General features: G+C 34.5%; 1 protein-coding gene and 1 long non-coding RNA gene across 12 annotated transcripts; one reads left to right on the top strand and one right to left on the bottom strand.

Annotated features, from left to right (window-relative positions):
* The first annotated feature begins 7,276 nt into the window (after nucleotides 1-7,276).
* LOC110469658 (sodium channel protein type 2 subunit alpha) lies at nucleotides 7,277-75,764 on the top strand. 11 transcript variants are annotated; one of them, XM_077785004.1, is made up of 30 exons: nucleotides 7,277-7,565; nucleotides 15,769-16,016; nucleotides 16,586-16,839; nucleotides 21,401-21,470; nucleotides 22,048-22,323; nucleotides 25,817-25,935; nucleotides 26,804-26,893; nucleotides 28,460-28,588; nucleotides 29,284-29,375; nucleotides 30,237-30,509; nucleotides 30,813-30,876; nucleotides 31,743-31,884; nucleotides 32,015-32,221; nucleotides 34,901-35,200; nucleotides 38,729-39,082; nucleotides 39,932-40,064; nucleotides 42,080-42,318; nucleotides 43,434-43,607; nucleotides 44,869-45,225; nucleotides 46,091-46,576; nucleotides 56,502-56,622; nucleotides 57,211-57,365; nucleotides 58,392-58,565; nucleotides 62,731-62,853; nucleotides 64,780-65,061; nucleotides 67,190-67,243; nucleotides 68,389-68,526; nucleotides 70,181-70,285; nucleotides 71,373-71,643; nucleotides 72,475-75,764. In XM_077785004.1, the coding sequence occupies exons 5-30, from the start codon at nucleotides 22,057-22,059 to the stop codon at nucleotides 73,665-73,667; spliced, it is 6,042 nt and encodes a 2,013-aa protein (XP_077641130.1). In that variant the 5' UTR covers nucleotides 7,277-7,565; nucleotides 15,769-16,016; nucleotides 16,586-16,839; nucleotides 21,401-21,470; nucleotides 22,048-22,056; the 3' UTR covers nucleotides 73,668-75,764. The 11 variants fall into 11 exon arrangements, with proteins under 11 accessions (XP_077641130.1, XP_077641138.1, XP_077641129.1 ...); XM_077785012.1 differs by having other exon boundaries at nucleotides 22,007-22,323; nucleotides 38,729-39,076; XM_077785003.1 differs by having other exon boundaries at nucleotides 22,007-22,323.
* Nucleotides 41,407-101,295, bottom strand: LOC144246698 (uncharacterized). Its single transcript, XR_013340367.1, has 4 exons — nucleotides 101,080-101,295; nucleotides 100,937-100,995; nucleotides 70,587-70,689; nucleotides 41,407-41,616 (listed from the first exon to the last, which is right to left on the bottom strand). It is a non-coding gene; the product is annotated as an uncharacterized LOC144246698 (long non-coding RNA).
* Between the last annotated feature and the right edge of the window lie 480 nt (nucleotides 101,296-101,775).

Genomic DNA, 101,775 nt, shown 5'->3' with positions numbered 1-101,775 from the left:
ATTTGAATTAATAACATCTGTAGTATTACAAGTGAGATAAAACTTGTACAAGAAATTTGGAAATTATATGTATCTTTACTACTTATAAAAGTACTAGTAATAGTAGAGTAGCAATTTAGTTAAACATGTATTGGTAATAAACATGAATTTCAGCTGCATTATAAAAACATACACAAATTCAGAGATGCTTTTATTCTGTAATCTTAATCCTTCTACTCACTTCTCACTTCTATAATCTGTAAATACGTGGCAATTACATCTTAGTGCTAAAGCTCATTGGCAAAGTGAGATTTGATTTTCTGTATCTTCCATGAAAAGTAAAATTAAAATATTATAAGATCTCACATATACCACAACAAAGTGTCACAGTAATTAAAAGACAATAAACTTAACTGCTGAGATTCTCAGGAGTTTTCTAAGTTTTTATTTTCCTATAAAAACTGGATTTTTCACAAACTGGCACTAACTTTCAAACAGTTACATGCCTGTAAGAAAGTAAAGAGTTTCTTTATGGAAATTTCAGAAGAGATCCAAAGAGATCCTAGGCAATCTCTTACAGCTGATTCTAAATCTCCTAAAGCTATCCAACAACACATACAAACATGATTTATTCTTGGTTTTATTAACCATTTTAATGGTAATTATAGGAACACCATAGAAATGAAAACAAATATGCATTGAACAAATCTCATTTTCTGATTTTTTTTTCAAGTATCCTAAAACTAGGATAGCTAGAAGAATCTCTCTGCTTATTCAGCCGTGCTGATAGAGCTCATTTCTACCAGAAATTTCCTTTTGCCTCTTAGAGCATGGCTAACAGTCATCTACATAAAAAAATAACCATTCTATTAAATCATGCAAAAACATTTGCCCAGAAGAGATGGAGCAAAAGGTCAAACTCCAGTTTCCACAGTGCATGGGATGCTAAGCTAAAGGAGCAATGCTTGGAGCTATTCTGGCCAACAAACTCTTCTCTACACCCGTCGTTTACATGCCTCAAAGAAATAGCTGTTTCACATATGTAGAACCCTTATTTTACTTTTTATCTTTTTTGTAACCCACAAATCTCTCAACTCTCAAACTCTAGACCTAAATCTGTAAATCACTCAGGCAAAAGACAGGTCTACATATTGAACAGTGGTTTATTGATGTGTCATATTTTCAAAAGATATAAATTAATCTCAATCAAAATTTATTACCCTTTGTTTAGTTCTTATGAAATCATGAAGCCTATTATTCTTGCTTTTAATGTCTGAGAGTCACCTTTGCAAATTACTCATTGAAGTGAAACTGAAATTTAATGTTATTCTAAATATGAAGCATATTCTGTTCCCAGTTCCAGTTAAAGAGAAACTGCTTTGGTGACTACTAATCATTAGCAGTCTTTGAATTTTGTTACATTTCTTTCAGATCTAAAATCTTTGCATCTGAGGTGTATTAGTGCAGGCTGCCAAATTTTACCTCTGCCTGGAAAAAAAAAGCTTTGGAATTTAAAAGATTTCTGGACATTTTTCTACATAATAAAAACTCTCTGGTCTTGGTATCTACTTTTAAAGAAGGGACTATTTTATATCACATTGATAGTATTTTCAAACTTTAAAACCAGTAATTTCTTTGCTGCCTGAGGCTAAAACTGAAGTCCCTTTTAATGACCAATGGTGAATACAGATTTGACAAGGAATAAGTAGAATGGTTTTTGAAAATATAACACTTCCATCTTTGCTCTCTGTGACACTATGTGCCTGTACTTTTAAATTCAGTGCAGCAAAGAGTTTACATGTTCTGTATCCTTATCATTCTTGGCCAAAAGCAGATCAAAGTACAATTATTTTTCTTTAACATGCTAGAGTCAATTGTTTGAAATGTTTTGTCATCTCTCTCAGTGTAATATATTTTCATAGTTTACTTATTTTTAGTCCAGATAACGGCTACATGTACTATGAGACACAGAAACTTTCTAAAGCAAAATCAACTTGGCAAGCATATGTTATTAAACAGAGCAATTATTCTAGGCATTCCAGCTTTTAAAGACTAGCAAATAAATAAATCATAACTTGAGGTTTGCTTAACAAAACCTCCCCTCTCTCCAAGTGATGATTACCCTTCATCTGACCAATTAAACCACATGACTCAGTAGCAATAAATGGAATGAAAACATATGAATGCAATCTCTCTGTTTATAGGTGTCCTGGGAGAACATTATTAGATTTTGTTACTAGCTCTGAGAGCACACTAGTGTACTTGTTGCTGAGGTATCATTTAATTCATTTCTCCACCTTTTAAAATCTGCCTACCTTAAATTGTATTTGTTCACTCTGAAATCGATTGCTTTCATTTCATCTTTGTTTATTGGTCTTGTCATATATACGTTAGATCATTTTAAACATTGTCCATGTCCTGTGAACATATGGTGCATGAAATAATAGCTTCCTAGGCCTGGTTGGCCTCTTTGGACATTACAAGGAATAACAAAATATTTCTTCAGTCTTGATCTCTACAGCTTTGTTGTCTAACAAAATTAATTTATGCTATAGACCTTTCTGACATCAGGAATTATTACCATTTCATAGGAGAGGAACTAAAGCACATACATGCATTAAGTTCTGGAAGTTACACAAGATTGCAAGCCTTAGATATTGAACCCTTATTATCTGAGTCAGTGCCTGTCCCCTGTTCTAACTTTTATTACTGACATAAATATCTAGTACTTTTCAGAATCTACCTGTTTGCCTGTATCTCTGTAAGATCTTGAGGCATATGTCATGCAAAAAACATATTCCCTAATAAATTTGTTGCCTTCTATTATTCTCCTATGTTGTGATGAAATTTACATAAAATAAAAAAACCTTATCAAACAAGATTAGCAAGATTAGAAAAAAATATTGCTTCTAGCACTTGGAAATTTGTTAACTATTTCTGCAGTGGCAGCAGATGCAGTGCCTACTACATATTAGAGGATAGAAATGTTTAGAACATATATGGCAGGAAAGCTACATTTTTCCAGTTAACCTATGGAACTTTTCACCAAATCCCTCACTGAGCAGAGAACAATGCCAAGTGAGGTTGGCTGCAAAGCTCCTGAAGACCAACAGTGATGCTGTTAGGCCCACCTCCACCTTGAGGATCACTGGCATAAGACTTTTTTTTTATTGATCAGTTATTTTATTATTGTTTGCTGGTAATTATCTTGAATTTAGGCATCAGTTTAATACAATTATTTTATTTCTTCAAAATGTAGATACACAAGATTCCTACTCTTTCTAAATGTATGAGCAGCATATGTGCATTTATAAGTGAACATTTTAAGATATTGCTAAGTGGTGATCGTTGTGTACATTTTGTTCAGCTTATGATAACTTTCTGATTGTGATTGTAATTCACCTGAATTATAGGAAACTTGTAACCTGAGATCAATATTTTGAAAGCACTTAGGTCCATATGAAAGGTGGTTGGGGTGTTTTATGCTTTGTGACTTATTTTTGGTTCATTTTTACTGAATGAATGGAATTATCACAATGGAGTCCACTTGATATGGCCTTCTTATTGGTTCTTCTACAAGAGTTTGAGGGTTTAACTATTATTTAATAACATAATGTTAAAATAATTCTGTTATTATTAAAATCTATAGCCCTTAAAGTACAGATTGCTGATCATATATCTTTATTATGATGTTAGGAATAATTTAAAGCAGCTAATTTTTCAGATAATATGCTCTGTGGCCTGTTAAAATATATTCTCAAGTAAAAATGCAGATTATTAGTTGAAAAGCTACTATGTCAGGTCCGTGGCTTGTAAATATGCATTAGTAGCTGGTACAAAATTTATTAAAAGCGTTGTTTTTTTTTTTTAATTTGGCACACTAGGGATAAAAGGAGAAAAAAAGAGAGAAGCTGAAGAGATTTATGCACTTATATTAGCCAGTGTTGAACTTGAATTAATGTTTATTACACTTTGCTAAATACTGCAAGTTTGATATCTTTTGAAAGATAATGTTGGTAAGTAGTTGAAGGAATAGTTATAATATTTTATATTTTGGTTTTATATTTTAATGCCTTTAAGTGTGTTAGTTCGCAACAGTTCCTGAGAATTACTAAGGAGAATTGCTGACAAAGAAGAATTGTGTTCATCAAATAAAATATTTGGTGTTTAAACAAGTAGATTGCTGAAAACTTACATGTGAGCTATGTACAGGGATTGCCCTTATGAAACCCTGTACAGGGGCTGTATTCATTAGTAGTGAACACTTCAAAATTATTTTTCTCCTTGGAACTAAGATATTTCAGCATTTGTATTTCAGCCGTTTAGTTAAAAGTAACTGCATAGTTTTGCTTGAAAAGCTTCAGTCTTTATCAGGAGAAAAACTGCACCTGGGGTAGGATTCCCAGAAATATTATTTAGAAATGTCAGGGCTTTTCAAGTTACATTTTTAAATGTAATTTCTGAGTTGAACTTTCAGAGATGATTCATTAAAAGTTGTAATCATAATTTGAATTGAAACAAGTGTCAGGCTGAATTGTTATAAATTACTTTTGTCAAAGCAGCTGATTTGTTGTCTTTTGAATAGTCACTTCTGGTTTTCAGATCTGGCAGTGGGACCTAGTGAAGCAGAAGAAAGGGAGGACAGATATTTTGTATATATACTATTTATCACAGATATAAATTTAATATAGAGTTTTTTTTAATGAAATTTTCATATTTAAAAATTATGGGATCTGGGGGGAGTTGTTCCCTATAAATGGTTTGATGCATTTATATTATAAATGTATATAGCTGTTTGTGTCCTGTTGTTCTGCTGATAGATTCCCAAGTTCTTAAGAACATTATTCAAAGTTTGTACATGATTAAAGAAGAATATAGGCTGTATGTGAGTATGTATGGGCCTGGTTAGCCAAGAGGGGATCTTATCAATGCATACAATATCTTAAGGACAAATGTCAAGAAGATGGGACCAGATGGTGCCCAGTGCCAGAACAAGAGACAGTGGACACGAAGTGAAACACAAGAAGTTCCATCTGAACATGAGGAGGAACTTCTTTAGTCTGAGTGTGACAGAGCACAGGAGCAGACTGCCTAGAGTCTCCTTGCCTGGAGATACTGCTGTATGTGATCCTGCAACTTGCTCTAGGTGAGCCTGCTTTAGCAGAGAGGTTGGACTACACGATTTCCAGAGATCCCTTCCAACACAATTCTCTGATTCTGTAAATGAACATTTATCTTGACTTAGTGTGGCATGAGCACTTCTACAAACAAAACTTAGATTTTCTGCATTCTTCTTTTAGTGTGAAGATTGATAATTGAACTGTTAGCTATTCTAAGACTAAACTCATCTAAAACTTAACAAAGAATCAAATCTCTGAACCAGCTCAAGTTCAAAACTGTTTTTCATATACCCCTTTCTGTTGGAATTATACAGTTAGTATTAAGGACTATGCTTTTTATTTTTAAACAAATTTCAAATTGTTTGTTATTTAGATTCACATTTCTTTATTTTTCCAGGAGAAACAGATTCAACATATATTATTCCCCTTTAACTCTCTGATGTTACTAGATGATGATTACCTTTGGACAATGACATAAAGACTTTCTGAAGAAAATTTCAGAAGACCCTCAATAATTTTTTTAAATTAAAAATTATATATTAAAAATGTATGCAAATAAAAGTCCTATTCAAGAACTGGTTTGATTTGTAAAACATGATGTGGTTGCAAAAAATTATTCCTAAGCAATTTAAAATGCAGACACCAGCTTTCCATCATTCATGGGTTTGCTGAATTAACATAATCCCATGAAGGCAAAATCTATGCTTTAGAGAGAATAAACACTTTTCAATTAAAAATATATTCCTTCTTAACTTCTGGAAGTTTATAATATTAAAATGAATTTTTTTTTTTTTTTTTTTTTTTTTTTTTTACTAGGACTGTGGTGTATGTTTGCACTCACAAAGTCTCTTTGAAGCAAACAGGGGACTTGTGTGAGCATTATGATCAGGAGTGTCCCTGTATGCTCCAGGTTTACAAAACCCAAACATTTTGAAGGTGAGGGTACATCTCTTTCACTTAGTATACAGAAATTATTCTGTACATACAGAATACATACATCCCCTGAAAATATATTTCTGTCTCCTGCTGCCAGATTCAGGAATTTGGTGTTTATATCTCTCAAGCACACAGCAAGTGTAACTCAAATCAAAAGAACTACTCACAAACTGACACAAAATGTTTTAGGATAAATGCTGGCTGCAAAGGGGATCTTTGTTGATATGAGGGATATGGGACATGAGCTGTGAGCAGTTATCACTACTCCTACTGCTCTGTGCAGTTGTGACTTGGTAGAGGCCATCAGGGCGGATACGTGCTGGCTGCCCTGGGGTCCTTGCTTCCAAAACAAACTGTGTGACCAGGGGAAGGTCACACAGAGAATAGGGCTGTTTCTAAGCTCTGCAGAAAAGGTATTTAAAGGAACTACAGGAGCTACAAGAAAGCACAATATTAATTGCTTCTTATACTCATTTATTCTTGTTTTGTGGAATCATGTTTGTTTATGAAATCCCACATGACTGAACATGAAAGCTGGTAGCTTCATTTTCAATTAGGTGGGATCTGTAGCAAGCTCTGCCCCAAGGCGTTGAGTCATTATATTGAACACACTTGCTGACACTGTTCAGCATTTCTACACTTCATTTTCCACAGACACAATACTCCTCAAACTGCCAGGCAGGACAAAACAATATGCTGTTTGAAGGATGTTATTCACTCAATACTGCTGCCCATGGAGGGGCTGGTGCTGGTGCCACTACTCTAATAATTCTTCTCTGGATGGCCAGAGGAATTCTAGATGTAAATCTACACGTGCCCAGGAAGCCTGTCTAAGGGAAAGACTTTGAGTTTTGCTTTTTACATAAGCATAGTACATTTTACACACTTGAAAGACATGAACATGATGCCAAAAACACATGGTAGTATTTAATGACTAAGAAAGTATCTAGATAATTAGCAAGTTCTGGATACACCAATTAGGGAGGCAGTTAGGGAGTCTTGTTATTTACACATCCCACCGTTGCCGTGCATTTTAAAGGAAACAAGACATTGAAAACCAAACGCTCTGTTCAGCGTATAGCGACAACGGCTTTAAAAAGCAATGATTTTACGGAAAAGGTGTTTGGAAGGGCTATCCGATGAGCAGCGCGGTTCTGCGGGTCGCTCCGCCGCTTGCCCGCAGCGTCCCGCCGGCCGGGGCTGCCGGCAGCGCCCGGCTCGCCACCAGTAGGTGGAGCCGGCACGTCAGGTGCTGCGGGCTGGGCGCTGCGCCGCAGCCTGCGGCCCCTCCGCACAATAAGCTGCTCTCTGCTCTGCGCTGGGTACCACAGGGTGACTGAGAACAGGAAGCGGAGGCAGAAGCAGAGAGGATTCTGGAAAGGTCTCTGTGTTTTCCACCGAGAATACAGAAATTGTGATCAATCAGTAAGGCTTTGTGGATGGAGATCTGGACTGTTTCAAGAGGAGACATATATTACATTATTTTTGGATGCTGGGCTTTGCAGTGATTTTTCATCCTCATTCAGTCAGGTAAGCTGGCAAAACGTTTCATTTTACTCATAATCAATCATGGCAACGTGATCTTTTCCACATTTTGGAACTGGATTTTTCCCTCTGGTTTGCTGCTAAGGTAGAGTCAAAGATGGAACGGGGAATTCAAAGCCATTTTGTACTGACTGATTGTGATGATGGTGTGATTTTTTTTTTTTTTCTTTTTAACCCCGTTAAATCTGATATCTGGTCTCTGTGATGTTGTAACGCAGTAGTCTTCCTCACAAAATCAGATCATTTTATAATCAAGGTATACAACATTAATTACAAGCATTTTATAGAAGTGACCTTGTTTCCTAGGAAGAAAAATCTGGTGATATTCAGACTCAGGAAGAGAAGGTCTCATAAGATTTTGAGCATCTCAGATTCTGATGATTCAGGGGTAAAATCTATGCTGTTTTCGGTATATATATGTAGTATTTGAAGAAATTCCCTTATTAGCTAAATTTTGTAAAAAAGATATAAGGAAATATTTTCTTTCTGTGCCTTTTTTTCATGGTTGTGTGTAGGAGAGAATGGACTCACTGACTGTTTATTAACCACAGGTCCACAACAAACGTGTAGTTCACATTTTGTCTGTATTTTTACTGTCAAGCTTAATATATGCTTCTTAATAGGACTATTTGAATATTTCAACACAAGAATAATTATATTTCTTCATTTCATTGCCCATTCCTCTATTGTCTCATTCATTGTTGTCATAATAATTAAAGCTGTCAGTTATTAAAGGTAAAAGGAAAATATCTACTGAAGATCACTTTGATACGTGAATTCTTTTTTTCACTAGTGGTTCTACAGACACACATAGACATAAGAGATAGATGTGTTACATTAGTATTGATTTGGAAATTATTCCAAAAGGAAACAGTAGGGAAAAAAAAAAAAAAACGCCTTAAAGAAGCCCATACAGCAGAATAAGGAGCCCACAATTTATAAATCACCCCCTCAATGCATAGATATAAAAAACTCAGGATTAGCTCTCAGGTGATATTCAGAGTAGCAAGCAAGGCCTGTACCTGAAGTAATGATGTGAAAAAAAGAAGTTTTTAATTCATATTCTTTATGGTGCTTGGAGTATCCTTCTTTAACTCCAAGATAAATAATCAGTAATAATGATGTTTGTGCTTTCATATTTGACTTGTCAAGAAAACAGTTTCAAAAGAGACTTTTTAACTCTAACAGTTTAATATTTAATATTTGCTCTCTTGCACATCTCCATTTTGGAATGGAAGGTTGTTAAAGACAGGAATGTGAGTTGCTGCAGTAATTTGAAGCTTCATAGCACCCGTTAAACAGATATGTTGTTTATTAGGCTGTGATATTTACAGAAATTATGCTTGTGTTGTTAGTTTACAATTTTTCCCTCAATGAGCAGATGTTAGGTCCCTATACTGACTTTCTGAGCTGTGCCAATTTAGCTCAGTATTGCAAAATTCTGTATAGGTAATACTAGATGTTATCAAAGAAAGATAATTTCACATTTTCAGTGAAGAACAGGAAACAGTTCCCCTGTGCTCTATAAGGTTGTCAGAGTGTTAATTTGGTCATTTCTGTATATTATTGGGTAACCTGGAGTGGGAAGTATCAAAGGAAAGAAAAAAGCATTAAAAGTAGGGTGTGTTTAATCAATATACTGGTGACACCTTTTGTGCTTTCACCTCTTTTTCTTCACAGATGGAATTAGATGAGTTAACTTTTACCTTATGAAGATTAGGCATGGAGAGAAATTTATTTGCCCTCAAAATAGCAGGGATTTTTGAAGAAAAAAAGGATAGGAGGATGTAAGATGGAACTTTCTGACTGATGATATCCATTTCCTTCTGCTGCTCCCATCTCAGCCCAATATAATTTGTTGTGTGTATGCTATGTGCTAATGACATTACTGGAGTCCCACAACTTTTGATGAATCAGTGAATAGCAGATACTAAAAGAGAGAAAGTTGTGACCTTGTTCTCTAAAGTACAAATCTTGTCCTCTTTTATCTATATGCTCTTCTTGCCATAAGGTAACAAAGGAAAATAATTGCTTGAACTCCACTTCAGTTAAACCTAAGGAGAATAAATGCAAGTTTCTGATATTTGGTACTTTATTTGTATATTTACTGAATTCTGATAGTGATAATTGAAAGTAAGTTTCAGAAGGCTGCATTTACTCTGCTCTTTATCACAAAATTATATTTAGAAGTTAGAAATTTAAATTACAAAATTCTAGTTAGCTTATTTTCCACTCAGTATAACTCTTCTGTTTTGTTTTTTTTACCTTACAGCTGTTAATCAGTAATATATACTGTTGCCATTTGCAACATATATTGTTTTTTCATTCTCACTTGAATAAATAAATGGTTTAAAGCATCATAGTAAAATTGATGCCCCCTAGTTCAGGCTGCTTACAGAACACATGCACACGGCCTGAGCTGTGGTATCAATCAGTCCATCAAATGAACTGGTAACCACCTTAAAAACCACCTGTAGGAAAAAGGCATCCTCTTAACTGGAAACCTGGTATTATTCATTACATCTGCTCCTGATTAAAAGCTGTGAAGCACCTTGCAATGGCATGTCTAAGTTTAATATTAACCAATAGGAGTCCCATAGGACCTTGATACTGGAGCTGGCATCATACAACCTATTCATCTGCTTTCATCAAAATTTTCTTTATGAACAGCTGGAATCTCCAGTATATTACTGTGATAGTGTTATTGCTTGACTTTCCTTACCTTATGATGAGGTAAAGCAGAGGGAATAGGGATAAGAGCAGCTCAGGCAGGGACTGTGATACTTGAAAATATAAATATAGAGTAGGTACAGCATATGCTCTTGAGTAACCATAATGTGTGTGTACTACCACTGTAATCCTAAACAGGAATATGCAAGTTAAATTCTAGGTCACAAAAATATCCAGTTTCTCATTTTTTCATCATGCAACTCCAAATTATTTCTTCACAACACAAACAAAAACAACAAACCAACTAACAACAGCAAAAAACTGCCCTGAAGATCCAAATCTCAAAGTACCACCCCAAAATGTTGATTTCAAATTGTCGCTAAAATTTAATGTGGTCCCCGTCTCAGTAGCATCTTCATATGAAAACTTGCTCTTCATTTACTCTATCAATTAAGACATATCACATATTATTAAGAATATGTTTTACAGTAAAAAACACAACTAAAAAATTAATATTTAATTAAAGAGCTTATGAGGCTTTTTTCACATGTAAAAACTTAAGGCAATGGTTATTTATTATCAAATTAATTATTTGTAATATTAATAATTCGTTATTGCTATTGGTCTTTTTTTGACTGAGTAGTTTTACTTAGGTAAGTACAATTATGGAGCAGGGATCCCTTTTTCAACCTGGAATTGTTTTTACTGCTACTTCTTTGGGTCAACATTCTGGATGTCATGTACCCTTATCAAATGGTCACATTTTGAATATGCATATATTGAGTGTATAGTCCATATGCATGGGTCTGGCACATGCCAGATATATCAATTGCACAGATGATGTACCTGCTCAGCAAGGCTCAGCAAGGTGCTGAAGTTACTGTGTATGTGTACATATCTGTACATACTGTGTATGTATAGATAGCTGAACTGCACACACAGCTGAATCCTTGTCCATGAGGTGCATCAGGCACATCTTCATATTTCTTTACAAGATTTCCTTATTTATAGTTAAATTATATGTTGATTATTTAATTTTAGGGCCCTCCTTTTCAGTGTAGAGAAGATCAGTGTTTATGGTTTTTTAGCAAAATTTATTTTACGAACAATGTGAAGAAATAAACTTCCTTTATCTGCTTAACCATAAAATATTAATGTGTATGATTATATAGGATTCTAGGCAGTTACAAATTTGTGTTCAAAATCACTACAGAAATGCAGATTAAGAAGTAAATGAGGAAATGAAATGTTCACAGGAAAAATAGTTCCTTTTATGTAGGGCAACAGTACTATGTGGTCTGGCTACTGTATTAATTGAGGGAAAGCCTGTCACCATTTCTCATAAATTATGTCCTTTCACTGCCTGGTAGTCCTGGAATAGAAGCAGAATTTTATTTAGTTCATATAGCCTGAATTTTGGGCCACATGTCCCAATTTGTTGCCTACCTAGATTTGCATATTCTGAAAACTCTGTCCTTTCTTAGGCATTATTGTACTGTCTTTAATGTTGGACACACTGAGGAGTTCCAAATTTGTGTTGGTTAAAAATATACTCACAGGAACCTAAATTTCTTGGTCCAGTTTTAAATACATCCAAACACAAAGTTTTCAAATGTTAAATGAATGTGCTTTCTTAACAAACAAACCTCATTGCCTTCTAAAAAGCCAATCATAGAGGACAACTGTGTAACTGTATCAAGACTCTGCTACAAGAGTATTTTTATCCCAATTTATAAAGATTTGAAATTTATGTGTGACAGTCTTGGAAACCTGAATGTGAATTTGTGTGTCCCACCTAAAAATGCAGGATTTTTTTTTTTTCTCAGATGCAATTAACATGATACCAACTTTATTTCCTTGAGCACAGAGTTTTCTCCACAGTTATTACTATCAAGAACATTTACTTTTGAATGTGTATGTTCTTGTGGAGTGGCTAAATAGTAAGGATAAAACTAGGAGACTACAAAATTAGGATATTAAGTCACAAGAATGAAGAATCCCTACACATTTTACCAAAGTTAACCTAACTTCATAGTGACACTCAGGGATAGATAGAAAATTATTCTTATTTTCAGCAGATATTTGAGTGTATTTTCCACTGAAAAGCACTCTTTAAAGAAAAATAAGTCTCTAAATCTATGTTGTGTGAAATTTTTTCCATTCTATAGAGGGCACTTTTAAATAATGAGTGAAGGTATACACCTAAATTACACTCTTGCACCTTATCAAGGAGCAAAATACAAACAGCTTTGAATATTTTTAAAAATTTTTCTTTAAGTTTATTCTTACTTAATAGCCCAATAATTTTCAAACTTGTTTATGACAGCTAAAAACAAAAGTAAAAAGCTTTACAGTTAGAAAGGCAATCAGTAATGTTATTTTTATGTCTGAGTGGTGTAAACTTGATGACAGAAATAAGTAGGCAATTTCAAAAGGGTCCAAGAGTCCAAGGTCAGATTGAATTGAAGGAGGGCAATCCTAATGTTTACTGTCATTTAAATGAAATGTCTAAAGAAAAGCCTGTCACTGATATTTAAAGCCAAAATTCTCACATGAAGAAATCTGACCTGAGACAAAGTTCTGACCAAAATCAATATGAATAAAATTCAGCCTGTATTATGAAGGAATTTTTTACCTACTGAGTGAAGCTGTAACTGAGCATTATAGGAGTCTTCCTGAGAGGATTTTGCTAACACCATTTTAAATTACTTGCCATGTATTTCCTACATATCAATTTGCTTTAGTTAATATTATAATAGGTAGAATACTAAAATTCTAGTAGCTGCTACAGCACTAGCTATCATTCCATAGTACATATCACTTAAAGGTATAGGTCTCTAATTAGTACAATATTTTATTAATGTACTGAAATTTCAACATTATAAGAGATAACTTCTAGAGAGGTGGTTAGAAGTTGTAATTATAGGCTTTGCAGCTTTAGATTTATTACATGCAGGTAGAGACTAGATGTAAGTCATACTTTCATACTCCATTTGGAAAACATTCCAGAATTAAGGCTTGATTGTATTTTATTAGACAGTTCCATGACACCTGAATAAATGCCTTGGAGAAATCCATGCACATCTTTCATTTGCTCTGTTAAACCTTGGGTATAAAGCACTCTATTTTCATGTTGACTTTTTGTGCATTTTTTTCCTTGTGTAGTAATGATCACATTCAGCCAAGGACTGTGTGTGAGCCTCTCAAACAGAAGTTCCAATTTTTCCCCTTTGGTTTCCTAGACAACTGTCAAATTCCAAATACAGTCCATTAGTCATGTGTTGTATTAAATTTATTCTTTCATATTCTGTATTGTACCTTCTGCAGCATAGTAAGACTAGGAAAGTAAGTGTTTCAGCTGCATGGTTCTTACTGATTCAATTAATTTTCCAAATTTAGTTTGTTTATTTTTTCTGAAATTCATAAACAATGTTTTCTGTTGCAAGTGCATTTTTGTAAATGCATTTTTGTTCATTTAGAAAAGAGTACTACTTTACAAACAGAGCTTTCTGTTTCTTTTATACAGCAAAATCAATATTGTGTTGTAATTAGATATTACTCACTGAAGTTTTATTGTAACTTTTTAAAAACCTTTCCTGTGGATACTGTTGTACCAGTGTTTCACTTGTCAGCACATTTAAATTTTGAATACACAAAGTATTAAGAATTAGTTGAATTTGGACAATTAATTTTGTGGATAATTCTGTTTCTTGTTAATCTAGAACTGTGTTAACACTTTTATAATTACTTATACCAAATATCCATACATCTGCCCACAATTTCTGTTCATTGCATTTGACTCTAACATGAGATTTCACTTAGGTGGCACCATCACTGGCATATTGACCTATAATGGTCTTTATAAGAAAATCTCATTTTGAGTAAGCCCATTTCTTTCTTTTCCAGTTTATCATTAAATTGAAAGGGAGCTAAAAAGCATGAAGATATAGTTTGAAATATTATTTGAAGCAATTCAAACCCATTTGAGATTAAATGCTCATGCTATATATGCAGAAGATTTCACTGAAGAGCCCTGTATGAAAGAATCTATGTAATTTGTCCATCAGAAATCACCTTTGACTAGGCCTGAGATTTTACCCATGATTCATTCTTGAAAGATGACTTAAGATAAGTGACCCTAAATAAAAATATTTTGATCAACAAATTATCAGCCCAAATAATTTTCTAGCCTCACCTCCAGCTACAGTAAAACTGTGTAATCTGGATTCATCTGTGAAAATTTCTGGTATTGGTGTGAGAACCAAAGATATTAGATCAAGAAAAAAACCCTAAAGGTTTTGGTTTTCTGGTTTGGATTTTTTTGGTGTGTTTGTTTGTTTGTTTTGCGGTTTTTGTTTGGTTGTTGTTTGGGTAGGTTTTCTTTGTGTGTTTGTTTGTTGTTGCTGTTGTTGTTTTTAGTGTCTTGAAAAGTATACAGAAAAAAAATGTGTTAAAAAATATAAGAGATGAGATATTAGTTGAAATCCTCTAATGAAATTACACTGACGTGGCGTAGGTCTACTATAAATTCAGGACAAAGGACACACAATTCAGCAAACCTGCTTTCTTCAAGTTTTGCTGTAACTAACACTTATTAGTATAGTATAACCATGATGAATAGACATAGAGACAAGGTTGGGGTCACATGTGAAAAAGGGTTATCTGCCTTTTGCTTTAATTTAAAATACAGATTTGTTGAAATTACCTGTTCTTCTAGTGTTATTAATAATTCTCACATTAAAAATTAATTCCTCAGCATTTTGCAAACTAGCAGATATTTTACAACTGGAGAGAAGTTACACTCCCCTTTTTGAAAATAAATGTCATATGAATGTTTAGTATTAGTGATTCTTCTTTTATTAGGAACCTGTAGAATCCCTTACATATTATTTTGAAACTTGTGAGCAAAAACACTTAAACATTTTGCTGTATCTGACCATGAGATCAAATTTCAGCCACAGTGCTGCTTGAGAGGCAGAATCCAATAGTCAAAGGGATTGGAAAGTCCCATCTGTACCCCCAGGGAATGCTGCATTCAGTGTAAAATATGCATTGGTGGATAAGTATCAATGGTGGCAGAGTCATGATTCCCTGAGGTCAGAACTAGAGACACAGCTTTCAGATGTCTTCAGTGGAGCCTCTCCAGTAGTGACTCACCACAGCAAAAAGTGCTGAATCAGTGCTTCACTCAAAATGACCAAGGCATTGAAAGAATTTGCTCTTAGCCATCATTGGGATGAGCTTACGTTACCTTATTAAACAATGGAAGCTCTAATTATGCTAACACTTATTGTATATTTGGGAAAATGCAATTCTAGATTGATCAGAAATAGGTACCAGGCAAATTCTAGGTTAGTTTTTGAAACATATTCTCCGTACTTGAAGTATTTGGAGATCCTCTGTCTTTAAGAGTAAGAGAAACAGTAATCTAAGAGAAAGCTTTCACTTTTTGTTTTCCCACCTTTTGTGTTCTCTCTGACCTCTGTGTCTACTCAAATTTTCTTTATTTTATCTCCAGAGTTTCTACTGTGGCTGTTCATTCTCACTGTATTTGGAGAAAAGTACTATTAAGAGCTGCTTTCGCAAGAACAGAGACCTAAAAGAGAGGGATGTCTTCTTTTCTTCTCTAGGAATAAAGGCAAAATAACAACATAAAACAGTAAAAAAATGCCAGAAGTATATCTAGATGAGATATCCAAATGAAAATAAATGTCTTAAAGACAGCTCATCTGAATCTCAGTGCCTGAAGACTAATATGTGTAAGATGTAAGTAGACTATTTAAATTTACTGAACTGGATACCCAGATTATTAAAGACTGAGGAACACATGGCCAACCTTTCACCAGCTCTTGTAATGATGCAAGTAATTTATACTGAAGAACCTTACGATACTGTGTTTTTTTTTGATATTATATTACTTGTCAGGGAAGAAAAATCTAGTTGCACAAAGAAAAAGCATTCATACCAACAATCTCTATGATAGATAACTTGAAGAAGTTAATGCAAATATAGCGTTATTAACTTCCATGCCTGCTTAAAGACAGTAAATCCATTGGGAGCAATGATACCCTGTTCCCAAAATGGCAGGTGAGAACACTCCTGTTAGTCCGGGAACTACGATCTACCATGTGTTACCCCATGTCTACCAAAGACTCTTCAGTGATGCAGTAACTTCAACAAGACCCGTTTTTCCATTTTAGTGAAACGTGAAGGTAAAAGATAGAATCTTTGACATGCACACTTAAAGAATATTCTTAAAGTACTTTTGTTCTGTATTAGGTTTTGTGAAATAACTAATTTTCAATCCTGTGTTTCTTACTTCTTGGTACTCTTAGGTTGGAAAAATATATCTATGTGAATATGTAGACTTACACTTCTCTACTGTAATTAATTTTTGAGAAGTTTTGGACACACAAACAAAGAATGAGAGAGTCTTGAAGGAAATGCAGTCTTGAAGAAGCTTCGGGTCCTAAGGAAAAGACTTCCTTGCTAATTCATTTTCTGCCAGAAATGCAGCCTTTTTCTTTTCACATTAGCAAAAGAAGCAGAGGTTAAATTCTGAGATTTGGCATTTTTTAGAAAAACAAAGGTAAGACTGTCTTTTCTTCTCAGCCAGAAATAATGTTTTGTTTACTACATTTACTATTCTTTGGCCAGGTTTCCACCTATTTTAAATCACCCCATTCTAAATATTTTTAAAGCAAGTTTTTATGAAGGAATATTATTTCTGTGACATACTCTTATTATAATTGCATATTCTCATAACAAGTATTTTTGTCTTCTTGGATTTATTAATTTTATTAATAAATATCTGATGGTGATTTAATTATTTTTATTTTTATTTTTATTTTGAATAGTTATGTAACACTAATGCCTACAGGCTTCTGAGGCTGACTGTAAAAATAAAGACAAAAATACAAAATACAGTCATTGCTACAGATAAATTATAATCTAAAAAATGACACAATGAATCAATAAATGTTGAACCTAATGGAAAAAAGGAAAATAAATACTATGTATTAGTCAGGGAGGACCTATAAAAACAAATTGTCAAAGTTTAAATTACTAGATTACAGTTTAAAGAGGCAGGTTCTGACCAGGTGCTAAGTTCTGGAGGCTATTTTCACCTTTGAGGAAATCACTCCTTTCCTTGAAATACCTAGTTTTATGAAGCCAACTTTTATGTATTCCTTGCCTTAGGACCCACAGCTAATTTTAACTGAATGTCTCTTTAGATATCTCAAAAAAATCTGCATTGCATTGCATTTACCACTGTGAACTACAGCAGTGACATTTTGAGTCTCTTTTGATCTTTCTGTTATTCCATTTTTTACTAGAATATTTTCATCAGTTAAAAATAGGGTAAATATGCCAGAATAAATGGTAAACAATGCTAAATGTCAGTTATGAAAAGATAATGATCCATAACTTAAAAAAAATATTTCCAACCACATTTTTCTTCAAAAATTATTCTTGGTGTCCAAAAGCCATGAGAAATTTCAATAAAAATATTGAATTTTAGTTCTTCTTCACAAAAAACTAATATTTACCTATCCTTTTCTTTCTAGAACAAACTGAAGGCAGCATTTCCTGATTTGGAATTTGATCAGAGAACAGTAATTTAACTGTAATTTACCTTCACTTCCAGAAAACCAATACCTGAATTTTGCAAAGCAACTTCCCAAACACGAAGAGAGGGAGCTAAGATGACTCATTTTTTCAGACTGTCCCAGCATATGCTCTTTTGTGTGTCTTTCCTCCTTAGGACAGTAAGAGCTTGAGTTGAGGTATTTTTCTGATATCAGCACACAAGAGCTACTCTTTTTATTTGTAAACTGCAGAAAGGAATCTCTAGCTGATGCTGAGGTGATGCCACAGCCCTGCTGTTTCTGTCTGTCGTGCTGTGGGAGACCCACCCTTTTGATTTGGACAAAGGGCTTTACTTCCATTGAGTCACCTGTTCTTATTAACACTAGTGATTTAGAGAAAATCCAGGCTTTAGCATCTGAGACGTTGTTGCAGGGCTTGGCACAGATGAAGATACTAGTTCCAAATTACAGCTTCTCAAATAAAAGATTAACATCAGAAAATGAGGATACCTGGTCATTTTACAGATTCCATTTGCTATCCTTGCACTTACTCAAACCCTAATCAACTGTTACAGTTTTAATGGAATGAAAATCTCAGTAGTCAGCTTTTTCAAGGTTTTAGCAGGTAGTACTTTAAAGGGAAAAAAACCCAGCAAGGTTTGTTATTTCTCTACCCTGAAAATTTTGAAAGGGGTATGTGCAGTTTCATGCAAAATGCAGATAACCTGTTAGACAACCTGAAGATTTGAATAAACAGTCATGGTATCTACCTGGCACTTATGCTGGTACTTTCACTTTTACCATTTGCCCTATTTAAGATATCATTAAAATAGATACCTTCAGGCCACTTCTGGCTTTTTCAGAGACACAGAAAAATTAATTTGACATTGTTAGCAAAGATATTTTACTTACTTTCTGACTCATCTTCTGTAAATGATGAGAACATTATTATATTAAAAATATTTTTTTCTCTAAATGTGGACATAATATAACTAGCTGAAATGTGTATAAAATTAAAAACATATAGATACTGTCTATTGCTCAATCTTATTTAAAGGTAGAGACTGAAGGAAAACTGGAGGACTTACAGAATGCAATGCTCAATTACAACTAAATAGCAAAATCACATCTTTAATAAATGGGAATTTCATTTTTCTAATGAAATGTACTAAATTATAGAGCATTACATATATGATATATAGACCAGTATTGTATTTCAAATACTTGAAACTCTTTGCTTAACAGCAGAAGGTACCGAGGGGCCTGGACTACATGTAGTTTTGAGATCCTTTCTTTAAGGATTATTTTTTAATGACAGTTTTTCTGAATTATTATATATACAGAATATCTGAATTCTACCTGATATCATTCATATCCTGGAAGTTTACCAGATAACAAGCAATTTTAAAACCAGTGAAGGAAGGAGAGAGAAGCTAATACTAAAAAATTAGCAGTTTATGATTCAAGGATTGGAGCTTGTTTAGGGCTCAGTACAGGTGACAGCACAACTTCTGTTTCATTGTTCTATTAAATTAAAGCATGTATAGAAACTGTAATCAGATACAAATTTCTGTGTTGTTCTGTTAAGCTTTGTAACCTAAATGAAAATGCTTGGGGCATATTTAGTATAGGAAAAACCTTCTTGTGTAATAGCAGCAGCAAAGAAAAGATATAATTGCATTAGACAGTAGTGGAGACAGGTCTCATGTAATGTTTTCAACTCATCAGGAAAACTTTTTTAGGACATGTTTTTTTCCCTGAAAAATACAGTGAATCCCTAAGTCTGCCAATACTTTCTCCCATCAGTCATTGGCTCCTTTGTGGATTTCTAGAAATACGAATACATATCCTTTAAGTGAGGACAATGCATTTTGTTACAGCATTCATAGCTGTAACTGTTAATGGATGAAAAGTAGCCTAAACAAATGCATTGAATTATAAAGACAAGAAATACACACTGATGACTTGATTTGGATTCATCTTTTGAGACTAGTTTCATAGAAAAGGCACCTAGAGTGACAAGTTGAACCACAGACCTGTAAAATGGGGAATAAATAAATGAATTATTCAGAAAGACCAAGGAGAAACCTCAGACAACTTCACAGTTCATTAATCCTGCATGAGCAGAAGTAGTAATCAAAGGACTGTATCCAGAAAATGACTGTTCTTTTAATTAAAAAAAAAAAGGGACAACTTTGAGTTTAGGATCTTTACAATTGAGAGTTACATTAATTTTAAAAAGGGATTAGCAAAGGCATCCATCTTGTACAAAGAAAAATTTAGAAGCAGAAATTTCAGCATAGAAGTTTATTATAAGGTTGCATGCTGGAGACTCTGGCTGGCTTTATAATTTACTTTTTACTTTTACACTGCATCTGTATCTCCAGCCACTCCAAGGTCTCTGTCATTCTGCACATTACATTAACTCATAGTTCTCCAGGATAGTTCTTGAGAGAAATTTTCTTCTTTGTGTCTACAGTACAGTATATGTTAATTCTGAATTTATTGTCAGGTATCTTGGTTCTGGTCTTGTATTACTTATCTGCTTGGTGCTATAATCTACTGACTAAATTATTTCAGTAACCTCAGTGCTGATCATACACACTGATGGATGCTGTGCTGTGAACCCACTCCAGAGATTAAGACTTGAGGTGGCATAGGAACATGAGTCTTTACCATGTCATGGGATTGGTAATTCACATTTAGGAGTATACTGTTTCATTTCTTTCCTCTAGTTCCTTTCTCTAGGTTTTTCAAGCACTTTTTAACATCCCCTTCAGCCTTCACATACCTTATTTCATAAGATCATTACTGCAGCACTTTGTGCGTCCCTGTGTGTGTGGATTTCTACAAACTGCTTCAGACACACGAGAAGCTTTAGGAGAAGGACTATTCAATGAGTGCAAATGAGCAGAATATTTTATCTCAAATTTAGATGTGGCATCTCCAGGATACAGATGTTGCACATTCATGAAGTAATGCAGCAAAGGCTACATGGCTTAATGTAACAGAAAACATAATTTAAGCTCATTAGTTAAGCATTGAAACTCACTCTTAAAATTGGTTCTCATAACTAAAATTTTTACAGCAATATGCTGTAAACTGTTGCAAAGTAGACACCAAGTAAGGCTTTAATTTATTCCCTGGTGGCAGCACTCTTTAACCATATCTGCCTTCCTTTTTGCCATTCTCTCCCTCCAGCTATTCAAACCTCTTAACTGTGCTGTACAGTACATCACTTTAAATAACTGATCCTGCTGCAGAAGGACTTGGAAGAGAGAAAAATAACACTGCTTTCAGTTGATGCACTGCAGGACTCCATAAAGAGAGCTGCTGTACAGTAGAGAGTTCAATGCAGAGAGCAGGAAAAAGCAGCATCTTCCACCACTGTTACTAAAGCCATTCACGGCAAACCAGAATCAGATTTTGGACTAGTTTCAGTCTGAACTAATACTATGACACTTGCCTTGCAAATAATCAGAAGCAGCATCTTTTCCTATATAGCCTTGATTATTCATGCTGTTTACTTTTACTTAAAAGGCCTGTGGTTTTGATTCACAGCTAACAGTCAATAAACACAACCCAAGCTGCTCTGGGATCTAATATTAGCCTTCACCACAGTTAAGTGCCGGTAAGAAAGAATTATGCTTGTTCCTCCCATAATTCAGCTGCTGTCATTTAACCAGCACCACTTGTGTAAAATCTTTTCGTTTAATGAAAGTATTGATGTTTGTAAAGTTGTATTACTGATGCTTGAAAAAAATATGGAAAATTAAAATCTCTTAAGTTGTAGAATGTAGGTTTACCATTTTCAGCAGTACCTCCCAGAATATGCATTTATACTTGCTGTTAAAAAAAAAATAGCTGTACTGCTAAAACACTTTGATCAGCAATTTGTTCTATTGTTGGGAGTGTCCAAGGACACAGGCAAAGCAGTATCTGTGGGCAGAAAAAGAAATGTCTTTTTCTGGATCTGCAGGAAAAAGCTGAAAAATAATTTATAAAATATCAAAACAAATTCTGAGCATTTGCTTTTAACTGCCATTCAGCCTTGAAGTATGCTGCTTCTATTTCTATTTAAGCCTGGAAAGAGTTTCTGACCAAATGTTGGGGTTTTTCCTATTGGTACAATCTAGCTTGCCTAAATTATTTAATTTTCTTTTATAGGTCATTCTTATGCAAGAAGCTAAAAGTAATTAAATTTGCAGGATGAAAACATGGCACAGGCACTGCTGGTACCACCTGGACCTGAAAGCTTCCGCTATTTTACTAGAGATTCCCTCGCAGCTATTGAAAAGCGTTCTGCAGAAGAAAAAGCTAAAAAGCCCAAGCAAGAACATACAGATGATGATGATGAAAATGGTCCAAAACCAAACAGTGACTTGGAGGCAGGAAAGACACTGCCATTTATTTATGGTGACATACCTCCAGGAATGGTATCTGAACCTTTGGAAGACCTGGACCCATATTATATCAATAAAAAAGTGAGTGAATTATGTTTTGCACTAAATAGAATATACCTTTATACACTGGAAAAGTTTAATCACAAAATGTGATAGTTAGAACTGTCAATCTGCTAAATATACAGAACCATCCTTTTATTTAGCAGAACTGATTTATGCTCTTCCATATTATGACTGCTTCAAGTCTGTTGAGTTATTTGCTATTTACTTCATTGTAAGGAAGATGTGTCTTCCTTGATCTTGCCTGAACTTGAGCACAGAATGATTTTTTTTTTTTAATTTCAATGTAATAGTAAGACTGAATATGACAAAAGAGATGTTCTAAGCATGGTTTTGCAATGGAAGTAGTTGTAGATAACAAGGTAGTATCCACTCAAGTTAGTGAAATAGAGGACTGTAAGCATATTCTCTGTGCAAACATACACATGAAATACATGTATCCTTGTATATGTAGCATATAGAGACTCTGTAAATGTTGGCTCATATGAAACTACCACAATGCAAACTATTGCTTGAGGTGCTTGGGTTTGATATGATAGATCTCTACTGCAGAGCTGTCAACTAGAAGTCTTTGGCAGACCATGGCAAAACTCATTTTTGAGGAAGGAATCAAAAAAAGACATTTTTGGTGTTCTGAAGAGATTTCATACAGAAAGACCAGAGCAAAGAGTTATGAGATAAAAGCAATGCATCTAAGTTACATGTGTGAATGCAACACATGCAAACTCCCAAAAGAGGTGCATTTTCTCTTCCAATTTGTACAGTCCTCCTTTTCACATGATCCCCAAGTCAGGAATTCAAAGATAGAAAAGGTAGTTCAAACAGATCCATTCAAGTTAAAAGTTTGACTTTTTACAAGTGAGGATCTGCAGCAGAGTGTATGGGTTTTGGTCTTGTAGTGATGATGCATCCAATTGGAAGCAGACGGGTGTTATTCAAGTTAAGATAAAGACAAGGAAAGAACAAGTGTATTTCCATAGCTGGGATTAGTTGTAGACAGTTATAAAATCCTCTGTGGTCTGAAATAGTCCAACCTGGGAACAAGTAAAAGTACCTTAGGTCCTGCACTGATTAGTGAAAGGACAGGAGACAGTAAGAGCCAGTTTTCCTCTATGCTCTTGTTTATTTCTGTGTGCTCCGTTAGCAGCATCAAGAGGTTCTCTCAGTTTCTGATAGACTTCAAAGTGTTGTGGGTCAGGAGAGTGAAGGAAGATGAAGAGGTGGATAACACCTCTAAATTAAAAAATGCACAAGGTGTTTTATGGAGAAGTACTTGGGACTATCTTTTCCCATCTCACTGAAAAAGAAATAACTGGATACAGTTGCTCTATTGACGACTTGAAGCATTCCAGGCTGTCATCAAGATAAGAAATTTTATCTTGAGCCACTATAAAAAATCAAGGCATAAAATACTTTAAACTCCAAAGAAACTTGTTCGCCAGAAAAAAAATTATTCAAATAATACTCTCACTTTTGTGGCTAAATTTGGTTTAAATTTTGTGGCTAAATGTGGTCATTTTTGGTTTGTAAAACAGGTTTAAAAATTATGGCCTCAGTAATGGGAACAGAAAATAAAGCAGAATCTGTATGTAACTGCATAACCTAAGAGTTGCCAAAGTTAAATAAACAATGCTGTAGATAATACAAGTATATACATTATTAAGGAAATATAAAGAAATTAAATTTCAAAGAAGTAGCATTGCCAAGGGTTATTTAAATTTTTGTGGTTTGGGTTATAACAACAGTTCCATGGAAATTCTTACTTACAATATAATGTCAGTACTAAGCCCTTTTCTCAACTAGCTGCAGAACTTCAGGAGTAAAGTTGCATACATAAATTCAGGGATAAAGTTGTCTGAAGAAGTGAAGTTTCAGAAAGACTGAGAAGTTCTGAAGTATAGTTTCTAACCTCTACTGATAAGAAAATGTAGACAGATTTTTTCAAACAGAAGTGTAAAAGCTGACACTAATGATGGATTTCTTAGTACTGAGAACAATTAGTAAACTGTAGAATCTTTAGTTGCAGGTGACATCTGTGTTTCTATTACCTAGCAATATAATTATGCTCAACAGAAAACAAATGGACATCTTAAATCATGGACTAGAATTAGTCATCTCTCCTCTGTTGTATAGTACAAACTACCCTTAATCACTGACTTGTCAGTGCAGAAGAAATCATATGTGAATTTAGTCTGTCTTTGGGCTCAGCTGCAGCAGTGACCTTGGGACAGGCAACATCTTTCTAGCATTTCCAGCTGGGTGAAGGACTGTAGGGCAGGGAGAAATGCCAAGGAGTGTGTGTCCCTTCTCTGCCACCCTCAGTGTTAGCTTGATATTTTTCTGTGAGCAGGCACCAGCAACACTCCTTTACCTATCTTCTTTCCTACCACGTAGTGGTTTTCTTTCCTTCCCTGAGATGACTGTCCAAGTAGGCAGTAAAGGCCACAGAGAGGGCAGAATTTTCCTGATCATAGCCAACTTTTTACAGAGAATGGAAATCAACATGGAGAACAGTGATACTTTATAGCTCTGCTGAGAGTGTAACAAAGACTCTATTATGTTAACACAAAGCAGAGCCATTACCATCCACAAAGAGCAAAAGGAATGAAGAATAGTTATGTCCTGAAGAAATTTCAAGCAGCACCAAAGATGCAAGTAAACCTCATTCACAGACAAATACACTTAGGCAACGATTGCCCACAGAAACAGAATGAACTGAACACAAACCATAGGTTTATTGGACCAAATTTTAATAGATAATCACTAGCTAAATTTTCTGCTCACATATAGGGAAAGTAAGAGCACACTGTTAACAAGAAAACCAGCAGTTTCTTTTAAAAAATATTTGTTGTAATAGGATGCCAAATCCTGGTGACTGTCTCACATTGCTCAGAACTATGTTAGCTGGCAATATATTAATATTTTTTTTTCATAGATATTTATTTCAGAAGATGCATATAATTGATATTGGTAGTATTTAAAATAAAAGATTAAAGCAAAATTATTTTTAAATTGTGGTTGATTTTGTAATGAGAATTTCTCCTTGTCTCTATACCTATGTGTGTATATAATTCTGTCAAGTATTTGTTCCAGATACAAACAGGCATTTGGAATTATCCTTTTGATATTTTGGTTTTGTGTTTGCTGACAGGGTGGAATACATTTGATAAATTTTAATCACTTTAATCAAACACTTCATAAGAAATAAAATTGAAATATTTCCATGGCAAAATCTTGCATTTTACTTTTATTGATAAACTATTGTTTTTTGTAATTCCCACACATTTTAATTACATCATAATTCAGTCCACATGCTGGAAAATTTTGCTAATTGGAGAATTGGCTGTGGAAGACTTACTCCATTGTATTCACAGAAATCAGTTATTTTCGTACCACAGGTAGACAGTACAATGGAACTTGTACCTCTCAGGCAGAAAATGAAAACTTTTAGTAGGATGTGAAGATATATACGTAGTCAACATTGTATTTTAATTTTGTATTTCTTTTTTTGCAGACTTTCATAGTATTGAATAAGGGGAAAGCAATTTTCCGGTTCAGTGCCACGTCTGCCTTGTATATTTTAACCCCTTTTAATCCCATCAGAAAAATTGCTATCAAGATTTTGGTACATTCATATCCTTTTCTCTTAATGTTGATTTAAGTGTTGCTATTTAAAAATACTTAATGATCAAAATAACACTTTTCATGTGGATATACAAACTGTGTCCATGGGAGTGAACTATGCTAAAAAAATATGTTGCTCACATTTTAAAAAAGGAGCCAATATCACATGTGGATTGCAGTATGATCTTCATCCCTGCTGAGAGAATTCTCTACTGAACCACCTAAATCTGTCACAGTTTAAATATCAGGCTTAATATCTAAAAGGAGACTGAATCCCATACTAAGCCCTGCAGCTAAGGCCACATTAGTAACAAACCATTGCACTTGAACATATCTAAGGTCACACTTTTACCAAGACCAGTAGTACTATTAATGAACTAGACTCACTTAGCAAGGACAAAAGAGCATGGGTAAAGAGAAGCTTTTTCAGCATTGTGTTTTTAGCTTTGGGATAGGTGCCCTATAAAAGATTTGGGATAAAGGAGAGTATTTTCAAATATATTTCAATCATGTTCAAAGAAAAACTCAGGCCTAAACAACCAACCTCTGACTAAAGATCTTTTAGAATGATCCACCTGTATTAAACGAGTAATTACATTTGGGTAGTCATTTAATGATTTACAGAGTTAAAGTTATGTTTAAACTTCATTTAAAACCTGCTATTATTATAAAAGTATTGCATTTTATTTATGGAAGTGCACCATAATATGCCAGATGGCATACCATTTAAAATACATAAAATTATGTGCAAAGCTTTGTTTTAGGCTTTAATATCATGTTATTTGGACACATTTGTAAACAATATCTTTAAGTTATTTCATTTACTGTTATAAAGCTGTCCTACTTTTCTGACTAACATGCCTTAACTACAACCTACGTTATTCAGCATGCTTATCATGTGCACTATTTTGACCAACTGTGTATTTATGACCATGAGTAACCCTCCAGACTGGACAAAGAATGTAGAGTAAGTTAAACATTTTTACTTCTTTATTATTATGTCTCTGTTTTTGTGTGACTCCAAAAAAGAAGCATTTATAAAAATGTGAAAGCCAGAATGGGCTTGTCCAGAGTCAAGAAGAATCATATTCCATGAGATCATCAATATCTTTCCTGTTTCCTCCTAAACAACTTAAATAATTTAACAGTAACACCATGTTTGTTTAAATTATGCCTGTGGAATATCTGGACTTCTGCTGTGTACAAACAGGAGTTCTTGTCCTTGGATATTCTGAGTTGTAAATCAGTCAGGGAGCTATAGATGTGCATGTAAAATTGTGCATCTGAAATTGTTGCCATACCTTGCTTGCATATCCATGATCTCGTCACAGTAGGACTTTTATCATGCCTTACTGATTTGACCTCATAAGTGCCTGCCACAACAAGGACCACAAGAAACTCAAATTGCTGAGGAAAGGGCCATACCTATGAAAGAGTAACAAAGAGCTGACCTAAATACGGAATATTTTTCTTTCTAGTTCATGGTTATAAATGCATGTGTATTCTTTAACAAAATACAGATACATGTTCTCCTCTGAAATACTGTAGAATCACAGAATGATTTGGGTTGGAAGGGATCTTAGAGATCATACAGTTCCAAACCCCTGGCATGCAGAGAAACCTTCCTCTAGGTCATGTTTCTCAAAGCCCTTTATGTTTTTAGTTGAAATAGTATTACTCATGAAAAATCTGCTTCTAATCACTTATTGCTTCTTTCATTCCCTTCTTTTCTCAAAGAGCCATTACTGGTTTTTATTTATTTATTTCTCTGCACAAATGAACCTTACACTGAACCCTGTTTAGAAACAACTACCATTAACTCATTCCCAGTGAACAGTGATGATGGCTTGCTAGAGGTGCAGAGAGTCTGAAAGCAGAGCAGTAGGGTCTGTAGGTAGAGTTCCTTTATTCTGGAGGTCCACAGAGATCTATGTGGGTCTCGGGAAGTGCCTGCATTATGCTGGTTATAACTGACTATTCTATGTTGTTAAATGAATAGCTGTTCCCACACCAGGTAAGCTGGTAATCATGCTCCCCATCTTTGAGAGTAACAGTCTGGGCATGCTTTCTTATATTTATGATTATTTATGAAATAAATAGGCATTAGTACAGTTATTATCCAGAATTGATTTTACAAAACTCTCTGATTTAGACATTAAAAAAAAAATTCTTTAGTTTTTGTAACACTTAGACATCTACCTGATTTATGAATGCAAGCAAAGAGGCAACCCTGTGAGTGCCAAAGAACTCAAAGTCTGAAATGTATCCATAAATACTAGAGTCAAAAATTATTTGTAAGCACAAGAACTGAGATTAAACCAACCTTTTAGAAAATGAGTAGCATATATATCAGGTTCAAATTTCAACAAAGACTGAACAGCAACTACAATATTTAGGGCAAGTGAAGTTAATAATTTACTCCTTTTCCTTCTGAATACTTTTTCTTCTCTTTTAAGTCATCTTTGCTAAAGAATGGCACTGTCTGTAAGTATGCAAAAATCCATGCAAAAATTCCTGCTCTGATGATTTTCAGGTACACTTTCACTGGAATTTATACCTTTGAATCACTTATCAAAATTCTTGCAAGGGGCTTCTGCTTAGAAGGTTTTACTTTTCTGCGAGACCCATGGAACTGGCTTGACTTCAGTGTCATTTTAATGGCGTAAGTGGTTCAAGAACTTTTTAAGCTTTTAGGGCATGAAATTAGTGGTAAATATTATTGTATTATGTGTATTTATTTAAACATATTTAATTTTTGCAACCTTTGAAGCTTAGACACTGTATAACACATTTTAGTATTCATAAATCAAAGAAAAATATGGCAGAAGCCGAAATGGAGTGTCAGCCACTAGTGCAATTACTGCTGAGGGACACTAATTTCATGGCCTACATTTTTCTGCTCACCAGAAGTGAAGCCATCCCTTTGACTCCATGTTACTGTCCCATTAAAAGCTAATTAGTTTAACTAGATGTTCAAATACAAATCAGTGAGTTTCACTCCAATGACATTTAAGCAAAATTGATGAAAACAATTATTAAATTGAAATGTACTGAAGAGACAGGTAAATTTTGAAGTATGATTGCTAGTATTGCCACAGAGGTTTTGAAGACCCACATAATTAGTATAAGCTCTGCCTCAATTCTGAATAACTGTGATTTAATCCTACAGGTATGTAACAGAATTTGTAAACCTAGGCAATGTTTCAGCTCTTCGAACTTTCAGAGTATTGAGAGCTTTGAAAACTATTTCTGTAATTCCAGGTAAGAAGTAGTTGGTGTCAGGTGTTAGGCCCCTCGTATCTCCAACTGTTATTTGTGTGCTGTCATTGTGTTTGTGTGTGAACTCCCCTATTACAGATATGTGACAGAGTTTGTGGACCTGGGCAATGTCTCAGCGTTGAGAACATTCAGAGTTCTCCGAGCTTTGAAAACAATATCAGTCATTCCAGGTGAGAGCGAGGTTAAACACTGAGGCTGACTTTTGTTCATTGAATTCACTTCCTTTGAGCATAAGTCTTGTTGTTTGCTGCTCATGTTGCCAAAAAAAAAAAAAAAAAAAAAAAGGAATAAAAAGGCATGGATCATTAACCTGGTTTATGATTCTTTGCCTTTTCAGCATTAGCTTCTTTTATTTTGCAAAATCAGCCTTTGAGTTTAACAAAGTCTTGCATGAAACATAAAATATGAGGCCTATGGATTATTTTGCTTTGTTTTTCTGCATTTTATTGTGTATTGACAAATTGCCTCTACATTACAAAAGCTTAGTGCTATGGCATTCTTGGTTTTAAAATTTTTCCTTTTTTTATCACTTAAAATTGACATTATTCTTAAAAATAAGCAAGTAACAGATAGATACCAAGAAGATACCAAAGAGAAAATAAATTATGCACAGGAAAATTTATCAAATGCAAACTTTTTTCATTCAAAATTACTAGCAATTCTATCTCATGCTGCTTTGCACTGTTGTGAAGTCATGTTTAGAATTAACTGGAAACTGAATTATTGGCAGAATATTTAATGCAGAGAAAAATTAGTAAATGCAATCAAATCTGTACTAAGAAAGCATGATTGATAAAGTTTCCTGCTTGAGAATATTATATATTCAATTTATTGGACTATATGTACATTGCATATTCATAAAAAGGAATATTTTTCTTTCATTCATCTTCACAAGCTCTGAGGCTGCTCATGAAGTTTTACCTTTCAAGAAATAAAAAATAATTTCTTTTTAAGTGTCTGCATGGCTTCTTAATTATATGGGAAGGGCAAAGATAGTCTTTGATAATTCTATCAATCTACTCTCTTTGCAGGCCTGAAGACTATTGTAGGAGCCCTGATTCAGTCTGTGAAGAAGCTCTCGGATGTGATGATCCTGACTGTGTTTTGTCTGAGTGTATTTGCACTGATAGGGCTGCAGCTGTTCATGGGCAACCTGAGGAATAAATGCCTGCAGTGGCCTCCAGACAATTCTACTTTTGAGATAAACATTATTTCCTACTTTAACAGCACAATGAATGAAAACGGTACTTTTGTTAACATGACAGTGAGCACGTTTAACTGGAAGGATTACATCGAGGATGAAAGTAAGAATTTCTGATATAACTATTTTAATATATTTGTGGCTAAAATACATAATTATTTGTGACCAAGTAAAGAACATTGAAGGGTTTATATTTCTGACTTATGTAGAACTGCTTACAGTCACTGATTTACAGAGATCAAATAAAAACAATAAAAAATACAACAATCAGAAAGGTTCCTAAACATGCTACAAAGGGATCAATAGCTAGCCACTATGATTTAACACAATTTATTTTTATTTTACTTTGTATTGCTTTCAGGTTTATTTGATCTACTCATATATATTTCTAATGCTTTCTACACAGCTCATTTTTATATTTTGGAAGGACAAAGAGATGCCCTACTTTGTGGTAATAGCTCTGATGCAGGGTAAGACCCTTTCAAAAATTCTATGTTATGCTCTGTAGAAAAAGAAGTAACATGAGATCGAGTTGCAAATCCATATTTAGCAGGGTTACAGAACTTATGGAGTTTTGCAGCTAAGTGAGAATTTCTTATTGAAGTCAAAATGTTTTACAGTCTGGCTAAACAAAATAGTAATTATAACAGCCTTTTTCCTGCTTCATTGGAAAATGAACATCGTTTTATTGATAAGATCTGAAATTTTTTAAGTCTCCTTTGATGATTTAGAAAGTAGGAGGAAACAAAAGTTAAAAGTGAGAAAGAGAATATAAAAAATATTAAGAAAGCACAGCAGTGACTTCATAGTTCAAGACTGAATCTGTTTTTTCAAGCCTAACTCTTTCACTTCTGGCAAATTCTGCCATTTACATGTGCCAAATTATGAGCCTAGAATTGTTAGCTGAACTTGGATGCCTGACAGGCAGCAGTGAAGAGGTTTACTAAAAATATATCTATTAGCATTATGTGGGAAATCCCTAATACTACAATTGGATTTAGCTAATAGTATGTTTTAATCTGTCTGTAGCCTTAACAACATTTTAGCAATTATTTCTGCCAGGAAATAATGAATTTGGAATAGAGTTTCTATTTGCAAAATGTAATTGAAGAGAATTTTAATATTTAGGTAATTTCAGCCAGTGAGTAGATGAAAGGGATATCTTTAATCTACTATGTTGTTAGTTAAATTCTTGGGAATTTTTTTCTGAATTAATTTTATTGTAATTTATGGATTTTCTGTTGAAAAATAATGTATATTCTTCCAAAAGATAATACATATTTTCTAGATGGGAATAAAGGTTTTGACTAAGTCCTCGTATTTGATTTTCACATAGGCAATGTCCAGAAGGATATATATGTGTGAAAGCTGGCAGAAACCCCAATTACGGCTACACAAGTTTTGACACCTTCAGTTGGGCTTTTTTGTCACTGTTTCGGCTAATGACTCAGGACTTCTGGGAAAATCTCTATCAGCTGGTAAGAAATTATTATTACTTAAATAGTAAACTGTTGGTGACATTCAAAATGACATAAATAGGCTTATTTTTGCATGAGCTGAAAAAGATAAGTTGTGGAATAATATATAAATATGCTTTCTACTCCCTAGACACTGCGTGCTGCTGGGAAGACATACATGATATTTTTTGTTCTGGTGATTTTTCTGGGCTCTTTCTATCTGATAAACCTGATCCTGGCTGTGGTTGCCATGGCCTATGAAGAACAGAATCAAGCAACAATGGAAGAAGCTGAGCAGAAAGAGGCAGAATTTCAACAGATGCTTGAACAACTGAAGAAGCAACAAGAAGAAGCTCAGGTAATAATGGAAATTGTACTTTCTGAACAACCTTGTCCTTAAGGCAAGGAGAAAAATCTTTCATGATTAAGAACACAAACAAATTGTGCAGTGAATTTCAGAAAATAAAACGTCTTGTTTACTATGCAAGTTATAGAAGTGTAAATAGCCAATAGTAAGAAAAAGCAAGCTAAAGGTACAAACAAGAATGATACTTAATACACCAAAAGACTGCAAAAGTAAAATGTTTTTCATAAAAGGGCTCTAGAAAACCAATTTGAGTAGTTGTAAATAATGGTGATTTTAAGTTACAGATCTTATAAATAGCATGAAAAAAATCTAGTGATGTTACTTCTGGTTTACAGCTGAGTTAGAATTGCCAAGCTTGATGTATTTAATAATTCTCCCCAAATATTAATCAAATAGAGAGAAGGATTGTAATCAGTGTTTTTCAAGGTTTCTCTCCAGCAAGGTAATTAAAAATATCCCTAACTGAAACTGTCGTAAATCAGGAGTCTAAGTATTCTTCGAACAGACAAGTAATATTCAAAAACAGATGAGCAATATTCATAACAAAGATATTATTTTAGAATTCTTTTAAAGTAATCTTTGTTTTTTGAAAAGAGAAGAAAATTATTTAAAGTTTTATGAGTACTATAAAAATATATAAATATTTATATATATATAAAGTTTTATAAGTACTATTTTTGGTAGTATTTTACAGGTACTTTCACTAAGTTAGAATGACTCCATGAAGTGCTAACAAAAAGACAAACTCTGTCTTTTGCTTGAAAAGAAAGCTTTATGTATGACTCATGAAATCTCATTAGCATGTCTTTATTTTAGTAATTGAATTTTACCCCTTCCAAATTACTAAAGAAAGAGTAGAATGCTGTAAAAATCAAATTTAGAAAGGTTTAATGTCAGCAAAGTATATATTGCTGTGTTTTTCTTAAATCTGATGTTTTAATGGCTTAAAGGCACTAAATGACATTATACTAAAAAATATCAGCAGGCTCATCTAGATGTTTGTGTATCTGAGAGTGGGGGAAAATGAAGCTGATTCAGACTTAGAAAGAATAGAATAAGAAACACAGACTAAAAGTAAGGTTGAATAAAGACCCTGAAAGTAATTTTATTTTTTTTAAATGAGCAACCAGTACATTCATTATAAGTAAAGCATAATTACAGCCAGGATCTCTTTTGTTTGTGAAAACATTAGCAGTACAGGGTGGACAACTGAAGTGTTGAATTGGTTGCTAAGGCAGAAATTAGTCTGGGACCCATCTCTTCACCCCCTTCACATTGAACCTATTCATCCAGAAACTTAAGTCATCACAGTGATTTTTGGATTGCTCCACTTGTTTGACCTTTACTGTTAGTATTATGAAGTAGATGGGTGATGACTCAGCATCTGCTGCCTTTGTTTCTGTTAGAGTCTTTGAAGGATGATATTCTGGAACCAGTAAGACAAAATTTTGACTACTGCTTATTTTATAAATACTTCAGAATCTTTTTATTACTCCATTTAGCAGAAAAAGTCTGTATCAAGTCAACTTGTATAGCATGGGTTGTATATTGTGGCAAAGAAAGACATTAGTTCATACTATGAGCTTTCAAACTATCCTTTCCTGCTGTAAAGAGATGTCATAATTCCTGAAAAACTTGGCATAGAATATAATGTTTTGCTAGATAATTACTAGTCATCTTTGTTATATAACCCTAGTTTCTTGCAATTTATCACACCACCCTTTTTTGTAAGCTATGAGCAGCCTATCATCTCCCTAAAGATATTTCCACTACAGAATTTCATCACAAACTCCCACAGTTCTTTTGAGGAACAGCACTGGACATACTCTCAATTGTTCTTTTTTTCATGACTAAAATAACCTTTTCCCTAATGAACCAAAACAAGTAGGCTGACCACTGTAGTTAAAGATACTGGTCCTGAGTTTTGGGATGACTGTTCCAGTAAGTCATCTCACACCTTTCCACAGAGAAGAAACCTAAACTTATTTTCTTCTCTCAGGCTGTAGCATCAACAGGAAATAAATGCATCTTTGCATATCTATAAGACCTAGAGTGCAGATACAGTGGGACATGTGGAGAGGAAACATGAAGAGGAAGGAAGGACTTGAAGACATGTCTAGAGGTTGTGCCTGGTACCAGCAAAGGCTGAAGGAAAATAGAGTGTTCTTACTGTGAAGACAGTGAGGAAAGACTGGGTTCAACTGCTTTCAGGGGGCTAGCTGGATTTGATACATTAACTCACAGGATGAATGTTAGGCATTAGTTTTCTCTGTAAGAGCTCAGAAGGAATCAGCTGAATTAGACCATGATGTGGGGCTTTTCTCAAGAGAAAAATGGAATAACAGGACCAAAATACATGAAAAAGCATTATATTAACCCTTTTCTGACTCCTTTTATTTCAGACAAGTGTCTTGTGCAGGAATTCTTTAACAAATAGTGTAGCTATTATTCTGTCAAAGTTGGTGCTTCAAATAACTCATGCTGCAAAACAGTGAGGAGCTGTACAACTCAATATTTTATCTTCAGTACAATTTGTTTGGGTATATATACACACTCAAGAGTGTATGAAGAACATTATTATCACAGTGGTAATAAAAACCAGTTGATAAAAGACTATAAAATTATTCTTTTTTTGGCCTACTAAGAATACCTTGCTTTGTAACCTGACAGACAACAGCAGCAGTAGCAGCAGCATCAGTTGCATCAAGAGATTTCAGTGGTGTAGGGGGATTAGGAGAACTCCTGGAAAGCTCTTCAGAAGCATCAAAGTTGAGCTCAAAGAGTGCTAAAGAAAGAAGAAACAGAAGGAAGAAAAGAAGACAGAAAGAAATGTCTGAAGCAGAGGACAAAGGAGATACTGATAAGTTCCCCAAGTCTGAGTCAGAAGACAGTATCAGAAGGAAAGGTTTCCGCTTCTCCGCAGAAGGAAGTCAACTGACATATGAAAAAAGGCTCACTTCTCCTCACCAGGTACAGCACTCTATTTTACTAAATCATGTTCTGTTTTATTTTCACTGATATTACAGCAGGTTTGCATATTGGAAGTTATGTAAATGGTAAGGGAAGGAAAAAGGTAGTACCATTCACAGTGTTTGAGATGCCAAAGGGATAAAAACAATGTACCAAGAATACTTATAAACTTAATTCATACATTTCTGAAAATGTATTTCTGAGGATGTGTCTAGTAGACTAGAGAAAGAAAGATTGGTATTAATATATATGTGTTAATGAACCATACATTTTCTGTTCTGGATCCATTTCAAAACTATACAAATATGTGCGTTTTTTAGCAGACTGCAACATCAAAATACTCTGCACAGGAAATCCCACATTACCATTGATTTCTATTATTTTCCTTAATTAACTTCTTTGATATGAAGATAATGAGAAAACTAGCACTAGTACTACACAATAAGGACAAACTACACAGGGATCTTTCGGGCCTGTATGTGTAGCAATTTAGTCATACTGTTATTTTTCATTAGAAATCATGGAAAATCATTAGAAATCATGGAAATCATTAGAAATTATGGAGAATCATTGCAATCATAGGAAAACAAGTAGTTTATGAAGGGCCTCTGGAAATCATTTAATCCAAAATGCTAAGCTCTACTCCCATAAATCACAGGGTCACTTTTGTCACCTTTTGTCACCTAAGAATATGCCCTCTGTACTTGGCATTGTGGTGAGGCCACACCTTGAATCCTGCATCCAGTCCTGGGTCCCTCTGTACAAGACAGTCATAGAGCTGCTGCAGCAGGTCCAGAGAAGGTCCAGTGAAGGTCTAGAGAGTGAGTTGTATGAGGAGAAGCTGAGGAAGGTGAGGGTGTTTAACCTGGAAAAGAGTCGCAGGTAGCACCTTATCACTCTACAACTCCCAGAAAGTTTGTGGCCGGGTGGAGGTGAGCCTCTTGTCCTAGGCAACCAGTGACAGGATAAGAGGAAATAGCCTCAAGATGGCCAGGGGAATTTGAGACTGGACATCAGGAGGAATTCCTTCATGAAAGGATTTTAAAAAATCAGAATGGACTACCCAGATAGGTGGTGGAGTCAGTGTCATTTGAAGTGTTCAAGAAATGACTGGACATAGCATTTAGTGCCATGGTTTAGTTGACAAGCTGATGATCAGTCAAAAGGTTGGGCTTGATGATCTTGGTTGGAGGTCTTTTCCAGCCTAAATGATTCTGTTTTACCTTTGCATATTTCAAGGCTATACACAGTTATGGCATTTTTTAAAAAATCACTCAAAATGCATCTCTTCAAAGTGATAATGTGTGGTCTGAGCCAATAGATTACTTTTACCTCCAAATATTACCAGGTTAGGAATAACTTCTTAATTAAAGACACTCTTGACTTTTTTTTTTTTGCAGTTGTAACAAAGCTTTGGGGCAAAAGTTGACAGAATACAACTAAAACTTAGGTGCCACAAGAGTGAAAGAATTGCAAACAGGAGATTTGATAAAGAAGAGCTCATTTGTTTTGTTAGCCATGGAGAATCTCCCTGGTGAGACAGGGTCCAGAGCATGAAACAATGAGGTAGAATGGTAAGGGGAGATAATCTGCTCAGTTGGGCCCTTTAAGAGGTTTTGTCCTTTAATACCACATTCCGTATGCAGATGAATGATGCCGTGTGCCAGAAAAGTAAAGCCTTCCTTTCAGTTCTTACTTTCTGATAGCATGTAGACACATAGATTTCTGCCTCTACTTGTGTAAAAATTGCAGCCATTTTGGCTTATATCTTTTGTCTCAATGCAGCAGGGACTTGCAGAATAGACATTACTTCTCCCAAATCCCTGAGGGGGCTGATCCAATTAGCTGTACTCAAAATGTGGCAACATATATTGGAAAGATTGGCCTGCAAATAAAACATAGCAGCCATGGGAACATTCTCTAAAAGAACAAGGCTATCACTGGTAGCCAGATGAAAACCTGGTGAGCATGTCATTTTTTTAAGGACTGTATGTTGCCCACATATATTTACAAGGAAATGTAAAAAGGGTGTAGTAATTAGTTTACTGCTTTGTCAGAATTTAGTGTCATGTTCCATAGAAGCTAGGGTTTTTTTCTTGATAAAATTATCTTTCTGTATAAGCAAAAAAAGCACTTTTCTCCAGCCAAGTTTACATAAATGGGTTAGCAAAATCATTTAGCTGGTATTTTCCAAGTAATTCAGCCTGAGCCTGACAGCCAGCATAGAAAATTTCAGCCCAAACTATTAAAATTTGGTGTAGCTGTAAGAACAGAAAATAATATATCTCATAATGGTAAACACCTGCCAGGCCTTATAACAGGCAGTTCTACCAGTTCAACACATACATAATGTGTGAATTTATACATCTGACTATGCATATACGGAAATACATATGGGTTGATATATATATATATATATACACAGTGTTTGATTTTCAAAGTATTAATATAGGTTTATATAGGACAGTTTTCACTTTCATTTTAATTATCCTGGGATCAAACCCACTGCTATTAGGTATGAGGACTTTCCACCTGCAGAAATAGTAAGAAAGTGACAATAGTCTCAAAACAGGTTTTTGATGAACCAAGATGTGAAGATTTGCAAAAATGCAGAACTGAAGAAGGCTGAATGTCAGGTTACTTTTCTCCACAATTAGTACTAATTTTATTTATTCATGAATGTTGTTAATAAAATATGTAGCAAGGGAGAAGAACACTTCATTTACTGGCTTCTACTGTAATTAAAAGATGAATTAGCAAACACCACAGATTTATTTTTCTCACTTGTAACAGAATATCTTTAGGTAACGGTGTCCCTGGTGAATACTTTCTTTGAGCTGCCTGATAACAAAGTGATACCTTCTGGCAGGTGAGTGCAACCTGCTATGGCCCCTGGAGAGCTATGCCTAAGAGTGTTGCTGCTGTTATCTCCAAAGCTTCCCCAAGCTGCCCCTCTGTCTTCTAGTTATTGTTCCCACACTATTGAGCCTATTGGGAAGAGGTCACTCAAGTTCCTTACATCAGTTTAGAAGGATTTCAATGGCAAACTTAAGATCACTTCTGCATCTACCAAACAAAACAGAATAAAGTGATCAGTGAGCATTATTAGTTGCTATCCCTAGGAATCCAGGGGATTAAGAAGAGAAGTAAAAGACTTTTAGCTCTGTACTATAATTGAAGGAATAAAAGCAAGTACCTTTCAATATCACAGTATCTTGATAGTGATATTGAAAACTGTCTCCAGCACAGTCCATGACAGTTCAATGCACATTCTTCACTAAGAACTGTTCAACCTTGTTTATGTCTTCTGCACAACTTTTCCTCAGTCCTGCTACGTTACCTTAAAAGAATTTTCCCCCTCTGCTTCAGGTCCCCTGGTGAACACATTTCTCTAGTGGACACACTTATACTATGGAAGAAAAAAGTGACTATCCTTCCTCCAGCACTGTAATTATTCTTTGAAAAGCCAAGAACTTACAACTTTAGTTCTAATGCTGTTTCATTTGGTTTGTTTTAAATCTTTTACAGTCTTTGTTAAGCATTCGTGGTTCTCTGTTCTCACCAAGACGCAACAGCAAAACCAGCATTTTCAGTTTCAGAGGTCACGCAAAGGATGTAGGCTCTGAAAATGACTTTGCTGATGATGAGCACAGCACTCTTGAAGACAATGAGAGCAGAAGAGATTCTCTCTTTGTTCCAAATCGACATGGAGAAAGGCGCAACAGTAACGTTAGCCAGGCCAGTGTGTCATCTAGAATGATACCAGCCCTTCCAGTGAATGGGAAGATGCACAGCACTGTGGATTGTAACGGAGTGGTTTCCTTGGTTGGAGGACCTTCAACTCTAACTTCACCTACTGGTCAGCTTATACCAGAGGTAATTGTAAGTAAGCCAGTATTTATTACAGTTTGGTTCAGGCACAGAATTTTCTCTTATTCTTCATCTCTGCATTCCTTATAATTTCTTAAAGAAATAATTTGAAATAGTTTCTAAATAAGAGAAAATAAAGGAAAAATAGTCCTCAACCTCCTATGTCTAAAGTATGATATTCTTCTTGCTTTCAGCAAGAGATCTACACACAGAAAAAAAGATTAATTGAATTTGACAATTTGCATATAGTTTCACTTCAACAAAGTAGATATTCAATATATAAATAAGGCTATAGGTTGGAAATATGTATAGGAAAACTCCTTTAAAATTAAACAAAAGTGGCTACTACTCTCATGTGAGTTATTAGAAAAACCCATTCTGAATTCTCAAGGACTTTTTTCTCTTTCATGAAAAAAATATGTATAATTCCTATGTACCTTTGAAATTACATTTTAGTCTTAGTTTCAGACTTCTGTAAACTAAGATGTTCTTTCAAACATTCAAATATGCAAGCCTTTTTCATCTATAGTATTTTTTTTAATTATTATAACTATTTATTACTATTAGTATTATCAAGGAGGTACCAAGCAAAATTTTTGTTCATCCAGTCGTTTAAATGTGAACCACATTTGGTCCCACACTATGTTGGGTCCTGCAGTTGATTTTTTGTACCACTGTACAAAATTCCCACTGAGCTCCTCAATAAAGAAAAAAGAAATCCTGACAAGAACAGAAGCATTCAGTGAAAAGCAGAGTACATTGCTCAAAGCTGATCTCACTATCACTACAATATTTATGCAGTAAATATGGTTAATTGGTTGTTGAAAAGTATGATCTAATTCCTCAGTATTTCATTTACAGGGCACCACTACAGAAACAGAAATAAGGAAAAGAAGACTGAGTTCATACCAAATTTCCATGGAAATGCTGGAAGAGTCTGCTGCAAGACAAAGAGCAATGAGCATAGCCAGCATACTTACAAATACAATGGAAGGTATGTAGTGCATTTTATCTGACAGGCCATTCAGTGAAGTTCTGTTAACTACATGTACAGAGAAAATATTTATATCAATTTCTTTGTAAATGTAAAACTGGCATGTGGAGTCTCTGAACATCAGATACAAAAGGCTTTTGAGCATTTCTAAGGTCAGTTACACAATCTGAATGCTTAACCATGTTTCATGACACCTTCCAAAATATTACGCTACCGAGTGGACTAATAGAGATAAAATGATGGTATCTAGGGGATTGCCAGAGCCTCAAACAGAAAATATAGGGATCTTTTTTTTTTTCCATTAGACATCAGCAGGAAAAATCAATTAAGATAACCCAGGAACTGCCACAATAAATGCAGTGATGTGCTAGAACAGTCATTTGCCTTAGGCTTAAAATCCAAGGATAGACAATAAGAAATTGGAATGAAAAATATAAAGGAAAAAAATCCAAATGTAATCAACACATGCTGATGCCCACAAAGTCTCTTATGCATTTCTTAAATTTTCATAGTTATGGAATTTATAAAAATATTCCATAAATAAAAATATAAAGAAGCATACTTTTGGGGATTTTTTTTTTTATTTAACAGAAACTGACTATGCTCACTCTTCATACATATACCATTGAAATATATTTATAAGCTTGAAGGATCTATCTACTGGATCATGGCAAAGTGTGGCACGTGTTACAGTCAGACCAACCTTGCAGATTCAACATATATTCTAAAATGAAATTACCAAGAAACTTTACAGTGTTATTAAGCCAGTACTGAAATATAATTTTAAAGTGAGTTCTGAAGTTCTTTGCTCTCACATAAACAAGTAGATCACAAACTAATTGTAGTCAGAAATTATATCTTGTATCACCTCAAGTATTAGTTTTTTCTAAAGAAAATTGTTCTCACTAACTTCTATCTTCCCTGCAAGTGTGAGCTGTTGGTGCCTCTTAAATCTTGGTTCTCCTCTCTGTAAACAGGATATCTCCTTAGAGAGTGCTGCATTCTGCTTCCAGTTAAATAGTTTGTCCCTCCTGTCTCTTGACTAGAAAAAAACATGTCAATGTAAGCAAAAATTTCCTGACAGTTCACCTCCTTACCCATATCTGGTTTCCGCCATTTCAGGAATTGCTACGTTCAGCAACAGAGTCTGTGTCAACTCAGCACCCAGTGTGAGTGGTCACTTTTGTCAAGGCTGGTGCTATTCTGCCTCTCAGCATTCTGAGTTGCATGTTCAGAAATGTGATTATACCAACCGATCCTTACATTCCTTCAGACGTACTGTCTTATGGTTTATAAAGACTATAGAAAGCTTTAGCTACTTTTGATAGCTTTTTCTGCCTGGAGAACTTGTTGGTTTCAGTAGTTTGAAAGCTTTCAACTTCCAGTAATTCCACCAACATAGGACAATATAAAAAGCAGAACTCAATCCACTATCCTCAAAGTGTGTATTTTTGCAGCAAATCTTCATTAGAAAATCTGTGAAACAGATACTGTAGCAAAATCATCCATACGTGTTATGATGATAGAGATCTCACTGTGCTCTAAGGGATGCCTAAAAATGAGAAATTTCAGACAGGTTGATACCACTATACAAAATATAATCAAAACTCTTGTGGACATTTCTTATCTATTTTGTAGTCTAATTATTTCTCACTTGAGCAATCAACAATGTTCCTTCTACACTGACCTTGAACATCCCATCGCATTAGATATTCATCCTTGTTATTATTAACTTAGAAGAAGTTTATTCTTCTGCAACTTGACAATATTGACAGTGGAATGGAAGAAAAAATAGTTTCCAAAGATTCTAATTGAGAGCAGTTGCTAAACAGTTGTTTTGCTAATACAGATATATGTTCTGGTTTTCAAAGCAAATTAAGTTGAAATTTAAAAATAAGAAAACAGGCATAGTCATTTGTCTCAGATGATTTACTCTTTAGTATTTTACACAAGAACTTCCAGAAGATACATTTGTAATATTATTTTTTTCTATTTTTTTTTTCTATTTTTTTCAGAGCTTGAAGAATCCAGACAGAAATGCCCACCATGCTGGTACAGATTTGCAAATACTTTTTTGATCTGGGATTGCTGGAGTCCATGGTTAAAAGTAAAGCATGTCGTCAATTTAGTTGTGATGGATCCATTTGTTGATCTTGCTATAACTATTTGCATTGTTTTAAATACCTTGTTTATGGCCATGGAACATTACCCAATGACAGAACAGTTTAGCAGTGTCCTTTCTGTGGGGAACCTGGTAAGTAGTTTGTCATTAACTACTTGATGTAAAAATACCCTTTTCTACAATAAGAAACTTATACATGTATTGTGTTTGTTTAAAACTATTCCAGAATGTCTTTTTATAATCAGTTTAGAAATGGTATTTGTGATTTTCACAGGTAAAGTGATTTTTTTTTTTTTACTGGAGCCTTTATCATTCATGAATATATGTTTTTAACTGCTATAATGGAATATGTGTGGAAGTTCAGTCTTCAGTGGAATGCAAGATTTCTTTATATCTACCTTGGGTTTTTTCTTTCAAATGTTACGGTAGATTATGCTCTTTTTACCATGGTACTGATACAGCATCACAGCAAATACTTTTCTTCTGTACAAAATTGACAAAATATTTAAAGTCAGAATTTCTCTTGGAATTTTTTTTCAATTACACTACAGTGAAAATATTTTTACAAAAAATGTATGCTCCCGAACTTCTGTTGTGCTGCACAAACCACTGATCACTACGCATTGCAAGAAAGTGTTGAATTAAATTCTGGACTTAAAAACACTGAGATGCATTGATAATTTCACATTTGGCATTTGGAGATATTTCAAATAACATTATCAACCTGAAGTTCATTTTCCTAAAAGGAAATAGCCATCATGCAGCATGGTAGCTATGTGTGAAAACTCTATACTCTTACAAAAAGCACAGGACATGAAACTCCAACTTCCCATGTCTACAAGACAGACTTTAGAGAGTCTGTGCTTAGACAGTCTGATGTTAGAGACTCTCATCTTTTCAGACTGTAAGGGAAAATACTTGCTGTCAAGTCTTCTTACTGGAACCATACTCGTCAAACAGACTTAAAGCACCAGGTCAAATCACATCATCTGCAGGGTGGACAGTCCTGAACATACCAGGAAGCTGAACTGCTGACTGGTCAATAGCTTTTTATATGTTTATCAAACCTCTTTCCTACTATAAATCCTGATTTAGTTACTAGTTTTCAGTGTTTAGAAATACTTAGATACCATTTGGAGATAGCAATCAGATGTTTTTTATAGTAACAGGTAAGAGAACTCATTGGATTAAAAAAAAATCCTCAGGTATATAAATGTGTCATAACAATTCATTACATTTTGTTTTAGGTATTCACTGGGATATTTACAGCAGAAATGGTACTAAAGATTATTGCCATGGACCCTTATTATTATTTCCAAGAAGGCTGGAATATTTTTGATGGTATTATCGTTAGCCTTAGTTTAATGGAGCTTGGTCTTGCAAATGTTGAAGGATTATCTGTTCTTCGCTCATTCAGACTGGTAAATACCTTGACAATCAAATATTTGCATGCAATTATCTCACTCAGAAAATAAAAGCGCTGGTGCCTGCAGTAATTACCATATTTTATAAGTATATATAACATATTTCAGTGACTTGCATTATTTTTCATATGTGCCTAATTTGCAAGCTATAGTTGGTAAGTACAAGTTTAAGGTGTTTGATACCTTTTAGTATCAAATTATCCTATTGATCTTCTATCCAACTGATGTCCTTTGCCAACAAAACATTAACTGCTGTCTTTTAACAATTCTGCGAATCTTTACACTGATTTCATTAATAATATAAGCTGAGTATCTGTGAAAACATACATATTGTCACCAGCACAAAAAATCATAATATTTTTAGTCTTTATATTGTGAACATTACTTTGTGTTACTTGTAAAGAACTTAAGCAGATCCTCTTTTCACATTTATTTTAAGTGGCACCAACAATAAACTTCTAGTCACTCCATTAAATGTAACAGAGTTGTAACAAGTGGACTCTAAGATAACATTTAAATTGAAATATTATTCAGCTTCTATTAGAAATGTATTTTTTATAGCAACTAGTATTGCACAGAAACTAGTTTGAAACTAGTTTATAAATATGTTTACTAGAGGTACAAGATTAATGATTTAAAAGCCTTTATTACCAATAGATACTACATTACTTGAAAACCTTATGTCCTAATACACAGAGCAGGAAGAATTTACTTATTTAGCATTACTTACAATGGTACCCAACTTCACATAACCTAATAGTTTGGGTATTGAATATTATTTTTAAACTAATGTTTACTATTTGAATGGACATTGCATTGTCTGCATCAAGTTTTTTCTTAAAAAATTGGCCTCTTTCTAAGCATGGAAGGCCTAATGTGGTGCTAAGGGAATGAGGAGCTAAACCAGCAAAGAAGGTGTAGTGACGGTGAAGAAAAGTGTAGAAACTTCTTAAAATGTCTAAGAATTGTTCAAGAATCACCTGTAAGTGGATATTTAAAAACAGCAAAAATAAAAGGTCATACAAACACAAATTATTACTTTTTTTACTATGTGCATCACTGAAATGAAATGATAAACAATGCATTTTTGACAAATACTCCATGTTCCTTGCTTTATATTAAAATAATAATGAAGTACTACTGAAGAACAAATTAATCTACAGAAATTGGTATACTCTGCTAAACAACTTGGACCTAGCTTCTATTTTGTAGCTAACACTAGATGCATAACATATTCATATGGATTCTTCTTTTGCAGCTTCGAGTTTTCAAATTGGCAAAATCTTGGCCAACCCTAAATATGCTAATTAAGATTATTGGCAACTCAGTGGGAGCTCTGGGGAATCTGACCCTGGTGCTGGCCATCATTGTGTTCATTTTTGCTGTGGTTGGGATGCAGCTCTTCGGGAAGAGCTACAAGGAATGTGTCTGCAAGATCTCCAGTGACTGTGTGCTCCCTCGCTGGCACATGCATGACTTTTTCCACTCTTTCCTGATTGTATTCCGAGTGCTGTGTGGAGAATGGATAGAAACCATGTGGGACTGCATGGAGGTTGCAGGCCAAACCATGTGCCTTATTGTTTTCATGCTGGTCATGGTGATTGGAAACCTAGTGGTATGTGATGAACATTTTCTTAACATTAACTGTGATCTAAAGGTGCAGGATTTACAGCTAGGCAATGAAAATGTTTGTCATCCTTCTACTTAGAATTAAAAAATTAATCTGAATGTGCTAAGATTTAGGTAAAAAAATTTGAAGATCCCCTTTTCCTCTTTTTCATACATTTCTATACACTGAAGTACTCTTACAATGGGTACAAGCATTTAGAAGGAAACCAAAATGTCAACTCCAACATCCTATCATCAGAGTGCTGCAGCTAATTTAGAGGTGCTGTTTAATTTTTAGTACTGAACTTTTTGGATTGTTTACATCTTAAAAAAAAATGAAACCTACAGTGATTTGTCATCCAGCTTAAAATGGTGTTAAAAAGCTTCTAACTCAAGATTGTTCAAGAAACCTTCATAGAAAAGTTTAAATTCAAGCCAACAAGTTAAAATGGAAAATTTCAATTGGAAAATATTGAATTGATGAGAACTTCCCAGAAATAAGTGCTATAAAAGTGATGCACCATTTACACTTTAAGTTTCTTCTCCTGTTAAAATTTGCAGGCAAAATTTCCTGTCTTTAGTGATATTTTTAGCATGATTTAAATTTTTATAAAATAGAATTCAGAATGTTTGTATCTTAGTCATGTACCTAACCTTGCAATCTTGACATTTTACCAGCAAAAATGTGCAGAGCCCCAAAAAGTTATTTATTATCCACAACCTGCTCTACTGATTTTTTTAGAATCATAGAATCATTTACATTGGAAAAGGCCTTTGAGATCATCAAGTACAACTGTTAACCTAGCACTGCCAAATTTAACACTTCTGATATGATTGTATTTACTACATAGCTGTATTCTCTCATCTTGTAGGTATTGAACCTATTTCTGGCCTTGCTGCTGAGCTCATTTAGTTCAGACAACCTTGCTGCTACCGACGATGATAATGAAATGAACAATCTCCAGATTGCTGTGGCAAGGATTCAGAAAGGCATAGATTATGTTAAAAAAAAGATACAGGAGTTCATCCGAAAAGCCTTTGTTAGAAAGCAGAAATCTTTAGAAGAAATCAAGGCACTTGAAGAGCTAAACAACAAGAAAGACAGCTGCATTTCCAATCATACTGCCGTTGAAATAAACAAAGATCTGAATTATCTCAAAGACGGGAATGGAACCACCAGTGGTGTAGGCACAGGCAGCAGTGTGGAAAAATACATAATTGATGAAAATGATTACATGTCATTCATAAACAACCCAGGCCTCACTGTGACAGTGCCCATTGCACTTGGAGAATCAGATTTTGAAAATTTAAATACAGAAGAATTTAGCAGTGAATCTGATATGGAAGAAAGCAAACAGGTAGGATTTTTCATATCTTAAGTGTTAAATTGTAGTCATATATTGATATGTTTTAATTAAAAATTTAGATTTTTTTAAAAACTGTAATATCCCATGTATATTTCATGTTTTAGAATTTAATATATTTTATGGTTTAGAATTTTATGTATTACCACTCAATAAAAAATAATGGTATAGTAGAGGATCCTTAGCATTTACATTTTTAGTATTTTGTTTATTAAAATTTGAAAGATATTTGATTTTAAATATTCATATTTCTTTCACATTTTTATGAGGTTTTAGGACTAGCAAACACTTGATAAAGCATTCTTTCTGTAGTACCTACATGTGATAAGAATTTATGGAATAAAAATAAAAGGCTAAGGAACAATACCAAAGCAAACATAAGTGGAGAAAAAATATTATTTTCAATATTTATGGTAGTTCTAAAAATTAGCCCTGAGATATCACAAATCAGTAATGTATTCTAGATTATCTAAAAGTTTTATGAGTAATATTTGTACAGATTTTGGGTTCAGAGACTATGGCTGGCTGAAATAAAGTAACTAGGTATTGAATGTCATGGTAAAGCAGCAGCTCGAGTTATCCTGGAGAGCAGAATGATCTTGTAATATAGATGCATGCAGAAACAGCTTACTTCAAGGCTTTCTGCTGTTATTTTTGTGCAAAGTGACAGAAGTTGGTCTAAAAAACCAATGCATGTGTTTCAAAATGTAATTGGCTCAAATACCAGAAGTGATCATATACAGGTGCTAATAGTATTCAAGGAAAACTTTGTATATTGGGGTAGTGATCAATGACAAGCTAATAAATGCATTAGCAAAATATAATTATATTTAGCACCATTAGAAATTTAGGAACTTTGAGGTTTAAGGGATCAGAAACCATGGATAAAGTTGTTTTCAATTAGATTAGAAACTGTGATTTTATGTAATAACTCATTAGGCCAAAGGGGTTTGTTTACCATGAAGAAAGCTCTCCTACAAAAAAGCCCTACATTCATGACTTTATCATAGCTGTGTATCTGGCATATTTGCAATAATGATGTATTCCTCAGCACTATCAAACTTCGCCACATTACATTAATGCATAGCCGTGAGCCAGTTAATCATGGTATGGGATTTTTGGTAAAGAACATCAAGATTTGTGTTTATTTGCAGCTGCAAAAAAAAAAAAAAAAAAAAAAAAAAAAAAAAAAAAAAAAAAAAAAAAAAAAAAAAAAAAAAACCTGCTCTGTGTAACAATTTTAAGATGAAGAACAAGATATTCTATCATCTGAGTTGCTCAGTTGTGAGACAAACAGTTTCAACGCAGATATATAAAATAGTACAGCAGTAGTGCTTATCCATGGTAAGTTTAGAATATAAGAAATACAGGAGTGTAAAGCAGTGTAAATTAAGAGATCAACTAGTATTAAAAAAAAAGCCAGAGTGATTCTGTGTCTGAGAGTTAAATGTTTTTCATAAGAGTTGATCTAATAAAATTTGGTTTTCATTTCCAATGAATCTTTAGCAAAATCTTCTACGTCCTTTCATATTTTCTGATGTTTTTTTAAATGGCACTACTCTATATATTTTCTGCTGTCCTTGTGGCAGAAAACTTTGAGAAATACAATTATGAGTGCCTTCCTATTAACTCCGTCAAGTTATAAGCCTAAAAATTTCTGGAATATGGTACTTTTTAAAAGGTTTGTAATACGCATTAGGACATTGTGGGGGTGTGCAGATACTGAATTTGTGGTTACATGACATTAACCTCTGCACTGAAGGAACTTGGAAAGTTTCCATCCACACCTGGTTAGTGATCCCATGGCAGTCTTTGCCACTTTCTCTGCCTCAGAGAAGTTAGGTCACTGGTTGTGCCATAGGTATTACTCCTATGGAATAATAAATAAACATAGGTTTATTTCTCCTGTAAGGTAGATTGAATGGCTCTGTTTACAATGTACTACCATACAATCTATCAGAACAGTTGAGGAAAAAACTAATGCAATGCAAAGGCAGAAACTCCTCTGCTTTCCAGGTGAATATGTGATGTATGTACACCACAAGAAAATGGAGTAAAAGCCCTTCTTGATGTGTTGACAACTTCTGAATGCCAATTTCAAGGTGACTTTCACAAGTCAATTTCTCTGTTCAATTCCAGCTTTGCCTGGTTCAGGCATCACACCTTTATCTTCTAAGGCCATCCTAAAGTTTCTGGTCAGAAATAAATCAAAAGGGATTTTGCCCCTTTTTTTAATGGACTGGTATCTATATGTCTTCAGGAAGAGAAACCAATTGGACAGTGAAAATTTCAGGTGGCTGTGGGAAATCCAGCAGTAAACAATGGATGGTATTAATATTAAGAAATTGTGGAGAAATTGTCAATAGGGTTAAGATAGGTTTAGGATTTCTATGCTGCTTCAGTATTTTCATAGACCGTAGTAGTCAATGCCATTGGGAAACTGAAGCAATAATATTTCCATCAAGTTCTGCTCACACACAACTGTCTATTGTTTAACTGCCTGACATGTATTCATACAGTGCAAGTTTGTATACTGTGAACAGTATCTAAAAAGACAGTATACTGAAAATTGTGAATTTCACTTTCTGCTCTGGATTCCTTATTCAACTCCTTCTGGATTATTTCTATGGAAAGAATAAATGTGGGTAATTTGATTGTGTCTATAAAAATCCACTGGATTTAGAATATATGAACAGAAGTTCTGGCGTGTGACAGGAATCTGTGATGTTTCCCAATCCTCTCCTACCAAGTCAACAGTACTGCTTTCACTACTTTTTTACTACTTTTGCTGCCTTCCGATTGTCTTTTAAGGAAGATAAAGACTACATTGGTGCAGTGTTTAAGTCACCTCTCTAGAACAGTACACCATCACTTGCTTTGTTTTGCCTCTCAAGGGGTCCTACTGGGAAAGCATTCCTGCTAGAAGGCCTGGTCCACAAAAGGAGGGGTAAGAGATGGGGCAGAACTTTTCCTACTTTTCCTGCCTTAACTGTGGCAGTACATATAAAATACCTTGAGGAGATATCCCCTATAATAACATTTTATTTAACATTTTATTTAACATTTCCACAGAGCTGTGGAAAGCTAGATTTGCACAGGAACTGTAAAATTAATTTTTTTTTTTCTGGTTTCTTACTGACTGTCACTGATGTTAAGAGCAGAATGATTATCTGAAGTCTGTTATGCTAGAAGTGGGGCACAGCCTGTGTTTTCCTGAGGAATATACCAGGAGCAAGTAATTACTATAATTGTGGGTGAGTGAGGAACAAATTGTAATAGTTCCTATTTTTTTAGTCATATACACTACAGTAGAAAATAACTCTAGCCATCAAGCTTCATTGGGAAGCCTAGCTATTTTTTTTTTTTTTTTCCTCTTCTAATGCTTTCATGGAAACACTTTCTAATTAATTTGCTGGTTAATAACTTCTAAAATCTGCCAGAATCTATTCTGGAACCTGATAGCAAATTTCAGACCTAAACAAGATCTTTCTTGTTTAGTTTAGCACTAGAAGTTTAGCATATCACTAGAAATTTGAGGACACCTCTTTTTGGATTAGCCATAAAATTTTTTTCAATTATAAAGTTACTTACTGCTTTAGAGTAATAATTGGCTGAAAATACCTGCAAGAAATGAAAATTTCATTGATACTTTGAAGGAGGATTTTTTAATTATCAGAAAAAGAGAAGTGCAAACCCAATGAGGTAATCATCAGAAAAAAACCAGATTTCTGCTCTGAAGAAAAGATACTCAAGATAATTACCTTTGAAGATAAAAAAATTAGAAATAGCTGAAGGGGATAATTTGGTGGGTTTTAACATTAGCATGTGGATGCTGTTTTAATTGTGAAATTAGTAACTATGTTAATCTTAGCAAAGATAAGACTCCTAACTATTGTACATTGTACACCACTTAACAACAGTTCATTAGAGCTGACTGACAGCTTTATAAATATGTTTTTACATTTCAACATGGAAAAATAGTTTCAAGTATATTTCTTAGTTATGGAAAACTTATTTTACAACTAAAGAAATACATATACTTACAGACCTCAATAATTCACAATTCAAAAATCTTTTCTATCTACAGTGTCTGTACAGTAAATACAAATTCAGATTGGAGAAATAAGGCTACTCAGCAGTCTTTTGATGATCACAACAGGTGATTTTGAAAAAATTTAAAGTATCCTTCATCATCAAATCTACTGAATTTTGAAAACAATAAATTCAGTTTTCTGATTGGCTTCATCAGGGCCTTTGTGTCTAGATGAAGTGACAACAACAAGAACAGAGTTACTGCATTCCCAAAAAATAAGCATTTTCATTGGGCTTCAATAAATTTCTTAGCCAAAACAGACTCAGCAGGATTTCATCAATTTTTTTTATTATCATGTTTGAAATGTCCAGCAATATATATATATATTTTTTTTTCTAAAACTGACCAATTCTGGAACAGTATTTTCAGAAGTGACAAATTATTTAAGTTATAGAATAGCTGTGGTTAATGATTTAAACCATATCTCTGGCCACACTGATGCTCCACTGTCCAGGCACTGCTACAATCCTCTTTTGAAACAATGAGATAAAGATTATAGATTCAGAAGTGTATAGCATACTAAATCTGAACTAGAAACTTTACAAAATGTGATAATTCATCACATTTGAGTTGAAGAGAAAATAAGGATGTTTATTTTCAAGAAGATCTAGGAGCTCTACCATTATTAGAGGGTGAAGGAGGAATGGGAAGGCATCCATCTTCAAAGTATTTTGCTTCTTGTATGTACATATTTTTCAAATAAAAGAGGTAATCACATAGTCAGTTAAACAAAGACTAGGACATGAAATAAACCCAACCATTAAAACTTTAATTAATAAGTATTAAGGACTATATAAATACAGGAATAGTTTCCAGATCTGCTAACCATGTCTTTGTTAATTTCATTAATTCCACCGTTATTTATTAATCACAATTTCTGTGTGCAGATTACTAGTTCTAGCATCTATATTTCTAATTTATCTAAAATAAACTAACAAGTTCTGTAGAAAAGTTGGTTGAACATTTCAGGTGGTATGTTTTTTTCCAGCTAATAATAAAATATTTTTAATTATGTTTTAAGTGTGTTAAAGCCATGTTTGAATTAGAGATTCCAAAAAGAGAGAAACTAGTCATCCTGTGTCTTGAACTTCACTACCTACCATTCTTACTTCTCACAGGGGTAAAACCAAGCTGGAGCAATCAAGAATGCAGCTCTGGTGCTTTTTAACCAGGTAGAGCAACGTGTCACCACTTTCACACAGGTTACCTAAGCAAGTTATACATATATATGTATATATATATATAATCACTTTTTAATGGATTTTGATTGGCCTGCATGCTATTCAGCTATGTACCTTCCCTATCCATTGCAAGAGTAGAAACATGCACAGCTGCTCTCTGCTGAGTCTTGGGACTCACATCACAGCATGGTCAGGTGGGATTGGCAAACCCAACATACATTTTTTAACTCCGCTAATGGTTTTTCTGAATATTTAAATACAGTATTTAGCAATAACTGCATGCTCTTCAGGTTTTGGAGTATGGATCATAAAAGTATTGGAATGTTTTACGCTAAAGAAGCCAAAGAAAAAGGGAGCATGCATAGTTTTTAAAAAATAAAAACAACCCTTTTTGATTCAGCCCTTATAAATGTAAATATTTTATGAAATGTGTTAAGTGATTTTGAAATAATTACTGCCATGAGTTCAACTCCTTAATGAATAACATTTGAATTATTGCAGTACCTACTAGTGTAAAAATTACAGTTGTACTTTTAAATCTACAATGCACTGTAAAGCAGATCTTCAAGATGCTACAAACTACACACTATATTCATTTGGACAGTGAATATCTTGAGTTTTATAAACTGGAAGCAAAGCAAACAGTTTCATAATTGCTAAAATTATACCTAGCAAATAACTCTCCCTAAAGAACTGTCAAAAGCTAAACATTTTGCAACTTCTCTTTTCTTAAACCCCTTTATAAATAGTGGTGTTTGGAATGTGCTTCACAATCATGAGTTCCATAAATGAGCTGAGGGACTTAGTTGTGTAAATTAGAAAGTCTACGGAGTAGTCAGCATCATTTTTATAAAACTGCATGTGTATCTATTTATCCTAGGTATTTTTTTCATTATAGGCAAACATGCCCTCGATTGATGCATAATTGGCAGAGCCTTCAGGAATAGCGACAGCAATTATAACAGAGGAGCCAAAGTTACATGCAACTGAGGCTAAATTATTCCAGTAAAACGAGGCATCAAAATTTGGAGGGGACTGATATTTCAGTCCTGTAGTAGGATTGAAAGCTGTTTCCTTCAGGCAGAGTTTCATTGGCTTCAAAAGGATTACCAAGTGGTTAACCTGATACCCTTAACTGTAGTGTAGTATGACCTAGCTATTGTGGTCTGAATTGCCCAGAGATGCCAAAAAAATTAGTATTGGAGGGTATTCTGAAAATTCACAGATTTTAATGAACAAATTTTAAACCAAGATCTGCTTCAAACACCAAACAAAACTCTCTAAGGAGAGAGATTTTATAATTACATTCTTAACATTATATAAAAGTCAAAGGTCTTAAGATCTGAGATTTAAAGTCAGTTTAGAATCACTTTGGAATCATCAATCTCCATTATTTTATATTTTTTCACTCAATTACAGTGCAGCTTTCAAGACTGAAAGGATAAAACCACATGGCTGAATTACGACATGGCAATTTGTAATGGCTGAATCCTTTTATTTTATTGTCACTTGAATCATGAAGCCGTTTGTAAAGCTTAAACTTCAGTAGCCTGCTCTTGCTCTTATTAAAATTTAGAATAGAATCAAATGAGAGCAAGACTGGGTCTTAAGTGAATGCATTTTCTTGTAAATGGGCACATTAACATGCTATTGGTCAAAGCTTGTTTTAATGATTGAAGCTGTTGATAAGAGATGCACTGCTCTGGAAGAACATTATGGAGGCTGATTATACATACATTAACCAAGTATTTGGGTGGGTGATGAAGCATTTTTTTCTTTTCTATCCTACACAATAATATTTATAATACTGTTTTCAGAAAAATATAATCCCACTGAGGTAGTCTTATTGTTTCTTTTATTTTTGTGTGTGATTTCCACAATATTGCTCAGGCTTCTGCTCTAGTCAAGCATGTCGTTTTGCTGATTCAGGCCTTGAGAATGCTGCATCATAAGCAACTGCTTTCAAATGTTTCCTTATAAAGGAAAATGTGATATAATTGAAAATGCAAATAAATATTTACAGGGCATGGTGTGTTCTAGAGGCTGATAACCACATTTATGAGCTGATAAGAAGATTGTGCTAATCCATCACGTATCTTGAGCTTCCTATTAGTTTTATTAGATTTATTACTAGAAAGAATATCATTAACATCGCCTTATTTAAAATATATTGGTTCTTTTCTAATTTAGGGTCTTGAAGCAAAGAAGAGGAGTTTTATTAAGTAATGAGGTTTTTCTCTTAATAATGTGATTGTTTGAGATCATATGAAAAATAATGAAGAGAATGCTTTATATGAAAATTACGGAAAATAATTATAGTAGTTTTTGTTTGTACTGGTTATAAATTGCACTTCTGTCACTTGACTTTGGAAACTATACTGACAGAACTATCTGCAGCAGATTGTACATGGGAAAATGCAGTTAAAAATTTGACTGCCTTTTAATTTGCACTGATAGATTTGTAATGGATGCTTACTATGAACATTTATCTTGCTACTATTAAATCAGTAATTTATTTAATGATGATGGATCAGGCCATTAATTAATTTTACTTTTCCTAAGTTGAATATTTGACAGAAAATTATTTTTTCAATATTTTAGTTTTATTTAATTAAGAAACTGCCTATCATTTCAATGGAAGGTTTCTTATTTCTTGGTATTTCAGGGTTATACAATAAGAGAGTTAATTCACAAGTATTATTTTTAAAAGGGAGACAGCCTTACATGTGGATAATAAGGTGGTGTGCTAAGAATGTTTAATATAGTGTACATTATAGTGGATTCTGGCTGTAAATGTAATAGAGAAATTTAAAATATTCTCACAATGAGATACACAGTACTTAATCTCAGACTCACAGATTTACATGACCAGTAATAAAATTATTCAATTTAGAGGCAACACGGCTGGAACTGTTTTACATAGATAAATTTTGGAAATCGTAGAGGAAGTGCAGTATGAGAAGTGAAATACAACATTGTTGGTCACAATGCAGTAACAACCATGGGACCTGAGGTCTGAGAGACGACATATTGTGTGTACAAAAGGCAGCTTCTTGAAAATTATCTCCGAAATTATCCATCATTCAACATGATTTTTGTTTAAAACTTCATTCACATCATGTAAACGTTAAATATGAGAAAATAATTCCTTACAAAGCTGTATTAAGATATTTGTGCCATTTACTTAATTTCTGGAAGAAAAAGCCCTTAGCTGCTAATACATTTTCCTGAAGAGACTGTGTTTCAACTGGAGAGTTAAATAACTAGTTTTAATTTTCAGCAGTGTCTCTGAAGAAGAAAATACATGGAAAGTGCCTCTTTCAAGAAACAAGTCACTGTTTATTATTTGTTGTGAAATCTAAAGAGTAGGATATTTTTATATTCTAAAAATGTCACTATCTTGAAAACTAAATGTGAAAAGTAGTTGATATTAAGCACTCTCTCAACAAATAGTATAGAAAGATCTTCATACTTTCTAAACATTACTTTCTTCCAAAGGTCAAAGGACATGATCAGTTCTACTTAGCTAAAAGCACAAATCTACTCAGTGCTGGAATGCGCTTTTGTTACATCCGTACCTGTACAATTTAAAGTATTTAAGTGAGAAGTGCATTCTGCATCCCTTGTGAAATTCCCATGTACAACTCCTTCACGTGATACATCAGAAGAATTTGACTGCCATTATTTCTTTAATGTTGCCTTCTAATTACAAACCTTATTTCACAGTAAAAGAGAAAGTATTTTGAATGAAAAAATTACAACCGTACAACAGTACTGTCAACTGAAAACAAGTTACAAACATTATGTCCAATTATTGCATTTGTTTGCATCTTTACCAGGATATTCCTTTCAAAGTACGCTTTCTTAAATGGGCAAAATTATGGCCAGTCTTGTGTGACGGATAAACTGTATGACCTGATCAGATTTTTAATCTAGTTGGTAAAAACTTTCTTCATTTAACTTATTTTTTATCACTCTCCAGTTCTTGCAGTTTTCAGATCTAGAAGTGCTTTTACTGTAGTAAGGACTATAGTATTCCACTGCACAAAAAAGCAGTAGAATGATAGAAAAATTTGGGATGGAAAGTACATCAGAAGGTCTCTCAAACAGCACAGGAGACTGGAATGCAAAGATGTTTCAGCTCTGGTAATTTGTGCTTTCTGCAAAAATTAAATTGTGCAGAAATTTGCCATTAAATGCCATTAAATTTACAACTTTTAAATCCAGGTTAAAAAAATATGTAGTGGACAAGAAGGTATATATGCAAATTTGTGTTAGCTCATTTTGCTGGGAAAACTAAGACACATTTTCAGTGTAATTCAGCATAACAGTAAAGAAAATGAAATAACCTGAGAGTGTGGTGCATGCAAGCTCACCAGTATTAATACTACTCAGAATACTTCACCAGTCATATACATGGATCAGGTTAGTAGCCAAATTATATTTAATTCTTCCCTATGAGAAAATAAACTGTGAAACAGAATTATAAAATTTACATGTTATTATTGTGGTTTTACTTGTAATTATGCATATTTATAAATTTGCCATTCTTTAAAAGTTAGCCTGGCATGATTTGATTCAGTACCATTTTTTACAGAATATGTGTCTAATGAGAAAAAATTGTTTTGTGGAATTTTACTTACAGAAACTAAATGCATCAAGCTCATCAGAAGGCAGCACTGTTGATATTGCTCCTCCTGGAGAGGGCGAGCAAGCAGAAATTGAAAGTGAAGAAGCTCTTGAACCAGAAGCCTGTTTTACTGAAGGTTGTAGAATAACTGTTGACTTAGAGATGTATTACTAAAATGGCATTGTTACTAGGCACATTTAGGTTCTTGGGGGTTTCAAATACGTCCTTCATGTCCTCAAAAATCAAAAGAAAATATTTTTAGCCCAGAACTCTGAAAATCAGATGAAAAAACAAAGTTTCCCTAGTCTTTCATGTATCTGGCCACTGCACACAACTTGTAACTAAGAAACTTCCTTAACTTTTCTATTGGTAAAATACTTTTCAGCTATTTGAAAGGGCCCTTGAAATTTGGAAGAAATAAGTATTTGTTTGACTCCATCAACAAATAGAAGAGTTACATACATGCCAATAGTCCAAAATATTGATTTTTTGGATTGACATCTTTCATAATTAAGTATACTCTTATCTAGTTTCCCTCCAGATTAGTTTTCTTAACTCAAATAGTCATCATCCTGTGTGATGTGATAGCCTATTTAGTATTCTAGGGATTACTTAAAAAAAAATCTTATAAAATTAGTAAAAGCTGCTAATAATATATACTACAGTAAATAATGACTTTTAAGTAATTGGCTTTTGGATACTAACATCTCTTAATCTAATGCAGGTTGTGTGCAGAAATTTCCATGTTGTCAAGTAAGTATAGAAGATGGCAAAGGAAAAACTTGGTGGAATCTTAGAAAAACCTGCTACAGCATAGTTGAACACAACTGGTTTGAGACTTTCATTGTATTCATGATTCTCCTCAGCAGTGGAGCACTAGTAAGTAGAAAAAAATTGCAGATGCTAAAATATTTTGATATCTCTTAGGAGCAACAGCAAAAGACAAATTTGCTTCAGAAGGACTTCCTTTGCTTGTATTTGTCTAAAACTCCCTACATTTCATCATTCCAGGATAGAATGAAACTTGACCTGAATTTGAAAAAGTTTGACACATTTCATATGCACTTTTTTAATCATGCTTTTGTCTTGCCATTATAAAATGGTGCCATTTTCTTTAGGCCAGCATACCTCCTTAAAGTTTAAATTACCTGCCAATTTTCAGCATATTTGTCAAGAGATTTGAGTATAAAGGGCCATTGTTAACTGTGAATATATAGCTAAAAGTATGGGTTTGAGTCTTTAATTCCTCCTAGGCTGATCCACTTTATGAATTTTGCTTCTGAAAATCCAGTCTAAAAAATAGAACAATTACTTCATTCACTTCCTATTCTGAAGGCAGGAGATAAGGAAGAGTGTAGCTGCAAATTAAACATAGCAACCATTATCCAAAAAGGCGTGCATTGCACACCTTTCCAGATTTACTCAAGCTGCACATTTGCTACATATCAATATGCATAGCTGTACATTCTAGCAAATACACTGCTTTTTAATTTGATTTTTTTAGACATAAGTTTTATCTAACTGATTTCTAGAAAGCAATATAAATATCTGGAACAGATATATAAGAAAAGAGGGGTTTTGTGCCTATGTGAAAGTTTCTTAAATACCATAGAGGATAAAAAAGTCATGTGGTGAGTTTCTTTCATTAGTAAAATAGAATTTTTTCATTCATTAGTAAAACAGAATTTTTAAAAAAACCTTTTCAACTTCAAAAAACTTTTCCAGACAGGTCTCCTGTTTTTCCAATTAGTAAAATGGTTAAAGATGGCAAACATTTAAAATAAGAAAATGAAGAAAAACAAGGGGAAATATTAGCTCTTCTCTAGTTATTTTTTATTCTTTATTACTTAATTTTATCATGCATATTCTGTGAAACAGTAGTAATACCTGCATATATTTTTACAGGCTTTTGAAGATATATATATCGAACAACGCAAAACTATCAAGACCATGCTGGAATACGCTGACAAAGTTTTTACATATATTTTCATTTTGGAAATGCTTTTAAAATGGGTAGCATATGGTTTTCAAATATATTTTACTAATGCCTGGTGCTGGCTGGATTTCCTGATTGTTGATGTAAGTACAAATTAATATTGTAAAATTACCTATAGAAAAGTTCCTGTGTTGTAAAATTCATTAGTACTAGATTAATATTATAAATGTGCAAAAACAATTCCTATTTTATCGTTATATTGCATTAGTAATGGCCTGCAGTGATTTGGAGGTGTTATTTAAAGTCCATTCATATGCTAAAAGGAAAAAGATGGCTTGCTATTAGTTTGTCCATTCTTCATGGTTAATATTTTCATAAAAATTATGTATAAAACTTGAGATTTTATGAGGAATAAATCTAGTGTTTAAGTATGCTATCATGAATGGACTCTGACCAAGCTACCTTATTCCTTAGAAAATAAGACAGTTCATGGTTCAAGTTTCTTCTTTGAACACTGCAGCTTTTCAAATGAAACCATTAATTTGTTCCAGATTTCATCTAAGTTCTCAGAACTTTCTCACTGAATACTATCCTGTAATCAGTTCTAGTATTTGATCTAAAAAATAATTGGTTTTAATGGACTGACAATCTGCAATAGCTAAATCAGCTATGACTTGGCATGGTTTATGATAGAGGAGAATACAAGGCTTCTTGGCTGCCTTCCCAGCTGTGAAACACTTCTGTGCAAGAGCCTTGCTTATGTTGTCAGAAGGGATCAAAGCTGGTTTTGCTCCCAGAATATTTTGGTCTCTTGCCTCACACATTATCTGACCCAGTTCATTGACTATACTTGTCCTCAGTGGGGAACTGAGAGATCGCATCTGAGGGCAATTGTGCACTTATAGTAATTTCTGCCCATGCTACCATATTTCTTGAGATACTTGCATAAATTCTGGTCTCATCAATACTTATTCCATATGTATATAGAAATGTATCATATTTGTAACTCCAACAGGAAAAAAAAAAGCCTAGCTAGAGTGGCCCATAATTCAAAATGGATGACCCTCTCTTTTTTCTCACCAGCCTGTGTTAGTTTTGTTATGCAGTTAAATTCTAGCTCTGTCTTGAAAATCTACACTAGAATGAAGCAATGTGAATGCTTTTCCTAGGAGGATGTTAATGAAATGAGAGACGCAGTCTTACAGGATTGTGTTAAAAATTGATTTTTTTTTTTTTTAGATAAACTACAACTCATGTTTTAAATATTGTTTTGTATCTTAAACCTAACCAGATTATTCTGATTATTAACTGTACTCTGTGATTTTCTAGTTTAGCCTCAGAGATGCTGTTATCTGAGCAGGCTTTCAAACTTAAAAATACATCACTATAAGTAAAGCAGCTTATGTTGCTAGATTTTTACCATAGTTTATAATTTTATAAACAAAAACATTAATAAATAAGATTGAAACATTCTACTGTTGAAGAATTATTTTCAATGTTCTAGCAAGAGGTAAAAAATGCCTTACTGTGTTTAAGGCTAACTCAGCAATTTCTTTAGCACCATCAGCACTTTAAAGAAACACATGAGATCATGTTCTCTTCCTACAGAAAAGCAGACTCTGAAGTGCTTTAACTAAAGTTTAAACAGGTGTGATTCAGCAGGATTCTGTCAGTGAGAACACCAGTGTCTCCTTCTTAATTAGAAGCAACTAAAGTTAATCAGATTGTTTAATTCCATTCTCTGAAATTATTCAAGAGTAAACACAGATGGTCCTTTAGGGCTTTGACCTTTAATATCTCACATACCTGAGTCCGTCACTGTGACAAGTGGCCACAGTTGCTCTCACTGATTGTGACTAAATTGAATTTTGATAATTACACTAAAAAATGTTGGTTTTCAGCTCTGTCACTTTACAACTGTGACAGATGACTGTTGGTACATCTGCCTACCTCAGTTTAAGACTCTACCATGCCATCCTACTGTATGGCCTGACTAAAGACCTTGAGCAGGGCTATCACTGCTAAACGCTTTTTTTTTGCAACAGATAGTCTGTATTAGAAGACAAACAGAAATAAGAACATACAATCCTTCAATTTTAGGAGGCATATCTTTCTACCATTTTGAGTTCATTTTCATTTCTTAAAATTACTGCATCTGCATGTATGAATATATTTATCAGTGTACAGAGACATTTACTTTCTCACATACTGGTAACAAAACAGGTGGAACAAATGAGAGATGATAAAGTTAACAATACTCAGATCACCAGAGAAGTACAGAACAGCTGTATACAATAATACAATGGAATTCCAAGCAAAACTTTGCATCCCATATGACCTGTCCAGAGGAAAACACATTGTTTCCAATAGATAAGTATTTATTTGAGAAAAAACTTCATGTTATGGTGTAAGAGAAGAGCATCATCACCATGGTAAGAAATCTGCCAGTAATCTGAAATGGGCAACACAAACAAGACTGAAGAATTTTACAGTCAGAACCTAAGAACTACCAATAGACACAGTGCCACTGAAGGCTTTCAGGAGCTGCTGCTACCTAACAGTTTGGAAGGGGTCTTGTTTGTGAAAGATAGGTAAGGCACAGTGCAAATTTGGGGACAAAATTTTAAAATGAAGGAGCCATTAATGTGAGTTGAATTTTATAGGACACCTCACTCTCCCAGTGAAAGAGATATTTTTCAAATATTTGTTTCATTGTTTATTTTTAATTCATAAAATAATGCTGTCTTTACACTAAGGTGTATTGTTACGCCTGGGTATTTGTTGAGTGAATAAATGAATATTCTATTAAAAATACAGACAATTCCATGTCTTGTTATCTCTGGAACATATTATGGGTGACTAAGGATAAAATGTTTTCACTGTAGCATCACAGGTAAAAGAAATTGTATTAATGATAATTATTAATAATAATGTCAATTGTTAATATAATAGCTGAAAAATACTGTTATCTCTAATAAGTGAACAGACTTCAGTTACAGACTAAGAAAATTAGAAAGATTTTCTTCTTAGTATGCTTAGAAATTACAGCAAGTTCCATTTATCCATTAGAGCAATAAAATAATCCTTTCCTTTGTTAAAAAGAATTACATTCTGACATGTACTTCAGTTGAAATGTTGAGCAATATGAATTCACTAAAACACTATTTTCTGTTAGATAATATACACAGCAACATAGCAATGAATAATTGATTTGTATTTGCTCTTGGACTGTCCTTCTTAGACATGATCTTATAACTCTTGTGTTTGTTCTTTAATTGCTCCTTATGCGTATAAGTAACATTGGAAACCAACTTTTCATATAAGCGACAAAATCTTACCACCATTACCAGTGAACTGCTATTTCTGTACAGTCTTTGAAGAGTTCTTTAAACTGAGGCACAGAAATTAACATTTAAGGGATTTTCTTAATGACCAAAATATGCCTATGTTCATATACATGCCATCTATTCTTTTGGTGGTAGAAATGAATAAAATATGAGTCAGGCATGATTTTTCCTCACTCCTGTCTCCAAAACTGCTTGAAGAAAATTAATTCCTTTCATATTAACACTGTCTAAAGCTCAGTTCCATTAGAGAAGAACATTAATTGCTCTTTAATTAAGTGCATTGTCTTTTAACAAAATCCCAATAACATGCATCAGGAGCTTAACACTTGTAGATAATAAAGCTCTTACTGATATAAGGTGATCAGCTGTTAATATCTATCACATTATATTTTCCATACTTAGAAGATTACAAAAAAAAACCCAAAAAAACAGAGACTTGCCAGGCAAGTGAGAAAGTATCACCTCTTTCAATACATATTTCAGAGATATCCTGGTTATTGTTGCTATGAACTGTTTCACTTAGAAGTAATATTTATAACAAATACTTGTAATTAGCTACTACAATATTTAGTATATTATTTGTGTTTATAGATATTCACAGTATTGACCGAAGTTAATAAAATAATTTAATGTATTCAGAATTTTAAATTGTTTGGAAGGTTGAGCCTTAATGAAGTTATGGAAAGTATGACTATTTTGTTTTTAAATATTCCTGAAAATTTTATCTTTCACCAACAGTATGCTTCCATATGACAGTTAAACCCTATCCAACCATTACAGACAGACATTTAATAGCATATATTCCTTTTTCAACCATGCCTTTATAAGACCTCTTGCCGAAAGCAATTATGAAAATGATGGCATTCTACAATTTGTCACTGTTGATTTGTTGTTTGAATTTCTATTAATTTAAAAGAAACAGTGTAGAACTATTTTTAATTTTTTTTTCTCTATTTGATAGGTCTCATTGGTTAGTTTAATAGCCAATGCTCTGGGCTATTCTGAACTTGGTGCCATTAAATCACTACGGACATTAAGAGCTTTAAGACCTTTAAGAGCCTTGTCACGATTTGAAGGAATGAGGGTGAGATAAAATGAATGAGTCTTAACAAATGTATGCGTACAAAAATTAATGTATTAATGGTTGCACTCATGCTTTCTTCAAAGAACTTCAACATGGGAAGGCAAGAACTTCAGCATGGGAAAAAGGCCTTTCAACATGTCCTTACAAACAAGACCAATGTGCATCTTACATTTCGAAATTAGACCTTGAGCTCAATAAATTTGCCTGGTCACTGCTGCATAGTTGTATTTTCCCAGCCCCTGACTGTTAAAATTTCAATTGATTTGTGGACCTAGAAAAATAAAAGGACATGACAAACTTTACAGTAGAGCATTGGAGGTTTTTTCCTGCAATTTATCTGGGAAATTTTTTTACTCCGTTCCCGTAGTTAATTTCAGTTCTGTGTTAGTTGGTCAGTGGTTCAGGATGGAACACAATTATCCACAAAACAAAACTAACCAACAAAACACACATGAAATGAAAGCTTCACTGTGTCTCCCTATCTACCTCCCTGGGGAAAAAATATCCTGCAATAAATGCTGTATTATTAGGGAAAGGTTTTTTGAAAAGACACCTGACATAAGGATAGGTTTGGAAGTACAGAAGGGGAGAGATGGGAAATCTTTCCTCAGGTAGAGACTTTTTCCTTCACATGAATGTAAAGAGAGCTAAAACCCTCCTGTTAAGCAGATTGTAGTTTTCATAGTCTGCCAATCTGACAAAAACAAACCAACCAACCAACCAAAAAAACCTTCCCAGAAAAACCCTCTTATAAACTGTAGCAGAGCATGCTACTTACTGAAAAAATTGATACATAAAAAATTAAAAAGAAAATGTTATTGAGAAATCTCCTTTTAATCTTTCACCTCAAAATACCCCAGTGCTGCAATGCATATTTATAGTTCAGTCATAGGTCACTTGCCAACTAAATAATGTGGTTCCTGTCTGGGCAAAGCTGCCGATATCCTAGAGGTGGCCACACCTGCCAGTGTAGGGAAGTGTGTCCTGTGCACATCACCATCACCGCTGTATTTTACATGAGTGGCAATACAAACAACACATTAAGTATCTAATAAATAAGTAAAACTCCTATCGATGCTCGCCTACTTTTAGTCAACTCAGTGAAATGAAAAATACTACCTTTTTCAAAACCACACACAAAAGACTACTGCAGTCTCTAGTGATTTGCTAGAAAACTGTTGTTTGAGTATCTGCAACTTTCTTTTAGTTGAATTACAATAACTAAGAGAAAACTTTTGTCCAAAGTTTTAATCTGGTCTTTTATTGCCATTTGCCCATAAGAGTAGCTCAAGGGAAATAAATGCAACCAATTAAAAAGAAAAAGGATATGTGTAAGAGCAACTATAGTGACCCAGGCAATTTAAAATCAAGACTTAGAGCAAATGCTGTTAATAAAAATTAAATAAGATATCCTTAATTTTGTTGCATTCTGTGTGAATACAAAAATACACTTATGCCAATATATACATAACTTTTCTAATAATAAAATCATTAGTAATGAAAGTTTTACATGCAGACAATGTTATTCAGTCTTTCACATCATCATTCTTTGAGCTTTTTCTGGTTTATTTTCTATTTATATATTTTAATTTATATTGCTGGAATTTAACTTTTTTTTCTCTCTTTTCCTCTAGAGCACACAAATTCTAAGAATTCATCTTGCTACTAACAGGTTTTCCTTTGCTTTTTTTTTTTTTTTTCAAACTTTTGCATTGTCTTTGTTTCCATATAATTTTATTTCCTACTTTTTGCATTCTCATTAGCATTTTATTAAACCTTCGTTAAAATTTCCCCCCAAAATTTTATTGTAATATTTTAACTGTCCATCTCATAATAATACTGTTTTGACATTTTTTAAGTATTTTCAAGTATTTTTCATTTTATTTCCATAAACTAAATGGTTATTTTGTCTAATTTGTACACTAGGTGGTTGTAAATGCCCTTGTAGGAGCAATCCCGTCTATCATGAATGTATTGCTGGTATGTCTTATATTCTGGCTAATCTTCAGCATCATGGGAGTAAATCTTTTTGCTGGAAAATTCTATCACTGTGTCAACACCACAACTGGTGAGATGTTTGATATCAGTGATGTGAACAATTATACTCAGTGTGTGGAACTCATAAAAAGCAATCAAAGTGCCCGATGGAAGAATGTGAAAGTAAACTTTGATAATGTAGGAGCTGGATATCTTGCTCTGCTTCAAGTAGTAAGTAAATGTATATATATATTTTTTTTTTACTCTTTTTAAAGGTATCTAGGAAAAATGGGCAAATTCAGACTGCTAAGTAGAGGAATAATTTCATAGCAATAGTGTACAGCTCATGCAACTCTATTACATTGTTTCTTGTAATTTTTTTAAAATTATAGTAATTTTCCTTTCCAAGACTAGAGAATACAGTCTCAGGATGTTGATAATAATAATGGGAAGATAGTGTAGAAAATAAAAGTGTAAAAAATAAAAGAATCTTTTCAGTGGTGCACAGTATAGAACTATCATATTCCTTAATGCTCATTAAAGAATCATTATAGTATACCAAATAAGTATTATGTTACTTATAAATTTAAATAAGTATTATCCTTGTGAAGTACTGGATGTTATTGCATAGCATATTCATTCCATTAATTACAACTACTTATGCAAAATCTGTAAATTGCATTTCTCCTTCAATTGCTTATCTTATGCATTGTGTTCTGAACTTCCTTTATTCTAGGTACTAAGCATATTTTATTTGTGTCAAAGGAATAAAGACCTTAGCTCTTTACAGGTTCCTTGCTTAGAATGGAGCTTCTAAAGCTAGGATCTGATTCAAAACACAAGCAAGAAAGCATGTAATTACATTTAGGTGATTGAACTATGTAGAATCACTTGTCTATATAACTCAACATACAGCTTCACTCATTGAAAATATTTTTACAGCTCTGATATTCAAAGTTATCTAAGAATTCTTCTATCTCAGAGCAGGTCAGTATCTCTATCTGACCTTAACTCCAAAATTAACTACTAATTTTAACTAGATTAAAATGTTTTGCCTGTAAAGGCAATGTGACTCTGATGTGCTGAGTAGTAATACTGGATGATGACTGATTCTCTGGCTTCAGATCTCATTGCTACCAGTGCCTCTGAAGATGTGTAAGGAAAACTGCTTCTCTTGAAGCTATGCATAAATGTCATTTGTGTCACACATCCAGACAGTTTAGGTCTTCAATAAGTACTTCACTACTGTGAGCCTTTCGTTCTTTCTCTTGCAGTCTCCTTTTTTTTTCCCCCATTCTGATTTTTCCTAATTTTCCTTTTCAAATATTCCTTCTGACCTTTACTTTCCCCATAGAGACTAAGAGATCTTTGAGCATGTTTTGTATCACATCTTCACTTGATAGCCTCCATTAACATTTTCCCTTCACTCTTCTGTATTTATTGCTCTTATCTAACTCTGAACCTTTCCTAATATTGCTACGCAAAGTGCACCAAATGGCTGGCAATTGCCAACTGAGCCAGAAAGATGTTGAAGCCTGGCTGGAAGTACCTTCTTAGTAACTGGTACCACACTGCAAGATTCAGGAGGATAGGAATGCTTCCAGAGTACAAGTTTTCTGCTGTGGAAACTGACAGCTGTACTAAAGTACCAAAGCCACTTCTGGCAAGCACAGATGGAAATAAACTCTTTGTGATGGTTCCTCTCCTAAACCTCCTCAGGAATTATGCTCTTTGTTCATTTCACACTCTTTTTTAGCTCTTTTTTCTTTATTATGTATAAGCTTGGAAACCCTGGCTAATGGTTGCACACTCACACTTTCAACTAACATGTCACACCAACTTAGGTGTTCCTTAGAAAATGGACATCCTATTCTTTTTAGCTATATGGGATTAAAACATTTTTAAAAATACTAGGTCAGTTTAGACACAGAATAAAACCCATTCAGACACATGTTGATTTCTGTCCAGAAGTTATATTACTGATTCCATCAATTCACGTTGTAAACAAAATGGCTGTGGCCATGTGTGATTCTAGTAGATCCTACCTACATATCTCCAGCAATAATGTCTGTCTGAAGCTATCATTCTTCATCTGCAAAGTAAACATCTGCAGTTTCAAACATACTGTCTTGAGATCTTCAGAGCTGGTTTTTAATATTATTTGAGTAACTAAAAAGAAAATCATTAAAAAAACTAGTATTGCTACAAAAAATATTTATGATGCCTGTGTTGTCAAGTGTGGTTCAAAAATTTAGAAGTGATTTTATTAAAAGTGGAGATGCAGATGAATAAATAACCTAGTTATTGTATGTATTATGATTGTTTATGTAGAAGATAAACAACTTTGTTTTATTATTAGGCTACTTTCAAAGGATGGATGGATATTATGTATGCTGCTGTTGATTCGCGAGATGTAAGTGTAAATCTTTCAAAGGTCACCTGTTGATTATTTTCAGATAAAGAGTATAAAATTCAAACAGCTACACACACAGCAAATAATTATAGTTAGCATCAATACATATTTTTTTGAATCTCAGAATTTTTACTGGAAAGAATCCCACTTCCTTCTGTTTAGCCAAAAAACCTAAATTAAGTGGACTTTTTTTTGGAAGCATAAAGTTAATGTAATAGAACAAGAAGAGACTTTTGAAAAATTCTTCTGGTAATCGTAAGTATGAATTAATTTAAGATTATATGATGCAGTTATTCAATATGAAATACATTAATCAGGTTTTATAATTTGTTACTGTGCATTTAGTTGTTTCCTTAGGCTGAGTACCTATGTTACCTATATATTTTAGTGCAATTAGATTTTAAGGCTGAAGATAACCTGTTAAGCTTTCTGGGGATAAGAATTTTATTTTGGCTACAAAACTAATACTCCGTTTAATTTACACAAATAGTCAGGTTAATGATATTGTCTCCCAGAGTAAAATACCCTGTTTCATTATCTTTAGCATTTCTACACTCAAGCTTGCTGTGCAGTAGAGGTGCAGATGCTGGGATATGGCATCCAAAAAATTGAGACAATAACAAAATCTTCCTTTGAAACAACCTCAGTTTAATGGATTTCACAAAACATATATTCACTAGATAATTATTGAAAACATCTGTTCCTATCTGAATGTAAGAACACTCATGCAGGACCAAAAGAGTTCCAGGGAGATTCAGGCAATAGTAAAATTTATTGATTCTTTTCCATGATAATATACTGCACACAATATAAAATATTTAGATTTCTAATAATAAAATTTTAAGTATTAATGACTGCTCTGCATCCCACATTGCTTCTTTCTTCTATATGAGGAACTTTTTATGTATGTACATACTCAAAAATATCTTTGGGCACATCTACCTAAAAATTTCATATGAGAAATAATTCTGTCAGCTTCCAGTTCTCCAAATATTGATTGGAATGAACAAGTTGGATCTTTTTAATAAATTAGTGCTGTTCATAGCTTTTCTATCTGAGATGGCATATACGTAATTCTAAATTATACATTTTGGTTTTTTACCTCTAGTATTCTCATGGGTAATAATTTGTTTTATATTTTGTAGGTAAAAGATCAACCTAAGTATGAGGACAACTTATATATGTATCTCTATTTTGTCATCTTTATCATATTTGGATCATTTTTTACCTTGAACCTTTTCATTGGTGTTATTATAGACAACTTCAACCAACAAAAAAAGAAGATAAGTATTTTAAATATTTCCATATTGGTATGAACTATTAGCTATAATGAATTAAAAAGTTATTTCTGTAAGGCTAATAAAAGTCAAAAGTTACTTCAAAATCTTAAATAAAGTGTCTCTTTTTAAATAATAATCTGTGCTAAAATCTGTGGATATGCTTCTGAACTTTGCACTTTTAGCCTTTTGATAAATAAAAAGTTGGTTCGTAATAATTTGCAAATTGAGGAAAGTTACAATGAAGACGTGAAAAGTGAATGTGAATTATTAGTTTGATTAGCTGCAATATAATCTGGCATGAAATAAGGTACTTTCATTTTAATTATTCTTACAAACTCTTGACGCTTAGTGAAGACACAATATGGCATTGTGTTGATACAATGAATAATGCAAACTGATATAATGCAAACTGATGAAACAATAAGTCAAATAGACCTTGTATGAATAGGCTTGTAGATATAAGTAACACTTATATCTACACTTCTATCAGGATAAGATTAATTCATTAGACACAAATACAATCTATAATTTTCTATCAGGAGTAAAGGAAAGATATACAGGGAATGGTGGTTTCTTTCTGTATACTTTTGACATACAAGTATGTTTAAAATAGTTGTATTGATAGTGCATACAGTTCAGTTTTAAAGAACTTTAAAATATAAAAATACCAATAATCACATTTAAAATATTTTGAAGACTAACAGTTTTTAGTTGTCAAATACCAGGGTTATTCTAAATTTTTGTGTGCTGTGAAAAAGCAGTTTCATATTATTTGGGTTTTTTTTAGTTTTGGTTGTTTTTTTTTTCAATCACCAGTTAAAAAACAGCAATACCAGACAGAATCCCTGGTAAAAGAAAACTGTGAACTACACAAATTTTTCCTTGTGCAAATATTCTTTAGCTTCCATGTCTGGGGTTACTATCAATGTTGTGATGCTTCAGGCTGTGGTAGCCAATTTAGCAGATGGTGATGTTGACATTGTGCTTCCATCTGACTCAGAGCACATTTGTCAATAAGCACAGTTTACCTATACTGGAAGTCAGTCAGTCAGTTGCACATCTGACTGGCAGCATTTGCATCTGCTGCAAAGGCTGATTTGAGTTTGTCAAGGTTGGTTCATTCCAGTAGTGTGTTCATTTGCTATGGCATGACATGAATTACTTTTCTTAATTTTACATCAAATGTGAGGGTTTTTTTTGCTATTAAAACCCACAGATTAAATACTAATACACTCTCCTAACACAACTTCTGCCTCAAAGTTATACCTCTTTTAGACCTGTCGAGCTGTAATCCTAAAAATCTATACAGAAGATAGGCCATGCAAGGCACTAGTCACGCTCCTATTCACTGAACATATCCCAATGAGTGAGTTATTGAACAGCATCAGTATAGCAAGAATGCTTTTAGCCATTTCAGCAAAAGCGAACATGAAGACATTGGAAAAACTCAACTGCCAAGCTGACAAGGTATCAGTAATGGGTTCTTCCTGTGTGTTAGGTATATATATGAGCATCCACCCTCTAAACACCTGAAAAAAACCTTCCTTTTTTATATAAATTAAATATAATTTTAATATTATATTACAGGGAGACATACTGTAGATAAATGTTTTATGTGTGGACATGATACTAATAAATTTTGATATTGTTTCTTTACTTTGGAGGTCAAGATATATTTATGACAGAAGAACAGAAGAAATATTATAATGCAATGAAAAAACTGGGATCCAAAAAGCCACAGAAACCTATACCGAGGCCAGTGGTACGAGTGATTTGATTTTTACACCCTTAATATTAAATATTAATTTGGGAATATAGTCTTGTCCACAAGATAAGATTATAGGTCTGGAAATAAAACATTTTTTCCATTTATTTTCTTGTAAAGGTAGAACTTGTCCCTTTTTGAATCCATCAGATTAGATAATTAGTATTTAAAAACATACACACTGAAGTATGAACAAAATTATTTAATAATGTTAAATTTAATAATGATAAATTCCAAAATTCCCTGCCTAAGTCCTGGAAAACCACAATTGTTTGGATCATTTATTGGTTCTACTTACCAGGGATAAACTTCATTTTCTGTTTTTTCTCCTCACAGAGAATTTGTAGGAAATGGGGATGCACTGGCCCTTGCTGCTGAAGACAGAAAGGGGCACTGGTAACCTATTGGAAAGGACAGATGCAGAAAATCTTACAGAATAAAAGAATGTCCTAGGGAGTAAAGCATAGACTAAGATAAATTTGTCTCTAAGCTAAGACACTACTCTTGTTATTTACTGAACTCCTACACTGTTTTAAAAAATAAAATACTTGTTGCACCTTATGCACCAAGTGGTTAAAAATAGACTTTCTAAGGAGAGACATATGGCAAAAAACATTGAGCTAAGTACTAAAGAAAAACTAGGATATTACAGTCTTGGTGTGTTTAAGACATGTGTCTTTAGCAGCCCAATGATCTCACTAAGCACAATTAGTTTAAGGAAGAAAGAGGGTTAGTATTCTAAAACCATCTGAGAATAAAGATAAGAAAATCAGCTTTTATTTTGCTAGTACTCTTACTGGCTATGAATTTACACCACCTAATAATCGCAATAATATTAACTGTCATTGTTATTACTCTTATTATTGCAGCGTTTCTTCCCTTCTTGTCTCTTCAGCCAACAGTGGCAAATTTCTTGATTCACTCTAGCAAGATGAGATATAAACCAGCATGTGTTTGGCTTATTGCCTCTATTGTGAATGAGTCTTGCTCTGCACTCCTAAATCTTGGAGTTGTTTTCTCATTTGGCATTTTAAAAGAAAATTATTTTCACTCTATAAACTGAACTCCATCTTTGTGTTTGCAGAATAAATTCCAAGGCATGATCTTTGATTTTGTAACCAAACAAGTATTTGACATCAGCATCATGATACTCATCTGCCTTAACATGGTCACAATGATGGTAGAAACAGACGACCAGAGTAAAGAAATGGAAACAATTTTATCCCGGATTAACCTGGTGTTCATTGTCCTTTTCACTGGAGAATTTGTTTTGAAATTGATTTCACTTCGCCATTACTACTTCACTATAGGCTGGAATATTTTTGATTTTGTGGTTGTGATTCTCTCCATAGTAGGTAAGAGGACCTCCCTTTTAAGAAAGAACTAGTGGAAGAAATAGGAAACATTTGTTTCAAGTATGTTGATACCGATTGTAGAATTTCCTTTTTACTATGACTTGCATGTTGAATCAGATCTTTATATTATCTAGTATACAACATATGTAATGTTGCATACAAGAGTTTTATCCCTCCCATTAGATTCACTGGCATTTTCCACATCAAAAGACATAATGGAACTGTTTGGTATATTAGGTTAATGTCTACAAATATAAAGAGGAATGTTTAGTGGTATATGCAAACTAATCACAGATTTATTTTCAGTACTAAAACTGAAAATTATGTGAAATGGGTGAGATTATTTTACTTTTGCTACACTAAAATTTGTCAGTTAAAATCTAGTGATTTTCCAAGGTGCAAATGAGTAACACATCTGAGAGAGATTGTGCTGATAAATGTAAATCTGTTAAAGAAATCTCTGACTTGCAGAAATTTAGCCAGTATCATCCTTCATAAAGAACATGCTTAAAGGCTCAACTTCAAGAATTAGCTGTATCTAAGATATAAACATCCCTTTCCCAACCATTTTAAGAACTACTGAAAGCTTTGACAGGGACTACCTACTTGCTACAATCAGTCTTCATTTTATTTATTTACCTTCTCTACGATAGCATTTCAACATAAGTAAAGACTCACCTTATTAACAGTTTTCAATAAAATGTAATAATTAGTATAATTTTTTGTGATAGTATAGAATTACTACACTGATTATATTGGAGATAGCAATAACTCAATTTTTCTACAGGTAACTAATTAATTTAAAATTTTAATTATTCACTTTTTTCCTAGGTATGTTTTTGGCTGAGATGATCGAGAAGTACTTTGTATCTCCCACACTATTCAGAGTCATCCGGCTTGCCAGAATCGGTCGAATCCTGCGCCTCATTAAAGGCGCTAAGGGAATCCGCACTCTGCTCTTCGCTTTGATGATGTCTCTTCCTGCTCTGTTCAACATTGGGCTGCTGCTCTTCCTGGTCATGTTCATCTATGCGATATTTGGCATGTCCAACTTTGCCTACGTCAAGAGGGAAGTTGGGATTGATGACATGTTCAACTTTGAAACCTTTGGCAACAGCATGATCTGCCTGTTTCAGATCACCACCTCCGCTGGCTGGGACGGTTTGCTCGCCCCAATTCTCAACAGTGGGGAGCCAGACTGTGACCCCCATAAAGATCATCCAGGGAGCTCTGTGAAAGGTGACTGTGGCAACCCTTCTGTTGGGATTTTCTTCTTTGTCAGCTACATTATCATATCCTTCCTGGTAGTGGTGAACATGTACATTGCTGTGATTTTGGAGAACTTCAGTGTTGCTACTGAAGAAAGCGCCGAACCCTTGAGCGAGGATGACTTTGAGATGTTCTATGAAGTCTGGGAGAAGTTTGATCCTGATGCAACACAATTCATAGAATATAGTAAATTATCAGATTTTGCAGCTTCATTAGATCCACCTCTTCTCATAGCAAAACCAAACAAAGTCCAGCTGATTGCAATGGATCTGCCCATGGTGAGTGGTGACAGAATTCACTGCCTTGACATCTTGTTTGCTTTCACAAAGCGTGTTTTGGGGGAAAGTGGGGAGATGGACGCCCTCAGAATACAGATGGAAGATCGGTTTATGGCAGCCAATCCTTCCAAAGTCTCCTATGAACCAATTACAACCACACTGAAACGAAAGCAGGAGGAAGTGTCTGCTGTCATCATTCAGCGTGCTTACAGACGTCACCTCTTAAGGCTAAAAGTTAAACAGGTGTCTAGTATATATAATAAAAATAAAAACAAAGAAGGAGATGGACACATTATAAAAGAGATAATTATTGATAAACTAAAAGGAAACTCCACCCCAGAAAAAACAGATGAGAGTTCTTCTACAACTTCCCCACCTTCTTATGACAGTGTAACAAAGCCAGACAAAGAAAAATATGAAAAAGATAAAGCAGAAAAGAACTACAAAGGTAAAAACATCAGGGAAAATAAAAAATAATGATCTAAGAATTTTGTTAATGGGACAACTTGTTTACAGTCTTTGAGAATGAATCACCAACAGGACTCCTGCAGGAGATTTATGCCAAACTGACAGTTTTTACACATATATATGTGTGTGTGTGCGTGTGTGTGCGCGTGTGTGCATATATATACATTATATATATACTTAAGGTCAGTGCCTATAATAAAACAGTGAACCTCCATCATCAGACTGTGACTCTGTTAATCAGGGTAAAAAACTTGACAAGAGGTTACTGTTTTCACTACAGCTGACACTGCTAAGAATAAGGGAAAAGGTGGCTCAATAGAGAAGATGGAGCATGAAATGAGTGTGAAAGGATACTTTATTTCCACAACATGTAGAACAGTAATTCTCTTCACTGTTTGTAATGCAACTGCCACATTTGTCATATTTTTACAAAAACTGTATTAGTGTATTTATAATTTTTTTAATTCACAGGTTGTTTACTATTACATGTGACTATTTTTGTAATAGGTTTTATGTTGGGGAAAGAGGTATGAGGACCAGGAGTTCTACTCTCAGATTCTCTGTAATGTACAGATAGGAGTGATTTGCATAGACATACTGCACTTGTCAATCATGTATAAATAAAAATATGACATTGCACAAAGCTGGAGATTTTAAGAACTTTTGTGTTTCAGGGTTGCTCTTAAATTTGAAGTATTCCAACTACTTGTATGGCTGCATCCAGATTATGTACATCCAGATTAATGTGCCTGGAGAGTCTCCTCTAATTTACAGGAATCTGCAATGACTTATTTTTATGTGAATGACTAAATATGAATAAGTTCTTGTTTATGTTAAAATATTTACAGTTCAAAAAATATTGTGCAGTTTCTGCACTGGAAAAATAGCTTCACCAGAATATACCTGGGAGTTCTTTTGTTTTGCTTTGGTTTTGACAGCTCTTTTTTTTTTTTTTTTTTAATGGGGTATTCTTTGGTTACTGTCTTCTATCATTATCTCCAACATCCAGTGAACCCATAAAATACCCTTTTCCATGTAAATATTAACAGTATACTGTTGTGCGTATTTGAGCATAGAATTAAATGGCTTTGCCACATTGAATTGCATCAGATATGTACCACAGTATGGTTAATTTGCAAGACAACAGGACGTGTTGTAGTCTGTGTCATAGATAGGAGAGTATCACTGATGCATGTCAATGCTGTTGCTGCTGTACCTTGCTCCTTCACTGTCCACAGTCTCCACTATAGGAAGCCATGTGTCAGTGATGAAGTGAATCAAGTTGTCCAACCAGACCTCATTCTTTCAAATCATTAAGCAATAGTTTGCAGCTGTTTATGAGCTTTTTTAGTTTTGCATTTTAAATTTGAAGTGGCTGCTATGTCGTGTAGAATCAGACTGTACAGGCCATATTGCAAACTGTTAAACCTGTTGACAATGTGGTTAGCATATATAAATAATGTAAAGAAATACCATTTGACAAAAGTTCTGTATGTAAGAAAAGTGTCTTCAAGTTTAGATCACTGTTTCTTATATTTCTTTCCTCATTCACTTTGCTTATTTTCTAACCATGGTAATTCCAAATTGGCATCATCACACTATGGGAAAAAAGTGCGTATTTGTAGACTATCTTGTTTTAATAATATATTTGCATATATTCCAATGTGAAGTAAATGGTGTAAATCTGGAACCCAGCTTGTTTCCAAATAGCTACAGGACATAGCAAGGAAAGCATTAGGGGAATGTGCGAATTTCTAGCACTATTTGCATCAGAAGTTCCAAGATAGTCTCATAGTTGATTAAATCCTTGCTATCTTGCAGTGTCTGTTTACATAGTCTACTCTTATTCTTTTTTGAATCACAGTTCACTAAGCTTGTACAAACAAAATATTTCCCAAGAAAAAAATAGCACATTTGTATAATCGAGGACATCAGGACATTTTGTGTTTCATACACAAGCTAACATTAAATGTAGAATCTTTCTTTTACAAATGCTTTGGACTTGTAATGTGTTGGTGAAATGCATGCAAGAAATTGTTATTATCATAAACAACGCAAACAATATTACATATGAACCAAAAAATAAATATTTCTTTTTTAATTATGTTTATTTTGCTTTGTCTCTGACCTTCTGTTGGTTAAAACAAGATAAAAACTGACTTTGGTGTGAGTAAGAATTGCTTTCTTTTTCCCAGGAGCTAAACACCTTATTCTTCACATTTTAACTTCTATGTAAAATAATTATAAAAAAATCTGAGAACTTTGATCAAAATGCATTTATTTTTACTTCTTTGTTATCAGCATATTGTCTGGGAATAAAACAGGACACAATTCTACCCCCAAAATGTCTCTCAACCCTCAAAAGCCCTTCTCAGCCATAAAGGCACTGCTCACTACTGCCTACCTAAGCTGCCCATGTTCCATGAGACTTAAATATGCAAACAAACTTTCCACTGAAGTTTTTTGTTTGGTCACATTTACCATTTAGCCGAGAGACTCATTGCAAAGAGATAAAAGTTGGCTTTAGTTGCCTAGTGATTATTTTTATTCCAGTAATTCTTAAAATTAATTAATACCATCGCGCGATAGCACAAGCAAGGGATAACACTGACTCTGAGCTGTGACAAGTAGCGTTTGTAGCCAAAGTATCTGGATGTTAAACAATAACACAGTTTGACTTAAGATGTCATTAAGATATTCAAGGGTAGAAAGATTCAGGACATTGAAATACCACATTATCATATTATCTAATTTAAAATTTATTATTATACTTCAAAATTAACAGTAAGTAGAATATTCCTGGAGTTTTCTCACTGGCATGTTTTCAGTGTTCCTGATATTGCTGTGGATATTGTACCATATTAACCATATTTTGGCTAAATATTAAATTTCTCATATAACCATGAAATAACTGATGGAACATTGTAACACTAAAGTCTATCAAAATCTCTAACACACTGAGCATCAGCAGTCACTGCATCTGTCTCTGAGTTAGACTAGCATGCAATAAGGAAGCCATACTTCTGCACTGGTTCATAGAAAATGCTGATTTGAAAGGGACTCACAAGGATCATTGAGTCCAACTCCTGCCCAAGAACATTGTCCAAATCTTCTTGAAATCTGGTGCTGTGACCACTTCTCTGGTGAACTATGCCAGTGCCCAACCACCCACTAAGTGAAGAGCCTTTTTCTATTATCCAACCGAAACCTCCCCTGACACAATTTCAGGTCATTCCCTCAGGTCCTGTCACCAGTCACCACAGAGAAGAGATCAGTGCTGCCCCTCCTCTTCCCCTCACAAGGAAGTTCTAATTGTAGTGAGGTCTCTCCTCAGTCTCTTCCAGGGCTAACCAAGTGCCCTCATCCACGCCTCATATGGCTTCTCCTCAAGACCTTTCACCATCTTCATTGCCCTTCTTGGGACACTTTCCAATAGCTTCAGATCTTATATTGCAGTGACCAAAACAGCATATAATATTCAAGGTGAGGCCACCTCAGTGCAGAGCAGAGCACAGCAGGACAATTGCTCCTTTGCACAGCTAGCAATGTTGTGCTTGATGCCCCCCCAGGACATGGCTGACCCTTCTGGCTACCAGGGCACTGATGATTTACCAGTGACCAGGACCCCCAGGTCCCTCTCTGTGGCATTGCTCTCCAGTGCCTCATTCCCCAGTCTGTCCATACATCTGGGGTTGCCCAGTCTCAGGTGCAGATTCATCACTTTTGCTTGCTGAACTTTATATGGTTGGTGATTGTCCAGTACTCTAATTTTGTTGAGGTATCTCTGCAGGGTCTTCCTGCCTTCAAGAGAGTCAAGAGGTCCTCCCAGTTTTGTATCATCTGTGAACTTGCTTAATATCTCTTCCAGTCCTGCATCCAAGTCATTCATGAAGATGTTGAAGAGAATAGGGCCTAAGATGGAGCCCTGTGAAACCCCACCAGTGACAGATCACCAACCTTATGTCATCCCATTCATTACAATGCTTTGCACCCAATGTGTGAGCTGTGTGCCAGATTACATGGTGTGCTTATCCAGCTATGTGCTTATATGAATGGCTTTCCCTACACCAGAAAAATGCCTTACTAAGAACATGCAGAATTGTTAAGCCTGCTCATACCCTTGGATCCTGGAGATGGCCTCTGGCCCTCTTAGAATACAGGGTTAAAGCTCAAGACATGATCTTCCCTAGCTGTTTGGGCATACTTACAAGTACCTGGCCTGCAGGCCTAAAAGAGAGAATTCTCTAACTTGTGTTTATGTCAATATGTACATCCTTGAAGTCAAAGTTATGTACATTATTTATTCCACTAGTCCTCTAACTCATCTAACCTTATAAATTATTCCATTTACTTCCAGAGACTTTTGGAACTCTTCTGCTTCTATGGTTCCTGACCTAAATCTAATAATTTCACTTTACTGTTATCTTTTCACATTACCTGTTCAAACCAGCACCTAAAATCTACAGAATTTTTGCTCTGTGAAAAGGATAGAACCTGAAGTCTCTTACAGGAACCTGAAGTCTCTTACAGTACTCTGTAAAAGTGAGGTTATTGTATCTATCTACTAACAAGCACTGTATGTGCAAAAACACTGACAATGCTTTTGGCGTGGACTAGCAGAAATGGCTGAGGGTCTTGGTTCAACCTGGTCTATAAATAGGCTCACTTTGAGGGCATGTATGTCTTCCTAATTACCCTTAGCTGCTTCTGTGAACAACTTCTTCCCTCCTACCTATTCCTTATCACAAAGAAGTCAATTGAACTTGCATAGTTTAAACCTCCTATTACACCACCCCTATGCTTCCAATGCATTTGAGTGGAAATGGCACTTGAAAGAACTCTCCACATGCTACTAGACAAGCCAGTAGTAATGGCTATTCCAGTTGAGCATAGTTTTATATTACTATTGTGCTTGTAGTGCTTCCCCACTCTTAATCCTCCTTCATTTCCAGTCAGTAAAGGAGGAGTCCTAATTTTACTAGCTCCTAAAATCCTCACTGTATGACTATACTGATCCATGTCCAGGTGTATTTTCAACATGTCCAACCACAGACAAAATGTCTTCCACTCCGTATTCAACTTTTTATCTGTCACATATTGCCAAAAAGAGAGCATTAGTAATGCTGACAGTAAAGCTAAGTCACTCTCCTAGTATAAGTTCATTACTTGGTACTTTTCCTTAATGAGTTTTCAGATGAAAAAAATTTCCACATGAATGCCCAGAAAGGAGACATATTCCTGTTCAGTACATTACAAATTAATTCATAAGGCAGCACAGCTTAATGCTATTCCTATGCAAGTGTTCCCAGTGCCTCACATGAGCTAATGCAGCAGTACTACCATGTGCATAGTCATAAAAGAGTAACAAGCTTGCAGAATTAACTGGAGCTAATTAGCACTGAGGTAATTTTAACAAAGGAGGAAAGACCAGTGTGTGGTAGAAAAAAACCCCAACCCTTTCCTCCAAGAAGCAGACTGGCCACAATAAAGATAAGCAGAACTGCCATTGTGGGAAGTTAGGATCCTGAATAGTCAAATGTATTTACTGTGAAATTCATTAACACATTAAAGAAAATGGTGAGTACTCAGTACTTTGTAGTCCGTTATAAATAGTATACTGTAATTTATTGAAAAAAAAAATAAATCCTTTGGAAGGTGAAATAATGATAGGAATTAAAAAATCAGGAAAGTCCTTGCCCAGAGGGTTCATCACTAGTATATGACTGACATGATACATTATTATTATTGCTACACTAAATGTCACAATTATGTCAAGATTTTTACATTTCAGAGCTCAACTGTCTTGAAGTGCCATTTGTTGTAATGTTTATGTTCATCTTTTTAGTTCTTCAACCAGATAGATAAAATGGAAAAAACAAAGAAATCTGAGATTACTGGACTAACAACAAAATCTTACACTTAAAATAAGTTTATATTTTTTATTTTTTGGCTATTTTAAAAATGTTTGGCTATCTAGAAAAAAATAAACATTGGAAAAGACAAATAATACCATGTGAGTGAAGCTCAAAACCACAGAAATACTTAATTATAAGCAGACAAAACAAATAGCGAGCAGGAGCTTGTTGCAATGGATGTTTTCTAAAACATCATGATTAATTCACATACAATTTAATAATAAGACAAGATAAGGTAAAGGAGAATGGTGAAGCGCTGTGATCTGTTTCAACCAGCACCACAGAGCAGGGATGTGCTTCATTTTTGTAATGTAACACATACTCTGCACCACTTCACAAATTAAATACCTCACCCTCTTAGAGAAAACATACTGCAACATGAGGCTTGGCTAAGCTAAGAGAATAAATTGTACTGCAGTAGCCTAAGCAAACTGAAGCCAATTACCATCTCTCAGGAGAGAAGACAAATCACATGTATCTCTGCAGCAAGTGCTATGTTTGATGCATATATGAAAAGACATATCATGAACAATTTATAGCAGTAGAGCAGGCATTCGTTCCCAAGCATTCCACACTTCAAGTACATTTCCTGTATAATAAAAGCCACTTAATGGGTTTTTTTTTCCTCATAATCTACATTAAGGGGTAACAGGGAAAACACTATCACTCCTAAAAGTATTCATTGTTTTTATAGGAAACACACATAAGAATATAAAAAGCACTTACAAGACTGGTTTTTTTCCTGTAATTTCAGTATCACAGGGATCTTTACGCTTTAATCTAAAACTCTCTAGTAGTCTGCACATAGATCACAAACACTCTGCCTCACCATTTTCCTGACATAGAAGTGTTTGGTTTGCTTTCAGAAGATATAGCCCCAGGTACAAGCTTACAGTGAAATACAAGCAAAGTATAGTCTCAATGAGTGAAACTGGTCATCTAAATTGAAGTGGGTCATGCCATTTTTTCCCTCAGTCTAATGCAGTGATATCACATCCAGCAAGCCAAAAGAAGCAGTTTAACATATATAACAGCAGTTATATTCAAAGATAACAAGCACAGGTTTTTTAATTATGTCACACAAACACTTTAAGTTGTATTATGAATTTCTTACCCAGAGATTTGGATCCGATTGACTGAATTAACCAGCTACAAAAATTTACACATTTTCAATTTTTCTTCTTGTTGCTGTTACAGGGGGATGACAGTGATGGGGCCAATTTTAATGACTGCAGGAAGCTCAGTCCTGGTATACATTTAAGAGATCCCAGCTCTGATCTAAGGAAGGAAACTGACTGACCCAGAAAAAAATAACAGATTTTATCTCTGTGGAATATCAAAGGCCTTATCTTACCTCTTCATGCAAATATGCAGAGAAAGATCTGAGAAGTGTGTGAAAGCATGTAATGCAAAAGTTGTATAAATTCTCTGTCTCAACTAAGAAACATTAAAGGAAATACATAAACATAAAAATATAAAGAAGATCAAGTTTTAATTGATAAAGTCAGAGCCTAATATGTAGGACACATATCATAAGTATCATTTATTCTTTGGATGGGATTTTGTTTCTGCAAGTCCAGGGAACAGCACATTCTTTTCAAACTCTGAAAGTGATGAGACAAAGTGGCAGAGCATATGCTACTTCCATGAATGTGTGCTGTGTAGAAAGGATGTTACTAACATCTCCCATCTGCACCAGGCACATTCTTAATTCATGTGCTGCAGAGTTTGTTCAGAAATTAGGACAAGCAATGCTTTTTATTTTACTGTTATCTTCATAATGAAGTATTTTAACCTAAAATCTAATTTAATGTGTATTTTCAATTATATGTTTTAGCCTTAAATTCTATAATGCTCCATTTAGCATATTTTTTTTTCTTTTTTTTCCAAAGAATGAGAATAAATTGTCTGGTGTGTCCAGGTTGTGCAATACGCAGAAGTAGTATTATTTGAATTACCTGCATCCTCTACCATGCCTTCTAGGTTCCTCACACACAGCAGAATTTCAAGAGTTCCACAGAGGAACATGAAGCAACATCCTGCTTTCTGCCCATATACATGGAAATATACAATGAGTGGAAATAGCTGTAAGGGGTACTTGGCCTACATTGGGCAGTCCTATAGGGGAACTCTCAGTTCATAGATCCAGCACAACTAGCCTACTTTCATACTGTAATCTGAGTTCACTACACTGACATTAGTACCTTGTATGTCTTCATGTCATGAAAAACAAGTCATTAAACTTAGCAGGTAGCTAAAACACAGAGACCCCCATTATTTAGTTAAGCCCAGAATACTTGTCCATAGCATGCAACATTTTTTAGTTAGGTGATTTATACTGTTAATGAAACAGGAAGAGCAATTTGATGGCTGGGTACTAAATGCTCAAAGTGATTTTATGAGCCTGTATTTCTTGTTCTAAAAAATTTATTTATGTTTTTCAGACTGTTCATATATATATCAGAATTTACAAGCTCTTTGTTTTGCTTCAGATTAAAACATGTAATTGACAATGCTATTTACTGGCTTGGCTGTTCCCAGTCCACATTCTGCAGAATTTGTCTAGTTGAAGCTAGAGATTGTAAATATTTTACAGTAAAATGATATTCCTATATTTTCTAGGTCACTGCTTTTTTCTGTTCCCAAATAACTAGGAACAAACAGCAGAGTGAAGGAAATGCTTCATCTGAAGATGGAGTACAAAGGAGACCAATTGTTCTCTGCAGCTCACCACTGCTCCCACACTACTCCACAGCACTGCAAACATACATAGAGCTGCTTCCCTTGGGAAACTAAGATCCAGATAGTAACTCTCATTTAACATGGGGACTTAAACACTTTAAGGAAGTACCAGCTGGAGTCCTTTATTGAAAAAATATTTAGCCAAATCACTCTTATTAATTCTCCATCAAAAAGGTAAGATTTCTTTCTATCTTTACTCTCCTAGAGTTCTATACTCTCCTTCTTTATGTCAGCTTACATTAATTTGAAATGGGGACATCTTCCTGTTGTCTGTGTACAACATTCCTAACTGAACTTTAGGCTGAAAAATCCAACACTAAATAATATTAAATATATCACATATAACAAACACTTTTCAACAAGCCATCTTCTCCAGGTGTTATGTGTAGTCATACAGAGTGACAACTGCATGGTCCTTAATATAAAATTTCACTCATGTAAACTGCATGGTCCTTAATATAAAATTCCACTGATGTAAACCATAAAAATTTCCAGCTTTCATTTACCTAGTTCTGCACCCTTCAAGTCTGACTGTCCTTTACCTTTTTTGAGGTTATGGTAACTCTTACATATCTCTCAAGTTTCCCACTCCTTACTCAAGCACTTCACTTCCTCCTGTAGCAGAGGTTTTCACTTGCACTACTGCAAAGGAGGAGTGGAATTGAAAGGACAAGTATCCTGCAGCAACTCCAACTCCAGCTGTAGTCTTGGCAGATTGCAGAAGCTTAAATGAGGCCACTCCAGGTCAGCCACACAAAGCATGTAGAAGGAAAATACTAACAATTCACTAGATGGCACTTTTATGACCCACTTGAATCTGAAGCCAAAGAGTATGCAATCACATTTTTCTGCTATGACATCGACAAGGTCAAACCATATTTCATCACTTAAAGTGCTTTAAGACCACTTTCATAAGCAAAACACTGTGTGTCCTAAGTAAATCCCAACTTCATATTTCTACTTACCTAATTTGCTGGGATATACTGTGGTAAGACTGAGATGAAGGACTTTTCCCATTTATTCTCATTAAATTTCCCATCACATATGTCTACTATCTGCTGCTAGAAGTGGTAATAGCCACGGAGTTCTCCCTAAACAACTGCTGCATTAATGTTTTCACCTCAGAATATAGGTATACTTTTCCTTCTGAAGTGCCTGACTCAGGAAAAACCTTTGGCCAATACAATGCAAAGGCTCATGCAGTCCAACTGTGATTGTCCTCTTGCCTTTCCAATCCACGTAAAGATTTTAAATGGCAAATGCAAGCAGCCTCTATCACACTGTCTGCAGTGATCAATTCTTTCCCATTCCTGCTTTTCAGGGAGCACGCACGCACATAATAGAGTGAACAGGGTAGGCATGTAATCATGTGTAACCCATACAAAAGAACCCACAGCTAGAAGAGAATATCTGCATGCCCTTCCCCCATTCAGGATTTACTATCATTTTACAAGAGCCCTCCCTAAGGGCTGTATGTAGTCATGGTGACAAGACATCACCACCTGTCTGCCCCTGCAATGGAGGCAATGAGCCAGAATGCAAAGCTTTGTTTTGCTGCTGCTGAATGCATATAGCACATTTCCAAACAGTCTGATTCAAACAGAAACCAAAGAAAATAATAACACTTTTCAAAACATAAAATCTGAAGGAAGTTCCAGATTTATTAATAATAGCTTATGGAAATGAATCAATGAAACAAAGTGGCTTCAAAATCTTTATGAATTAACATTCTTAACACTCTTCAAAATGCTATTTTAGTTATAAAATCACAAAAGAGGATGCTTTATGACCAAAAGCTGAAAATGCCGACATTACAGAAACAGAATTTAAAATAGGCTGCAACTGTTAACACACATTGCTTTTATTCACTGTGTGCAGTGAAAATGCACACAGACTATTACATTTTGCTTGCCTGCTCTTAACAATGGCCAGCTTGTAGCATTTTGCCGGTTTTATTACTGACTTTAAACATCAGCTGACCAAAAATCAGAGAACCTAATAAAGTACAAGCACAACACCACTCAGTGAAGGGCAGCAGTAAACATTATAAAAAATGAAACAGGCAGGTGAAATGCATGCCAGCAAAGAAAGGAGATGGCCTAAATGGAATGGGAGCAAAGCATTTTCTCCTCATCCCAGATATCTAGCTTATACCTCAGGTTACACATACATTAGGCAGCAGCTCACAGCTCTCAGATGTGGCTGCATGTCCCTACCTCAGGCTGAGCTTGCAAGACAAGACAAGACACAGTATCTCCTTTCTCTTCCCAGCACACTGGGTTTCCTCAGGAAAAAAAATGCTGACTGGTAAGGATTTTCAGTGCTCAGCAAGTTCCCTGAAATGGATGCATTGGAGGGTGAGGACTAAAAAGCAAGCTGCAGAATTCTCTGGTTTGTGGTTTACATTTACCATCAGAGCTACATCAGAGGTACGCAAGTTTTCTGAGGCTGCATTATTGAATTGGGCCGGACCTCTATTTTCCTGTAAGGGCAAGAGCTACAAGACACCTGGATGTCTTACCGATCCATTCATGTGGGCTGGCTCTTCTCTGCACATGCTCTAGCACTTCAACATCTCAGGCCCAAAACTCAACACCGGATTCAAGGTGTGGCCTCACCAGTGCCCTGGTCATGCTGGCCACACTACTGCTGATACAGACCAGGATGCCATTGGCCTTCTTGGCCACCTGGGCACAGCTGGATCATGTTGAGCTGTTGTCAATCAGTACCCCCAGGTCCTTTTCTGCCTGAAAAGATTTCCAGTCACTCTGTCCCAAGCCTGTGGCACTGCCTGGGGTTGTTCTGCCCCAAATGCAGGACCTGGCTCTTTGCCTGGCTGAAACTCATGCAATTGACCTTGGCCCATCAAACCAGAATCTGCTGCCCAGATCCCTCTGCAGATCTTTCCTGCTCTCAAGTAGATCAATACTCCCATCCAACTTGGTGCCATCTGCAAGTTGACTGAGGATGCATACAATCCCTTCGCCAAGATAATAAAAAAATATATTAAATAGTATTGGCCCTAGTACTGGGCCCTGGGGAACATCACAGTGAACAGGATTTTACTCCATTTCCCACCACTCTCTGGGACCTAGTCACCCAGCGAGTTTTTTACCCAGAGAAGAGTACACATATCCAAATCAAGAGCAGCCAGTTTCTCCAGAAGAATGCTGTGGGAAACAGTATCAAAGTAATGCCTAGGTAGGTGACATCCTCAGCTTTTCCCTCCTTCACTGAGACACCTTGTCACAGATGTCATAGATTACATCAGACATTTTTCCATCAATCACTGTATCATTTGTAAACAACAAACATTTTATCTTTCAAGTGGTTAGCAGAAAAGGCATAGTTTTTATAAAGTCAGGAGAAATTGGGAGTGCTTCATTGTTCTCAGGTACTAATTGATTAAATTTTAATTAATCTTTACAACTGCACAAAGGCAAGGTGCTTATGCACTCTGCCCATAGTCACTCTCCTTCCAATATATATCCATTTAACAGGCAGACAGAAGCTTTCTGGCATCAATAACCATAAAATCTTCATGTCCACACACAATATTTAACAAATGCTAAAGGTCACACGTGCTAAAGTTAATCTGCCATCTTGTGGGTATATATCACAATACACTTTTTAAATTATCAACCATACAATTTTTTTACAAATTAGTACCTTGTATTTGTATATAAACTACTTAAAGGTTTCTGAACGAAAAATGGGAGACAAAAATACAACCTACAACTTTACCTTTTCTCATTATGTGCATGTATTATATGTACATATACAAAATCCAGTTGAGGAAATTTCATAACAATTCAGCAGTGTTACACAAAAGTGACAACAAGCAAAAGAAATCATGCTTCACTAACTTGATTGCCTTATACAATGACAAGTGACTGGACAGACAAGGAGAGAGCCGTGGATGTTGTCTACCTGGACTTCAGTGAGGCTTTTGACACTGTCCCCCATAATATCCTCTGAGGCAAGCTCAGAAAATGCAGGCTGGACAAGTGGATGGTGAGGTGGATTAAGAACTGACTGAATGGCAGGTCTCAAGGGGTTGTGATCAGTGGCAAAGAACCTACTTATCTAAACTGTCTCTAAAGCAAGTCAACTGTTATAAGACAAATACCATCAAGATACCCCTCCGAGAACAGTAAAGAGGAAAAAATATATCAGAAACAAAACCTCCCAGCAATCAAAAAATCCCAGCTTATTTAACAGTCTTGTATTTTCTTCGCAATACATGAATATACAATAGATGAAAAGTAGTTTCAGAGGAACTTAACTATAAGCCTTCTCTGAAGAAAATGCCTTTAAAATTGCACTAAAATAATAGTATTGCTTCAGTGCTGCTCACTAAATTGGGAAAATCTAAGTAAATCATTCACTAAATTGGGTGGCTTGGTTTATTTCCCTTCCCTACCAAATTCAAATTCCAGAAACAGAATTTGAAGATCAAACTAAGTTATTTCTGATTTTTCTACTGGTGTTGACTGAAACATGTTCTTTTTCCACAAGCTACAATTTACCTATTACTCTCCCCAAGTAAATTATAATCTTGGCACCTCTATTTCCTGTCTATAACCTCCCTCGGTGCTGCTCTCTGTAGTTATCACTATTTCCTTTCTCATATGACCTGAGGCCAGGTATTTTCAATGGTATTTAATTCTGAAGTTTGTTGTTCTCTTTCAGAACCAAAAAACGGGCTTCTGTGACCAAATGCTACTTTTCAAACTGCAATAATTGTTCCAAGAAAACATATCACCTGTACCTGCAGTTCCAATCTAGCATCTGACAAGACGTAGGAGCCAGTATGTCTGTATAGTTTTTTAATAATTCTGAAATAGATGAGATCAGAGGATCCTATACAATCACTTTATGGCATAAGTACAGATTGCACTGTATAACTACTTAAGTGATGCCACTGAGATCTGTGCACAAATGAATATAAGCAATCATGGGTTAGACTTCAATAAAATGCTAGCAAGGGTTAAATTCTGCTTTAATCCTGAAACAGTTACATGGCTGCTATTAAATGTGCTCTTAAATGTACCTCAAGCTTTTCTTTATAATATGTCTTGATCTGTAAAGGAGTGATGATTAAAATAACTAGGAAATGTTATTTCTTTCCTCATGATGAAGTGGGGTAAAGAAGGGAGAGCAGACTATGTAGTGAAGTCAAAGAATACAGTGTACAAAGAAAATTTAAAGCAGTGATATCAAACCTGATAATTATTTACTAACTACAGTGTTATTCACATTGAAACACTTCAAATTTCAGATGAAAACAGGATCTTTTCCAGTTTTCAGTTATTTAGCTTTAAATAGAGAGATAGACATTTGTCATGAAGAAAAGGTTTTGATAAAAATCCAGTCATCTGGTGAAAAATAGAACTCTATCAACCTAGCCTAGTTGTTTTTGCAAATTGCATCTCAAATAATAAATTTTCTAAATGAGTAAAGTTCTAAATAACAAAGTCAACTTTCTCCATTTCTCTTCTATCACCTCTTTGAGTTTAAAATTCTGCTGTTTTGAGCATACCCACACACTATCAGAAAGTGAAGGAATAAAAAAATAAACACAAATAGCACCAGATCATCTACATAATTCATGTCTGTAAAGCAGAAGCAGACAGAAAGATATCAAGAAGAACAGGAGGAAGCAGGGAAAGTGAAAAAGCTTTCATGTGGACAATATACTCAACCTACCAAGCACTGCAGTAAGATCCCAGGTTAACTATTCTTATCCTATTTCTGAGTAATAAAAAGATGACAAATATGAAATACAAAAATTACAAAAGGAAGGTAAGTCTTGGAGACAAACACTGAGGCTCTTGAATTCATATTAATATGAACAGCAGCATGAGCACTCTACTCATTTACAGAATCTGAGATAAATAATACAGAAGAGTTAAGACTAATAAAACATTAACAATTTTCTCTCAGTTCTCATATAGCTTTGTGTTATTTTTTATGAACAAGGTTGGATAATAGTAGGGGTAAATGAAGCTCTAATATTGGGCTTAAATCTAAAAAAATATTATAAACTATGTACAAACTGCTGCTGTGACACTAAATATCTTTTTCATGTGATATCACCATTTTACCACTTATCCTCTACTTCTGATTAATGGTCCAATATAAGATTTTGCAGTGAAGACCAAAACTGTTGGCCTGTTTATGCATCACTTTAGCAAACTGAATGGCTGACAGCATATGGTCTGATTAACATGAGGTGACAGAAGTAAGAACCTTTAAATCACCACATTTTAAATTAATGTCATGGCTAAAACAATGGCTGTGTAACGGCCAAGTATGATTATGTGGTCTTGTATGACCCTGTTCTCTTTGTGGTGACCTGTGTATAAGGTGCCCCACAAATTATTTTAAATTATGGAAACCACTGGATCAATTCTGGTTAAATACCAGTCTTTGATTCTATGTCTTACATTTTTAGTGAAGAGTCTCCTTAAAAATTAACTATCATATTCTGGATTAATAAAGAAAAACCAATTAAGCAAAAACCAGAATTATAGTAGCTCAATAACTAATAAAAAATAATGGTTATTTCATATGGCAACTTGCAATAAGGATACTATAAAATTCTTATTGACTTGCCTAATTGTATTAGAATCCTTCTAATGTGCTTTTATAGACCATAACTCAGTAGTACAGCAAGCAGAGTTTGTGCATAAACAAGATGACCTAGTTTTCAACATCTGCAAGTCTTAGCTTGAAGCTTGTTTGTTACTTGAAAGGCAATTAAAATTTAAACAAGTGTGAAAGAACAAACTCTTACTTTCCTTGAATTTCAGTGAAAAAAAACCAGTTACACATCAACTAATATTTAATACAGAGCCACATCAGAACTGAAAAAAACAGCAGATAATGAGTATTCGTATTTTTTTAGACCAAAACAAACAACAGAAAGATACTAAAACATATGCAAAAATATAAAAGAACAGTAGGGGTAAACAATTCAGGAGATTAGGTTGGGCAATTCCTTTCAAACTATAAACCGTGTACAGAAGTGTAATTTCACAGGACATTCTTCAAGTAAGAGATAAGAGGTGAGTTAATGAACTAAGCAATATATGTATTATTGCATGGAGTATATTAAAAATCCAGGCACTCATGTTGCAACCAACAAACACTCCACATAAAAGGTGTCTTTCAAACATTATTTACAGAGACAAACTCATTACTCTTTTCCTCTGATAGCAAAATTTTTTCATTGTATTTGTATCTTTTACTATTTAACTAGGATGTATTTGCTGTTAGCTATTGAATATGATGCTTAATACAAGCAGAAAGATTATACAGATCAAAATGATTTCTGTTCCAAAGACCTTGTAAACAAAACACCAGAAAACACAAGAAAACTGCCAAAGGACCAAAGGGCATTACAGCACCCATTTTAAAAGGGGTAAAGAACCCAAGGAATTTATATGTCATGTCCTGAAAAATGTTCTGGAAGACAAAGGTGCAAAAACTTAATATAAGTTATACTAAAAAAACTATACTGAGTAAATTTAGCTCCATCCCTGTCTCTGCTTCAAAGGATGGCTTTCTAGTTAAAGCACAAATGCTGAAGTAAACAGGCCTGTATTTAGTTACCAGCTCCTCTGCAGGACTTCAGACTTTTGGCTGAGACTGTTACTTATTTTCTTTACTTCCATGTGTGTTCAGAGTCCAAATGTATGTTACACAAATATATATGTAACATCTACATGACAAAGTGCTCTAGACTTTTCTCATGGAAAGTTTACTTGTTCCATGCAAGTCATATAAATTATTTTCATGACAAAATGTGTCATTCTACAGAAGAACACTCAATACTATAAGCACAAGACTTCTGCTTTCACAGACTAAACTACATAAAAGGAATAACTGATAAAGATGAAGGATGGGAAATAGAGCAGTCACAGGACACTAACCCACTTTTAAAATGAAGTATGTATTGCCATTCTTTGTGAACATACATTTAAAATGCAAATATTATTCAAGAACACAAATGCATGATCTGATTACATAAAGGTCTGATCTTGGTGCCTCAAAGGAATGTAGAAGAATAGGTTGCCGTTAGCACAGAAATATTACTATTTCCTTACTATACATTTTTGTACTTTCTGCTTCTTATATTTATCTTAAATTCAGTCTTCATATTGTTGTGATTTCTTTATTGTTTTAATTACTACCTACTCAGACCTTTTGCTTTTATTAATACAAAGTATTTTCAAATCATTAAGGATACCAGACATATAAATATGTGCTTTTACTTTGACACTGATACTGAATAAACTCATAGAATAGAAAATAAAGACTGCAGTTTAGAATTGGGACGCTAAAATAACTGATCAGCATCGAAACAGCTTAAGGAGAACTAAGTCTTGCCAAACATCACTTTTTTCTGAATACAGATTCATTTGATCAAAGTAACTGTGTGGACATCAAATGCTTTGCAGAGTCTTCTAACAGGCTTATATGACATTCTGAGATACAGAAAGCAAAAATCAGTAATATATAAAATACAGGTATCCAAAAGTAAATGTAATTGAGATGTTTCAATACAATGAAGTGTTTCCATGCAAATTATAGGTGGCTGGTTTTGGCCAACAGTAACACAGACCTATTTATCATAACCTGGAGCATGGTGGTCCATCATATTCTCTCCAGAATATGATGGACCACAAGGAGAAAAAAGTAGAAAAAGTTGAAGTTATAAGACAAAAAGACAAAAAATAAGAAAGATTCAAGGAACAGTTTTAGACCTTAAATAATGACAAATGAAAATTGTGCTTCACATACCAATTATCCAACTGAATACTAAAGCAATGCAATTATCATCTACCTATTATAGGCAGAAGATACTAATTTTACAATCTTAAAATGCAGTGAGATAATATTGCTTGCATAGTATTCTCTTCAATATCATAATCTTGTAATAGATGCAAAGTCTAATGCCCAATCTCAAAATATCTGCATAAGAACTACAGCCCTGTAAAATCACTCTATACACTATGATTTACACAATTTATTTTACTCTCACAAGGGGTAGTTATTAGAATTACTACTAGAATCCTAAAAGAATAAAATAACAAAAGTCCTTCAAGAAACATAAAATAGCAATACTTAATTTTTTTTAAAACACTATACAAAAAAAATCTCTTTGGATTCAACGCCATTACCATGCAGTTTGAATTGCTTGACTCCAGTATTTTTTTTACCAGTAGAACAGCTTTAAATATTAATAGATATTTCTTTAAATCATATACATCTCACTGTTGAAGAATTCTGCCTTAGTGTAACTTATGTTTGGATTTTATCATTCTACCACCCTCTCCTTTTCTTAGACAATTTATTTGCTTGTGGTACCATCTGAGAAAAGATTACAGGTTAACCTGGTGGCTGTTAGCCAACAGCCAGTTTCCCTTCCAGGGCAGCACCTCTGGGCACATGGTCAGGCAAATCAGTTTGCTCCATGAGATTCTCCCCAGACAGGGACACAAGTGATTCATCCCTCCTGGCAGAGAAACTGCTGACATTTCCATCTCTGTTTGCTGGGTTAGCGGACAGATTGCTGACATGATCCCTTTGTTTTCTCCCTATTCTCTTTACATTAGAATAGAGAATAGGAATAGAGCCAGGAATAGAGGAGGTGAACACCTATTCTCTGCTACAGAATGGAGACACCATGTGGAGTCCACTTTACAAGTAGTTTCATTTTTAGAGTATAAAAGTTAAGCACTCATGTTAAAAATGTACACTGCAAAACTCAGTTTGGCAAAAAAGTATCACAAATCCTGATGCATATGAATTTCACATACAGATGTTATTTATCAAAAAGTACAAAAGGTTTTGCAAGGATTTCAGAAGATACTGCAAAAACACTTATGAACTTATCTTGATTGATGAAAAAATTAGATCACACCTGTTTTTCAACTTAAATGAGAAGCAGTTTTAATTCTATAGGCTAAAGAATTTTTAATTTGGAACTTGTAAAAGGAAATGCACCTTTTTACAACAAAGAAGTGACTTAAATAGCTTCAGGAGTGTAAGAGTCTGATCTAAAAGCTTCTCTACCTATATAGGAATATATTAAAATTTTTGTGTTGTTTTCCAGATACATAAACTTTAAGCAAGTTCCATCTGACTTTACTCAACTGTAAAAACACAAAAATCTTGTGCAAGAAAATCTTAATTATATATAGGATTACACAAATAAATCTTCCTAGGAATGGAACTTCAATACCCATACAGGACACAGAAAAAGAGGACAGACCTAGACAGAGGACTGGCAAAATTTAGAGACCTCTAGTGCTCTAAGAAGAAAAAAAAAAAAAAAAAAAAAAAAAAAAAAAAAAAAAAAAAAGACCCATAAACTTCTGACACCACTAGACCAGACATTGCAGGGCACACAAAAACATGGAAAGCTATTTGTTTATTCATTGTTCACTGAAATCTCACTAATTTGTGACAATACACTGTTTATTTTCCCCAGAGAATAAATCATCATGGGCAAAAAACACAGCATTTTGCATAGAGGTTTGTCTTACAAGGATAGTTAAAAATCCAAAACATTCTGCAACATCCTACACAATCCAGCATTTTTTAATATACTATGCCTTTAATAGTCCTATTTTAATATACTTCAGAAACTGAAAAAATTCCAATATGCCCACTGCCTCTTCTCTAGTCTATCATTCCCATTTTTGCAGTTTCCTAGACCTGGTAAGTGCTGCTTGCACATAGGTATAAAAGTCCCTGTAAAAAAAGAAGCAATTAATGACAGCCTCCAAAATGAAAACAAAATTAACTTTCCCATGTCCTTAAAGTCCTTTCCAAATATATTTGTTTCTGCACAGTTTTAATGGGAGAAGGTGAAAAATGGCACTCAGCACTGGATCTGACAGAACTTTATAATTCATGACACAGCACCAAATGGGACAGTAGAGGAGAGTTGATTTGAATAATATAATTTTAAAAATGGGCTAGGAAGGGAATAGACAAATTTATCTTGAGAAATCAAAATAATTTTTAATTCCTACCAACTTTTGGGTTTCATTTGTATGTAGTTTTGAAAACTTAGAAACAATTCTACAGGTCAGTCCTTGCACCCCCTAGTATTCATATCCCATACTGAACCTCCCTTTTTTTACAGAAAATAAAGGGTTTTCCTAATTCAAATGCCTTTCAATTTGTCTTGGGAAGGGATACTTTAAAACACAAAACTGAATTGGGCAGAAATCTTTTTATATTTTATAAAATGGAGACCTGCAAGTAAATTCAATTTGTGGTTAAAAGAGATAAAATGTCTCCTTCAAATGTATGGTAGGATAGCTCAAAGTGCCTGTAAAATGTGCTCACTGATGCAAATGCTTAAAACATTATCTACTGCCAGTAGCTGCACCACTGGCAGTAGACAACAAGTGCAGAAAATTTCTATCTACTATAGCAGAAAACTGATGCTTTTTACGTACTTATAACTGAACAGGAAAAGCCTAGCAAAAGAAACAGAAGCATTTTAATATATGTAACAATAAAAATCAAAATTTAGACAAAAAATTTCATCTACTATAAAATCATATCTTACTTAGAGCACACAGATTTAAAATAGCAACTATCTAAAGACAGGTTTAAATTACTGTGTCCTCAATCTGTGGCACAAATTTCGAAAGAGGTTTTTGTACTGAGTTATCTTTGTACTATTAACAATACTATGCATATTTTATCACCATTTCACTTTTGACAGAACTAGGTCTCCACAAACACACAGAAATCTGGAAGCCAAGTGTAAGTGTTTAAAAGCAAATATTTCAAACATAAATCTAAAACAATTGGGTTTACCATTACTGACCCTGTATTACATAAGGAGATTATGCTGGATTTTCTTTCTGATACTAGTACTGCAACAAGAAGTCAAAATGTTAAGACTCCTTCTGAAAGCAAATCAAATTCTGTCATGAACCACTTTTTCTGCTTTGAACTGCTAATAAAGCATGTAGGGAGCATGCTCAAATTCTGACTCTACAGGCTATGGACCCTTGTTATAAGACCAAAGAGTCTTACTATTCATAATCCCACTTTTTAATTAACTTCTTAATTTTAATTACGTATGTATTTTTAAGAGCATTATCCACAGAAATTGTTGAAGTTAGTGAACTCACATTTCTGGCGTCAGCATTTTCTGCATGCATGTTTAGAGTATCCAACACCATAAAGGTCTGTGTCACTCAAGTTTTAACTCCCTTTAGTGACCTTCAGACCAAATAGATCTAAAGGTAAGTGCCATTTAAAAAAACAATTTAAAAAAAAGAAAAAACCCACTCCTTGGTCCATTCAGATTGGTGATGTAGAGGGAGAAATTAAGCAACAACACAAGAAATATCCTTGTGAAAATGTATTTTTTTAATCCTCCATGCCTTAAGTACTTTCAGGCAGCTCAGGAAGGACCAGGTCAACTTCTACAACACTAAGCAGAGTTCTGCTGTCAAGGATGTATTACTGTAAAGGTCCTTCTCCACCTAGCTTATTTTGTTAAATCCAGTGTATGCAATTAATAGGGTAAAAGGTGATATGTGCATACTTCTGGAACCAAGGCTAACCAATAACAAGATTCATGTTGTATAAATTGATCCCTTGCTATTTATAAGTGATTTGACAAGTACTGTAGCAGGCAATTTACACATGTGTCTGGCAGGGTGTCATTCTATGCTCACTCAGACTATTTATGCCTATGTAGGTACTGCAACCTACGTGTTGCAGGACTAAACTAAATGTCTTAACAAGTCAAAATGCTGCATGTACAAAAGCTGCTGTTAGTTTAAAGGAAATAAAATTTTCAGAAACAACTATTTAAAAGAAATCCTACAAGAAAATGCCTTAAAAATGTGTCATACTAGATATTTGCTTTGTAAACTGTGTTAATCTTCAGTGAAATAAGTATTTTCTTACATTATTAAACAACAATTAAAAATATGTAACACAGTGAAATTTATTAAAACACACAGATAGCTGCCAAATAAGTATGGAAATTGTGACTGAATTGTCTTACAATATGAGAATAAAAAGTGAATTAAGTAACTCTAAATAAATTGTACACACATACACAAAATACAAGACAGATAAAAAAATAACGCCAAAAAGAACATTACTCATTTATGACATCTACTGAGATAGTTGTATGTCTTTCTTGTTATTTGTAAAGAAGTTGTTGAGCCTCCTGCACCTAAAATTAGACTTACTGTATCAGTTACATTGTGCTCTTAGCTGCGCAGCCCCTACACTGCACTCTTGTGTGCTGGCGTGGTAATGCAATAGCTCACCACTACCTGTTTCAATAGCCTGCAGTCTCTTCTGTACACAGAAGAGCCACAGGAAAGGAGTGGCATTGCAGTAAACCAGCATGGGAGAGAACCGCTTGGACCTAATTTTTCGCTGCTGGAGGATTCAGCAAGAAAAAAATTAAGTGTTCTTTTCTGAACTGACACTGTCGATCGGGACTACTAAATATTTATTTTGCCTGAAGAGAAAGTAGTCAGACAAGTTCTTACTATGACAGCGTGCTTCAACAATAATTATTCACAGAATAATAGCAAAACATTTTAAGGGGAAAGACCCTACTAAAACTTCTCATGCAATTCTATCTCTTGGCTGTAACAGGAATTGAGATACTCAATTCCTTCATAACAACGTGTGTTTCTTGGCTTTATCAGACCTATGCTTATCCCACCTATAATGACTGTGACCAACACTGGTGCACTTCTGGACCAAATTTAGTGAGTTGTTGACATTGTGGTGGTTGGTGAAAGGTTGGACTCGATAATCTTGGGTGTCTTTTCCAACCTTAAAGATTCTATGATTCTAACTACACCAGCAGCCTACTGTCATCACCTCAATCCTGCAGGTGTTTCCAATTTTGTAATCAGTTGTACTTATGCTTTTAAGGCAGCACCAGGAATCTTAAAATAATTTTTAAAACATTTGAATAATGTGCTATCTCTACTGCTATGCTACAAAATCAACATTTAGAAACCTTGGGCAAAATTGTTTAGCTAATTTTTGATTATGCAATTGCAATGCTTATTTGCATATATTATATTAGTAAAAATATATATTGAGGAAAAGAGGAAAGGGATTGGTAGGGGATCATCTTTAAAACAATAAAATAGCTGTAATCCACAACAATGTCTAACAATAGAAAAACTATCTGCAGTCTTTTCTGCAATGTCACTAATGGTTGCTGTAGAAATAATTGTCATTAATACAAAATTGAAAGCAGGGAGCATCTAGAACCTCACTGCTCAGTCTGCAGCATCTGTAGTGCTAAGTTTTAATGTAAAAATTTCTCACCCATAAATCATATTCTCTCAATCCTTTTCTGCCTCCCACCCAGCTGCACCTCCACCCACCCTACTTCAAGGCTGTACTGTTTGTGCAAGGTAATGTTCATCGCTGCATATAGTAAAATGATTCTACCTTCTGTTACCCAACAGTTCTTTTTCAATACATGTCATTAATAGTTAGTCACAAAGCTATTATTCATTCTCTGAACTCCTAAAATGAGGTATCACTGATAGGTTTATATCCTTAGCAACTGCACATAATATGGAGAACTGTATTTTACTCAGCCACATCATCACAGGTTTCTATTTCTGCTTGCAAACAGACTCTTGTTGTTGTTAAAGAACGGGTGTCAACAACAGGCTTCAACAGGGTATTTCATTCCAGTTAATATGTACAGCATGTCCTTACCTCCCCAGCAATGCCACTAGTTTGAGTGACTGCAGCCTTTCAGCCCAAAAGTAGACTTCTTTACCAGCTAGTATCTATTAACCCTTGGTTCTACTATAAAAATATACACAAATACATATATATGTATAGGTTTGCTTTAATTCTACCTCCTTATATGTAGAAGCAAGGCAGGTATGTTAAATTGTCTAAAATATTTGATCACATAGTGATAATTATTCCTATAAACATAGGTGCTTATTTTAAAATTTTATATTTACTATATTTTACTTCAATTATTTACTATACATGCTTTCATTTTACTTCATACGCACAGTAAGGAATACCCAAAACACAAAAGATTGTGACATTCTTTAAAGAAAATGTAATTGTTTCAATAGTCATAATCAGATGTTATACGTACTAGGGAAGAATGTGCAGGATATGCAAGAACCTTAAAAAAATAATATATCTAACTTTACATACATGTTTGCATTAAACATATTTTTCTATAATAAAGGAAGATGTTTTGGAAGACATCTTTCTGTTATAACAAACATGAAGGGAATTCAGTGGCCTGCTGGTCTTCTAACACAGACCCAACCTCAACAGACCCTCTCTCATACATGATTTATCCTTTTCCTAAGACAATAACAGCGTTCAGGAAAGTCATAAGGTCAGAGAATTCTACAGTGGCACGAATACTTAAAAGCTGACATCTTTGAAAGAAAATTCTCGATTTGATAAGGAATATACCTCTACTGTTCAAATCCCATGTCTTGTTTCTGCATGCTTTTGGCCAGAACTGGCAGTGGATTTCTTGAAATTCTACATTCCTTTTAGGTCAACCATGCTTCAAAAGCACCACAAGGAATCCAAAACCCACAAACTTAATACAACTATCTACACATGGGGAATATTACTTCCCTACACATGAGGAATTCTTCTTCGTGTAGTGCTAGAGTAACATTGTGTTCCATACACAAACCTAGCTGGTATGGTCTGCTTTCCATTTCCATATGTGCAACCACGTTAAAAAAACAAAAATAAAACCAAGCCCAACAAAGCTTTAAAAAAATCACATGTGGAGTTATTTATTATAAAATACTACCATTTTCCTTCATTTGTCCCTCTTTTTGTTGTTCTTTTCGCATAGCCTCACTTTCTTAAACCTTTCCTAATGAAAGTCAGAGACACTGCATCTTACATTCAAAAATGCTTTACCTGCAAAATAGAGACAGAATGACTTGAGTTTTGAATCAGGGATATGAGAACCACAGCAGCCACTGTTGCTCCTTCAGGCTTCAAAGAAAACCAGAAAAGTCCATTATCCTTTTTCTCAAAGGATATTATCAACTCAGACAGCACATGGTGTTTTTCTGTAGGCCTAGGTCTTCTGAAGGAAGGCAGAAATGGTACAGCAGGTGAGGTAGTGTTTCTTGAGGAGCACAGGGTAAAGTCAGGGCTCTGAAGGGATACCATTAATAGCAAAGTGGGACTAAGATGTGTGGGAAAGTACTTAACACTTAGAGTATGTCTGTCTATATATTTTTTAGATAAAGAAGATTAAATTACAGAGAGTACAAATTAAATAAATACCACTACCACGCCTACATCTATGAGAACTATATTCTCAGGTATATATGCACTTGCTATGCCAAGCTGTTCAAAACAGTGCCTCTTCAGTAACTCTCCTAGAAAAACTATATTTTTGGCCTTGAAAGGTGGAAGATATTTTGTAATACCTCCAGCTGAACTTGTCTGTTGAACATAGATATGTGTGTATATATATCATGTATATATTCACAGTTATCAACCTTCCCATTTCTTCCTCCCATTGAAAATGCTACAGAAGTCTCTCCTGTCAGTTATTTTTACTGAAAATAGAAAGGGATTGTTTTCATTAGCAAATACTTTATTGTTATAATTGCAGTTATCCCTTCCTTCAGTTAGTTGCTATTGCCAATGGAGATTATTCTCAGACTTTCCCCAGTGACGCTCTATTTGTCACTATTCTGGGCATTAATCCAAGTGCAAAGATAGGAATGAAAATTATAGGCTCTTCCTACATAGCTTTCCTTTTTAGCAACTTCATGCAGGCTCCACATTAGCAACTTCTAACTTCTCTCAGATTTCTTCCTACATAAGTCATTCTCCAAACAGATCAAAAGTGGAAAAAATTCAGCTCAATGCTCAAAGGGATTTTATCCTTTAACTTCTTACTGAAAATACTTATTTCTCCTTCTTTTTTCCAAATGCAAATAAAGTAGATTTGGGAGGGTGAGAGGTGGTTGGTTGTTGTTTACTTTAAGCATTTTCTATAATGCACACCACACTAATATCTGAGATAAAATATTAATGGCTTTTTCTTCATGGTAGTTTCATTTTATAGAAAATATTGCTGCCCTCCTTTTAGCAGTAGGAAACTCATGCACAGATAGTGAACTGCATGTGCAACATCATAATAGAATAATATGCTGAAATCAGGAATACCTTTTTTAAAATACAATCCTTTTCATTCCTAATTCTTGCCAGTGTTCAGAAAATATTGCTATATATATTTATTGTTGTTCTGTGATGTTAATTAAATGGAATGTTGAATGCAACATTTTTATCTAATTCATCACACAATACTAATAGGTAGAAACTCAGTTATGGGTTATTATTTATTCTGCCAAATGTTTACAAACATGTTGGAAAAGCTAATAACATGTATTAAATAACCAATAAAAACAGACAACCAAATTTAATTCACTCCTAGTCTGAATTAATTGACAGCAAGTCTATTTTGAAGCAGGAGACAGAACTAAGGTGTCACTGTAACCATCTGTCATAAATGCTTTGACAAAGAGGATAGATTTGTAAGGTACATCCACATGCTACTGCTAATGGAAAATCTCTGTATGGTATAATGGAGCCCCTACATACCAGTAGGAGTATGTTGAACCAAATACTGCCCTCTACATGTTTACCAAATCTCTTGGTTTATATCAAGTAGATACTTAAAAGGAGATCTACTGTTTTACTGAACTTCAATAGAAACTATATTTGCATATAGCTCTTCAACCTCTAAAATAAAATCAACAGCTCTTGCCAGATACTTCTTGGCTGCATTTTACAATGGAATGTTTTTATTTAGGATTAAAATTAGCAATCAGATATGATTACAAAGTGAATAGTGATTGGGAAGCACTTAATCACCTAACTAAGATAAAACATTAGGATTGGCAAATCAGAAAATGCTTCTGAAAGAAAAAATGGAAGAGGCTGCAAATGTAGTCAAAAGAAAAGCTAAATGGCAGGGAAGTCATTAGCAAAATAATACTTGATAAGCCTGATTGCCTCCTACTTATTTTTGCCCAACCATTTAAAAATTATCCCTTCCCACTGTCCTTTCTAGTTTTCTCCCTCTTCCTTCCTTCCCCCAGCTAGTCCTTTTGGCAGAGCAAAAGTTACCTGCTCTTCTACTCCTACTCAAAAGAAACCAGTCTTTCACTTACTAATGGATTCCAAACCTTCATTGCTGCAGAATCAACTACAGGATATATAAAACAAGAGTGCTATATCTACAAATAACAAAAACACACATGAAGCATAAGAGTAATCAATTACATCCTACAGGTATACGGAATTAGTTTGCTCTTCTGCTATATTCATACAATATCATAGAGCATTTAGGAGTTTCACCATTGACTGCTCTTTGCCCAAGATTTCATCATTATATTGTCTCTATAACTCATAGTTTTAAGTAATGAGCAGGTGAAAATATATGGGGAGTTCATAGTTTCCAAAAGGATAGCAAAAATATTCTGGCCCTTGGTACATAATAAATAAACTATAATCGGTTTACTGCTTGTAACATTTTACACCATAAAAAAGTTAAATACTTACAGAACATCATGCAAACACCAACTTCCTTGATCAGATTTGCAATATCTTATCTCACCACTCTGCATAGAAATAGAGAGAAACATGAGTTTGAAAGCGGTCAATACTCATAACTGGACAGGCAATTGTAAAGAATGCCAACTTACAAAGATGGTCCTGAACAAGTCAACAAAACACAGCAGTTCGACTAATCTCTAACACAAGCATCTTAATTACTCTACATAAGTTCTGTCATGTTTTCATAATACGATACTCCATCACTTGATTTTTATCTTTATTTTCCATCCCTGATAGATCTTTTCGAGCGCGGCAGAACGCCCACAATGGATTCAGAGGCTGCTGCGAGCCTTTCTTTGCAGTGCCAGCGCGTCGGGGGAAGCCTTTCCGCCCCTGCGGCGGCTCCGCGTGGGCAGCGCGGGGCGGCAGCGCCCCCGGGCGCGGTGCCACAGCGCCCCCTGGTGCCGCCGCCGGCCGGCGCTGCGCGGCAGGGCCCCGCCGGGGCAATTGGCGGCGGAAGCGCGGAGCGCGGCGGTGAGCGGAATTCCGGGCCCAGCAAAAAACTCTGCTCCTCAACCCGTGCTGGGCGAGCTCCTCGCGGTATAGTTTAGAAATTAACGGTATGAGGAGATACCTGAGCAAGAACCACTCGGTTCTGCAAAGAGGAGATAAAAACAAAGAACTTCAGGAAAGAATCCATATTGTGTATTAAGGATGCAAGGGATTTGCATGTCAAAAGATGAGGAAAGCAGTCTGTTTATACTTAACAGTATATTGTGTTCTACACTAGAAGAAAAATGTTGTATAAATTTACCCTGGTTTCTCAAATAAACCAGGAGCTTACC

The sequence above is a fragment of the Lonchura striata genome, chromosome 8 (genome assembly GCF_046129695.1).
Source record: "Lonchura striata isolate bLonStr1 chromosome 8, bLonStr1.mat, whole genome shotgun sequence".
Lineage (NCBI taxonomy): Eukaryota > Metazoa > Chordata > Aves > Passeriformes > Estrildidae > Lonchura > Lonchura striata.
The sequence above is the reverse complement of the archived record's forward strand: the minus strand, read 5'-3'. Positions and strand labels throughout refer to the sequence as shown.

Coding starts and splice junctions, on each gene's coding strand:
- LOC110469658 (XM_077785010.1), top strand. CDS start 22,057: ATGGCACAGGCACTGCTGGTACCACCTGGACCTGAAAGCTTCCGCTAT. Junction 45,226..46,090: donor TGGTGATTGGAAACCTAGTG/GTATGTGATGAA, acceptor CTCATCTTGTAG/GTATTGAACCTATTTCTGGC. Junction 71,644..72,474: donor TGTGATTCTCTCCATAGTAG/GTAAGAGGACCT, acceptor CTTTTTTCCTAG/GTATGTTTTTGGCTGAGATG.